The sequence below is a fragment of the Mytilus californianus genome, unplaced genomic scaffold (assembly GCF_021869535.1).
Source record: "Mytilus californianus isolate M0D057914Y unplaced genomic scaffold, xbMytCali1.0.p SCAF_20, whole genome shotgun sequence".
NCBI classification, from domain to species: domain Eukaryota; kingdom Metazoa; phylum Mollusca; class Bivalvia; order Mytilida; family Mytilidae; genus Mytilus; species Mytilus californianus.
This window is the reverse complement of record NW_026262669.1, coordinates 5,861,341-6,005,519: the sequence shown is the minus strand read 5'-3', so window position 1 is coordinate 6,005,519 and position 144,179 is coordinate 5,861,341. Positions and strand designations below refer to the sequence as shown.

At 31.4% G+C, this 144,179-nt stretch overlaps 1 protein-coding gene and 2 long non-coding RNA genes across 3 annotated transcripts; 2 read left to right on the top strand and 1 right to left on the bottom strand.

Moving 5' to 3' along the window:
- Positions 1 to 6,631: 6,631 nt before the first annotated feature.
- LOC127731625 (uncharacterized) lies at positions 6,632 to 8,680 on the bottom strand. Its single transcript, XR_007995641.1, has 2 exons — positions 8,370 to 8,680; positions 6,632 to 6,797 (listed from the first exon to the last, which is right to left on the bottom strand). It is a non-coding gene; the product is annotated as an uncharacterized LOC127731625 (long non-coding RNA).
- Positions 8,681 to 73,294: 64,614 nt separating this feature from the next.
- Positions 73,295 to 113,061, top strand: LOC127731816 (E3 ubiquitin-protein ligase TRIM71-like). Its single transcript, XM_052240656.1, has 6 exons — positions 73,295 to 74,118; positions 74,571 to 74,627; positions 76,843 to 76,908; positions 108,625 to 108,645; positions 112,114 to 112,119; positions 113,055 to 113,061. Exons 1-6 carry the CDS (start codon positions 73,352 to 73,354, stop codon positions 113,059 to 113,061), a joined length of 924 nt encoding a protein of 307 aa, XP_052096616.1. The 5' UTR covers positions 73,295 to 73,351.
- Positions 90,529 to 95,289, top strand: LOC127731627 (uncharacterized). The gene is made up of 2 exons (XR_007995643.1): positions 90,529 to 90,619; positions 94,453 to 95,289. It is a non-coding gene; the product is annotated as an uncharacterized LOC127731627 (long non-coding RNA).
- Positions 113,062 to 144,179: the final 31,118 nt, after the last annotated feature.

The following is a 144,179-nucleotide window of genomic DNA, read 5'->3' as shown; positions in this document are numbered from 1 at the left end:
TTACTACAAATTCAATTAATTCCATTATCGTTGTAATAATTCATTGCTTAATGGTATGCTGTATTCTAAGAATATTTATTTGAATTTTTCAGCGGGTAAGTGTCAAGTAGCAAACAGATAAGTATAGCGTACAATTATATATGCAATTTATAATATAACAATATTTATATAATGGTAAACGTAGTGTAATAAAGTAAAAAATACACATACCATTTTTTGAGAGAAATAGTCGAAAAAAGTATTTAAAAATGGGTTGGTAAAACACTATTATCTGCTCTTCCTTAAAACAACCCTTTTGAAAAGATTATAAGAAATTGTATTACTAAATTATTATTGTCAATTATTGAAATATGAGAAAACATAATGAAAATAATATGACTTGATTATACCAGGCGATTAATAGTTCATGAAGCTTGAATCATGTGATAATTTATGCAGCCACTGAATATGCTAATTACGTGAAAATATCCAAATTGGTATGTCCTTATGTTTGTATTTGGGAGACAGTAGTTAACCGGTGTCCAAATTGTGACTATATGTTTAGTCTTCTTTATTCTTTTTGATTATACCTATCATTTAATTGTTTTTCAAAATAAAGAATGCTGTGCTATACACCATGTATATGTAAGACTCAGATCGACGTCCGGTTTCTAATCGACGTCCGTTCCTCAATTCGACGTCCAAATCTAACGTCACAGTGAAATAAGATCCAAATCGACGGCCAATTTTATGCCCCTCTAATCGACGTCTTTTTTTTGTTCTCAAACCGACGTCCAATTTTTAGTTTCTCTAATCGTCGTCTGTTTTATGAACTTGCCGCAATAACGTCATAAATATTTTTAACATATTGTGTGCGACAAATGAAATAAGTGATCCTATAAAAAAAATGATTTCTAAAATGTATTGTCGATGTAAACAGGTTGTGATTTAAATTTTAAAATTTAAGAGATAATATAAAGATAAGGAGATGTTTTATGATTGCCAATTGGACAACTATCCATCAGAGTTCAAATAAAGTGGATGTACATGTAAGCAATTATAGGCAACCGTATGGCCTTCAACAAAGATAAAACCCATACCGCAGAGTTGGCTATAAAAGGTCCCGACATGAAAAATGTAAAACAAATCTAACCAGAAAACTGACGGTCTTATTTATCACAAAACAATTCCGAAAAACAAATATGACAGACGTAAACCAACGACAACCACTGAACTACAGGCTCCTACATTAGGACAGGAACATTAACCATGTGACGGGGTTAAACATGTTAGTTGTGAGCGCTTAATCCCTCTCCTTACTTGGAACAGTAGTGTAACAGCACAACATAAAAACATACTGCCCATTTATTTTGTATTTGTTTCACTCCAGGTGTAAAACTCAGACATGTGTTGAATGTATCTTAGAGAGTCAGTCCGAATTATAATACTCTGAAAACATTGTCTGTACTTCATTGTTTCGTCTATTGTTGAAGACTGAATTTTGCCCTCTAGATGTTGTTTGATTTTCTTTGTCGTTGGGTTATTTTCTCATTAACAATATAAAAAAGAAGATTTGGTATGATTGCCAATGAGACAACTCTCCACAAGAGACCAAATGACACAGAAATTAACATGTATAGGTCACCGTACGACCTTCAACAATGACGTATGCTCACATGTCATTTATTAAAAAGAGTATAAAATTGAGAATGGAAATGGGGAATGTGTCAAAGAGACAACAACCCGACCACAGAACAGACAACAGCAGAAGGCCACCAACAGGTCTATGAATGATTATACGACAACGTAGATCGATTGGATTAACTTATATCAAGATAAATATTAAAATGCACGTTTATATTACACCCTCTCCTAACCTGGAACAGTAGTTTATATCATAAGATGTCGATGGTTGTTTTGTTGGCATTTATCGATGTTCTATTTTGTTTTAGTTGATTCTGTGGGAAGAGATGTAACTGAGTGTTTGAAAGTTTTATAATTTTTTATATGCACAGTTAACTAATTATCACTCACATATTGTAGTTTTATATGTTTTAATTGATAAAAGAACAAACATGTTTTTTCCGTCAAACGGAGTTGTATTTGTTATTTGTTATTTGTTATGACAGTAAGACAAAACAGACAATAGAAGACTGAAGTTCCACCAGTGCTTCAGAAAACATTAAATGTTTGTTATTATAAAATATTACAAACTCAAACTTTGATTTTTTGACATGATTACTGACTATAACATTCAACAAAAAGATGTCAGTTCTATTATCACTGTACTACTTATACTAAGGTTGCTTCTATAACTCATTGCTAGATGGTATGCTGTATTGTATGATCATTTACTTGATTTTATTTTGTATTGCAGTCGGTAAGTGAATAGTTTCAAACAGATAAGTATAGTTTACAATTATTTCGCAATTTATAACATGGCGATAGTCTTTGAAACTTGAATAATGTACTTAATTATGCAGGTTGCAATAAGCGGAATGATCTAATTGGTTAACGATATTCCAAGTTATCAAAATATTGTATATGTTTAGTATGTCCGTATTTCTAAAAAAAAGTGACAATATGTCTAAATTGTAACAATATTTTCAATTTTGTGTCTTCTTTTTCCTTATTCCTTTCGTGTTATATATCTGTATGTCCAAGCAATGTATCAATTCCCATATCATGTTGTTATCCAGAATTCCTGGTTATTTGATTAATCGTCACCATCTAAAGTTGTTTTTGATTAATAATTAAGTGCCAGTCTGTCTAAGAATCAGGCAAATTCTAAAAATTTCAAAACATGACATATTTCAAATATTCATCTCATCCACAAAATATGTTACCTTTAGTCAATCTAAATTGAACTGTATAATCAAATTTAAGAAAATCATTTGCAGTATTATGTATTAGCACTTCGAAGTTCTATATGTTTAACTATTATCCTATGTAAATTCAGGCAATTTCAATTCAAAATAATTTTTATTACCAGAACCGTACAATCACAATGATTGCAAATATAAATACTAAGCAAATAGAAATTTCAGGTTTAAGCCTTCGTCTCGTGGGTTTTTTCGTCTGCTAGTCAAAATTCCACTCCAAAGATTCTGTTGCTTTATTCATGAAAGAACACAATTTACAGAGTTACTTCCCCTAGCAGAACTCTTTTGGTGTAAACAACATGTGGCAGACAATGTTGAACTATAGTTTTTCAATCTTATCTGACGATGAATGTGGGATTTCACAGTATTCTAAGGATGAAAAGACATCATGCTTATAAGACAATGTAATAGAATTGTTGAACCACCACCCAAGGATTAAAATATGCAAAAATCAAATCGGAGGGAAAATTGATTTTTTACAATATTGGGATCTTTTCCCACTTACATGACCATTCATACTTTGTTTGTCCAAAACACCAACAAACCCTAGGAATATGCATGAGATTGAGAGAAGGAATGTTGTTTGTACACAACCGTCTCACAAAGGAAGAATCAAAGTCAGTAAGAGCAGTGCCCATCCAGACGAGCAGGGCCTTTTCTAGGTTCTAAACACTAGGTACACTATTTACATATTATTACATTTTTAAAAGATGATTTTGTTCATACACCATTCTGCTCCCCCATTATATATTTTACTGTAAAATTGAAAATGGCTGTGGTTCAACATGAATATAAAAAAAGGGGGGGGGGGGGGGGGGGGGGGTTGGTTATCAGACTCATTTTTTGTTCTTGGCAGATTTTTTTCTGTTAGATTGAAAAGAAGTCAACTGTTTTTTTTTTCTCATAGTTTATAAAGGATGTTTAGAAAAAATGGTGATAATGCCAAAAATATGAGTGTGCATTATGGTTCATAAGAGTTTCTCGTTTCTCGTTTTTTATATAGATTAGACGTTTGGTTTTCCCGTTTGAATGGTTTTACACTAGTAATTTTTTGGGGCCCTTTATAGCTTACGGTTCGGTGTGAGCCAAGGCTCCGTGTTGAAGACCGTACTGTGACCTATAGTGGTTTACTTTATAAATTTTTACTTGGATGGAGAGTTGTCTCATTGGCACTCATACCACATCTTCTTATATCTATGAAGGAGACCCTTGGTCCTGAAAAATGGACCATTGCCCTTCCAAAGGAAGGTTCATGTGTACATGTATTTCTTTAGCAAATGTTTAAGTTTTATACATTATGATGCATTTAGGCCTAAAATGATAGCACCAGTGTTTCGACTTACAGCTGAAAAGAATTAGTTAGATAGGCATTGATAGGTAGGAAAATGATTTTTTTTTTAATTTTTGACTGGTGTAAAAAGGGGAAATAATTTGACACAATATAAATAGGGCTCATTCAAAACTTCCAGAAATGTTTATGCATAGGTACATGTAAGGTTATCCAAGGAACAACTAATTTTTTTTCAAATATAGGCCTTCAACAAATTACGGAAATATTTGTTATTTGATGATTTAACCGTATCTTATTGGCTTAATGGGAGGAATATGTTGTTTTTATCAGTGCTATTAAAAAATGACAAGAAAAAATTTCCGGTGTACTGTAGTTGTTTTTAATCATAAAATATAGGGTCAGTATTTTTAGTACTTTAAACATGTTAAACACACACACATTTTTGGATTGCCTTAGGCCCATTACCTTATTTATATTTTTTAAATCTAACAAATTCGTTAAACCCAAAGAAACTCTAGCTCTCCGGCATGTCAGGGGTATAAAACATATTCTGCATTACTTGAACTTAGGGAAATTATTTTTCTTAGTTAATGTTATTTGCAACTTATTACATTGGTATGAAGTAAGAGCTACAAAGAAACTTGTATTGTATAAATAAATTCATTCCTTCATTTATATTCATATATCTTATGCTATAGGATATACATGTATACATATATATATATATATATATATATATACATGTAACAAGAACTAGGTCAATATGGCCTACATTTTCTCCTGGAGGTACTTGGGTAAAATTTGGACAATGTTAAACAAGAGTTATGCAGAGATCGCCTACAAATGTATTGTCAACAACATCTAGAGTCTTTCTGCTTGTACAAAAATCATGCATTTCCTTTCCCTACTCAAAAACATATTAGTGTTTAAAAAATTTTGAATAGGTATACTAATGGTAAATAAATAATATTTGATATAAAGTTGTATCAGCATTAAATTTGATGCATCTTATATCCATGTAGATTATTTGGCCCTGTGTCCTTGAAAAATGTTGCATGTTTATTACGACATACATTTTAGTCTCACAGTGTCGCAGTATGCCAGACAAAGGCATTACTATCTGACGGTGGCAGGGTCAACTATTATATTTTAGAAGGTAGAAGACCTTGATTCTTAATATAAATAAGAAGAGCTTGTTTGCAGTTACCTTATGTTACAAAGTTTCCGTCTGTCATATGCCCAATGTCCTGGACCTCATTTTCATGGTACACTGACTGTTTGAATATTCTTAGTTTTTCTCATCACTTGGTGTCCGTCGTTGTCTGTCATCCGTTAACTTTTACAAAAATCTTCTCCTCTGAAACTACTAGGCCAAATTTAACCAAACTTGGCTACAATCATCACTAGGGTATCTAGTTTACAAAATGTGACCCCTCCCGCCAACCAAGATGGCCGACATGGCTAAAAATAGAACGTCTGGGTAAAATGCAGTTTTTGGCTTATATCTCTGAAACCAAAGCGTAAAGAGCAAATCAGACATGGGGTAAAAATGATCATCAGGGCCAGATCTATCTGCCCTGAAATTATTAGATAAATTAGACAACCTGTTGTTGGATTGCTACCCCTGAATTGGTAATTTTAAGGAAATTTTGCAGTTTTTTGTTATTATCTTTAATATTATTATAGATAGAGATAAACTGTAAACAGCAAAAATGTTCAGCAAAGTAAGATCTACAAATAAGTTATACATGACCAAAATTGGCAGATTTCCCCTTAAGGAGTTATTGCCCTAAATAGTCAATTTTTAACAATTTGTTCGTAAATTTTTGTAATCTTTAACAAAAATCTTCTCCTGAAACTACCAAGACACATTTATGGGAGAAGACTTCATAAGTTTGATTAACTTGTGTCTCATCCGTTTTGCATATTTAAGCAAATAAAATATGTTTAAACTAACCAAGATGGCTGACATGGCTAAAATAGTACATAGGGATAAAATGCAGTTTTTAGCTCATATCTCTGAAACCAAAGCATTAGGAGCAAAATTTGAAGAGAGTAAAATTGTTCATTAGGTCAAGATCTATTTGATCTAAAAATTTCAGACAAATCAGGCAACCCGTCGTTGGGTTGCTACCCCTAAATTGGTAATTTTAAGAAAATTTTGCAGTTTTTTGTTATTATCTTCAATATTATTGTAGATAGAGATAAACTGTAAACAGCAATAATGTACAGCAAAGTAAGATCTACAAATAAGTCAATATGACTAAAATGGTCAATTGACCCCTTAGGGAGTTATTTTCTCTTTATAGTAAATTTTTAATAATTATGTTTTAATGCACGTTGTTTAACCAAACATAAAGTATTTATGTGCTAAAATGCTCCATCTATTTTGAACATATGTGTACATAATTGAGCACATGCAATTATGTATACTTCAACATTAGCCTTTACTTTCTAAATATAATAGAACAAACACAAGTTTGGATACTGAATGGCGCAGTGACCACCTTAAATTTTATTTTCCTAATACAATATGTATCTGATCTGGTTAAGTCCATCAAACTAAAATAATAAAGTCCATCAAAAACACAAGATACACTGCCTGACAGAATCTTGGACAATATCATGTTCTGCAACAAAATAATCTACAAAATAAATACAACACATTTAAATACTGTTCTATATAAAACTTAAATACAAATATTTTGTATACAAAAAAAAACAAACTTCTACCTATATATATGACGTGCGATTGTGTGGTCACTACCCAGTCCTCGATAACTAAAAAACCCGTGCAATTACCTTTTATACTGACCGCCAAACCGGTTAACGGCAATAGTTATACAACTTATACAAAATCCCCATTATAAAATTAATGCGCAATCTTTCAAATTCATTCCGCATACCGCACATAAATTCATTTATGTTTTAATGCACGTTGTTTAACCAAACATAAAGTATTTATGTGCTAAAATGCTCCATCTATTTTGAACATATGTGTACATAATTGAGCACATGCAATTATGTATACTTCAACATTAGCCTTTACTTTCTAAATATAATAGAACAAACACAAGTTTGGATACTGAATGGCGCAGTGACCACCTCGACGCACAAAGAAAGTAGACAGAAATATACATGTAACTAAATTCCAAGATTCTTAGAAACTGATAAACGCTTTTGTAAATTTTCTAACACATATCCGTCTTTGGCTCTATCTGATTTCCAGCGACCATGAATTTTAAATAATCTATCAGATATGCCATACTGAGCGGCGGCTGTTGCCCCTCCAGCTCTAAAGCTATGTAAACCAAAATCAGATATACTACAGCCAAAATCAGCTAATGCCATAGATACGATTTCTCTAGTTCTAGTGTACGACAAACATACATTTTTCTTTCTTAATGAAAATACATTGCGACTCTTAAAAAACGAGATCGATCTAAAAATATACATATCGGACTTCATATCTATATTCGCTACATCTAAATAATTTGAAAGTAAAGCAACAGGACATTGTGGACTTTCTAGCTTTGATATGAAAACATGGTTGCCTTTTCTATAGCAATCTGTTTTGCTCCTTTCGACAAAAATATCTATATAACCGTCACAAAAACTTATATGTTTGGCTTTAATGTTACATAATTCATTAAAACGTAAAAAACCAGTATAAGCTAAAGAACAGATAGTAAGTAAACGTAAATCTTTGAGTGTGCTATTGGAAGTATTATATCTAGCAAACAATTTAATCATAATATCAGGTGTCACAGGTTCCTTTTTCTTGATAGGTCTAGAAAGTGTTCTTCTTGCTGACTCAACTATTGAAGAAATTAAATCAGAGTCGCAAGGATTTTTTACGCCAGCTAAATTGTGTGCCCATCTGATACTATAAAATGCAGACTCAATTATACTAAAATGATTTGCAGATTCTATTAAATTTTGCAGATAAATACCAACATATATTTCTTTGCATGGTAAAATACAAGTTATTTCACGATACTTTTCTGTCCATTTAGCAAATCTTTTAAAACCACCACTATATTTGTCTACTGTAGATTTAGCTCTAGCATCGGTTACAGTTGTTGGCAAATTATGTAAAAGCAGACGAAGCTCAGGATGTGCCACTTTTTCATTTTCAGACCAGAATCCAGTAGAAAATATTTTCTGTAATCAAATAAACACTCCAATAAAAAATCTATAGTATAATCAATACGTACCGTTATGATTTCTATATGGTCCTGTGACCAACACTACACAATGCAAATACGTAAAACATCTTATAAGATGTACGTCCAGTGACACTTAAACATATGGTCCAGTGACCTCTAAACACATTCACGGTCCAGCAACCTTTAAGGCAGTCCAGCGTAATCATTATATAAAAACACCCAGTGGTGTAACATCTTTATCCACAATCTGTAAATAATAAAAAGCATGTTAATTCATCTGAGAAGCATCCAAACGAACAGCTAATAATAGCCCATTAAATGTCCCATTAGCGAACATAGAATTCTTATTATTGCCTGCAACTAAGATTATGTCAATGTCATGAAATTCTAAAACATCTCTGACAAACCAAGCATATTCTAAATTTTCCTTAAATAAAAGAGGCCAAAACGCAGACGATGGCCATTTCGGAACGATTAATGTTCCTACTGCCTTGCAGTTAACTAAATGATTGATGCATTTGCTAACAAGATTAACAGGGGGGACTAACCAATTATTATCCCCATTCCAATTACAAGTAAAAGCATCAATTGCACTCGTACATGGATTCCAAAATGAAGAATTAAATCTCCCGAGTTTCGCATTGTTCATATTAGCGAACCTATCAACTGTATGTAATCCCCATAATCTATCTATGAAGTTGAAAAATTCAAACGAAATACCCCAATCGTCAATATCGACGATCCTACTCAAAGCATCTGCTTTTTCGTTATCTTCCCTCGGGATCCATTGTGGATATAACGAAATATTAAAAGAAACACAAATACTAAATATTGACAAAGCCAACGTTTGCAATTCTGGCACTTTGCTACCTTTCTGAATAATACCAACAGTATTTTGGTTATCTGTGAAAAACGAAACTAAACTATTCGATAGTAAATGCTTAAAGCTATCTATAGACAGTTCAACAGCTTTCAATTCTCTCCAAGTGGAACTTTTTATAGCTTCATGCTGCAACCACTGCTTATGCATGATATAATCAGAATTAGCTACAAAACCAGCAGCTGCACCATCACTGGCGTCAGTGAATACTTTAAAATCTGAATTTTCTCGCAAGATTGCCACAGGCTTTAAACTTACAATATTTTGTCTCCAAAATAAAATCTCTCGTATAGAACCTGAATAAAAATTCAAATCTACAAATTGATCCCACTCATCTCTACTGTTAATCACTGAAAAAGTGCACCTAGTCATTATCTGAGTGACATTTCCAATAACTGGGGTAAAAGAAATAATTTTACCACAAAATTTCGCAAGCAACCTTATTTTCACTTTGTGAGGCTGTTCTAATATGACTCCTGCTAAATCTACCAGATTTGCCACTTTCTCTGGAAGCAATTGAAATAAACAATGTTTCAAATCCCATATAAATCCAAGCCAGACTAAATTCTGTACAGGCCTCCAAATACACTTATCTTTATTGGGTACAAATCCCGACAAAATCAAGTCCTGTTTCACCCGTATAGCTTGTTGGGCACATACCTGTTCTTCTTCTGCTAATGCCAAGCCATCATCTAAATAAACAGTTATCTTAATCCCATCCTTACGCCAATGTTTTACCAAAGGACGAACTACCTTTGTAAAAATATACCCTGCTGATGAAAGCCCAAAAGGCAAAACAGTAAAAACGTAATATTTTACAGAATTACCCAACTTCCATGAAAATCCCAAATATTTTTGATGATTAGGAAAGATATTTATGTGATGATAACCAGATTTAAGATCAAAAACAAACCCAAAACAATTCGAAGTTAAAAACTGACTAGCTGTTTTCCAGTCCTCGAATTTAACCTTACAATAACGTACCTGTTTGTTTACATGTCTTAAATCTAAAATCAAACGACCTTTACCTGACTGACTTACAGATACTGTTAAAGGATTTACAACAAAAGGTGCGTTCGACTCCTCTCTGATCAAATTAGCATCTAACAAATCCTGTATAGCCTTCCCTACAAAATCTGAATTATCAAATGCAGATTTATTATTTTTGAAAAATACACTTTCAGGTTCTTTGATAAAAGGAATTTTATAACCAGAATTAATTATATCTAGAATAAAATCTGAAGTATTGATGCTTTTCCAAAAAGAAATAGAATGCTTCAGTCTATTATGTACATTAATCAAATATGAACCGGATTCATATTCAAAATAAGTTTGAAAATTGTCTAAGCTTTGTACCTGTAAAATGTCCGAATTTCTTTTATGCAGAAGATCCTCTGGGAGCTGTGAAGTTACTGTTCCCTCCGTTCTTGCATTCTTTGGCCCAATGCCCATACAACCCACACTTGTAGCAGATGTCTCTGGCTTTTGATCTGATGAATCTTGGATTAGGGCCCGATGCCCCGCCAACACGAAAGGGCGGCTGTGAAACAGCTGCAACACCATCAGCTCCACGAGCGACTGAAGACGGGCCACCTGCAGCTTCAGCGGGTCTTTTCTTTACACTCCTGTTACCTGTACTACCCTTTGTTACTTTCATCTTCTTCACGGCTCTGGTCTCTGCAGCTCGTATCTTCTTCTCGTCTACTGAATTGCTAGCTACCTCGTCAGAAAGATATTCGTCAACGGTTTTCCATCCTGCCTCTGACTTGTCCGCTATACGAATCAATTTGTTTCTCTTCTTTAACACCTTTTCCGACTCCTCCAATAAAGAAACGGCCTTGGAATATCTCTTATGATGCAAGTTGTCTAAAGCGCCACTAACATTGTCTAAAATGTCTGAATTTAGATCAAACTGCACCTGATTTCCTTTGTATCGTAAATTATTCTCGGTCTTCTTGACTTTACGGGCTAAATTCTGTGTAGTGTCAGCGAAATTTCTTTCAATCCCCGACAACTTCTTACCAAAGTAGTTTTGCATCAGAGAAAGCAAATCAGCATTGGAAATCTCCTCGTCGGGAACCCCAGCATGTGAAGCAACTTCAGGTTGAATATCATTCAATAAGTTGTCTGGCTCAATATCGGACATGATGGGAAAACAAAAAACAAACTTCTACCTATATATATATGACGTGCGATTGTGTGGTCACTACCCAGTCCTCGATAACTAAAAAACCCGTGCAATTACCTTTTATACTGACCGCCAAACCGGTTAACGGCAATAGTTATACAACTTATACAAAATCCCCATTATAAAATTAATGCGCAATCTTTCAAATTCATTCCGCATACCGCACATAAATTCATTTTTCGTAAAGGAGTAGACCCGGTAAGACCCCTTTTCGGCCCCAAAATATAGCAGTTTTACAAAATTGTTAAAATGTAAATTTTAAGCTATTTATTGGAAAGAAGAATACTTCTGTTAAATAAATTATGGGCTTTTTTTGACAATACAATGTACATGTATCGGGTACTAGCATCATAAAGTCATTCTAAATTACTGAAATCTTCGAAATTTTAGCATTTTGGTTAATTTTTAGACGGTTTCCGTCTGAAAGGGAAGTGGCCGCATTTGTGTTCATTCTTAATATTTAAATGTAAGTTGTATTTGATGATAATACATAACATATATAAAGGTTGAGAATGAACACGGATGCGGCCACTTTCATTTTTGATAAAAACCATCTGAAAAGTGACATATTATGGCATATTTGATAGATTTTTCATATTTAAGCTTGAGTTTGAGCGTCTTTAATGACTAAATCATTTCAAATCTTTCACATAAACTAATTGAATCGACTGAAGTAGACACTTAAGTGTTTAAAAGGTGTCCAAAATCTTTCATCAGATGAACCTGAATTTTGAGGCAAAAATCGGCCCTTACCGGACCTACTCCTTTCGTAAATGTCTGTAGATTTTTTTATTTTCCTCTGAAACTACTGGGCGAAGTTCATTATAGATAGATATAATTGTAAGCAGCAATAATGTTCAGTAAAATAAGATCTACAAACACATCACAAAACCACAATTTTGTCATGAACTCATATGTGTCCTTTGTTTAATATGCACATAGACCAAGGTGAGCGACACAGGCTCTTTAGAGCCTCTAGTTTTGTCATTTGAATATCTCACTTATTATGAATATTTGGCATATGGGTTACTTGCTACGTCTCCATGTCGGTCATACAGGGTTCACCTGCCCTCAACCACATTTCATGGAACAGTGATCAAGGTTAAAGTCACATGCATGAATAGGTTAATTCCTCTTATACTATAAGCCGTAGGTCAACTATCTGTGGTGTATGGAAGGATAGTAAGGGATAGATGTCAGTCTAGATCTGGCAGGTTCCATCTGACCTTGACCCCATTTCCATGGTTCATTAGTCAATGATAAGTTTTTGTGTTTTGGTCTGTTGTTCGAGAACTGTAAGCAATAGGTTAAACTATATTTGGTGTATAGAACAATTGCAAGTTGTATATGTCTATGAAGTTGGTGTTATCTGACCTTGACATCAATTTTATGATTCAAAGGTCAATGTTAAGATTTGTTAGTTCCGGTCATTTCAATTATTAATAGCAATTCAATATTGAAGTATACTTTACTGTTGCTAAGGAGGATTTACGGTTGTTATGCAGATCCCTTGTTTAATATAACAACAATTTAAAAACATGATAGTGTCAGTGACTATAATGATAGATTTCAAACCAATATGAATCTGGTATAAGAAGTAAACTCACACCAAAAATGGGAAACTTTTGAAAATGTCCTCCTTTATAGCTATACATGTATGGGGTAATGAGAACCCATCACAACATTTAAAATGGCTTTTCCTAGATTTTTATTTAAAAACAGCTCTTTAGATATAAAAAGTACATGTTGATAGTATTCTTTTATTATGTTTTTGTATTTTGATTATTGGCATGGAAAGAATCTTTTTTGTTACTAGGAGGTTTAAATTGTTACTAATGAATACTAATGATATTGTTTAAATAAATTATTTTTTATAGAAATTATTGATATCTGACCACTTAATTGTCATTTTTTGCACTGTAGAATATTTTTGTATGAAAAAAAACAAAACAAATTAAGTTTGTTCATTTTGGTTGCTAAGGACATTGTTCGGTTGCTATGTAATACTTTCTTGTCAAAAACGGGATCAATTGACAACACTCGAAGGTGAATAGCTTAAATAAATCTTTTTTGGTCCATTTATATGCATTTAGACTTTAATATTAAATACATATGTTACAATTTGTTTTTTTTTAGCTTTGTTGCTATAGGGTTACCTTTGTTGCTATGGTTACTCAATATTTGGAAAAAACCCACCGAGCTTTTATGAAAAAATTAAAGTATGACTACTACTTGTTCCATATTAAGTACCATCATGTGTGTGCTGTTCTGGTAATAGAAAATATATGAACTTGATTTCTGGCCTTTTTTGGCTTTTTTGGACATTATGGTCCATGGAGACCATCCGTCCCCCACAATTTCTAGAATGAAATAGAATTTCATCAAAACAGCTGTTCTTCCAGAATATTTGATAGTTGAAAAAGTTGCAGAACAATGGAGAAATACTTCATTTTATATAAACAGCAGTTTTCATGAGACTGCAATAGTGAAAAACTGTGAGTTTTATGCTAATCTCAATAACTCATTCTTTGGAAAAATCAAATGGCTCTGTTTCCATAGCAACCATATGTAATTGGTCCGAAAAGTATTTTTTTCTTTATAACTTGTTATTCAGATGATTTGTGCAAGTTTTCATCAAAATCTGAGACTATCATGTTTTGGTCTCTGCCTGATCCTTAGGCAGACTGGCACTTAATGTTTGACGTCTGTTTTTAAAACATAGTTCTAGAATTACAAAAAAAACAACATGTTTTGGCCTTTATGTGATTTAATATATATATATATCATACCATGACTATTTCAAATTTATGCATTATTAAACTTTAGTCGGTAACTGTTAAGTACCAAATCGAAAAATAAAACTAAAAACTTTGAGCATTTGTTGTCATAGGAATCATATGACAAATGGCAGTCTTCTTATAAAAGTGGAAACAGGTGATAGTTGCAATGTTTGAAAATTGTTATCAAGATGCATAAATAACACTCAGTCTGTTACTTTGCTTATAAAAAAATCAAATAAACTTGAATATTTTAATTTGATAAATTATGTGTTCAGTCATTAATCTATTAGCTAATAGTATAAACATTACAACATGTGGTAGAATTACCAATGAGACAGCTACCCAACATAGAGTAGATTATGTTGATAGTAGTTGCAATAAGTCACATTACGGGCTGTTCCAATAGTGATAAATACAAATACAGTATATTAAGTAAGCTAAAAAAAAAATAATCCCAAAATTACAATATGTGAACCATTTCAAACTATAGAACTTACACTGTTAGGTCTGATAGGTAAATAAATTTTGACAAAAGTCCGACGATGATATAACATGTTCTCATTGTAGATGTACCTGTGGAAAGTAAGTATTGAAGATAAAGCTTACGATTTATATTTTTCTTCGATGGCGCGGATGCACATTATATGCATTAGTCATCAAACGAAGTACATATAATGATTATACAAAATTGTATCACTGATACCTATACACGTAGTATAAAATGTTTATTTTCAATTAATTTGTTTCATACTTAAAATTTACATGAAAAAGTACAATACATCTAATTACTAACTGATCGATAAGAATATGCACAAAATGGCATTTTTCTGCGGTAGTATCTTTTAAACTTGTTTTTGTGAAGAGATAACGTAATTTGTGTTTGCAAGTTGCTTCTTATGACGGACACTATTTATTTAGTTAAGTGGTATGGTCGTCTCTGACATAAATCGGTTCAATTTGGAAAGATTGGTACTTTTATAGACCGGATACATACTCATCAGATACAGATAATGTCAACAAATGAAGTGACTATATATATTTATCAAAATACAGAGCAAGCATGTACTGTTTGTTAATAAAGAATCAATAGTACACTTTTACAAAAGGGAGAGGCAGTTCTTGTTTATATGTTAACACAAATTGTACGTAAACAACATCAGTTCCCACTATTTATTGCGTCAAATCGTGCCTAAATACAAGATCAAACAAATGAACCAATAACAGTCCTTAAGGAGTTGTTCAGTAAATTATAAAATTGAGAATGGAAATAGGGAATTTGTCAAAGAGACAACAACCCGACCAAAGAGCAGAAAACAGCAAAGGGCCACCAACACAGCAATAGATTAGTTTGTTTTCTAAAAACTAAAACTATGGAAGTTAATGTTGTGGACAACAAAACTGCGAACATTTAAGCAAACCTTCACTCACATGGTTGACGAACTAAGTATTAATTTTCAATGCGATTTAAGAAGGATAAACAAATTGCATCCAGGAAGCATATAGCACAAATTTATGATGTATCATTTTAAAGTTAAACAAAAACAACCATTGTATTTATTTCTTCAGATGGATGGAATGCATAAGACAAAAGTGACAGCCAGTAACAAACATTAGCGAAACACAGAAATAATTGAAATTACTTCCTTCCGATGCAAAAACAATATTAAACAATCTGAATATAATGTTTCCTTGTTTTATTTGCATGCACGTTTTATGTTTAAAATATATATGATTCTGATACATCAAAATAGAATCTTTGATTTTTCCTAAAATCTGTTTTAACCACAAAAGAATTATGTCGAACGTGTTGCATCACACGAATCATTCATACTTTGATATTTTCTTATGTCAGATAATTATTAAATGCTCTCTTGTGACTGAGTATTATATCAAATTCAAAATAATTAGCTACACTTCTTACCAATCAAGTGTAATAAAACTACAATGTATAACCTAGTGTCCGTAACTCATTCAAATTGATTTCACTTTTCTATTTATCCTACAAATAATGAACTTAACGTATTGAAAAGCAGTATAAACTGTCGGAATAGTCTTAAGCAATTGATTCGAAACAAATAAAAATTGTAGACTTTTCTTGTACTTCAAGTTATTATTCAAATTGTACACAAGATGTCTATAACCCTACAATAGATATAAGAAGATGTGGTATGATTGCCAATGAGACAACTCTCAATCCAAGTCAAAATTTATAAAAGTAATCCATTATAGGTCAAAGTACGGTCCTCCACACGGATCCTTGGCTCACACCGAACAGCAAGCTATAAAGGGCCCCAAAAAATTACTAGTGTAAAACCATTCAAACGGGAAAACCAACGGTCTTTTCTATATAAAAAAACGAGAAACGAGAAACACTTATGAACCACATCAACAAACGACAACTACTGAACATCAGATTTCTGACTTAGGACAGGTGCAAACACTTGCAGCGGATTTAAACGTTTTAATGGTACCAAACCTTCATCCTTATCTGAAACAATAGTGTAACATCACAACATAGATACACACACTATAAAATATCAATTAAAATGGCTTAACTCAATCAAAAGACATATTAACACCAGTGAAAATACACTGACCAAATAAATTTGATCTATGATACAATGTAAATACAAAATAAATAAACTTAGGGAAGAATAATAAAAGTAACATGTTATACCGCTGTGAAATGTTAAACAGTTTAAGAAAAACAATATGCTTGAACAAAAATATCAGCCATTTGTAATTACTATAAACATAACAGGTACATGAAAATAATTTAGTTGTTAGGTTTACGTGTACAGTTCAAATGGAGAAAGGAAATATTTTTACACAATAAATAATTTTGATGTTCATACTACGAAGAAGTGAAAATTTATAGTAATACCAAACACTTATCAAAGCTGGTATATAGAACAGATATAACCCTGAATAACATTAAATAACAAAAAAAAAAATTACAATTATTATCAACAGGTCAAATAAACAAGAAAGTACGATTTGAGTACTCGCATTTACTGACAGCTAGTTAAAAGCCAAAAACAATTAGTAATAAAAATCATGCATCTGAGACTAAAATCAACTAAAACACATCCCAGGGATTTAGTATGTTAGCGTCATGGACAGTCAAAGAAGACATGACTTGTGCAATAGTTAGGAGTTAACCTCTTTAAAGACCAAAATGAACGTGGGTGTGTCTTTATATATCCCGTTTGAAAAGAATACAAATTTAGTTGTTTTAAATTGCTGATGACAAAATCGATATTAGTGCCAATGTAAACTATATTCAAAGATCTAATTTCAACATTGGTAAGATACCCTTTCCTATAAGTTTGTTTAAAGGTTCGACGAGTTTACACGGATCACAGACTGATTTCCGCGCTTTAAGTACAATATAACCGTAAAATTTAGGATGTGAAATACCGTTTTTTAATCATTTTTTTACAGGTACAGCCAAATTTACTAATCAAATCTTTGTATCTATGAAAGAATTTAGTAAAAGTTTTAAGTAATTTATGGTAACGAAATCCCTGACTTAGTAATTAACCAGTGATGCATTGATTACGTTCGTTAAAATCTATGACATCACTACACACACGGGCATAACGAACGAGTTGGGACATATAAACACCGTATGTATTTCTTAATGTGAATTCAATTATCATACATATATTTGATTTATACGTTGTTTCTGCCATTAAACTAGTAAACATGTAGATTGAAATTGTATTATATTTAAAGCGCGAGACTATTATACATATTTCTGTAATATGTATATGAATATTATTTTTCTTGTTTTATAAAATGTTATGATTATATTTAAATGTGTAGTCTTTTGAAATCATTAAATAAATTTGCAACTGGTTTGATTAGAATGTGTTTTACATGTTTTGCCAACATCGTCATGCCTTTGATAGAAAACTCTCGTAAAAGTTTTCACGGCTTCGTTGAAAAGGAATTATTTCATATTTGGTGTGCAGCTTGATAATGTTGAGTTCAAAATATTACAACTCTGATTGTACAAGGAAAATGTTCGTAAATGTTTACTTGGCTTGATTGAAAGGAATGATTAATTATGTTTCAGTATAGATGTTGTTATGATTTTGTTATTATCATGTTTATTTATTTCGGCCTAATTTGTTTTGTGTGGCCTTATAATATGTATAATATGCTGACATCATATCTATAGTTGTTTACAAAATTGTGCAGTTTAGAAATCACTGGAACATACTGATGGAATGATTAGAACTTTCTTTTTGACTGACATAATAATTCTGAAATGATCATAATATACGATGTGTAATTTAAATTTTTACCATATTCTATGAGTTTCCCTTCTACACTGTTCTAGAAGTTTCCGTGACAACTCATATACAGACACCGAAATTAACCTTTTTTAGACATTAATTTACTTGGATTCAGAGAAGTTCTCTGAAGTTGTTGTATTGACACTTTATTTACGTTAACTACATCATACTAGATTGGACATGTTTCGTACAGTTCAGAGAAGAATTCCGGATAAAGAAAAGACAAAGGATTGGACATATAAATTAACAGTTCAGTTAACATTTCAATTTGTATGATATTTCTTGTAAACTTGTGTATAATAAATATTGTTAAATTTTATTATTGATTTGTGTCTTTTGTTGGCTACAAGTTAAAGGTGAATTCTGGCCGTAACAGAAATTTGGAACTCATCCGGGAAAACATTAATATCAGATTAAAATTTTCTGTATTTATAGAATTCTACAAAATGGCATTCAATGCCGGAAAATTTTTGAAGACGCCAGACATGTAAGGGTTTGATGACTTAAAGAAAGACGAATTAATATTGCTTGCTAAACATCTAAACATTGATTTTAGAGTATCTTTGAGAAAAACAAATTATAAAAAATTAGTAATAGACAAATAAGTTGACGCAGACATTTTAGATGAAGAGGCTCTCGAACTTGAGGTAGAAATTGTTGATGCTTTCAAATTAAAACAGTTTGCATCAGAACATGAACTTGAATTAAAACAATGGAAAAAAATGGAAAATGAGGTAATATAAAACAATTGGAAAAAGAAAAAGATTTAAATCAAAACAGGCAAAACTTAAAATGAGGGAAAGGTTAGAGATGGAGAAAATAATGATTGAAATGGTGTAAGTATATAAAACAATTGGAAAAAGAAAAAGATGAATTTAAATCAAAACAGGCAGAACTTAAAATGAGGGAAAGGTTAGAGATGGAGAAAATAATGATTGAAATGGTCAAAGTAGAAAGCAACACTTATGTAGAGTCAAAATCAGAATATTTTGATGCAGCAAAAAACATACGTTTGGTTCCCTGATTTTGTTAAAAAAAAACAGTTGATAATTATTTTCAACAGTTTGAGAAAATTGCTCAAAATTTGAAATGGCCAAAGCCTTTTTTATCTACAATGTTGCAAAATGTTTTTGAGGGCAAGGCTGCTGAAATTTACTCAGTACTTTCGTCAGAAAAAAAGTTCTGATTATGACACTGTAAAACAGGAAGTTTTGAAAGCTAATAAGCTAGTGCCAGAAGCATATAGACAGAAAGTTAGGTCTTATAAAATGCTTGATTAACAAACCTATGTTGAATTTGCTAGGGAAAAAAAAGATCTATTTGATAAATGGCTTACGTCTAAGAAAATAGATAACACATTTGATAATATAAGATAATTGGTGTTATTATAAGAGTTCAAGCAGTGTGTTCATTTAGACTTAAAAACACATTTAGATAACAAAACTGTTGAGACATTACAAGATGCAGCTGTTATTTCCGATAATTATACCCTTTCACATACAAGAAGTTTCGAAGGTCAAATTGTTAAAACTTCGAGCGGAAATTACAAAAATCAAAGTACTGAGCGTACTGATAATAAGAATGTTGCACAGAATAAGAGTCAATCCAGTAATAATATGTCTAGTCCAAAATTTTATACTTTTAGAAGTCACTAACTTGAGGTTATTGTAAGAAAAATGGTCACCTGATGGCTGATTGTTTTAGTCTCTAGAAGAAGAATGAAAGAGATAATAAATCCAAATCCGTGCTTATACGACACCCCTTGTATCCTATACGTTGGAATGTCCTGTGAGTCAGGCTTTTAAGTCCAGTTTTTGTGATTACATGGAGGATTATAAATCCTTTATGTCTGATGGGTTTGTTTCTATTGTTGAACTACTCCTCAGCCCATTCAGATTTTATAGGACACTGGAGCTTCTCAGAGTCTGTTATTAGAAGGTGTGCTGCCTTTGTTCGAGGAGACTTCTGTTGGTGCCTCCGTTTTGTTACAGGGTGTGGAGTTGGGTTGTATAGATGTTCCCCTCCATCGTATTTATCTGAAGTCAGATTTAATTACTGAACCTGTGGGTTTTCGTCCTAATCTCCCTTATTGCTAGGAAAGATCAAGCTAGGAACTATTGGTTGCTGAACCAATTGTTACCAGTGAACCGGTTTTGGGTGTTAAGTCACCTGAAGATGATGCTGAACTGTATCCAGCTTGTGTTGTTACTAGGGCACTGGCAAAAAAACAACAAAATGAGGATTTTCAAGAAGACCAGTATGATTATATGGACCTTTCTGACACTTTCCTTGCTGACATTGACGGTTTTTGTGGCTCAGAAAAAGGCCATGATAAGACCACCTAGTACTAACAAACATGTAATTATACCATGGCCAGAAGTGAACAGCCATTCATTAGACAGAAGAGATTGTGTGGAAGAATACAATAAACCCCATGAGGTTCTACAGCTCCGCAAGAGGGCTCAACCACAGGAGGGAGCAAACAAAGTGGCCGAATACTTCTACCATCAAGACGCCGTTTTAATTAGAAAATGGAGGCCCCTGATGATATCCCAGAAGATGAATGGAGAGTGGTATACCAAGTGGAGATGACCAAAGTTTATAGGCAAGAACTTATTGGTCTTGCCCATGACACCCCTTGGCTGGACATTTAGGTATAAGGAAGACTTGCCTTAAGATCTTGCAGTATTTCTACTGACCCAGACGTAAGGATGATGTCACACAATACTGCAATATATGCCAGGTTGTTGGCGAGCTTAACCAGAAAATACCACCAGCACCACTTCTGCCAATTCCAGCCTTTGAAGAACCGATTTCAGTCGAGTATTGATTAATTGCGTTGGACCTTTACCAAGGACCAAAACTGGAAATGCGTATTTATTGACGATCATGAGTATATTCACTCGCTTTCTTAAGGCTATTCCGTTAAGGAATATCATGATACCAACTATTGTCAAAGCTCTTATAAATTTATTCACGTTAGTAGGACTTTCTAAGTCTATATAGTCCGACCAGGGTTCAAATTTCATGTCGGGTTTATTTCAACAGGTCGTTTACCAGTTACGGATTGCTCATTATAGGTCAGGTGCTTATCATCCAGAATCTCAATATGCCTTTGAACGTTTTTATCAAACATATAAGAACATGATTACAACTGGTTGTCTTCAAATTTGACAGAGACTGGGATGATGGTGTTTACTTTCTACTTTTTGCGGTCCGAGAGACTGTTCAAGAATCCCGTGGTTTTAGTCCCTATGAGTTGGTGTTTTGTCACACTGTAAGAGGCCCTTTAAAATTGTTTAAGGAAAAATGGCTTACTGAACACACTGACTTGAATCTTCTAGACTATGTATCTAGATTTAGAGAAAAATTGTATACTGCTTGTCAAATTACTCAGAAAAACGTAAAAACTGTTCAGAATAAGATGAACATATGGTATGATAAAGATGCCTTGGACAGAGGTTTTGAGCCTAGTGATAAGGTACTTGTATGTTTGCCAGTCACTGGACATCCTTTGCAGGCTAAATACTGTGGTCCTTATACAATAGAGAGTAAAATCTATAATCTCACAGTCTTTGACATTGGAATCTGTTGTTTTCCTAGTTGCCTTCGTAATCTAACAATCTTCAATCTTGTATTCGGTTCTATACCCGATTTCCTCTTTTATTACAATATCCCAAATTGACATACTATTTGTAAATCCAGGTCTATATGAAAATTAACAATCTTCTTTAGCACTATAAAATCAGGTTCAATCCACCATTTTCTACATAAGAAAATGCCTGTACCAAGTCAGGAATATGACAGTTGTTTTCCATTCGTTTGCTGTGTTTGTGCTTTTGATTTTGCCATTTGATTAGGGACTTTCCGTTTTGAATTTTCCTCGGAGTTCAGTATTTTTTTGATTTAACTTTTTATTCAAAACTGTCATACACTATTGTTTTGTCTGATTCGATTCTGATGATATCTGGTGATAACACGAACGCTTAAGTCAAGCAATCGTCTACAATGATATGCGTGTTTTTTTTCTCATATTTCCGTTTTATTAAATTCCTGAACATTGACATTTTATACTGTATGTGTGTGTGGCTTGAAAATGTGACAAACCTCTGCATTATTATGATTTGTTGTTTAACTGAGTTCCTGTATAATTTTACTCTCGACTAGGTATTTTATGTTTTTTGTGTGTGTCTTGTAAATGTGAAATTTTTTGACATTGTTTTAATGGTTAAATTAACAGTCTTTGCATCTTGAAAATTGTTCCTGTCATTGACGGATAGAGGAGCATATAATGTACGACCATTTTTTTTTTCAATGTTAAGAATAATGGTATGACTTACTACTGTCTTAAAGCATAGTTCTTGAATTTGACATGAGAAAATGTAATAAAATATTGTCTGTCCTTACTGAAATATGTATCATGTCATTATCTTTTTTTATTAAATTTCTGTTTTTGTATTTAACTTCAGTCGGTAAGTGTCGTGTGCCAAACCGAAAAATATAATTGATAGCTTTGAAGCAATTGTTATTTTTAAAAATGTATGACACATGACAGTCTTGGTATCAAAATAAGAAAATGTATGACAAATGGCTGTTTTGCTATAAAAATAGGATATAATGTTGGAACACTGTTTTCAAAATGTATTACACTGCTACTTTACAAATAAGACGTGGTATGAGTGCCAATGAGACAACTCTCCATCCAAGTCACAATGTGTAAAACGTAAACAATCATGGGTCAAAGTACGGCGTTAATACTTTGTATGTCATGAACAAAATTATACAACAATACCTAAGGTGGGTTAAATACGCTTTCATACATTAATATTAAAACCAATAAAGACAAAGAAAGAAAGAACATATGGTACATGTATGATCGCCAATGAGACAACAGAGAGTGAATGACATAGATGTTAGTAACCATATGTCACCTTACGATAGTCACTGAGCAAAACCAAAATTGTATGGTAAGCTTTCAAAGTCCCGACATGACAAAATGTAAAACAAGTATGTGTATCACCTATAGACACAGGATTTCATATAGTGCATATAGAAGTACTTTCAAATTGTTTGATACTTCCGCTTTCAATTCAACAAGTAAATGTTGATTAAATATGTATACTGTAAAATTTCATTCAATTAATTCCAATATTGAACGACAAAAACTTGTAGAGAATCTCATTTTCCTGTAGAATTGTCTTTTGAACTTATCGTTTTAAAGATATAACAAATGACTTAGCTCACATATATAAGTTGATTCTTATAACGGACCATATACGTTTAAGGTTATGGTTGGCACTGAAATAAATCAGTTAAAAGTGCCAATTCTTGGAGTACATGCTTATCTAACACAGCATGTTTCTCTCTGTGAACGAAATATTACAGAAACCCATCAATTAAAATAAAGTTAAGATATAACCTGGTCACAAAGGATCTTATATACCATAGCGGAGATGAAGTTCGCTCTGAAGTAACACATCGAAAGTTTTCTCGATACAATTGATGTTCCAAAATTGAACAACGTCAGTCCGTAACAATGGGTAAAAAAAAAAAAAAAAAAAAAAAACAATAAAAAACAACTAAACAACACTCCTTAAGCAAATTACGGCCTCTATCAGTATTCTTAATATGTTTGTTCTTTAAGAACTAAACTATACTCCTTAAGCAAGTTAAGGTCTTTATCAATATAATTGACATTTTTTTTATTTAAGAACTGATTTTAAAAATCACAAGACTGCTTTCCTGAGATCTAAACATGCGTTCACATCGTTTACAAACTATGTTTTAACTTCGAAAACGCTTCGAAATACTCAAATTACATTCAAATACATGTAGTAGGGACCACAAATATCTATGAAAATATGAGGAAAGACAAATGATAATGAATGAACTTATCAAAACAATAATTTGATTTCCCCAATTTTCAGGTTTATAAAATATTGAAAACAACATGTTTAATAATTTAATGCGTCCGAAGCGCTTTGAAGGACAATTTCCCAATAGTGTGTTTTTTCATTGTTCAGAAATTCATTCGGGATGGATAGGGGACGGCCAACTTACCACTATTGCGCTATTTCACTATACTGTTATATATCACAGTTCAGAATTTCATTCAGGGTAGGGAAATGGTAATTTTCAAAAGTGTCATATATAACTGTCCAGGAATTAATTAGGGGTAGGGGAGAGACAATATCCCAATTGTGTGCTATTTCACCGTTCAGAATTTTATTAGGGATAGAGGAAGGACAATATCCTCATAGTGTGCTATATCAACGTTCAGAAATTGTTTAGGGGTAGGGGAAGAATCATTACCCAATAGTGTGCTTTATCATTTTTCAGGCAACCAATAGACGTAGTGGAAGGACAGTATCCCAATAGTGTGTTATATCAACGTTCAGGAATTAATAAGGGGTAGGGGAAGGACAAATTCCAAATAGTGTGCAATATAACTGTTTAGGAATTCGCTAGATGTAGGGGAAAAACAATTTAACAATAGTGTGCTATATCACCGTTCAGACATTCATTAGATGTAGGAGAAGGACAATTTCCAAATAGTGTGCTATATCACCGTTCAGACATCTATTAGGAGTAGGAGAAGGACAGTTTCCCAATAGTGTACTATATCACCGTTCAGACATTCATTAGGAGTAGGGGAAGGACAATTTCCCAATAGTGTGCTATATCACTGTTCTGACATTCATTAGGGGCAGGGGAAGGACAATTTCCCAATAGTGTGCTATATCATCGTTCAGACATTCATTAGAAGCAGGATAAGGACAATTTCCGAAGAGTGTGTTATGTCACCGTTCAGACATTCATTAGGAGTAGGAGAAGGACAATTTCCCAATAGTGTACTATATCACTGTTCAGACATCCACTAAGAGTAGGAGAAGGACAATTTCCCAATAGTGTACTGTATCACCGTTTAGACATTCATTAAATGTAGAAGAAGAACAATTTCTCAATAGTGTACTATATCACTGTTTAGACATCCATTAGGAGTAGGAGAAGGACAATTTCCCAATAGTGTACTATATCACTGTTCAGACATTCAATAGATGTAGAAGAAGAACAATTTTCCAATAGTGTGCTATATCACCGTTCAGACATTTATTAGATGTAGAAGAAGGACAATTTCCCAATAGTGTGCTATATCACTGTTCAGACATCCATTAGGAGTAGGAGAAGGACAATTTCCCAATAGTGTACTATATCAACCTTCAGACATTCATTAGGGGCAGGGGAAGGACAATTTCCCAATAGTGTGCTATATCAATGTTCAGACATTCATTAGGAGTAGGGGATGGACAATTTCTCAAAAGTGTGCTTTATCCCCGTTCAGAAATTCATTAAGGGTAAGGGAAGGACAATTCCCAATATTGTACTATTTCACCGTTTAGACATTTATTAGGAGCAGGGAAAGAACAAATATCCAATAGTGTACTGTATCACCGTTCAGAAATTCATTATGGAATGCGGAAGGACAATTTCCTTAAAGTGTTCTACAGGAAATGCCTGTACCAAGTCAGGAATATGACAGTTGTTATCAATTCGTTTGATGTATGTTTGAGCTTTTGATTTTGCCATTTGATAAGGGACTTTCCGATTTCAATTTTCCGCGTAGCTCGGAATTTTAGTTATTTTACTTTCTACATCACCGTTCAGAAATTCAATTGGGGCAGACAAAGGACAATTGAACTATATATTTCACAAGTTCTGAAATTGTCACTATTGATTTTGTCAGCTTATATGGATGTCCCCCTTTTTGAATTTATCATGTAGTATGGTACATGTAATGTTGTTATACTTTTTTTAAAATGTTTGAATTGAACTAAAAAAACACAGTGTATAATTACATCTTGATGTAAGTTTTACCATACAGAACTGATTTTAAAACCTACGCTTTTCATATGATTTTATTAAGCAAGAATTGAACTCGTTTCGTTTAAAACATTTGTTTTTGTTCTGTTTATATATACAATAATAGAACTAAAAGGAGTTATATAGGCGTAACGAGTTTTTATTTGTTACGTTTATATATTAGATTATAGAAATAAAAGAAGAAAAACGGGCTTAAACATTTTTGTTCCTGTTTTTATGTATAATTAAATATAGAATTGAAAGGTGATTTATAATTAAAGAATTTGTACAATATAGTCTGTATAGGACGATTAAATACGATCGTAAAGTATCAATTGAAATCCGTAAAAACCATACGCTGGAGCAGAGTGTATTTAGTGCTGATATATTGGAAGTTTGTAACTATAAAGTTGAAATCATTGCGTTTGTCATAAATTAATCAATTTGTGTCAATATCGAATTAAAAATCAAGGCAAAAGCAGATCATTTCGTTTTCTTTATCTTGAGTCCACTTGGAAATAAGATAGCAACACTCACTAAAATATTAGTTACAAATGATATAACTACGTATTATAAATAAATCGATTCGGCTGCATGTAATTTCACTCAACAAAACTCGGAGTACACTGGGAAAATCGAAGTGATTCATTCGATGAAATACACTCAGAACCGGACACTCGTTTCTATGGTGAATGCCTTTTAACCGTATCCACTGTTATTTGCTATATATTTGTTGCCACTGCATAATGGGACATGCAACTTTTGAAAATCTAGGCTATTAAAAAGCAGTTCCGATTTTTTTTTCTTTTCTACTTTTAAATTATTTTACTAACAATATTTTTTACTTTTGATTCCTCATGTCCCGGTACATTCTATTGTCACTTTTGCTATTAGTACAGCACATATCCTGGTGGTCTTTCTTATAACATAAATTGCTAGTTGATCTTTTTTTAATTCATATCTTTAGTCGATGTGTTTTGTTTATAAATAGTTTTATTCACCAAACAGAAAAACCCTTATGAAAAATGGAATTAATCAATAACTGTAACTATGAACATGAAAGGGAATACAAGTTATGTCTGATTATAACTGGTTAACATCGAACTTTTTTTTTTTAATCGTTTTGGTTTAATCTATCGTGGTTTTTAATCAATTTGCCACTTAAAAAGTTATTTCTACATTTCTACATGTTATTGTAAATGTTACCTGATAATGTGTGTGTGATGTTACATTTTATAAGTGTACTTAAAAACCTTGATGACTGATTTAACACATGAAATGCAGTAAAGGTCATATATTAAATACATAAATATATTGGACTTTAAAGTGCGATTGGGCCGCTGAAACCCGAAGATCACGCTAACATTCCATGGTCCACGCTAAAGTGCGATGGTTTGATAAGCTAAAGTGCGATAGTCTTTGTTCTTCAAAGGAACACGCATAAGTCCGATGCCTCAATACGCTAAAGTACATTTTCCGCTCAAATGCGTATGTTTGCTAAAGTATGGACGTAAGCAACGTAAAACAGCATTATAAAGGTACGAGCAATTTGTAACAACTAAAATGGACCTGCCGGAAAATGTTAGTTCAGATGAAGGTTTTGTATCAGACAAAAAAAAAAAGACCCAAGAGGGGCGGAAGGAGGGCGTGTCATCCCAAATTCCTCCAAGAAAAGTAAAGCATTCTTTCCCGAATCCAGAAAAATAAATACTTAATTCCCGAGTCCCGATAGGTGTAAATCCCGAATTCCCGCGAAAAAAAGACCAATTCTCGAATACAAGCAAAAAAAGGCCCAACTCTGACATCTTGAAAAGGTCCTTCCGCCCTTCGTTACACCTTTTTGACAACTATCATAAATATAAAAAAAGATGTGGTATGATTGTTAATGAGGCAACTATCCACCAAGACCAAATTTCAATGACGTATTCACAATTAGAACTGTAAAACAATCTAAAAGAGAAATACAACTGGCTTGATTTATGAACTTGATGGAACAAAACAATAAATAATCTCAATCTAGCGTTTTATACCAACACACTTTAACTTGTTACCCAACTCATTTAGGCATTCATGGAGGACACCACAAAATCATGAAAAAAACCATGTGTTTACCCAAAGCAATGGACATAATTTTTTAGGCCAACTTCAATCCAATAACAATAAGATATGATCAAGAAAAATCCTCGAGCTTGAAAGACCTTATAAAAAAGCTTATCGCTATATCGCCTGTCATACAAGTCAGACGTTTAGCTAGCTATAAAACCAGGTTCAATCCACCATTTTCTACATTAGAAAATGCCTGTACCAAGTCAGGAATATGACAGTTGTTATCCATTCGTTTGATGTGTTTGAGCTTTTGATGTTGCCATTTGCTTACGGACTTTCCGTTTTGAATTTTCCTCGGAGTTCGGTATTTTTGTAATTTTACTTTTCACCTATGACGTCGTTGACGTTAACATTGACAACGTTTCGTTCACCCTTAGTTTTTGACGATAATTTCCTATCTGAAGCAAATATCATGATATGAAAAATTATCACAAAAAAGATTAAAGGAAAGATACACAAAAATACGATAAAAATAGATATCAAATTTTCTAAAAGACATTTATTTGAAATGGACATAAAACTTCTATAACGTGGACCATTATTCACACCCACACAGTTAAGGCTGATAGAACTCTTTGGAAATAACCGTTATTATGACAAATCACTAGACAAAATTATGGACAGGATTACAACCACCACAACACAGAGATAGAAATTTCGATATCTATATCAACCGCCTCCAAAAGGAAGCAGATTCAACTATGTCTCCTTCTGATGTGGAGTTAAATATTTCGAAACAGGAAATTGAACTTCAAGATCATGACAGCATTATGATCAAAGAAGCTGATAAAACGGCGAAATAGTAATAACGGATGCAAATTATTATAATCTTATAATGATGGGGCAACTTGAAGATACTCAAATATAGTTGAAGGGAAACATAACTGTTGAACAACGGATAATCGTTAAAATACGGAAAATGATAAAAAAAAATATGACGAAAATCTTTCATAAAATGAAGCTGAATATTTGATTAACTTCGAAGTTCAACTAAACAATTTTGACGATTTGCCTATCATTAACTAATCTGAAGGATAAAAATCAACATACAAACAAATGTCTAGATTAAATGATCTTAAATTACGCCCTACAATAGCAAGTCCTTCATCAAATACCTAAAGATTATGCAATCTACTGGACATTATACTCAAGCCGTTATAAATGAAAAAAAGTTTCCAAGTTTGATAAGAGACGATTTAGCCTTTTTAAATACAACACTGAAAGGGTAAATAAAGGAATCTTTCTGGTGATCTATGACTAGCCTGTGCACAAATATTCCCTACAAACTCGGACTAAAGACGGTTTGATTTTGGATCATAACACTGCAACCTTAAATAAGGGAAATTTATTATAAAATGGATTCAACTTGTATTGGAAAAAACAAACTTTATATTCGATGACCAATTATATCTGCAAGTATGCAAATAAAGGGGAAAGCTGTGGGGACAAAGATTGCGCAAACGTATGCAACACTAGTGATTGACTGTTTAGAGAACAGTCTATATACTTCGCCTCAAAATTTCTTTTTAAGAATGCAGTCTATGTATTGAAGGAAACTGGAAACGCTTCCGTGACATATTTTGGACCGGTATCAACGGTTTACACGAATCAATTAAATTCATCATGGAAAGTGATGAGATACAGTTTTCTTTTTCTCAGAATCATGATTATGAAAAAGGCGAGAATATTTTTGGAATTTCAGAATATGCCATATATCACACAGAAATATCCCTTCCAATCTGGCCGGACGCGTATGCACTATAGTAGCCAAGGAATCACAACGAGAAAAAAAAACTTGCATAATTAAAACACTATCTTCTGAAACAAGAATACCCGGAAAATATTGCTGCAATACTCAAAACATAAATTCAAGTCACAAAATTGAGCGTCCGAAGGAAACTATTTCTAATGAAAATTACATATTACTCTCTATCCTAGAAACTACAATATTTTACACACCGCCTATGAATGTCTTCAAATACTACACCAATCTACATGACCAAAAGAACTGATCCTGAAATAAAAAAAAATATTGACACTCGTTTGCCGCTGCTTATCAAAGTTAGATTCACATCGTAAGGCGAAAATGTGAAGAAGCAAAGACTCATAGATTGTGCATGTGGATGCTATTATATAAACGAACGGGACTCTGTGATATTTCAATCTGGAGAGACATTTAAGGTTAATGCAAGAATGAACTGGACAACTCGCAAACTGGTATATTGCGCAATATGCCCAACGTGAAAACAAAATTGCATAGGGGAAACAGGAGGTGACCTCTTTGACAGAGTAAAATTGCATAAACATATAAGGGACAATTCGGCCAGCAATGTCCATACAGTCAACATTTTGACAGATGCGGAATGGCAAAATTCTTTATATTTCCATTTTATCATCAAATACTTAATTTTTTAATGCCATAGATGTAGCACTTCTACTGTTTCGGTGTTGTTTTTCATTTTATAGAGCGCTGTTTGGGGAATATCAATCTCGAGGGCATGTTCAACTCAGTAGTCAGTAATTCAGGACTGACCTTATTTATAACAGACCATTCTGAATTGTTTGTTTATAAATTTATACATTATTAGGAAACTGAAGTTTTAGATCCGTGAAACAAGGTTGGCCTGAGATGGATTTTGGCTATTAGTGTAGGTCCCTTTTGGTCATACATCTCTTCAACTGTTTCGGTTCTTATACATCCTTGGCTGTCATAGTTTCTAATAAAAACCCATATAAGTGCTTCGTACGCATATAATTTAGAAAGTGTTGTTCTCATTTCACTAACCGAAAGTAAAAGTAAATTGTTAACAGCAATAGTGTGCAATACAATATGTTAGTCACGTTAAAAAAGGTAAAATGCTGCTGATGCGAAGTCACAAACCAAATTGTCGATAATTACATAAATATTAACGACCTTAAACTGACTAAAGATCCGATATGACGACTGAAAGAACCGATAGTTATAATCATGTCTTTCATTATTTTTTTAAATTATACATTACTGTAACAAAGAACTTTTTATTTTCAAATATATCACTATTCATCATATATTTAGTAGTAAATACAGTAGTTTTGAATATTTGATAAATAGCCTGCTGTTTAATCCGTATCGCGCAACTTTGATGCGCACCCTTTATCACGCCCCTTTATCACATGTCTACCCTTTATCACACCCCTTTATTGCACCCCTACTCAGATTTCCCGTTCGTATTCTATACGGAGTTTCTCGGACAGTTACGGATCAGCAGATTATATTTATGGAAATCTGCATGAGGAAAAAGAGAATAGTCAGCGACAAACTCAGAAAAACCGGAAATGGATCATTTATGACAGTAGTGATTCCGACTAAATGTACATGAAGTCCGATGTTTGTTAAACATTAAACTTTGCTATTTCAAAAGTGCACGTTTTACTCACCAGTCTCTAAGTAGTCTCTTGTTTTTTACAGTATACTTGTTGTTAAATTGTTGGTTTATTGTTACTATTTTGTTTTATTAACAGGTTTTATTCAGAATCTGTTTTATATAGTACAACATTACTAAAGGAGGATAAAAAGAACTCAATGAAATACCATACAAAACACATACAACCATAACAAAAAATACAAAAAAAAAATATATTTACTAAAACCAGGACCCAAATTGTAAGGTAACCCAGGTGCTTTGGATGAATAAGCAGTTCCTATATATGATAAAGCTTATAAAACATGGCAAAAATAAATCTGAAAGTACAGAGTAACCCAGGTGGTTTGGATCAGTAAGCAGTTTATATATATTGATTGATTGTTGGGTGCTTAACGTCCAGTGGCAAATATTTCAGTTTATATATACTCTTCTGTTTAAATATATAATAAAGCTTATAAAACATGGCAACATCCGTATCACATGTCGTATCACCAGAGACCAATATAATCCCTCGAACCTAAAGCCCTCGGGATGATACGGCATGTGATACGGATTTTGCCATGTATTACTCTCTATATAATGTTGTATTTATATTTAATGTGTTTCCCTCAGTTTTAGTTTGTAACTCGGAATTATTTTTTTCTCAATCGATTTATGAATTTCGAACAGCGGTATACTACCGTTACCTTTATTTGTCTCGAATGTTTGATTTTTTTTTAATTCTAAATAAAGGAATTTTATTAATAAACAGACCACGAAAACAAACTATATAAAAACATGATAATGAAAAGTAATTACATGGTACATAGCCATATAGATAGAACAAAACCCCGATGGTATGTGATTCTATAAATGCAGAGCATATCTCTGTTTCCAGTCGAGCAAATTCAAAATTTGTTTACTTGAAATACACCAGTGTGGTTATATGCTTTGTTGAAACTATCAAGATATTTGCTATATTCGAACATGTAAAAGAAAATGTAGACAGACTATATACATTAGGAAAGAAGTGAAACTTCAATTATTTTGAAGAATCAAATTTATTTTATTGGGTTTATTAGAACAAAGTAAATTATTTTACGATTCAAACGCTGCAATGAGTTCATAATTTTTTTAAAGGGGAGGGGGCTATGTCGTATGCATATGTAGCTGTCAAATTTGGTCTGTTTAATCTTTCAGATGGGAGAAAAGATCTAAGCGGAAAGTAAGTTTTACGTCCTTCGTATGTGACATATACTTACTGTCTTCAATTACTGACAAAGTGTTTTGAAGTATACATTACGCACTAGATAGTTTCGAAAAAATATGTCTTTACAATTTATTCTATAAGCCATCACAAATTTGTCAATACAGAAACACGTTAAACATAAAATTTTAGCTAAAGTTATAATTAACCAAACACTGATATTTAGATTAATTCTTGGAGGTTTGCTTTGATTTATCATCCTTAAAGCATTTTAATGAATGAATTAACACAAGATACAAAAGACCGAGTATACAGCAAATATGAATACTTACCTTGTTTGTATTGGATACCCTAGCTTCACAAAATTTGGTACTCTTCTTATTTTATATGAGTCGGAGTTCCTTCAGACACTTGTCTAAAATACACATTCAGAACTTGATAATGTTATTTCCATTAACAATCCAAATATTTCTGATTGGGTTCCACTAATATATCTTCTGAACTAAAAATAAAGAAAAACAGACACGGCTTCCTCTGTCTCAAATTTAGACTAATACCACGAATTTGACACAATTGATCCTCAGTACAAGAATCTGTGACAAAAGAGACGATTTTAATTTTGAAATTATTATTTTCCAACCTTAGCAGCAATATAACAACTTCGCCTACATATGAAATATACATTTCCAAACTTGTTCGGTATGCAAGTGCTTGCAGCTGCTTATCATGCGTTATAAAACATCACCAGTGTAAGTCATTTGATAGTAATTGTGTGTTGTTGACAATTGAGGGTTTATTGTAAAATTTTCCCATTTTGTAAAAGTTGAAAGACATAAACAATCCTTTCCGCTATTTAGCGTTATCTGCACACAATTTATCTTTTGACACAATTGATTTTAATTTCTTTTAATTTATCACTATAATAAATGGAAATCAAGTGAAAGAAAATTAATAATGTTTAATTGTTTTTAACGCTTTTTAAGACAAGCTAGATTTTAGCACATGCATGTCTAGAGTTATTAAAAATGACTATGAATTCTGTTTGACTCTGACCGTAATGAAAATCGTACTATGACATATTTGTGTCCATTTTTGTCATTGTACATACATAACGATTTTGTGCTGTCTTCGTGCCAGTTCGTGATTTTTTTCATTCATATTTAACAGTATAAAAATTACCAAATTTGTTTATCTGTTTTAGGGAAATAGACACGTAGTTTAATAGCAAAAGAAGAGAGGAACTATAATGTTCTAGCCTGATTTTTTTTTAAGAGAAATTGTTTTGTCAGACAAAAGAAAGAAAATAATTATTCTGAATGCGTTGGTTTTAGATTGTTGAAAAATGTTTCGCTTTCCGCGGTAAAAAATAATATAAAACCAGAGAAAAAAATAGCACCATCTTTTTATAAAGTTAACATAAAAATTACTTACTAAATGACTTATTTTTCATACACTGAAACAATTCATCTTTTTCTTGTTGTATTCAATTACAGTAAAAACAAATTTAACTGAACAATGACAACTAACGTTTATATCTAGATAAGTTAGTTTTATTTCACCTTATAGCTGAGCCGTTGACGTGTTTATATCTAAACGCATAAGAACAGAATATACCAATTTAAAGTGCTCGGTAAAATGGGATAGCATTTCCTGCAAACCATTCCAGTTAATAATATTTGTTTAAGGTTAATAAGTCAGATCATGTATATTTCAGAGGATTTTCTTGTCGCAATACACATATTGAGGTAGGTCTTTCGTTTAATCAATCATGAAACCCCTCGGTGTGTTATATATCAAGTTAAACCTTTAAATATGCGTTATCTTTTAGATCTTCTTAGAGGTATAAAATATTGATGTTTGTACCGAGTCCTTTTTGAAGAATAATATGATGTTCTATACTTTTCTAAAGAATGCTTTTGCTATATATTATATTATCTGCAATGGTTGAAGTAATCTTGTGTCAATGTAATATCACACTACAAATATTTATACAGGTTTATATTTAAATGTTGTTTCATAAAGAATTAAAAAAAATCAAAATTGCATAACAATTTAGAAATGAATTGCTTTAGAAATTTCATTAGATATCAAACGTGTATTTCTTTAATTTTTCAGCAGTATAACCTACCAGATAGAAAAATAAACAACATGTAGACATAGATAAGTTTGTAAATGAGAGAGTATAACTTTTTTAATTAAGAAAGACGCGATAACATTGAAGTTATTGACCAATTTGTATTGATTAATGTGAAATGCAAGGCTTACTGAGATAACAATGTTTGCAAAAAATGCTTTCGTAAGGAGAAAGTAATGTACATTTGGTCTCTGATTTATTATATTTAAACAGGTAGATGCGGTATGATTGCCAATGTGACAACTGTATTATTACAATTGTTGTGTTTTTGATAATCACAATTGTGTTTAATCTTTTAGTATCATTTTTCAGAATCCTTTGGATAGCAAACCAATTACAAATAAAAAACAAAAACACCGTAAATCTATCCACCAAGTTAGTACTGTAGTTGTAGTGTTTTCTTTGTATATTTGTGCCCTGATTTTTGAATATTTAGACATTAAGCTATACCAAAGTTATCAAGCTAATGCTATTAAAGTTGCTTTATATTATGCTATTGACTGTCATTCATATCAATACCATGACAATGTTCTGATAAATCCGTTCATATATCATATACATTTTAAACTCGTTTATCCTATTATCTTAGTAATTGATTATGTATTGCTATTGAAGAAAAGTAGGTGTTTTTTAAATGCAGCTGCAAATTAAATAAATAAACAATCCAATCGTATAGGGAAATGTGAAATGTCCAAATGATCGAAAAACACCACAAATGTAATGCTAGTAGTACCAATGCGAAATTTGTTCCCAATAACTGATTAAAAAGGAGAAGTCAATATTCAGAAACATGTGTTTGCTAAAGTTTGCATTATCTAGAAGACTCAATAGATTGAATGTCTCAAACAAACAAAAAATCACTTGCAAATCAAATGGACTTGGAACGTTTAATTGTTGAATGTTTTGTTTTAAGTAGAAAGAATTGGTATTGTCCTAGCTCGATGATATCATAATGTACCATTCTATTGTATCAAGGCGTGTCAATCAAATTTAATAGCCAGCTTTATGTGACAATATGTCTCTCAAAAACAATTGTAAAAACACCATATCTTATCGACTAATATCCTATATGAGATATGTGTTGATACGACATAACTAACTGAAAATATATACTTCTGTTAAGAAGCTACGTTACTCACGAAAAACTGCTTAAGGCTGTTAAAATGTTAACATTTTGTTAAATTAATTAATTAATTGTTTTGATACGATTATCTATCTTTGAGTGATACGATGTTCCCCCGATATTAAACTTGTGTTTCTGTTATTTTGCAGTGGACGGTAAGAGTTATGTACCAGACAGATAAGTATACGGTGATAAGTGAACACATAACGCGTTAAGTTTGAGAATTTATAAGAAGTAGTGGATTCGGAAGCGATATTATGGTTTACAAATCCCCTACTTTTATATATTTTCTACTCTATAATATGTTAAATTTTTAATAAGTGATAAGGACTGTCATTTATATATGAATTTGCTGATAAATGCTTTCTAATGTATGACAAAAACAGTTTATACTCCTTTTTTGGCTGTTTGATTTGATTTGTGTGATAATTGGTCAGTTCTTTGTATGAATGTATGATTTGTGTAAAAATTCAAATCTGCATACAAGTTATAGGATATCGACAAAAGGGTTACTATTGCATTCATTTGAATGTTTGTCAACCTTCAGGTATTGGGAAAGCGTTTTGTCAATGCACTGACCGACGGAGCAACCAACAATGTGTTAGGGAGTGCACCAATTAATTATAACTATTTAAAAAAAATATCGATTATTCTTCATTCGGGGCCATGAAATGCATGGACGGTAAACAAGAAGACATATCATGCCATTACCAAATATCAGGTGAATACCTCCTCTGAAGGTATAAAGGTCCTCCATCATTATTGGCTACTTAAACTTGAAAATGTGAATATCGAATAATCTGCGCTTGTAGTAGGTGTTCCATAACTAATGTGTTTGTCTTTATAACTATTAATTTAATTGGACACTGTTCACTACCTATGTGTTTGTAAGACGTGGGTTTCAGGGAAAAAAACCCTTAAATAATGCGATTTAAAAGCAATAACAGCATAGTATCTGAGTCAATATAACTCGTATCATGGTTAAAACCATGGTTAAATAGCGGCATTAGTATGATTGAAAACGTAATAAAAGTTATCATAACAGAAACCGGCAAAAAATAAAACAATACAAATCGTTATTGGACTTTTCAAATGTTCATCAAAAACCATTATTTGTCTTTTATTATTAAAAGTCATTGTTAAAGGGATACACCATATCATACAAATGTTAAATGTAATATGTATTTTTAAATATCAAGACTGAAGAAGTGTCTTAAATCCAATCAATGGAGTATTGAAAAATAATTGTTAACCTTGTATAGACAAAATACATTAAATTGATTCACATGTTATAAAGATCTATAAATTAGAATTGATAGAATGGAAATTACATGACCAAAAGTAATAAAGTACCCAATCAAGTAGTGCAACACATTAAACGTAATCGCCTACAATACACACAAATTGATACTTCTCATTTTTTGAATTATGAATGAAAAGTCGATATTTTCATCAATAGATGTTGCATTCACATTATAATGGCACACACACTAGAAAAATGAAATACCCCTTGTATTTCAGAAAACCTAATAATTTCATAAATCACTGGCATGACCATTAGCGAATATAATGTTCAATAATCTGAAAAAAAATATAACTGCCACATCAAAATATTCTACTATCATTTGACCTCTTATTCAAGTAATTCCATTGATGTTTCTTTATTTCATTGCTAAATGGTTTGCTGTATTCCATGGTTTATTTTTTGATATTTTCAGCGGTAAGTGTCGAGTATAAAATAGATAAGTATAGCTTACAATCTTATACGCAATACATACCCTTACAATATTGATGCAACGTAGTAAGTATTCCGTTGTTGACCTGTTGTAAGACAAGATTTCTGTACCATATCTAGCATCTGTTCGATTTCAATTGAAGTAGCCTCTTTTCAAAATTTCAGTCGGCATATTTTGTTGAACATACTTGAAAACATCATTACCTGCATTTAAGAATAATCATGATTGTGAGATAAAAAGAAAACTAACTGCATTTTCAATTTAGAATCATCGTTGGACGCTCAAAATATTTATTGAGTCAATACAATTAAAATAGATCCAACCATTATGCCAACATATGATATAATATCAGACATCTATCAAGCTATTGTGTCTTAATTGTAAGACAGAAAACTGTATTCAATAAACGGATTTGTGTATAAATCCCAACTAAAAACTAGTACCCATATTTTTAAGCATTAACATTGTTGGGGTATATTCCGATATTTTCAGGGGTATCATCAGTTCAATAATCAGTACTGCGATGATGATAGCATATATATCATTTCTTTTAATCTAATACCCTTTCGGAAAACCTGTGATCATCCAAGGTTTCTGGTGAGGTTTTTGTCTCAGTTTTTTATATAGATTTTGTGAACTTGTTTGTATTATGAGGCTATTTGGATTGTTGCCTTGGGATTGTCAGTTTCTCTCGACTTATTAGTGTTACATGTCCCCTTGGTATATCCCTCTTTTTTTTTCTCCGAAATTTACCGTTGAAAAAAATGAGAAATTCTGAAGAATCTCTAGCGAAGTTGACCTAGGGTGTATTTTATTTACATGTTCTATTTCGTCATGTACCTAATAAAGTAATCAAACATTTAGACATTCTTAACTTTCAAATTTTCTTTAGATTGAACGTTTCTTACGTTTGTATAAAGGTAAATTCAGGAAACGCTTCAAAGTTGACTGTCCCTCTGGTATCTTTCGTCCCTCTTTCAAAGCGCCTTGTACGCGACGATTTTTTTAAAGTATTATTTTCGCTGTTAACTTTCCAACATTCTGGTTCAACTCTACATTAGTGTGTTCTCTTACGGTCTTCTGAACCAGTATGTTCTGAATCCCACTAGATATTCAAGATCATGTCATCACAATAAAAAAAAATATGAAAAAACAAACAAGTTTTGGCTGCCGGAGAACCCTCTTATCCAATAATTGAAAAAAAAAATAAATATCAAGGACGTAGAACTTCATTAGCACCTGCATACCTGTATGACTAAAAGGGGTCGAAAAGTATAACCATATTTATCAAAGGTCAACTATGCATGAAGGGGTTGGAACCTTAGTCTTTAAATAACTTCTCAATGCATCAATAGAGAATTTTATTACAACAGTATGCTATAAATAATAAAATGTAAGTTTGTTAGATAACATCAACACTATCAATCTTTATCATGAACATACACATAATAAATAGCATGTTACATAAAAACACACATTTGTGTACGCTAAAAGAAGCATTCGCCTTGTTGTACCATGTTCTAACAGTGTTTTGTAACGATGTGTAGAGAAGAGATTAGGCGTCAGAACTTTTAAATTTTAGGCATTTGATTTGCTTTAAAAAGTGATTTGCACAATCCAGCCTTTCTAGTTATGTTTTATCTTCTATTGTCGTTGGACATTTCATTACTGAAATCCGTCGACAAAAACAACCCCGACAAATAAAGCAAAAAGTGTATGTTTTCATGATAATCCAAATATCCGAAAATGAAGAAAAGATAAAACGGTTTGGATAGTCATGTATTATATTTGATGGAGATAGCTATATACAGATATATATTTACTACTTTGCTATTACTGTTTAACTTCTAAAATTATGTTTACTTAAAACCTGTGAGTGCTTGTGGATTCTTATAATCTTTGACATACGGATGGATACTGTTTTGTATATATATAGTTGCTTAAGTAATCTAGCAATATTTAACAGTTTAGATGATATGTTGTATATCTGGTTTTTTAAGTTATCTTACCATCTTAAACAATTGGGATACTTTGTTTAATTATAGTTGTCTATTATGTAATAGAACAATCTTCAACATTTGGGATACTCTGTAGTATATAAAGTTGCCTAAGTTATCTGATAATTTTAAATATTTGGAGTACTCTTTTGCTTATCTAGTTGCTTTGGTATTTTAACAATGCTAAACATTGAGATGCTCTGTTCGGGTGCGGGTATTTCTCGCTGCATTGAAGACCTGTTGGTGACCTTCTGCTGTTGTCTGTTCTATGGTCGGGTTGTTGTCTCTTTGACACATTCCCCATTTCCATTCTCAATTTTAAGATACTCTGTAGTATATATAGTTGCATTTGTAACCTAACAATTTTTAACATTTCGGGTACTCTTTTGCATATCTAGTTGGCTCGGTAATCTAACAATTTTCGACATTTGGATACTCTTTTGTATATCTAGATTTCTTGGTAATCTGCAGTCTTGGATATTTGGGGATACTCTGATGTATATATAGTTGCCTTGTTATTTTTTCAATCCTAAACATTAGGATGCTCTGTTGTATATCTGATTGCCTTTGTAATCTCACAGTCTTCGACATTGGAATCAGTTGTTTTCCTAGTTGCCTTTGTAACCTAACAATCTTCAAGTTTGTAATCGGTTCTATACCTGAGTTCCTCTTTTATAACAATCTTCTCAATCGACATACTATCGTGCAAATCCAGGCTTATATTGAAACTAACAATCTTCAAAAGTGTCATACACTATTGTATATCTGATTTGATTCTGATGATATCTGTTGAAAACCCAAGTGATTAGGTCAAGCAATCGTCTACAATGATATGCGTGGTTTTTTTTTATATTTTCGTTTTAGAACATTATTGTAAAATTACATATTACACTGTATACGTGGCTTGAAGATGTGACAAACCTCTGCATTATTATGATGTGTTGTTTAACTGATTTCCTGTGTATTTTTACTTTCGACTAGTAATTTTATGATGTTGTCTGTGTCTCGTAAATGTAACTATTTTAGCCATTGTTTCAAACTCGAAGTGTGTTCCTTTCATTGACGGATAGAGGAACATATAATGTACGACCACATTTATTTTTAAAGTTAAGAATAATTGTATGACTTGTTATTGTCTTAAACCATAGTTCTTAAATCCGATATGAAAAAATGTAATAAAATATTGTCTGTCCTTACTGTTATTTGAAATATGTATCATATCGTTATCTTTTTTTTTTAATTTCTGTTTTCGTATTTAAGTTCAGTCGATAAGTGTCGTGTGCCAAATCGATACATATACTTAATAGCTTTGAAGCAGTTTTTAAGAAAATGTATGACACATGCCAGTCTTGGTATAAAAATAGGAAAATGTATGACAAATGGCAGTATTGGTATACAAATAGGAAAATATGGTAGATATAATGTTGGAACACTGTTTTGAAAATGTATTACACTGCTACATTGTATTACATGAACAAAACTATACAATAATACTTAAGCGGGGTTGAATACGCTTCCATTCATTTATAATGAAACCAAAAAAGATAAAAAAAAAAATAAAGACAGAACATGTGGTACGATCGTCAATGAGAAAACAAAAAGTGAATGACATGGATGTTAGTAACCATATGTCACCTTACGACCTTCGTAAATGAGCCAAATCAAAATCGTATAGTAAGCTATCAAAGGTCATGTTAAAAAATTCAAACTAGAAATTCGATTTATGTACAAAATAATAAACGTTATACTAATATGACATAATAAACAAAATACTTTATAGATATATGTCTAATATGTCGTATCAGTAAACTTTGACTTATGTCGGAAGTCTACACGACTTTATTAATTCTTTATAATATATTCTCATTTTAGCTGTGATGCCTGTAACGGGTAAGTACTTATAATTACACTAGTAGTGCATATACTGCCTCTATGGCTTTGTAATACATACCATTAGTAAGTCATAAAACGAAGTACAGTTCTTCCTTTCACAAATATGTGTATCGCATATAAACAAAGCATTACATTAGTGAATATAAAATTACTTTCAAATTGTTTGATATTTCCTATTTGAATTCAACAAGTAAATGTTAAATATGTAAACTGTTAAATATCATTCAATTAATTCCAATATTGAACGACAGGAACTTGGTCTTAAAGATATAACGAATGACTTTGCTCACATATATAAGTTGATTCTTATAAAGGACCATATACGTTTAAGATTATTGTTAGCACTGAAATAAATCAGTTATTCTTGTTAACTCTAATACGTTTATTTACCGAGTACATACTTGTCTAACACAGATTTTTCTCTGTGAACAAAAGATTACAGAAATCCATAAATTAAAATAAAGTTAATATATAACCTGGCCACAACGGATCTTATACATGTAAACCATAGCGGAAATGATGTTCTTTTTGAATAGTAACACATCGAAAATTTTCGCGATATAACTGATGTTCCAAAGTTGAACAACGTCAGTCTATAACAATGAGTCAAACTAAAAAAATCTAAACACTCCTTTAACATGTTAAGGTCTCTATCAGTATAATTGACATTTTTGTTCTTTAAGAACTAAACAATACTCCTTAAGCATGTTAAGGTTTCTATCAATAAAATTGACATTTTTGTTATTTAAGAAATAAAACAAATAGTAATTGCTTTCCTTTGAGCAAAACATGCGTTCACATCGTTGACAAACTATTTTGTAACTTCCAAAGTGCTTCGAAATACTCAAATAACATGCAAATACATGTAGTAGTGACCACAAATATCTACGAAGATAATATGAAAGACAAATGATAAAGAATGAACTTAACAAAGCATTAACTTTATTTCCTTCATTTTTTCAGGTATGTGGTGCATATACATGGTTTCAAATAACACCACAGAAGCAAAGAGGTACATGCAACATACACATGGTATAAATAACAGCACAGACACAACCTATAACAAATGTGCCCAGAAACTGAAAATATAAAAAAAAACGTGTTTCCTGATAGAAATGAATAATTTAAAAGACAGTATGAACGTTTTCCTGTTTGATTGAATGTTATTATGATATCGGAATATTCATAATTATCCTCATATCGTTTAAACAATTGCAATTGGTTTACTAGAAATGTTTTTTAGTTTAAATTGTTTACTTATTGCATCACAGGCATCAAATTTGCTTACATCAGATAATAATGTAGTACGTAAATAGATAATATTTGTATATTATTATGAATTTCGGATATGCTACTTTTAACTCACTGCTTCCATGTTTTTATATGATGGGTTTCGTCGTCTGTATAACATCAAAATAAACAGGTTGAATATATTTATATGTTTGGTTTGTATATTAAAAAGTCTTATTTGTATAGTTTTTTGCGGTAAATAAACACCATGCATTGTTGTTAATTATGTCATACATTAGTAGATCTACCCATGTTTTATTGTTACTTATTTTATTGTTAGTAGATCTATCCATGTAGTATTGTTAATTATGTCATACATCAGTAGATCTATCCATGTATTATTGTTAATTATGGCATACATCAGTGGATCTATCCATGTATTATTGTAAATTATGTCATACATTAGTAGAGATATCCATGTATTATTATTACTTATGTCATACATTAGTACATCTATTCAACCAACAAACAGCATGTATTATTGTTAATTATGTCATACATTAGTAGATCTATCCATGTATTATTGTTAATTATGTCATACATCAGTGGATCTATCTATGTATTATTGTAAATTATGTCATACATTAGTACATCTATCCAGCCAACAAACAACATGTATTACTGTTAATTATGTCATACATTATTAGATCTATCCATGTATTATTGTTAATTATGTCAAACATTAGTAGGTCTATCCATGTATTATTGTTTTTTATGTCATACATTAGTACATCTACCAAGCCAACAAACAGCATGTATTACTGTTAATTATGTCATACATTAGTACATCTATCCAGCCAATAAACAGCATGTATTACTGTTAATTATGTCATACATTAGTAGATATATCTATGTATTGTTGTTAATTATGTCATACATCAGTAGATCTATCCATGTATAATTGTAAATTATGTCATACAATAGTACATCTATCCAGCCAACAAAAAGCATGTATTACTGTTAAGTATGTCATACATTATTAGATCTATTCATGTATTATTGTTAATTATGTCATACATTAGTAGATCTATCCGTGTATTATTGTTAATTTTGTCATACATTAGTAGATCTACCCAGCCAATAAACAGCATGTATTACTGTTAATTATGTCATACATTATTAGATCAATCATGTATTGTTGTTAATTATGTCATACATTAGTAGATTTATCCATGTATTATTGTTAATTATGTCATACATTAGTAGATATATCCATAGGGGTAGGGGAAGGCCAATTTCCCAATAGTGTGCTATATCACCAATCAGGAATGCAATAGGGGTAGGGGAAAGGAACATTTCTCAATAGTGTAATATGTCACCTTTCATACTTCATTAAGGGTAGGGGAAAGACTATTTCCCAATAGTGTACTATATAACCGTTCAGTAATTCATTAGGAATAGGGGAAGGACAATTTTATAATAGTGTGCTTTTTCATCGTTCAAAAATGCATTAGTAGTAAACCATATTCTAATAAGCGTTGTCGCAATGTTAGATTTTTTTTTTCAAACTTCCCTTTGCACTATCCTTAGTAAATTTTGTGTTTGCACTATATTATAGTAACACGAATCACTTTTAATAGTGTAGTATATCAACGTTCAGGATTTCAATACTGGTAGGGAAATGCCAATTTTTGAATAGTATGCCATATCACCGTTGAAGAATTCATTAGGGAAAGGAAAAGGACAATTTCTCAATAGTGTGCTGTATAATCGTTCATAAATTCATTATGGGTAATTGCAGGACAATTTCCCAATAATGGGCTATTTCATCGTTCAGATATTCATTAGGGATAGGGGAAGGACACTTATCCAAAAGTGTGCTGTATTTCCGTTAAGGAATTAATTAGCGGTAAGGGAAGGACAATTTCCCAATAGTGAGCTATTGATATCACCACTCCGACATGCATGAGGAGAAGGGGAGGAACAATTCCCCAATAGTGTAGTATATCACCGTTCAGATATTCATTTGGGTTAGGGAAAGTACAATTTTGTTATTGTGTTCTATATCAACGTCCAGAAACTCAATAGGGGCAGGTGAAGGACATGTGAAATATTTATTTCTCAAGATTTGAAATTGTATATTGATTGATATGTAATATACTACTAACATATTGATAATGTTATAAATTATATGCTCAATTGTAATCTACAAAATAGTATCTTGATTTTTCTCAATGAACTAGCAACTAAACGATTAGAAAAATTATAAAACAACATCACTATGACATCCAATCTGAAAAACTACAACTAAGCACTATTTATTTGCAATAAATCAAGCACTGCATCGTTGGTGTTAAAATCAGCTGTGAATGCGCACCATGGCTCATCAAACATTTCATTTAATTTATTATGTGGTAAATCAATGAAACAAACCTCGCAGCAGGTTTATAGTTACAAAATGTATTTCAAAATAGTTGTTTCATAAAATGTGGGAAGAAGATCATTTTTTAAATAATGCCTGTGACAAGCGTTTGAATCCCAATATTAAACTTGAACTTGGATTATAGTTTACATTTAAATTTTATTACCGTCACAAGAACTTCTCTCTCTCTCCTTTGACTGTTGTTATTAAAAAATGTTCATAGTTTTTGAAACTGTATGATATAGAATGATTTTCCTTCGAGCAAATTCCATCATTCACCTGCTAAGCTCGACATAACTGATGTGTAACGTCACAGTACCCAAATTGCACCGAGTACCCAAATTTCTACTAATCTACTAATGTATGACAAAATTAAAAACTAAACAAATTGTATTTTAATGATTTGACATTATGCACGTTTTTCAACATAGCTAAATATATTTAAATATAAACTAACGTCCACAATACACCACCAGATGAAGTATTCACAGGAAAAAAGTAAAATCTACGGAAACGTAGCCATGCGACGTTCACTAAAAGTCAACCTTTGAAAAGGGGCAATTAAATTTTTTTGCATTTTTACGGATGTGAATTTAAGCATAGGTGCAATTTGGATACTGCTCATTACAGAATGATGGAACATTTGGAGGTCGGTTCAATCGCATTTTTCTATGAGCCAATATGGATTAAAAATTAAATTGGTGGAACTATTTAATAAATAAGGATACATCTACAAAATAAAAACGGACTGGAAACTTTTATCTGGGTCAGAAATAAACGTAGGTGATAAAAATGGTCAAAATCTGTTCAATTTGGGTACCCTAACGTTACATGGATACAAAGTCTATAGGTGTATATTATGCTGTCTCGATAATGTCGCACTATTCCTTTTTTTTACTTGGGTTTGATGTTTAATGAATGATTTGATGCAATTCTGTATACATCAAACAGGTTGTTCTTGAATACCTACGCTCGGCTTCAACAGTGAACAGTGAACTTCATCATTTTGTGCAACTGAAACTAAAATACAAAATATTTCATTTACATCATACCGATATGAAGGCGATTATTCTCGCTTATTGTTTTTTTAGGGATTGACAGTTTACCAGCAGCTACTCCTAATATATACAAAATGCCATGATTTTAGTTTGAATTTCAAATCGATCTTTTTTGTGGAACAACAAATTGTCAAATAAAAAAAAAACAAAAGGTTTGATGTTGATATAACAATACGGAGATGAGGTATTGTTGACAATGAGACATACATCCTAAATATAATCAAGAAAAATCAATTAAAACAACATTGGTAACATTGCGCTTTCAATGGCAAGCGAATTTAACATCGAATGGTGAGATAAAAAAAAAACAACATGATGCTGATACTAAAAGGCCCACAAACGGCGTGATTTTTATATTGTACACTTTTTTTCTAAAATGGCTAAGAAATCTCTGAATTGCAGACTCTTGGTTTGGGACATATACAATATGCAATTTTTAACATTTAGTGACAGATTAATCCATCTCTAACCTGGCACAATGATGTTACAGCACAATATCAAAACAAACTGTTAAAATAAACTGGAAGAGACCCGTTGTTGTGTTTGTTTATCCTGCTCATCCAGTTTAGTAGTCTCAAAAACATTCATCACATTAACAGATTATAATATGTAGTAAGATATTGTATACGAACTTTTGCATTGGGTATGGTGTATAGAACAATTAAGAGACAACAGGAGTTTACCAATGTTCATATCTCATAAATCAACTAAGAATATACAAATCTAGGTTAGAATACAAAATAATGGAATCGCATGAACTCCAAAAGAAGCGAAACCGGTCAGACAAAACCACACTAAACCATTGATGAATTTCGAGTTGCTTTTTTTTATCACCACTGTATTACTGATCCATTAGTTGTGTGTTGTACATATTGTAACAGAACTCGACGATGAATAATAAACGATTCAAACAAGCGATTAAAACAAGTGTGAAAGACCCATATGCTACACACATTTTGGTGTAGTTTTCAACCTTTTTAAGGGATTTAACTTAGAGTTATATATCTTCATTTAGCTTTACTTTAGATCCTGTTTGATAAGCCTTTCAAACTTTGTTTTTGATGGACCACCCCTTTTATAATTCATTATTGTTGTTAAACGTGTTTCCTTAAAAATATCTGACGTGTTAACAGCAGTACGCAAAAATAATGTTTAGTTAAATTTAAAGTAGTGTTGTCAAATTGAACATTTTTATCTAACCGGTTACTCGGATAATCATTCGACAGAATAACCGGTTAACCGGTATGAAATGTAATGTACCATTAGGGTGTAAAGTAATATGGTAACTTCTGAGCTACTTCTGACCTGCAATAACAAATTTGAACAAGTGGGGGATCCTTTTGACTGTGTGGGTTGTAAGAATTTGCAGCCACGTCTTGTCAAAACCGGGACATTAAATCCTATATATACCTCGTGTTGAGAAAGTGTCGCGCTCTTCGCAAGTCATAACCCTTGTATCAGATTTTTGAGAGGTCCTTATGTGGCCTGATGTAAGAATTATATTCAATTCATTTTCCAGAAGTTCACAAAATGTCCCTCCATGCCGATCGATCCCCTCCCCCCAAATTGCAGGACCTGCATATTTAATTAATAATTGTCATTTTGTTCTCGTTCTGAACATGCATAAAATATTCAAAGAAATGTATGCAGTGTAGTGTATTAAAGTGAAGCTTCTCTCCTTCTTGTAAAACATTGTGTATAGTTCATGTCTGTATAGTACTGGAACGACCAGTATACACTAAGTTTTCCAATTTCTCAATTTCTGAATCAGCATTTCGTTTTTCAATATGATAAAGCCTCGGATGTGGATGAATTTCAATTATACATTTACGTTCATTCAATATTAAGTTATAGATAAATGAACAACTTAATCGTAAAATTTAATCAGCTTAAACTGTTCAATGTATGAATTTGTACATAACCTTTACAAAAAGAACATCGCTCAATAACATGTCACTGTTGTGTTTAGACATAGATATATTGTATTGAACAACAATTTCGTGATAGTAACCGATTAAACAAAAGAATTATGCAGTGTCGATTTGAGTTGTTCTTCCTCAGAACTCTTTAGGAACAGTTTTTGTTTGTAAGGAGCATATACGATGGGCCAGATAACATGTAACGGGTGATAAATGGAATATTGAAATATGGAAATTTAAAATCATCACGTGTGTCATAGATTTCAGTTTGATGTTATCAGTCTGAGTAGATATCTTTCTTCCACTGGGACATTTGAGACCCAGGCATTCAAGGAAATGTCGGTCACAACTGATACACTTGCTATCTAAGAGTCAATCAAGTTTATTGCATGTAATTTCAATCAAATAAAATTCCGTCTGACCTCGAAAAAACGAGAATGACTCACTCGACAAAAACACAATCCAACTGGACGCCATATCTTCGGTGTGTTTTGTCCCTTGAAATTTAGCCCTCGTTATATCTTATATTTTTGTTAGCAAAACTCAACACGACATCTTGAAAGCCCTAGCTAATACATGAGGAGCACCTGCAACCACCCCCACTTGTTGGTGGGTTCGTGTTGCTTAGTATTTATTTCTATGTTGTGTTTTGTAGCTACATAATCTAGTGTTTGATGTTGGTGGTTTCTTTTAATGTTTTTGTTTGCCATGGCATTTGTCAGTTTGTTTTTCGACTGATGACTTTGAATTTCCTTTCTGTATCTTCCACCTCTCTTTTTAATGTTTTTTTTTTTACCTTTTTTTTCTTTTACTGACGTATTTATTATTTCCTTCACTCGTCTTGGTAGACGTAAGTAAAACGCGTATTATGTCTGATTGTGTAAATGCATACATAACTAACATGTTTAGTACATATCCTAACCCAATTGATTTTGTTAATTACATGTGTTATTTCTTTAAACAGAGACAATGGAATGCAAATTTAGAAAAAAAGAAAACAAACCAATTAGTTTAGTTTATAAAATAATATGCAATGCAAAGAAAATGGTTATTTCTTTAATAAAAAAAAACCAAGTCACAGATGTTTTATGTCGAACTGTGTATTTTTCAAAATCTACTTAGTGAGTAAGTGCATAAAAAAAAAATGTTCGTCGTTCTTTTTTTCGTTATTTTCTTATGGTTTAAAGGACAAGGTATGGTAAGCCCCTGTTTTGGCCCCCTATTTTCTCATTTTTTTTGTTTTGGAAAGCTACTTATCCTGTTAAAATATTCCCTGAGGTTTGAAGTTTGTTTGGATGAACTTCAAAATAATCAATTTCAGCAACTGCTGCTGGGTAAGGTTAGAGGGGTGTGTAAAAGGACATTAAAAACGCCAAAAGTAGAAAAAAAAAACGATTTTTGGGCCTGGGTTTCTTAAAATTTAATGGCGTGGGTCTACGTGAATCGGAGAAAAGTATGGCGATTTAGACAGCAAAAATAGTGATAATGACATTGGAATACAAAATTTCCGGGGTCACGTTTGCGCAGGCACTTAAAAACTAAAACTCATTGTACGGAACACCTCCAAGTGAATAATGATTACAATATCTGAAGAATAACGGAAACAGACGGAAAACGTTCCGTGATTATTTTCAACATGAAGAACAGACGACGATTAGTTATGGTGCTGGAAATCATGAGCTGGAAATAATTTAACTTTAATACCGGTAAAAGTTTGTTGTTTTTATTCACACTTAATTTTCCTGTTTGTATATCTGTAAGTAATGACATTCCAGTCGTGTATTAAAGTCCAGTAATGTAGTATTTAATACCGACCCCTATTTTTCTCGAACAGGCTACGAAGTTTCTATCATAGACGATAGCAATAATTCGAATTCGGTTGATCATATTGAGTTAAAAAATTAAAATGTAGTGACAGACTATTGCAAAAATTCCCTCTAAACATTAATTAACATAATGATAAAAAAACGGCAGACGATTTGCGACGAAAATGAAAAAAAAGACGAAGTATGAATTTTGAGAGTATTTCACGGCACGACTTTGGTAAAATATCTTACAGTATTATTATTTATTTAAAGTTTATAATTTGCATTCTTTCTTTGAAAAACATTTCTTCTACTTATAATCTGTACTTAAGTAACAGTGTATATATGTTGTATGTTGAATAAGGGCATTTTTTTCTTTTAGCGATTTGTTTACTTAGTGTCTTATTAATAGATATTTTGACAATGCAAAATAAATTGATATTGTGGCGTAGCGGTAGCATGTTCGATTTTCGTGTAACTTTTTAACTTCAGGTGAATTATTTTTCTTTTGCATGTGAAAAACGTTATAATAATTGGGCAATTGCTAAGTCAAACTAGTACAAAAATACCCGCAGCAAAGTGAGAAGTATAATTTGTTCCATTCTATAATTGAATTATTTTCTTAAAAGTATTATCAACATTACATGTTGGAGAAGTGCTTGACGGGGATAAGGTGAGATAATGCGAATGAGGGAGGCACAATCTGATTTAAATTCAGACCAATCAAACTTTAATTGTACCTCGTTGGTAGTGACATCATAAATCTATTTTTTAATCAAATTGAGGGAGTTTATAACCTGAAGAAGTGAAGAATGAGGCGAAATCAGGAGAAGTGATTACAATCTAATTAAAATGAAATCATATAATTGCCCTCGTTGTTTTATCTCTATATTTTTTGTCGGTGTCCTTTGAAATTAGACTAATATGGTTGAATTCATAACTGACATACGGATGCTGTATATGGAAAACATGTTGAAAACTACCGCATTGTTTCCAGATACGTATAATCCAGTTGAAGCCTTTATTGAATTTTTAATATTGATGATTCATATAAAAACTTCCGTCATTACATAATTACGTAAATGCATAAGTGATGTTCATATTAAGCTCACATGGACCAAAGGGTCATAAGAGGGTTTTGTAATCACGTTGCATCTGTCGAATTCGCTGGTGGCAGTTTCTGTAAATTTTTCTTATTTTAATCTTCCCCGAACGCAGTGATGTTAAGGCAATTTCGATTAGATTTGGTCAGGGGGAGGTAACTCCGCAAAGACCTCATTAAATATTCATATATTCATTAATGGCGATGAGCCCGAAAGCTGCGTCTATCGATAAAAATGTATGATTACAAATTACATACATGCATGTGAATTAAAAACGGGTATCAATATGGTGTAATTTATTTACTGAAACGCGAATATTGTATGTTTGTGCCTTTATTATATTGTAAACGGTTGCAATAGCTGTTTTTCCTGCGGAGATTGTCCGCTTGCGGGACCCCGCCTCCCTTTGAGGATCAACCAATCAGAAGACGATCGCCGTCGGAAAGATGCTTGTGGTTTGCAGAATGGAAAGCACCTTGCTGCGGAAAATATTTTCACTTCTACGTGAAAATCTAACAAGAAAAGTAAGTTTAAGACACCAAATTTGTAAAATATATGAAACATACATTGTTTCTTTTGTTAATCATTCCTTTCAGATGGCGAAAAACGGCACTATATAAGAAAAAAACGAGTTCAGTGTTAGCAAGTATGATATACACGTGGTCAAAACGAAAGCAGACTGCAAAAAATATATGAAATTGGAATAATTTATAGAATCTAGTCAGTAAATGAACAGAATATCGGATGAAATAAGTTCTGTACATCTTGCCAAGATCCCATTCTCAACACTCGCCCTGTAATTCGTTTCTAATTTACGTTTTGTATGCATCCTGTCGGGTAAATTTTAACACTGGCTCCACAGTTGCTTCGGAGCCCGGTGCCCACATTGCTTGAGCCGGGATAACTACCCCAAAAGCATGGAGACCGAACACTGGAGCCTTGGGCACACAACCTTGTTCGAATGAACCATGAGCCCCTAATTTGGAGCCTGGGACACAAGAATCCCTTAATACACCTTATCGCTATTCCCGCTTGACCCGAAAATCTGTCCCGCTCGAACTTTTGACGTCATACAACAATCACTTTTCCATTGTGGCGTCAGACATTTTCTATTATGACGTCAAAATTTTACGGGAACTTGTGTGATGTCCAGTAATGGCGGACAAATAGTGATAAGGTGTATTTGGAGCCCACAGACCATGATGTTAACCCCCAACTCCCCCTCTGATAAATGACTGCACCTTGGATAAATTATGATAAAAATAATATTTTTTACATGTACTCAAAGTCATCAATATGACCAGAAGTCCTTTACTAGACGAAGTGTGCAACCCGCTATATAGTTTACAAGGCGCTCACATTGTCCCCGTACTTCCAACTGTGATTGAAAATTGCCAATTTCTTTGACAAGTATTTGCACATGTTTTTAGTAAGCGTTCTTGTTTTGGGAAAATAATGAGACTTCTCTAATCATCAACCTATGACCAAATCATTTCTTAAAACAACAATTATGTTTAGATTGAAGTACACATTGATATTATGTAAATAAAAGAAAGATTTTCTTACCGTGTCAGGTAAAAATCGATCACGCCTGCTTGGTTAGTACCTATATGCGCTGTACCGATGATCGTAAGAATATATGCTACTATTTACCATGTTTACAAATTTCAAGAAATAAGTTTTTTTTAAGTTGCACGGGACTTCTTCGGATATAAACGTTTTTAGCACAATTAACTTAAATTTTGAAAAAAGCAGGGATGGTAATTGTATACCCTTTCTTCAATTTCGACTACTATCTTAAATCCTGTGTTACTGAGATCTTGACTGTAATACTGCCTCAGATGATGGTGTGGACGAACAAATGTTATTATTTTAGTCAGATATTATTACATTTATCCGTTAAAATACATTTAAAAAATGCAGTTCATGATGCGTGCGTTCGACATTAATTTTACAGGTTAAAATTGTAGGAAAAGTTGTGATCACAATCTTTGTAAACAAATGAGTAATAAATATATATTCGTTATATAAGTATACTTCATACTGGGATACGACGAAGACTTAAATTACTTTCAAAAACCTGGCTGTATGAAAATTTGATATACATGTAATTTGTTCAAATACTAAATCAATCTCAAGGGTTGAGTTGGGTAAAAAAACAAAGTAATCCCTGGATTTATCCGGTTCCAACAGTAAACCCCTTTCTTAAATTTTAGTGTGGGGTTGTATTAATTAGTAGCAGCCATGTCATGTCGGAGGAGGGACTTTAAACCCAGTACATCGCTTATTCAGGATTAATGTTAGTTTATACGCTTTCTGCATGTTAAACAACTTTTGCGACAACTCTTTAATGAAAAATGTGTGATATATTTGCCACTGAACGATAAGATAGAAACAAACGATCAATCAAAACTTAAATCTGCATGAAATACAGGTGTCTCCAGTCTTGTGAATATAAAAAATGACAAAAAAGGACCATGACACTTTGCAAAACTGACTCGTGTACGTATATAAATCTTATAATGGCAAACATAATGAAGGATATGTATGTCTCTTGCTTAAAATAGCTAAAAAAAAAAGCAAGAGACTTTTGAAATTCGAAATTGTTTCAAAATCATCTGAAGCAACAAATGGTTGCTTATTTTAGACAAATGTATTTCGGTAGAAGCGAAAAAAATCCCGTCTTTTGCTAATTCATCACTGTATATAGCTTCCCTGGTGCCATAAATAACCGAGACATAATTCTTCAACACAATGTTTTATTTAAATAAAAATAGGCAATTTTGACAAAAACAGCTATCATATATATTGTCTTTTAAACAGACCATACATGATTAGTCCTACACTACAGATTTAATCTATATGATTTTATAGTTTTGCCGTTGCACGATGAAGTTGGTAATATAATGAATTATTTTATAAAATTTTATATCAATTTTTAAATGTTGAAAATGAAGTTAAATAACTGACGATAAGAATCCACCACACCAAGTCGGCTCACTTCATTTTCAACAAACTGGTATCTAATCAAACACTCAAGGAGACTAATTAACAGCTATCTGTTTGATGATAATATTTCTACCCATGATTCCATAGTTGTAAAACGAGATTTGGGAGGACCACATATGACGCTTTCCACTGATTATGGGGACATCGTGATCGCCTTACTATATAGTACAGCTTGCACACTTCGTCTAGTAATGGACTTCTGATATGACCAATAGCAAATTTATATACTTGTTGATTGAAATGACCAATTTAAATGCATAGTCTATATAAAATAATATTATGATTTCTTGAAAGGCAGATTTGTTGATTTTTTTACTGTGAAGCCTTCATTATATGACCATGATAACAGTCCATCTTAGGAAGACATCACAGCAAAAAATTAAAGAAGCCTTTCATGACAAAATATTATTGGACTTATAGATATATTATGTAGTTTGTTAATCATGACTGCCCACCTTGACATGTTCTTTTTATACGCCTGTTTACGGGACGTATTATGGTAAACCGTTGTCTGTCCGTCGTCAAGTACATGTCGGACATTAACACCAAAACACTTTAACCAATTTGCATAAAACTTTGGTGAATTGTTTATATCTATTGAGGTGAGCCCTTTTTTTTTTATTAATTTTAGATTTTACGTTTCCGAGTTATGGGGTTTTATTTATTAAAAAAAGGGGGATTTTCCAGTTTTCGGACAAATTAACTCAAGAATGCTTTCACCAACTTGCAAGAAATTGTGGTGAATTGTTTATATTTATTGACATGAGCTCCCTTTGTTTTTTTATATATTTAAGATTTTATGTTTCTGAGTTACAGGGTTTTATTCATAAAAAAAGGGGGATTTCCCGTTTTCAGACAAAAAATCATAAATGCTTTCAGCAGTTCTTATGAAACTTTGGTGAATTGTTTATATCTATTGATGTAAGCTCTGTTTAGAATTTTATAAATTTTACATCTTACATTTCTGAGTTATGGGGTTTTATTCATTACAAAAAGGGGGATTTTCCAGTTTTCGGACAATAACTCAAAAATGTGAATCAGCATTTTTTATGAAACTTTGGTAAATTGTTTATATCTATTTTTGTAAGCTCCCTTTTGATTTTTATAAATTTTTCGATTTTATATTTCCGAGTTATAAGATTTTATTTGTTTATAGACTGACAACAGATTTACTAAGTATTACGCAACAGCACAGTGTATTGCACAACAGCAAGAAATCTTTCATAAAACCAATTTCAAGTTCTTTGACTACATTTATTCAGAAACCTATAATATCAAATGTTTAATTACAATCCAAATTCAGACCTGTATCAAGCTTGAATATTGTGTCCATTTTTGCCCCAACTGTTCAGGGTTGGACCTCTGTGGGCGTATCCAGCTGTGCTCAGCGAAGCAGTTTATTTATAAATGTTATAGGTGTTTGGGAGATTTTCATAATCTTAGTAAAGGTTAAAGTTGTTCCCTAAAACATACAAATTTCATTGGACACATGAATCGCTACAATCTGTGGGTGTTTTTAATGGCCTGCTACGTAGGCAACGAGGGCATTTAGTGCTGTCTGTCCAGCCAAATTTTAGTTTCCGCAATTACTTTAGTATGTCTCATGCAAATTTTATGAAACTCATACACGATTGCTAAGAACCACAACACTCAGACAGACTTTCGGTTGTGATTCATTTACCGTTCTAGAGTTATCCCCCTTTTTAACTTGGAAAATTGCAAAGCTTGAGTGGGGGCATTCATGTACACTCTTTTATTGTAGAGTGATTTTTGTTCCAAAGTGATCTATCTAGAAATGGTTACAGTGAGTGAGTGTTACCAAATTTTCAAACACTTGATTTTTATACGCTTGTCGAAGACCGGACATATTAACTGTACCAATGTCCATGATGTCCATCTGTCTGTCAACACTTTGTAAGACAAATTAAATTTGATGTAATTTGATCACAACAATATCAAGATTTTATTTTGAAAAAATTTGGCTGTGTCATTCCAGAGTTACAGGACTTTAAGAGGGTAAGAATGGGGTACCCCAAATGGCGAATGATGATAAAATATTTGTGTAAATAACGTTAAAGATAAACATTTTACTCCATTTGATGCCAAGTAGCAACAAAATGAGATATGAGATGAAAAATTAAGGCTCATTTGATGCTAACGGTAGCAAAAACCATAACCCCCTCCCCTGGAAGTTAAATGGTTGCTCCCTTAGGAAATTGTTTATGGTTGCTATGATTTTAAATTAAATATATATTTTAACAAAGGTTGGTGTACATGGTGTAGGGTTTAATTCTTACAAATAGTATTAAAATGCCAGAGTTCTCAAAAAGTGATTGTCTGCAGGTTTTGACTACCAATAATTTTCAAAGGACTGATGCAAGTTTGGTATTTTGCAATAGAAATAAAGTGAGGACTAGCAGATTTTCTTTAAGGACCACCAGGGAAAAAAGATTTCTAGAACTCTTTGTCCAGTTGTCAGTGTCTAAAATTAAACCATGACAGCCATGAAATCAGATTCTGTCAATTCTTAATGAACATGCAAGTTAGTATTTGAAACGGATCAGAAATGTTTAAAATAAAGCCTGCAATCCTTATACATGTATGTCTGTAAAAAAAAGGATCTGTTTATGTATTAAACATGTTAAATAATTACTTTCTCTTATTTTTAGTTGACCTGTCAAATACAAGATACAGAGTGCCAGTCCCACTATGATGAAGTATTAAAAGCTTTAAAATGGTTGGAATTAGGAAAGCTTTATTATTATTGAACAGGTAAATTGATGCATTTTACTTTTTGCTCCTTATTAAAACTGGTTATCATTTGTTTTTGTATATCATATTTTTTTTCATTTATTGTTATTGTACATGTACATAAATCAGGCTGTACAGTGACCTATATGCAAATATGGAGCACTAGATTCATATAACAAATAGTTTAATACATAAGAAAATCTATTATTAAAGATAAGAAGATGTGGCATGACTGCAAATGAGACTACTATGCACCAAATGATGTAGATGTATGCATCTATATATAGGTTGCTTTGCTGTCTTCAATAAGCAAAACCCATACCATATTAAGCTATAAACACCCCCCTTTTTACCCCTAACCTTGGACAGTAGTGTATCATTACAACATACAGTTTTGACATAGGAACAAACTGTAAACAATGGTCAAAGTTGGTGAAAAAGGCTCGACTAAATTGTCGGATCAACATGTAGCACAAACAAAAAGGCACAAAGTACTTGCAGTTACTGAAAGCTAGTTCAAATATAATTACAAGTTATGGTAAAGGCATGTTTGTGATATAAAAAAATCATCAACTCACATCAATAGATTTGGTTTAAATTCAGCCCATAATTAAATATTATTGAACATTTTACTATACAAATACAGATGTACAGATAATCTAAAGAGATAAAGCTATAGTATAGGAATATTTAATCTTCTGGTATCCTGCTTCTGTTGCTTGGAAACAGTTATGTTTAAACAGTCTGTATGCATATTATCATGAAAGAGCTATATTTAATCTTGCACTTTTGTTCTGTTTTCAATGGTCGCAATAATAAACGCATGCAATCATTTCAAAATTTACATGATTATATATCATAAAGGCTCTTGTAATCATGGTAATACTAGTAGATATGCTTAAATCTGGTTTAGGATAATATTTTTTACAGTTATTTGCAATTATCTATAACATTTTTTATTTTAGGAAACAGATATGAATGAATGAAGATTTGGATCCCTCTTCAATTCATCTGAAAACATGGAAAACCTGATGATTGAGCGTTCTTGCAAAAACTTTACCTAAGGAGTCAGATGGGCTAGTGTATTCATTTCCATAATCTGGACTCAGTGACTGTTCAAGGGTAAGTGGTTGTAACAAAAGTTTGATGTTATACTTATTTGTTGTTTAGTAGAGACATCAAAAGAAGAAGACTTTAAAAACATTTTGCCTTTTTCAGGGTCTAATTGAGAACTTTACAGGTCGAATGACATAGCCTGTTTTACCACTACAGTACAGTGCATCAGTGTATTATCTGACACCCTTCTCTTTTTAATATGTCCATCAACTGACAGAAAATGAAAAACAATCGGTAAATCTTGTTAACTTTTAATTTTACCAAATTATAAAGAATTAGGCTTTGCATTAATTTCCACTAATTTCGTTCAAGAGTTATGGGACTTTTAAAATTTCACATAATAAGCAATATTTCAAGTTTTGCACATTAACAATTTATGAAGAATGTTTTTCTTATTTACAATTTTGATTCTGGTGTTCTATAGTTCTGATACTTTCATCTTAAAAAATGTGCCTCTGTATGTTATTTTTTTGTTTTGTTTACTAGGTAGCTATAGCTAGGACAAATGAATATACAGGACTTTTCATTACTGCATTAGGAAAATTACTAGTTCTAATTTTGTGGAAAATTAAAGGAACATCAAAATCCTTATTATATACAAACTATTGATCTGCATATGTATTGTTAAAGAACAAACATCCTGCAAAGTAGTAAAGTTCTAATTTAAAAACTGCAAGTGTGTGCTTGAAAAACCATATACAGGTACCTAGCATGAATAATTTCACCAAATTTAAACAAATGACAAAGTTCAAATTCCTGTAATATGAGGAAAATATAAAGAAAGACAATGAATCCTGATAAAATGCACAACAGTAATATATTTACTTATGCCTTTTATAATGTAAAAAGTTCTAGCCTTAAAAATGAGGACTTGCTCAATGAAAAAACCATTAACCCTATGTAGGGTGGACTAATATTGGAAGAACAATCACTTTCCTCATACTCTTCTTTGAATGGGGCATAACATGCACAGTTTGGGGTTACATTTTGATGCTCTATTGACACATTATTGGTCTATTGCCTAGATTTTTACTTTTATGTTAAAAACTGCTGTCCCTGCATTCTGTTTATTGCTTGTGGGATAATGTTCTGTTTAGTTTATGTGATTAGTAATTTTTGTATTTTTTTCTATTTCAGCTTTACTCAATACTCGAGTGTACATTTCCAGTTACTATTTACAATGATTTATGTGTAACCTAAATTTCATATTGTTACACTTTTTCGTCACTAGTCAGATAGAATTAGACACATCTCTGGAGAAGAAAAAAATCTTTGTAACGTTCAAGACAGAATTAATGAAAAGGATCAAGTAACTAATACAACTATATGCTTGTAGTACAGATGTAAATTTTTTGGAAATGTTTCAAACTGAAGCAACACTTTAAAGCTTTCCGATAATATATTAAACCAGGAGACGTATTAGCTACAATTTGATTTTAAGATGACACTGGACATTCTTAGTTGTTTATTACTCAATGAATAGTTAGTTTATAGCATAAGTTATTGTGACCCTATTCATTTGTTATAATGATTGTTACTTCATTTTTTTTAAAATGCATTGATATTTGTTTATGATCAATGATTCAGAAAAACAAGTGTTTGTTTGTTTGTTTTCTTTAGAAAATTTAATACCAAGAGCGAAGGTCTTTGAAATAGAAATCTATGGATTTTCTTTTCTTTATGGAGTAAAATGGTATTTCATGTATATGTTGTATCAAAAATGTAAATACAAGAAATAAATAACATATCATCAATTACTAACCCCCTTACTTGTATGAACAGTATGATGACTAGACATGTCACATATTATGATCTGCATTCCTTATAAAAATAAGAAAATATGGTATGATTGCCAATGAGACAACTCTCCACAAGAGACAAAAGGACACAGAAATTTAAAAACATCTGCAGGTCACTGTATGGCCTTCAACAATGAGCAAAACCTATACCAATTATTCCTGCTTATAGTATATCCACTTTGTACTTTTTTATTGATATTGGTTGCAATTGGGCATGAAAATCATAAGGTGATATGATTGCCACTGAAAGAATCTCTAAAAAATCTATTATAAGGACAATGGTGTGATTGTTAAGTTGATCAAGGTGCATAATTGCTAAATATACATTGTAGATTAAATATATATATATATACATGGTCTCAAAATAGAATAAAAAGATATTTGACATTTTGTACAAGACATCAACACAGGTATAATTTGAATTCTCGCCTGCCTCATTTCTATCCTGTTTGAGCTGAGTAACAAAACAGATTATGTTTTGTCATCCATACACTGCAAAGACTGAGATGTGTTATCATTGCCATTGACACAACTACCCACTAGAGTTTAAATGAAGTAGATGTACATGTAAGCAAATATACTTAGCCACTGTAAAGCCCTCAAAAATGAGAAAACCCATACTGTAGTATTGGCTATTAAAGGCCCCAGTCTGGTAAATGTGATATAATTCCGTAAGACGGACATTAACCAACGACAACCACTGCACTAAAGGCTTGTCACTTGGAACAGGCATATAAAGAATGTGGTGGGGTTAAACATATTTGTGAGTGCTGACAAACTCTAACCTGGAAGAGTAGTGGAATACAGCATAGAACAATATCATAAATTTCGCTTGAATATTGACCACATGATTTCAGTGTGTTATTGAAATTCTTGAGCAGTGTAAATTTTGCTGGATCAGTGGAGTAGAAAATATAATTAAAAAAACAACTGAACCTGAGTTGTGGAAGTGTTTATAGTACAGTAAACAATTTGTATATTCTGAGAGCCTAGCTCAGTTGAATGATTTTTCCCTATATTCTCTTTTCCATTACCAATTTCTGCCACTTCAAACATTTACCAAAGTACATAATTTTTCACACTGACTTTAAGAGTGGTGTCTGCTGAAAATGTTGTTGTCGAAAAAATGCAGACTATATGAATGCAGGTCAACTGTAATCCATACAAATAAGAATTATGACTGGAATCAGGTAGGTGTTGCACAATTAAAAAAATCAAGAGTTTTTACAAAACTTGGGACATTGCCACAGCCAAATTTTGATTTCTTTTTATATTTCACGAATGCAGAATTATTTTTTACAGTTAATATTAAAATAGTCTCCCACCTTCATAGATTATTCTTTTTTATTAGGCAGATTAGCTCTTTTATTTATATATATGAGATAAAAACTAGCAAAATTATTTTTTTTATATTTAATACCCAATTTTACTGATGAATGGACTTTGTTTTTTCAGTTTACATTTTAATACATGGTGGGAAAGGAGGGTGCTTCATGAAATGTTGTGATTCTTGGACATTTATAGCTTCTTCAAGTTCAAGAAATAGCATTTGTAGAGAACATTTCGATATCTAAATTTTGTATTTTGATAATAGTCATTATGAGAATCTTTGATGGGCTATAAATATTACACTTTACACTGATAACCACCACCCCCCCCCCCCCCCCCCCCCCCCCCACAAAAAAAAACACACTGATGGCAGAAATCACAGGCGTGACTCATAGGAGGGGATTCATGAATCCTTTTTACATTTTTTTCTCACAAATTTGTATAAACCTTAATTTAACACGAACTATATAATAAACTTGAAAAATGCACATCTAAAAGCAAATCTGGGAAAATACTGTTTTAAGGTCTTTTTAACAAATTATTTCTTTTATTCTTACAAGGATAAAAGTTGTAAATATATATATTTAATGAATCATTGAACAAATATATCTCCAATATTAGTTAATACAAATAAAACATTACTTGAAGTCCGTAGTTTAAAATACGCGGCATTTATACTTTTCCGGAGTTTTGTCCGCTATTGAGTACAGCCGATCACGTCATCAAAGCGTTTGTTGATAATGAACGTAAAACAATATTACACGGTACACGATTAAAAAAATAAAAAGTCCAGTGTGTTACTGAAGATGGATTTACTTGATTGGACATGATTTAAAACGACTGATATCTATTTTAAAAGAAAACTGCTATCCAAACACTGGTATGCGATCATATCATTGAGATATCATAGTATCAAATGGGGATTTCGCTAAAATATCACATTTTTCATCGGATTTACATTAATTTTTACCGTAAGACAGTATAGTTCAATCTTTGGATAGCAGTTTTTAGAAAATATACATTCAAACGAATGTATTGATACTTTGTTTCACATTCAAAGATTCCTTTAACACGCTGGACTTTTGAGTTGAATATGTAATGTACGACCTTCAGTTGCGACTCGGGTCACGTGACTACTTTCACTTTCGATATGAAACACCCATGCAATATTAAATATAGGTCTTTATGTTTCATTCTGCGATCTCTGTTTTCCTGGTTTTGTTGCCATTTTCTTATGATATGCACTTCAATATAACATGCAATTTTACGCATTTTTCTTGTAAAGTGCCTTAATATCACTCCGAAATAGTTTGACAAATTAACAAAAACTTGACAGGATAGTTTAGTGGTTGTTACTTAACAGTTTTGAGTTTTGGGTACTTATCGGAAATTCAACATAGCTGTCATGGTCAAAAATGCGTTCTGATTGGGTGAATTTTCAAACATCTTTTTCTAGGAAACCGCTTGGTAGATTGAAACATGTTGATGTTTTAATTTTGAGTTTTTTATGCGGATCAATAATCAAAGATGACCGCCATAAAGGAACATAATGTAACATAATACCCATGGCAATATAAACACATGAATCATGTATTAAACCAATAAAGAAAACTACATATTTTTCTCATTTATCTTTTTTAGATTGCAAAGAAATGGTTGGATTGGCCAAACAATTAGATGCCAAGAATACGAAACTATAGTTGTGTCATAAGCTTGAAAACACATGTGAAAGAAAATAATAGACGACTAGTCATGAACACACAACTAAAAAACTACATCGAGTCTTTGATCAAAATGAATGTATATGAGCATGATATAATATGCTTCAAGTGTCGATCGCGAATCCGAAGAGAACTCCAAACACAAAGATTAGTAGATGTTGCAAGAGATGATGACGAAAATTGTGCACAGGGGTTGCCGGGTCCTGCTGAAGTTATTAGCCCGAAAACAATACAACTTAGCATTTCATCTACCTCGAAATCTCATCGAAGGTGTATTACCTGCAAGAAGGAAAAAACTAGGAGACATCGACTAGTGGTTGTTCCAAAAGAGGCAGCCACTCAGGCGCTTATTGATAAAGGCATTTTTATATCGACAAATAGCAGATGTTGTCCAGACCATCTTATTGGCAAATATTTTAAACAAAATTCATCGAAAACTGTACAACAATCCTCTGCATCATCATATTTTAACCGTACGGACATACCAGAGCTGTTAGAAAGAACTCGGGCAGTCATAACAGATTCTGGCAAGCTTAATTTTGATATTTCGTCCTAACTTTCAGATGATGACCACGTTATTTTGACTGGTCTAACAAATTTGATGCAGTCGCTTGCACGTAAAGGACCTACGAAACTCTGAGGTGCGTTCAGTAAAGACATGTCTTGCCATTCTTCTCGTGAAGCTTCGCACAGGCTTATCCAATTCTATATTAAGCACTCTCTTCTCCTTAAAATCTCACCAAATACGACGAGCTGTTCATTCAACAAGAGAATCACTGATGCAGAGCTTCGTGCCCTTCTTTTTTAGGCTTTAACCACATTACTCATTAAGAATTTTCTCAAAAGCATACAACACCAACAGCCAAAACCTTATTTGCAAATAACCACGATGATACAGCTATCTTTGTTCTAGATGGTACTCACTTGTATATACAAAAAAGCTCGTTTCACCAATTTCAAAAGGTGACACATAGCATGCATACAGGAAGACCTTAAGTTAAACCTATGTTAATTGTTGGAACAGATGGCAACATCTTGAATGTCTTGGGTCCTTACTTTGCTGATTATCATAATAATGATGCTTCAATTACAATACATTTATTTGAGACAAATGCTGAGGACATTACAAATTGGGTTCAGGAGAATAATGTTCTTGTGGTGGATAGAGGATTCAGATACGCTCAACAATTCTGAATTTAAAGGTAGAGATGCTTTTTCATATATGGAAAAAAAAGGAATGAAACAACACTCCACTGAGGAAGCAAACGCATCTCGGCTGATAACTAAAGTAAGGTGGGTGGTCAAAAGCGCAAATGGTCGTATCAAGCAAAGGCGTTTTTTCGATAAGGTTATTTCTAACCACTATGTACCACACATTGGCGATTTTGTAAGGAAAGTGAGTGCGCTCATCAATTGTGTTCGTGCTCTCTTGATAAACGAGTTTGAAAATGACAATCGGTCAACAAATGCTTCAACGATCAAGACAAGTCATGTTCAACAAATTGTGGAAGATAACGATCTAATTCGAAAGAAAGTGTTGTATACCGTAGTAAAAGGTGTTGATGATGTGTTAGACTTTACAAAGTTGACCTTACGTGAAATCAGAAACATTACCATGGGTGTGTATCAGCTGAAGCTTGCTCCACGGTATACGGAGAGTCACATGAACGATGACAATTACACAAATATGCAAAGACCGATCAAACTTACTCCGTGTTAAGTTATCATCAAGACACTCGTCATCGAAAGCCTACAGTCTATGGATTGAGTACAGCAATGATGATATTACAGGTTGGTACTGTACATGTAAAGTTGGTGCCCGTGTAGTCGGATGCTGTGCCCACATCGCATCAACGATATGGTACCTTGGACATAGTCGTTGGCAATCAGAAACAATTGGGACTTGTAGATATACTGAACATATCGTAAATGATAAATATATTCCTTTGGAAACAGATTCTGGTTCTGACAGTGACAATGTTATTGAGGAAGAGTGACTCGGTTGCTGTTTGTTCTATCAAGTTATAACACATCTATTGATATTCTTTCCATGTGTGTTGAAATTAAAACTGTTGATTGTTTATTTGAATATATTATCTAACTATATTATACATTATGAATAAGTATGAGTTTACCTGAATATTTGAATTAGATTAACGTTCAGTATTTTAATTACTTGCAGTTACTGTTTCATATGTAAACTGACATTCACAATGAAGGATAACGCTTTATAAACAATTACATTTTACAAGTAACACTTATTTCTAACACAAACAGTAAACTAGTTTATCAAAAACGGAATGTTCAATAGTATTTTTAAACGGTATGTGTTTTTTACATCTGCTAATTTAATAATTGTGTAAGGTGTACTACCATGAGTGCCATTAAAAAGCTTTCCTTTGCAACATAATAAACTGTTGAAGTTGTTAATGTAAAAAAAAACATCACCAATTCTATTTGATGGAATAATAAAAGTTTATATGAAAGTGAATGTATGAAAATGTTCATGGCATAGATAAATACCAATGCTTCTATGTACGATCGTATGAATGAAATCGGATGTAAACAAAATGAACACTTTTAATCAAACTTCATATTTTAAATCAAAGAAAGCCAATTTGAACCGCTCCTTATCACTAGTTCCCTTGCTAAGTTGTTGATAATTACTAAGCTTACTACTATTGAACTGTATGCTTCTGCTAGTTTTTTTTTACACAGATCGGACAATCGGATTTGTATTCATGCAATCTATTTTGTCGAGTAATATGTCGTTTGTATTTGTCTTTAATTTAAACATGTTGGCAGTCGCTAAGCACCATAGGTGTTGCTATGCTTAATTAACTTTGTCAAAAAAAAGCAGTAATCAAAATATGACAAATATTATTTAAATTGCGAAACTCAAACCTCAGATTATAAAAAGTCCCTTATTTAACCGTTGCTAAGCACCATTTATATTGCTAAGCTGTTGAGAAACATGAACTAAAATATGAATTGCTTTTATTTCTCACTGATATTTATTATCATTATCATGATTATACACCAGTCTTATTTGCTTTTATTCTTATCTGTACAATAAAATAACAAATACATTCATTTTTGTAGTTGTCTTTAATTTAATTATATTTGGTTGTTGCTCGTCAACATTTGTATTGCTAAGCTCAATACGAACTTCATAATAGAAAAATGATGACTACAATATCATATAAGACTGAAATACCATTTATGGAAGCTTAATCTTCAAACAGTTGCTGTATGTATACCTCAGTTGGCAAAAATAAACAATATTATGTACCGTTGATATGCAATAATTTTGTTGCTAGGTCGTTACTAGGTTGTTGCTAAGCATTTAGTAAACTGAAACTAAAGTGACTTATCATTCTTAATTTCAAGTTATTCTTACACAATCAATTCAATAAGGAATTGTGTTAACTTGCACAGATAAAGCCATTTACAAATGATAAAATAGCTATCTAATGAATCCGTTGCTAGGCAATCATTCATTCACCGGTACATGAAAAAATCATTATTTTTTCAAGTTCTATTCAAAGGCTATCAATAATATTAATATAAACTTATTTGGATAGGAGGCCAAAAATGCCCCTTATCGTACCTTGTCCTTTATCAGCAATACGATAGCTGTCTCTGCTGGTTCCGTTGGTTGATACTGTCGTTTCGTTTTGTCAGTTTTTATTGACTTCCCACTTTTTGAATTTATCTCGGAATTGTTTTTATATTTTTTTTTATATATTCTAATTGAACTGAATATTAACAAACACCGCTGTGTACAATACATCTTGATTTAAGTCCTACCTTACAGAGTGTTTCGATAAATTGTACTTGTTTATGTTGATGTACGATTTAACAAACAATCTGGTTTATGTTTCATTAATGCGACTATTTATGCTGATAAATACACGAATTCCGTGTAATGCATTCACATTTTCTTTTTACAGTATTAAAACTTGCAACTTTACAATGACATGCATTAACAGTCACACACAAATTACAATAGTTTACCTAGTAAGTTATAATAAGTGATTTTTAGTTTAAAACCATTTGAACTGATTTCAAAACCTACGTTTTCATATGATTTTATTTAAAATGAATGGGACTAGTTACGTTTAAAGGATTAGTTTTTGTTCCGTTATAAATATACACAAATAGAACTGAAAGGGGGTATACAGGCTTAACGATTGTTTTTTGTTCTGTTTATATATTCGACTATAGAACTTAAATGAGGTATACAGGCGTAACGAATATTATTTGTTCTGTTTATATATTCTATTCAAGGATCAAAAGAAGGTTTACTGACTTAACACGCTTTTATTTGTTCTGTTTATATATTCAATTATAAAACTGAAAGGAAATATACAGGTTTTAAAATTATTTTTGTCTACAATTATAAATTGACTGAAAGGAGGTATATATGATAAAAGAATTTATGTCTATGGTTATATAAACATTAATAGAATTTAATATATGTTAACATGCTTCAAATAATGTAAGTTAAGTCAAATTTGTCCAAATGTTGATAAAGAAATCAGTGCAAAATGTATTAAAGTATTGCTGGTACAACCTCTGATTGTTTCAAATTTGGCTTCTGTTTAACGCCATATGATCACTCTTGACCAAACAACGGTGAAACTGCATTGCAAAGATAACAAGGAAAACTAGCAGCCCTAGTCAACTTATAGAGGCGTCGCATTCGTCTTGCCAAAGCGAGTTATCACTGTTTATGAACTTTCTAAACCACTCGGCCAACAATGCACCTTCCAACTTTTAATCTTCAGAGCAAACATTAGAATAATAATTAACTTAATTGGCCTGCATAAGCATCTTATATTTGAGAAGAACATTCTTAACAACTTCGACAAGGTTATAATGGTAACACAATACCTGTTAATTTGCCTATGAAGCTTGTGTTGGTACTGGTTGCTTAGTCTTATGTTCGCTATGTACTGTTTTAATATTTTTGTTTTTTCTCTTGTTAAACAATGTTTTTGCCATGCCTCAACACCGAAGGGTATAATGACATTACTACCCTGTTGTTCCTTTTTTATACTACCGCCTCGCTGGTCACTTGGTATAATGTTCGCTTCGAGTACGGAGGTCGTTAGTTCGATTCACAGCCACAACAAGCTAAAAGATTAACAATTGGCATGTGTTGCTTTTCTGAGTTAAAACAAAATTTAGACTGCTCGGCGTCAACAGAATGGGTCATCATAGGGTGAAATGTCGTTTAGATGATTGATATAATGTTACCATCCAACAATTTCTCAATCACACAGTGATCGTATCAAGATACCGGCATGGACAAAATGTAAAAGCTCTTAATTTGATCTTCAACTTCCTTTTTATTCCTTGCTTAAAATAGGCATGTAGAAAACATGTAAAAAACGCCTTATATATTTCTTTCAAAATGCCAACTTAACATTTGTCAGCAGCGACATCAATTCTGTTCAATCGGTTATTGCTTAGATATCACAATGAATATGTTATAAACCTGTATGTTGACATTGATAGACGTCATTTATAATGATGTGATCATTGCACACAAATTACTTAGACAAAGTTATGAGGATGAACGACTGAAACCGAATCAATATAAGATTTACAGCCACAATGACAATTTGCTTGACCGATACGTTTTGTATTTGTCTCAATTCATTAGTAAAAAATTGAAAACAACATGTTTAATAATTTCATGCGTCCGAAGCGCTTTTCTGGATTTACCTTCATCATATTTTCACGTTCTTTAATCTTTAAACACAGAAGAGTGGTCCGATCTGTAAATTAGCCAATGATTTCCTATTCCCAAATGTGACATTTTGACTTACTGTGTATTTGCATGGCAGCTGATGCATGCTTAGCAGGATATGCCAACTGTATTGATATACTCCTTATTTTATGATCATGCTTAGCATATATGACAGTTTTTAACACTACTGATAGATGAGTGTGATATTACCCTTTTCTCCTTTTAGACCTGTATCATTATGAATTACTTGGAATTATTAATATAAAACACACAGAACTGGGTCAAAAAAAAATGTTTCACTACTATTTTCTACTCATTACAAGAACGACTGACGATACAAATACGAGCGGAACGTACCTATTTGTTCGAAGTACATAAATTCACCTCTAGATTTGTTATCTGAATTTTGTATGCTTTTTTATATTTGTCAGTATTGTATTTGGTGCCTTTTGGTTTTGGTCCGCTAGTAGTCTTTCATTCTGTTTCATTGTTTCCATTTGTATTGATATTTTGACATTTTGAGTAGTGTTTGGTTGGTTTCTAGTTAACGTATGCCCCAACATATGTTTGTATTCAGATTGCAGGTACCGTAACAACTCGTAACAACATATTGGCGTATTACCAAAGTCCTTTATTATTCAAAATTAGTAAGTCGTTTTTTGATATTAAAGTAATGTGTTGTGTGAAAGAGTGAAGGATCAAGTTTCTTCTTCACGGGATTTCTTTTATATTGTTTGTATTACTAATGACCGTAATTGCACAATACAATACAGAACAGTTAGATAATATTAAAATTGAATTAAAGTTAAACAAATCATTTATATAGTTTTTTTCTTGTTTTTGTTTTCCTTCCATACACTGCAGTTACTTTTAAAGGATTTAAATGCCTTCTCCTTTGTTCAATATTCTTTGAAATACCTGGACTAGTTTGGAAAAAAAGCATGGACGATATCAATTTTGTTTTTGAAGGGGACCGTGAATGTTATTTTGTGTTTATTCAGTCGTTCGTCTCATGTATATGTGGAAGGAGTACATATCGGACAATGGAGTCTGTATAATGCGAGTAAGAACGATCACGTTGTAAAGTATCAATAGAAATTTGTAAAAAAACATACGTTAGAGTAGAGGGTTTGTACTGCCGAGAAATAGGAAGTTCGTAATCGGAAAGTTGAAATCATCACGTTTGTCATAAAGTATTAATTTGTGTCAATATCGAGTTAAACATCAAGACACGAATCAGATCCTTTCATCTGCGTTAATTCACTGAAATGTCAGTCACAAATGATATTATTACGTATTTTAAAAGAGTAAATCGATTCGGTTGCATGTAATTTCACTCTATGAAGAATGGTCTACACTCGAAACAATGAATTGATTCAGTCGACGACTACAATCTGAACCGAACATTATATCTATAGACTATTGTGTTTGCATTTTGAACGTATCCATCGTTACATGTTATATAGTTTTTACCACTGCATAATAGGATATGCAACTTTTGAAAACCTTGGCTATTAAAAAGCAGTTAAGTATTTTTTTTTCAGTTTTTACATTTGATTCCTCAAGTCTCTGTTCCTTCTTTCGTTACCATTGACATTAATATAGTGCGTATTATGGCGGTCTTTGTTATATCATAACTGACTAGTTGACTTTTTCTTAATTCATATCTTCAGTCGAAATATTTTGTTTATAAATAGTTTTATTTACCAAACAGAAACATCTCGCGAAATAATGGAATGAATCAATAACTATAATTTTGAACATAAAAGGAATGCAGGCTACAAGTTATTCCTGATTATATCTGGCAAACGTCGAACTGTGTATTTTGTAAATAATTTTGAACTACCCCTAGCGGTTTTTTAATTAGATTTGCCATTTAAAAAACGCAAGGTATAACTACAGGTTGTTGTAAATTTTACCTGATAATGTGTGTGTAATAATAAATTTTAATGGCGTACTTGATAACGTTGATGTATAATTTAGCACATGAATTATTTTATTTTTAAAAACATTAAACTGTTTCTGCTGTATCTGCTGATAAACACTTTAAGCCTATTTAAATCCTCCAGATTGTTTTCCTCGAGTATGATAACATACACTATTGCAATGAAATACATAAAAAATGCACAACGTTTCATCTATTTTAACCTGCAATTTGTGTTTGTAATAACACACTTGAATAGATTTTAAATCTTAAGATATATTATGATTTCATTTACACGAATAGGGCTTTAAAGAATGTGTATCTGATCTGTTTCTATTTATATATGAGTTCGAATCCCGGCGAGAGAAGAACAAAAATTTGCTTCCGCAAATTAACAGATCTAACATTGTTGGGCTGTTTTTTAGACGAATTATATATACAGAATGTGTTTTCAGCCTTGTATCACCATCATTGGTGATCCGATGGATAAAATCTGTCGTAGAGTTGTCACTGGTTCAGACGTACTTATAATATAATTATTTCTGTGAATGTATCCTATAATAACTTGTACGATCCTCTGCGATAGATAATTCAGCTGATCTGTAATATTCCATCTTCATGCCTTATATGTCATGTACTGTGTTACGACGCTAGATAAAAACTGAGGAGGAAAGGTAACACCCGGCCACCGAAAGCTTGATTTTTTATCGAGCCTAGATGGTCGAGTGGTCTAGCGCACCGGACATAGTGCAAGACGATTTGGTGCCACGATATCTCAGTAGCATGAGTTCGAATCCCGGCCAGGGAAGAACAAAATATTTGCTTCCGCAAATTTACAGATCTAACATTGTTGGGCTGTTATTTAGACGAATATATATATCGTTATAGACCTGGAAGTATATATACAGTCTTAAAGACTTTTATTTGTTCTGTTGAAATATACAATTATAGAACTTTTAGAAGATGCACAGGTTTTTATTTGTTCTGTGTTATATACAATTATTGAATTGAAAGGAGGTGACCAGCATATCACTTCTGGCTTAACCACGGCCGTCAGGTTTTGATGGTTGGGTGGGGGTGGGGGGGGGGGGGGGAGCCGCAGCATTCAGAGTCAATTAATACAGGCGTCAAACTTGTCTTACCGAAGCGGGTTTCGAGCTTACATCAACAATGTTGATAGGCTAGTGATAACTGTAGATGAACTATCTTAATTAACCTTCCAACTGTTGACCTTTAAAGCAATCATTAGAATAATAATTAGTTTCCTTTTAGTCTATAAAACAAAACATCAATGTTATGAATCTACATTTAATATTATAATAATGCCTTCTTTACAACTTCCACCGGAAGTGAATAACTTCAAACTGAGATTGCAATTATACTAGTATTTCACCTCGGGTTTCTCGTACGGTTCGTTTTGCTAAATCTTTATTGTTCTATATAATGTGCTGTTAGTGATATTTGTTTATTTGGTCGTTTTCATTGTTTACCATGCAGTGTTGTCATTGTTTATTGAATTACTGTTAAATGATTATACTTGGAATCTTTTCCTTATTTTTAAAGCATTGATCTTACATGTAGCTTGGATTCAAAGGTGCTAACCGTGTAGCCAGAACTGCTAACCCTCCTGAAACATCTAAAGTGTCACTCTCGACAAGTTGTAAACAAGCTAGCCAATTAATTCGTTTCATATATTAACTCATTCGTAAATGAGAATTATGGTATACATTTACTCATAAACGTGTATGAATATACACTTTTTTTCATATCATGTGTATAGGTACGTTTCAAAGTTTGATGACAATTTATGGTGGCAACTTCAAAATAGTTATTTGGATATTTCGAATCCGTTAAAAATAACTTCAGACTATGCTCTTTGTTATCTGTAAGAAATGTTTGTGACCCTCATATGTATCGTGTTTTTCTCTCAATTTTATATTTGGCAACGGCTAATATAACAGTAATATCGACCGTAAATCCATTTCCATTAAAAAAAATTTTGAGCAAATATTATTTAATTAGACTGTAGAGTTTATTACAAATATAAACAAATAAAAATGAAAACACCTGCACTCACGAATAAAAAAAACTTATGCTATGTAAAGTATGTTGATGGACTTAAATCTTTTTAGAATCTCGTACACATCTTACTTACAATATACTATTTCCCATAGTGTGATATCTAAACATACTCTTTTCATTATTAGGATAATGTTATACTTCTTTTTTTTATCTAAATTTTAAATACCAAGTCAATAATCCAGGTCAATAACCAATATCATCAGTAAAACCGTACACTAGTCAATAAAATGAAGTCTTATATGTAAAATATTCATAATATATTCAAATTAGAACTTAAGTTTTATGTTTCACAGTTCTACCTTTAAATACACGACATACGTATATAACCATTATTTGATTTAAATGTATAACGTTGTTGTCATTGGTTTTTTACCTTACCTGTGTATTATACATTGAAGACGATACGCGACAAAATGGCACAGACAGCCTCTAAAACATGTGAAATTTGTGTCAGTGCCTATGGATCCCAATACTGCTTAGAGTGTGAACAATACTTTTGTGAGAATTGTAAAACCTTTCATAAAAGACAGAAAGTAACAAAGAATCACCAGTTTCAGTCTTCCTCGGACATTATCCCGGAAGGTAAATCGAAATGTAAGGAACACAACGAAGACGTAAGTTTTGTATGTAATACCTGTAATGTAGCAGTGTGCAGTAGTTGTGTGACTGGTAGTCACACAGGACATGCCTTTTCGAAGCTTATGGACAACATAACACAGATGAAGGAGAAGGATACAAAAGACCTGCGTAGTAAGGTACATGAGGCAACTCAAAACATTAAAACGATGGAAGAAGGTTTAAAGGCATTTGATGTGAAGGTTGAAGGAGCTGTCAAAGCTATTACAGAAGAAGGTACAAAGATAAAGGCTATGGTTGATACATGTGTCGCACAGATGATTGCATCGGTCAAAGATCAATCCAGGAAGGAAAAGGACAAATTGACAAAAATCATAGCAGATACTAAAATAGATTTGAAGGCGGGAAACGACTTAGAAAAGAAGAAATATGAACTCGACAAGACACGAAACGATGGAAAATTGTTACAGTCGTTACAAAATCTTACAGATGACATTGCAAAGCTGACGATAGAGCCTATACCCGTATTTCCAAACATACAGTATACTGCTAAGCCTGTAACAGATTACGACATCAAACAACTGTTTGGCATCTTCAAAATAAGGTAAATCCACTGAAATACCTGAGAAGAGAATTGTTTTGTAGACTGCATTCTGTAGTCGTAATACATGCTTTAATATAACTATATTATTTGAAAGTGACATGTATTTTTGCATAATCAAAATTCTGTTTTTGAATATCAATGTATTTCTGAATTGAATCTCATGACAGACGCAGGGGAGACAATTCATTCAATAAAAAGATGTGGTCATTAACAATGTATTGTTTATAATGGAATAACAATGGACTCTAGTAAATAGACGTGTGGTCTATGACAATGTACATTTTAAATTGTATTCACAATGCACTCGACACTACGTAAAGTTATGAAGTTATTCAGGAATACTTGTTTTCAAACTAGCACAGAATATCTGTTTTCCTCATTTTTAAAATGTTTTGTTTTGATATTATACATTTAAGGAATCATGTGTAAATACTTCATTTTTATTTTGACAGTGGAGTACGTACACAGTATATCGGAAACAGAGAGAAAGAATTACTTAAACCAAAGAGGTAGGGCAATATGTTTGTATATTTTACAGTGTTAATTTTAAGCTTTAAACAATGTAAACTTTTCGTCAAATGCTTAAGTGAATCACACATTATCTTCCTTTATACCTTATCTTTTTTTTTTACGAAATGAAGCCCTCTCTCCATGGTTCTGGGTAAATTTGTTTCTTATATTGTGTAAACCAGTGCACCGTTTTACTGTCGACACATTTACTAGTTACATGTATGTACTTATCTTCATAACATTGTTCCTAAGTAGCAGTTTTTTAAGCCGTATTTGCTTAATTTTCTTGATACGTATTTCACCAACTTACATTTTTTTTCCCAAATATTTTGTTTTGCTTTGATTAACATCTTCTACAAAGTCATTTGTAATGCGTTGCATACATTAGCAAGCACTTACTCGAGTAAGACTGCGTTTAAATGATTAATACTGATAATGATGTACACACATATAGCGTAATTTATTTTCCATAGCGTTTAAATTAGGTTGTATTTAATTTTCGTAAATATACTGCTCGTTAAAATATTTCTGCTTGTCTAGTTAAAGATTTAGAACCTATTGATACTTTAAATTGACGATATAACCATGATATTGAACGTAAAAGGCATTCATCATAATTATCCGCACTAGTAAGGAACATTGTGCATAGTATAAGCTAAGGACACCATACTGTTTTCAAACGACATTATCAAGTCATGTTGCGCAGTCTTCTTTTATTTTTTTTATATGTAGTTTTATGTTAACTGTTGTTTGTCCTTTCGTCAATTTTCATTATGTGCCATAGTGTTCTCCATATCTCTTCAACGTATGAGTTTTAATGTCCTCTTTGATATTTTCCACCTTTTTTTGAAATATCCTCGATTCACAAGATTATTTAAAGTCGACTGTTTGCTGAAGGGTTCAACGATTTCAACAGTAACATTCGCAATCGACTGTTGATAAAGGGGTCAACGACGTCAGTAGTCACATTCATAATCAACTGTTGATAAAGGGGTCAACGAATTCAGCAGTCACAATCACAATCGACTGTTGATGAAGTGGTCAACGACTTTATCAGTCACATTCACAATCGACTGTTGATAATGGGGTCAACGACTTTAGCATTCACATTCACAATCGACTGTTGATAAAGGGGTCAACGAATTCAGCAGTCACATTCACAATCGACTGTTGATGAAGTGGTCCACGACTTTAATAGTCACATTCACAATCGACTGTTGATAATGGGGTCAACGACTTTAGCAGTAACATTCACGAATAGCGAAGGAAGTTTGTATATTATCATTGAATGAACTTAACATAACACTACCATTAATTTTTATAATGTTTGGAATAATCGTATATGACACAATTCTATAATCAATATTCTTGTAATGGTTAGAAAATACATCAAATAACACCATCAATAACTTAATCCCAATTTCATATTGTATTTTTAGAAATTTACCTGTGACGTCAATTTTTGTGGCGTTGATACATTCGTGTGACGCACAGTTCATTATTCTATTGTGCTGTATTTATGTTCTGTCGTAAATTAATTTTAGGTGTTCGTTGTTATTCTGTGGTTTACATGTTGGGATGGGCCATTGTATTGTTTGTTTATGTATTTTTCTGTCCTGAATGTACTTGCATTTATTTGTACTTTATTCCTGTCACGTAATGTTGTCATTTTAGCGGTATTTTTAACATTACTATATAAGCGGGAGGTTTATCTAGTCATAAAACCGGGTTCAACACACCATTTTTTCTTATAATGTCCTGTACCAAGTCAGGAATATGGCAATTGTTATCACATGGTCCGTTTTTATGTATGTTGGCGTTTGTTTTGGTAACAGTTCGGTGTTTCTGTTGTTCCGTTTTGTTTCCTCTTATGGTTGATGTGTTTTCCTCAGTTTTGGTTTGCGATCCGGATTTGTTTCGGTTACTTCGATTTATGACTATTGAACAGCGGTATAATACTATTGCCTTTCTATATAGCGTTTTCAATTTAACTGTACTGGATATTGTTAAATCTAAAGAATTCATCAGTTCATGCGGTTTTTTGCTGTAAGAAAGACGGGGAAAAGGAGGGAAAAGTATATGCAAAGCTGCAATAGTTCTATAAGGATTGTGGATATAGATAGGAATGTCATTAATTCATTGATACCTTGTGTTTATATCGTCAACTTAAAAGGTGTTTTATTTTATTTTAATCTATTGTGTTGTTCATTTCAGTGATTACGAACAGGTGACGAAACCAAAAGAGGAAGGAAAATACCTGCTCAGGTGTGACAAGTGTGGGTAAGCTTCTAAATATTGTTTTTATGGACATGACGTAAATATGTATATTTTTATTATATTAGCAACATTCACTACAAAACAGAAAAAATCTGAAATGGCCTATATCTCTAATCAACTGTACTGATTTTTACTCGGCCAGTCTGACTTGGTGTGAAACTTAATTGATATTACTCGAGCGTAGTCTGAACCATACTTTACAGTCTGAACTTATACTCTACCAGTACTGAACCATTTTATATGTGTTTTCACTATTCTCGATCAAGTCTGAACCATGCTCGACCAAGTCTTTACCAACCTATTTCTGTATCTTTCTATTGCATTTCATCAATTTAGGAACTTTTTTAACAACAGCTTTTCCCCTTGGCTAGAAATTTGAACAACAATTTGAAATCCAAAATGTAATTAATATCGCAATGAAACTAAAATTTCACAATAAACATACTATAATCATCAACACCATATTCATCAACACTTATACATATATATATATATATGTGTGTGTGTTCTAGAGCGCTGGACACAGCGCAGGCGGCGTTGTCACGATATCCCAATAGCATGAGTTCGAATCCCGGCGAGGGAAGAACAAAAATTTGCTTCCGGTAATTTGCAGATTTAACATTGTTGTGCTGATATTTAGAGTAATAATGAATATAATATGTGTTTTCAACCGTGCATCACTTTCACTGGTGATCCTATAAATGGATCTGTCGTAGAGTTGTCACTTAGTTAGACGTACTTATCAAATATTTTTTTCTGTGACTACATCGTACGATCCTTTACGACAGATCATTTAGCTAATCTGCAATCAATTCAATCTTCATGCCTAATATATCATGTACTGTGTTACAACTCTAGATTCTACTGACGAGGAAAGGTAACATTAGGTCACCGAAAGTTGAATGTTTAGTTCAGTCTAGGTGGCCCTATGGTCTAGAGCGCTGGACACTGTGCAGGTGGTGTTATCACGATATCCCAATAACATGAGTCCGAGTCCCGGCGAGGGAAGAATCAACCAGAACGATATAAAGTTTCAATGAAATTTGCTTCAAGGCATAACATGATGACCTATATAACGTCATTATTTTTCTGGTTAAAAAGCAAACTTTAATTTACTTAAACATTAAAATCATTTGATAGCTATCGTGTGGTGTTGCGAATTGAGGGTTTACTATATAATTTTCCATATTTTGTAGGTTTAAGGAAAAAACAATCCTTTATTCCGTTTATCAGACTGACATACCAAAAATCGTCGTTGACGCACATTTTAACTTCCAAAACAAATAACGTGAGGTTTTATTAATATATCAATACAATAAAGGGGCATTATGTGAGATGAATTTAATAATGCAAACATTTCCATAACACTTTAAATCAAGCCATATGTAACACATGATATGTAGGATTTTGAAAATCTTATTTATTCACATTGTATTGGAAATCATACTGTGACCTATGGATATTCGTTTTTCGTGTTACATGTACATGTATCACGATTTCGTGCTCTCTTCATGCCAGTTGTTTTTTACATCTTTATATGTCTTTTACTCTATCTAATCAAATGATCCAACATTCTTATTTTCTATAGAATAACAGCCTTGTACTTTAAAATGGGATGGGGATATAATATGTATTCCTAATTCTGAATTTTATATAAAAAAAAATTGTATTGCCAAACAAAAGAGAGAAATCAATTACTCTGTATTGTTCGTTTACTAAATTGTTGAAAAAAATCTGCTTTTCCGCGAAAAAAATGTCATGAAAATAGACAAAGAAAAGCATCCCTCTTTTATAAATAAAGTTGATACAATAATTTACTTACAAAGTGACTGTTGTATTTTTCATACACCGTAACAACTCATTTGTGCCTTGCTTCATACCGTTACAGTAATATTTCTATTCAAACTGAACAATGATTTCTAACGTTTATATATCTAGTTTAATAAGTGAATTTAATAACACATTATGAATGAGCCGTATGGCATATTAAAACTTGATCACATCAGAAAATAATATCTCACTTTCGTGTTGTCGGTAAAATAGGATGTAAATAATGCAAAAAAATATTTATAGACGGTATATAAGTCAGATAATGCATATTTTAAGGTTTTCTTGTCGTATAACACACATAGGGGTGTTATACTTCAAGAAACCTTAAAATATGCATTATCTATCACATAAATTAAGATTTCGGTTAAATAAATTTGTATATACATAATGTCATGTTCACATTGCACAAAAATACTAGAATTTTCAACCATTATTCAAATACATATTGTAAAATGTATTCAAAATTATTTGAATGTTTCAGAAATATTTTATGAGTACTGGAAAATTTTCAACGCTTACTTAAGCCTGGTATACATTTTTTGAGTTTAGTTAATAACGCAGTGGAGTTTTTTTTTTATTGTATATAACGTAACTTAATAAATTTAAAAAATGACACCTATGTTTTGTAAAATGAAGAATTTAATATTATAGAAGTTCCATAGCAATCCTTGATAGCCTTTTGAAAAACAGAATTGTGTTGCAAAGTTGCAGTAACAATTTAGGTTGATTAATTAAGTTTTGTCAAAATTAAAGATATGGCATAAAAGAAGAACTTTAATAAGGTTAAATTAACTCAGTACATGTGTATTTTACAGGTAAAAAGAAACCCCTATTTTCTTAAACTCGTGTATTATTATCTAGTGAATTCAAAAGGCCTTGTGATAACAATTTGGGCAATCATGTAAATGTTTGACAAATGTAACTACTTTTCTGCCAGATATATTTGCGGACCTACTAATGTATATGTAAATGTATTATTCCTTTGGCATTTTTTAGGACGTACTCAAAGATATGCTAAAGATAATTATTTTATTTCCATAGCTTTATTCATATTCCAAAGATATGTAAAGATAGGCCTTAGATTTGTATGCACTTTCCAGGATAGGAAATGTATGCATAAAGTTTGCATAACTGTTTTACAGAGGTGTGGGAAGTTTTGAGAGACTGTGGTTTATAAAACATTTACAACCAATGTAAATGTTGTCAAATATTTGTGTTATATTTGCAAACGTTTGTCGATATCGTTTATGTATGTAAAGAAGTGTATTTTGTTTACTTATACTTTCCATTATCATAAATATTTTGCTAAATATCGATATTTGCAACATATCTTTACAGACGTATGCAAAATTTTGAGAGACCGCGGTTTATAAAACATTAACAACCAATGTAAATGCTGTCAAATGTTTGTGTTATATTTGCAAACGTTTGTCGATATCGTTTATGTATGTAAAAAAGTGTATTTTGTTTACTAATACTTTCTATTATCATAAATATTTTGCTAAATATCGATATTTGCAACATATCTTTACAGACGTATGCAAAGTTTTGAGAGACCGCTGTTTATAAAATATTTACAACCAATGTAAATGCTGTCAAATGTTTGTGTTATATTTGCAAACGTTTGTCGATATAGTTCATGTTTGTAAAGTGATGCATTTTTTTACTAATACTTTCCAGTATTATAGTTATTTTGATAAATATTGATATTTGCAACATATCTTCACACAGGTATGCACAGTTTTGAGAGACCGCGGTTTATAAAACATTAACAACCAAAGTAAATGCTGACAAATATTAAATTTTGCTTATTTTTGCAAACATTTGTAGGATGTATTTATGTACGTAAAGAAATGCATTTTATTTACTTCATAGTTATTATATGAAACATTGATACTGCTAAGTTGTCTTTACACAGGTATAGCTTTGCGAGACTGCAGTTTATATCTCGGATGCACAACAAACGTAAATGAGGGTCGTGATTAGAGCTAAAAGAAGAAAAAACGAAAAAAATTTACTCCCAAAAAATAAAATAAAAAGGGTCTAACATATACAGAATAGAAAATGATCATGACAATGGCCATAAAATATATAAAAAAAAATAGAGAAATGTGACCTAAATTATCATAGAATACAGATATGAAAGACCCCATCCAGACCCTATTAAATGCTGTAAGATCTGTCGATTATTTCGCATTTACAGAAAAAAAAAAATCCATTTATTCTATAGTACTTTTTGCAGCAAAGTTCAAGTATTGATGGTTTTAGAGAGTCACACCGAGCGAATATTTGAATTGAAGTAGATATTGTTCTTCCCGATTTAAAACAGAACTGATTGAAGATATAATTAATGATATTAAAAATATGGCAGGGTGCTTTTTAAATGTCGGACCGATGATATTTTTTTTCTATTTGAATAAATAAGAAAATCTCCAGAACCATGGAAAATATTTAAAACTGTAATGGGGATTTTCTTTTTAAGATCTTGCTTGCATAACAAAACACAAATGCTTTAAAATGTTCATAACTTTCCTTACAGCAGAGTTTACAATTCGATATACTTATATCAGAACGGAATCTTTAAACGAGACGATAAATTGTAACAGTAAACTGATATTTTTTTTTACATCTTAAAGACACATAAAAAATGGGTTGATGGATTGATTTGTGTAAACGTCAAGTTGCAAATACTACATGAATCTCAGGTGTTGGAAGATATGCACTATTATATTAACACTGTACTAAATTTTAAGCGGCTTTACCTTTTGTACTTCAAAATATGAAAACAACGATGTCATTCAGGAATGAACTCGAAACTAGAATAAATAAGACCAAATCGATAAACACGGTACGTTTTCTCAACCCAAGCTTAAGTCTACCAATCTTGGTGTGGACTTGGAAAAAAGTTAGTTCAGCTTCTGCTTATTTATGATCTTTTTTCATTTTAAACAAGAGAATACAAATTAATTATTTCAATATAACTTGAGCCCAGGCGTGTGTTTTGCATGATCCTATAATTTGAAAATACACGAGTATGCACATACATGTATTTTATCAGAATGTTTATGTTTACAATCGAAAATGTCTAATAATACAATAAAGAAAGAGCATTAATCAACTATCCCTAAATAGGTGATAACTGTGTCACTTGTATGTAAATGAAGGGATTGTCCTGACTGTGAAATGATTCATTTTTTAGCACTACATGGTACCTTAAAAGGATAACCGTATGTGTTAATTACCAAAATTGATCTAATAACGCTAATTGTGTATAATAAAATCCAGACGTTGTAAAGAGATTGATAATATACAAATATACCAATTACGCAAGCCAAGAATATGCCAGATTAAGACATCGGTATCATTCTGTAATTAAACATGCAGTTTGTATTCGTGAAAACGTGTTAATACTTTGAAAAACGCAAATAATTTTAAAGTTTACATGCTGGAAAATTAAAGAAGAAATAAGAACAGTTATTGTAACATTGTATCTAAAAATATGTTGAAATTATATACAGTGAAACTGTTTGTAAACAATTATCTTTTGTATATAAAAACATTCTCGTTTACCCACTTCTCATAGCAGATATAATAGATTCCATGAAAAGCAAGTCATTTAATTTTTGAATCAGTTATAATCTCTGCATGTATTTCGTGTTTTAACAAGAATAAAAATGACCAACATTAATGAAAAAAACTACATCAATTTCAATAATCTTTCTGCTCCTGTATCAGTTTTATTCTAATGATATATGCAAGTATTTAATCAATTCAAACTTTTAATAAAAAATCTTGGTGCCCTTTGGTTTCCTGATCTTGACTTCATTATATTTAAAGGTATAATGATATAAAAAAAATCCCAGTACATGTATTTGTTCCAATCGAAGGCTCAAAATTTTTAAAACATTTCTTAATCGTCAATATCGAACTCTACCTCCATTTTGTCATCAGTGACAATATATTAAAATTTGAAAACCTTTGGATGAAAGGTTCATAAGTCATCGCACGGAAACGACTGGAGCAGCCCGCCCGCTCGTCCGCAGTACAACAATTAATCAATAACGGGACTGGAAATCCGGTAATAAAAATACTAAGTCATTAATGAATGTAAAATAAATCCGGTTTACTGTCACATTCTGACATCCTCATGTTTATGTCGTATACTTGTAAACTGGTGTTTGTCTTTGAGTCGCTTTTTGTTTTTCCTCAATGCAATAAGCAGTGTGTCTGCACTGATTTTTAAAACTTGTCAGCAACAAGGCTGATATATACCTGAGATATAAGTTTTATAAAAATCTGGCAAGAATTGTACACGTTAGAGAGCTAACAAAACCGGACGGAAGGACGGACGCCCGGTATTTCTATGTCCCCATCAACGCGTCGCATACATGGAAATGTGGAATATACACAAGTTGGTCTCTTGAATAAGAAAGTTAATAAGTATATTTAGTATAGCAAGTAATAAATCTATCAAATTATAACATCACATGTTCACAACAATAGTCAGATTTAAGTTATAACAGCAACATAGTTCAGTCTCCTAGTACGTATTTGTTAGTCTTGAAAAAACTCAAACCATTATGCCATAAGGAGATGTGATATGATTGCCAATTAAACAACTTTCCATCAAAGATCAAATGACGTACATGTTAGCTTTCTATATTTGAGATCTCCCAATTATCATCTCACTATGAACTGCCTATACAAAAAGATATTTTGTCACCAAATGATTTATAATAATTCATAAAATAGAACATCATTATATATTCTAATATAAATTGTGTTCCCTTTGCTAAACACTGGGATCATATTGTTTCACCAGTGTCCTTTCGACAGTCATACACCAAAGATTCGCATCTTGTCATTTCTTTCTTTTTTTATGACAGGTTGGTAAATTTGGCATTTTGAAATATATTGCGCCGATTTATTTTTGTATCTATATTGAGGGTGCATATATATTCTTAGGATCATCTGTTCCTTAATAATTTTTCACGAACGAAAGAATGTTGAACTTGGTGTATTTGTGTGAAATTTTGCATATAGTTTGCAAGGTTTGTCTGACTAACTACGCACACAACCCACACGTTTACATCATACAGAGTATTCTATAGTTAGATTGTGTATTGTATCAGGACGTTGATTTTCATTTTAATTTTCACAACTAACAGAATGTTTAACCTTTCTTGACTGCTGCTCCAAATGTGTTTTTCAGACACAACAATTCAAATTGCACTGTATCGTCCTGTAAATGCATGAAATATTTACCACCGGACGTTGAACAACCATCAATCAATTCAATTCAAATTTTACCTCAATATCACTGTTTACCAAATTTCGTTATTCTGTAACGTCACACGTTTTCTGTCAAATTCTAAGCGTATCGGTCAACTTTGAAGCAATGTATATAAAAAACAAGGATGATGACATAGTTATCAAAGGTACCAGGCTTATAATTTGATACGCCAGACGCGCGTTTCGTCTACATAAGAGTCATCAGTGACGCTCAGATCAAAATAGTTAGAAAGCCAAACAAGTATAAAGTTGAAGAGCATTGAGGACCCAAAATTCCAAAACATGTGTTTCTATATATATATATATATATATATATATATATATATATATATATAAAGTCTAAATTGAAAACAACGTTCAAACCTATGATTGCGTTAGATAAAAACCGAAATTTTAATACGTGTGCATGCAAAACAAATTTCTTGGTAGAGGGGTCTAAATACAGCACAAACAACAATTTCCAAAAGACCAAAAAAAAAAGTGAAAACGTCTATTTTAACAAAACGCATTTGACTAACAGGTCGAACAACTGATGTTCTTAAACCCTGCTGACTAGCATTGGCGATTGCCAACTAAATTGATCACCAGATCTAACAAAATGGATCTTAATATTAATTAAATACCAAACAGAAAACAATAAACTTGTGGAAAAGATGGTATACCACAAACATGAGGTGCACAAATTTGTACACCATATCCGGATTTCGACAATAAATGTCTCTTCAGTAATGTAAGGGATCGAAACGGTATTTGGAAGGCCATATGATTTACCTCAATTTAGGATAGACTCTTGAATTTTAAAGAGTCGAAATAGGATGAACGGATCATATAAACCAGAAGGAAAATAAAATACAAGCCCAAACGAAAAAATATAAAAAGTCTAAATTGAAAACAACGTTCAAACCTATGATTGCGTTGGATAAAAACCGCAATTTTTATACGTGTGCATGCAAAACAAATTTCTTGGTAGAGGGGTCTAAATACAGCACAAACAACAATTTCCAAAAGACCAAAAAAAAAAGTGAAAAGGCTATTTTAACAAAACGCATTTGACTAACAGGTCGAACAACTGATGTTCTTAAACCCTGCTGACTGCCATTGGCGATTGCCAAATAAATTGATCACCAGATCTAACAAAATGGATCTTAATATTAATTAAATACCAAACAGAAAACAATAAACTTGTGGAAAAGATGGTATACCACAAACATGAGGTGCAAAAATTTGTACACCATATCCGGATTTCGACAATAAATGTCTCTTCAGTGATGTTAGGGATCGAAACGGTATTTGGAAGGCCATATGATTTACCTCAATTTAGGATAGACTCTTGAATTTTAAAGAGTCGAAATAGGATGAACGGATCATATAAACCCGAAGGAAAATATAATACAAGCCCAAACGAAAAAATATAAAAAGTCTAAATTGAAAACAACGTTCAAACCTATGATTGCGTTGGATAAATATATATATAAAGAGGATGTGGTAAGATTGCCAATGATACAACTCTCCACAAGAGACCAAATGACACTGAAATGTACATCTATAGGTCACTGTACTTCCTTCAACAATGAGCAAAGCCTATACCGCATAATCAGCTATAAAATGCCCCGAAATGACATATGTAAAACAAGTCAAACGAGAAAACTAACGACCTAATTTATGTAAAAATAATGAACGAAAAACAAATATGTTACATAGCAACAAACTGAATTACAGGCTACTTGACTCGGGACAGGAACATACAGAAGATGGCGAGGTTAAACTCGTTAAAAGGCGCCAAACCCCCCCCCCCCCCCCTAACCTGGGACATTAACTGGACCCCTGTTGTGTTCACTTATCGCTACACTAACGGCGCAAAGCTTTAGATGGAATGGCGGACCAATTTAACATGGGACAGTGGTGTAACAGTACAACATAAGAATAAACTGTAGACATCAGTTAAAAAAGGCTTAACTCGTCAGATAGATTCAAATAGAATACATCTAACAAAAACAGAGTGGACGTTGAAGGGTACTTATACATCCCAACAACCAAAAGACTTTAAGTTCAGATCTTAGAGTACTCGCAGTTACTGACAGCTAGTTGAAAGCTAATAACAACTAATACAAAACGCACGGATAAGATGCATGGATTCAGTATACAAGCCTGGATATTATGTTAGTTTTTAGTCTTTCTCAGTATATAAGAACAAAGCCATCTATTGAAAAATCTAAAAAAAAAAGTTAAAACAAGGCATTTTCCCTATGTACATTTGTCGTCAAAATTAACGTTTTCTAATCAAATTTACGAAAAAACAAAAATGGTGACCCCCATTTTTTTTTATTACATATTCCTGTAACTCAATGTAACTCGATTCAAAGTACAAGTGTGCAAAAAAATTTGGGAAATCGGGAGATATGCCATTCGGTATCGTGTTATCTTGATATATAAGTAAACAGTTTTGGATTATGAAGAAAAATTGCCTACTTGCAGGGGAACACAAAACTACATTGAAAATGAAAAAAATCTGGAGCAAAATTAAACATACAAACCTAGGTTAGAAAAAGACACTACTTTTACAAAAGAAATGAAAAAAAATAACATTAAGAGATACAATCATAATAATTTAGTGCAAATTAAAAAGACGTAGATAACTAGAATGACATCTTCTATGAGGGTGTGGATGGAGTTTACAGAATAGATAATAATGGGCTAAAAAAAAATAAGGAATAGAAAAGAAAAGGATAGGCCAAAAATTTAAGAATAGAGAATAGTGGGCTTCTAGAATATAAAGAATAGAGAATAATGGGCAAAATTTATATAGAATAGAAAGAAAATGGTGTAAATAATATTAAGAATTGAAGAACACCCACCTCCCTCCTTTTCCAGACCCTCTTTTATTCTTTGACTGTTAAAAGACAGAAGCGCCGTAATTCATAGGAACAAATAGATTTGAAATATATTATTTTCTCTCATAAAGTCTTTTGTATAGTTGGAAACATTGTCAACTAATTATACTTATTATTAAAAATGAAATTGATATCTATTCGTTATTTCATGAATCACAGAGTTAAGTTTACTAGTGCATTTTAAGAATAAGGGACAAAAAATATGGACAGGAAATCATATGACAAAAAAGTCACGATTTACAATAAAAGTTACGTACATATTAAGTTTGATTATCATTATTTACAATGAACAAGATTTTTATTTGGGTAGTTCATTTTATGACTTTCATTAAACATAGTTCTAGTATTAGGTTATTTTTTTTTACTTTTGTGGACCATTTCGTTCATGGTAATCATCCGCTGGCGTTGTTGCATGTCTCCTCTTTACTCTGACGTCTTGGGTAGCATTTTTCATTTCTGTACTTTTGTCTTCGTGTTGTAAACGTTCACACTTAATTTTTTGTGTAAATGGTTAATGAAACTTGGTTGATAAAATCGAAGCACTCAGTCTGTCATTAAACTTTACAGAAAATTGTAAGAGTGGTCAGGGGCACCCCAATCTTTATCTTAGTTAATGAAAATAGCAACTGCAGTTTTTTCCAGCGCATAACTGTTGTCCTAACAATCTAGAACCTAAGTTCACCAAACTTAACAAGTAGATGCATCACAGGAAAGCAGTATTTCACATACCCCCCCCCCCCCCCCCAAAAAAAAAAAAAACAACAAACAAAACAAAAATACAAACACAAAAAAAAGCAATAAAAAAAAAATCACTGTTGCTAGTACCTGGACTATGCCCTGCGGCCCCAATGCTAGTTAATACGGATGTAACTAGTCCATAAGTTATGTGCATGTGAATGGTTTTACACTAACAATTTTTGGGGCCCTTTATAGCTTGATGTTCGGTATGAGCCAATGCTCCGTGTTGAAGGCCGTACCTTGACCTATAATGGTTTACTTTTATAAATTGTAACTTGGATGGAGAGTTGTCTCATTGGCACTCATACCATATCTTCCTATATCTATTGATTAGTAGATACAATCATGAAATGAGTGTGTGTCTCTTGCCAAAAGCAATTCACTTTAACATATTTTTTTTTACATTTGTGCCACCTGTGATTTTTTTTATTTTTGAAGCATTTTTAACAATGACTATTAATTTATGAACTAACCTCACATTTCGAATAGTCATTTTAATATATAGGCATTTGCATTGATAGATTCTGCCAGATTTGCAACTTGCATAATTAACTAAATACAAATTAATTAAACTATAAAGGTCACGTTTGGTACCCAAAGACCCAAAACTTCAATAGATAAACCTTTAAATTGAAGTTCAACCTGCATAGTTATTACAACATCGTGAACGGAGGAGTTGTATGTAAAATAAAAGATGTCGTATGATAGCCAATGGGACGAATACTTTTATCCGCCAGGGACCAAAAGAATTGATATTAACAGCTTCAACGATAAGCATGATGCAAGTTACAGATTGTTAAATCAGAAATGTGCCTAGATATATATATAAAGACACAGTTTTTGTTTTATTTTTTTAGTGGAAATTATTCTTTGATATTTCAACTTATTTAGAGTTTTAAACACTTATCAATGCAATTTAACAATAACGGTAGTTTATGTATGTTGCCCCTCTTTCCTTATTTTCCGCCTGTGTGGAAAGCAAGTACAATGATACATGTTTTAGACTCGGCTGTTAAAGGACAAATGATACATGAAGTTATTTTAAGACTTTGCGTTAAATATGTATAAGAAAGAAGTGCAAGCTATTCCATTATTCAAACACGAATCATATACATTTCCGCTAAAACTATAAGTCTAGACTTCGTCTTGTTGTACATGGTGCAATTGCCTTATATTTTTTAAAGATATGTTTTCCATGATACGAGCCCCTATCAACATTAGTGTAATATGTATTTGTCGTTTACAAATTTTCTTGAATTATGTTAAAACAAAATAACTTCGTCACATCAATTTTGTGACTTATATAACCTTCAGTCTTGTTTCAATGTTATTTCAATTGAAATGTGTGCAAAGTATATGTTAAATGCAATTATTGCAAACAAACAAAAAACAAAAAAACAAACTTATTTGATCATGATAGAAAGAAAAAAAAAACACGATTCCTGTCAAAGTACATATGAAAGCTGTAAAATGTTAGGATAAAATAGGCGGTAAATGAGATATCGAGTGACTGCCAGTTCGGTAACTTATTTTAGTTTTGCGTATTTAAAAACAACACAATCAAATGACAACGGGAGCATTGTTTTAAGACAATTTATAAATCATAAAGAAATGATAATTATTTGTGCCTTATTATATTGATGGATATTGATACTAGCGGTGGTCTTCTATTGATCTTTTCGGACCAGATCTTTCTGTAAAAGGTGATAATTGTCACACTTAACTGCTGATAAACCCCGTTGATCGGAGGAAGCACTACTGGACGAAAAAACAACTGTCCATACCAGTAACAGTCGTTCTACGACTGTCTTAGTCTGTGGAAGACTGAAGATGACTGTCAAAGAAACTGATACAGTTGATTAATGTCTGTCCCAACACTTTTATGGGTTGTGAAAATCAAAATATGTTATCAACAGTCATTTAAGGACTGTTGCAGTGGTCTACGGGGTTGTCACAGTCAAATACTATTTATTACAGTCTTTCCAAAAGTTGTGGCAGTTGTATAATGTTTGTCCCAACCTTTTAATAGTTGGGACAGTTGAAATTTGTTTGTGTCAACTTTTTAGACGTTGATGCAGTCAAAAAATGTTTGTTACAACGTTTTTAGAGTTGGGACAGTTGTAAAATGTTTGTTAAAACTTTTTAAAGGTTGTTACAGTCATAAAATGTTTATTACAAATTTTAAAAGGTTGCTACAGTCGTTAAATGTTTAAAACAAACATTTCATAGGTTGTTGCAGTCGACAAATATTTTAGCGTCACTGTAGCAACTCAGTGTATAAAAAAAATTTACGTTTCACCCGGCTCTCAAGATTTGATATAGTTGTGAAATAGCCCATAATTTATACTATTATCATCTATTGTGCGGTTGTTGACTTGTTTTGTTTTTTATTTATTTATTTTGCGATCGTTGTTTGTCTTTTGTCGTTTTCCGTTTATTGCCATAGCATTGTCCGTTCATTTTTGACATGTGCGTTTTACTTTCCTTTAGGTATCTTTACTTTTTATTTTATCTATTCAGATTCGTTCATAACTGGTTTTACACACCAGAAGCCTTCGTTTAAAAATGGAGTTTTAATATTATTGCAGAAGATGCTAATGAATTCATTCAAATTTATATTTGAAAAAGTTTTGATAAATTCTGAGGAATAGAAAATGTACCGTCGGTGTACCTGAAGTAAATTTAAAGAATATGACTAAGTTATCAATATTGTACAGCATAATAAAACATTTTTAATTTGAATTACTCTCCATGAGGAATATTTTCCGATGATAAAAAAAATAATTAATTAAATTTGTCAAGTTTCTTTAAAAACGGAAAACAATTCTTCACCGTGGACGATTTACCCTCTTTATTTTCTTGTCGGCAAACTTGACCTGGAGGTCGGCAAACTATATTTTACACAGGAAACTACAGATGTTAGACCACATGTACAATATAAGCGGAGCTGGAAATTACAATCGGTGAGTAGAAATGAATAATATTTTAAAGCATGTCTATCGAATAATCATGGATCCAAGATTTTGAAGGGAAAATGTTCACATAACAAACAATAGAGCACAGCATTTTAATAGAATAACATTTTTTTTTTAAACTAGAGAACAACATTTCCAGACCAAATATATGAATACAGGCGATATTTCTATGCAGAATGTTATAGCTTATATATATCATTCGTCTGCAGATTTATACAGACAGGCTATGAATCGACGATCTATATCACCACACTCGTGCATAGTTGCATGTTCCAAGGCAAAGTTAGGATTTGGGCTTGGAAAAGTTGTGCATCATTGAAATTCATGTTTGACACCATTCCCCCTCCCCTTTTATCATGTGTATGTCATTTAATCCCTTATTTACTTTGCATACATCACCCCAAGGGTGACAAGGTCAAGGGAATAAAAAAAGGTTACTCTTGATCTTCATCGTCTTACTGTTAAACTAACATGTGGGGCATTGGTTAACTTTTGTTGTGTGGGGTGGCCTTTTACAGGACCTTTACATCATGTACATATTGTATGTTAATGTATTGTTAACTCTGGTCTTAAATTTGCATGAAATATTTGTCACTGGACTTCTTATAACCAACAACCACCCAATCTTTACATGTACATATCCATATAATTGTGTTACTAATGCTGGATTACAAGTATTTCCCTGGTTTTGCTTTATCAGCTGATAGTTTTCGTTCTATTAAGAATGCATTGTGACGTCACAATTTCCATTGAAAAAACATGCATAGTACAAATTAATATGACGGTGTATGAAAACATATGATCTGACCATAAAATTTTATGAAAAGTATTAATTTTAGTGACTTATTTAGCAAGTATGCATTTTCATTCAATTTTTAAATAATTCCCAAATCATGGACAACAAAACATGAATATATTTGATAATATAAGGCATTGAAAGTGAATATGTATTAGCATTGATTAGATGGTTCAAAATAACATTAATCATCAAAATAAAACAATATTATTAAATTAATGTTCCTGAAACCATGCACAGATTCAAAACAGTTGCCATTTAAACACAGTTGATTAAACAAAATGTGCTAATTCAATTAGTAATTCTTTCATCATGTACTTAAAGATTCATATTGAACAAGGGTTGTGGAGGTTGTTGCATCTTTTCTCAAAATGAATAATTACAATGAATAAAATATCTATAAATATGTCATCATGTTAATTGCTACATGTACATGATTTTAAGTTAAAAAGAAATAAAAAACATATTAAAAGAGCAAAGTGAGCATCATAATTATATTCTTTTTAGATTTAACATAGAATATTAAATCACTATAAATTTGTAAATACTTTGAACCTAAACTATATATTTTCATGTGAAATTTTTATATAAATTGTGCCCTCTGGTTAGTCAAAATTCATTTATGCCATAAATGTTATCTAGTAGTAACATTCAAGGGTCTTTTTATTTATTCCACCATTAAAATGATTAAAGGACTTTCTATTCATGAGTCAAATTTGTGTGTTAAATTGTGTTTTGGTTACTTTATTGTTGCCTTACTGTTGGGTTGATGCATCATTGATATATAATTATATCCCACATCTCCTTTCATCATGTGCATTCACATCTGACTGCAGATTTTTTGCCTTTTCTACATAATTATTTTATGTTTAACATTCAATATGTGGGGAAAACATAACAAAAATATCTATCTGTAAGCATATTTTTTTTTTATCTAAACATGGTATAAACTTTTTTAAAGTATTTTAGGAAGCTCAAAATATTTTTATAGATATTGTAGTATCAAGTAAGTTGTCATAAAATTTACTGTGTTAACTGCATTGTATGTCCAATAATTTAGTTTAAAAATACCTTTTATTCAAATTCAAAATAAATAATTAAAATTTATGTATTTACTGAACATGAATTCATGACCATGCAAATGTGACATTAAAATAGGTAATTATCAGGATGTTAACATTGAATAGGTAATAATCAGGAATTCTTATATACATGTTATAGCTAATATACAGATTAAGACACACAATAGTTTATTGCCTTGGGGAGGAATTTTAAACTGTCATGGGTATATATTGAAGATGATTTTATAATGATGTTTACAAATTATAAATGTCCTCTTCAAAATTTTGATAAATATTTCAAAATAAATTGTAATTTAAGAAAAATATGAATCAGCAGGATATAATATTATTTTGGATACAAAAAATGCATATTTTAAAAGTTATCTGAGTATTGATTTATCAAAATAAAATTGGGTAAATAACTAAAATAAAATAAAGAAAGTGTTGTCTGAGCTGCAAAGCATTATTTAATACAAGCTGTAATAAGGAAAAAGTATACAGGGTAACACAAAAGATGTAAAATTAAACTCAAGGATTTAAAACATTTACCAGTCAGGGGACTTTTTGAAATAAGTGATTTTTAAGTCACTTATTTAAGTAGCAAATTGGAAGTTTTGTCACAAATTGTGATTTTGTAGTTTTACCAAAATTTTAAACACGTAGGTTTACATAATATCTTTTCATTAGTAAAATTGAAAAAAAATGAACTTTTTGCTTCTTTTAAGCAGCAAGGTTTATGCCTTTGATGCAATCATTTAGCTGCAAATTCTATTTTAGTTGAAAAAATGCTATAAAAATGGCTTTACATAATGAACTGATACTTTCTTAACAGATTTTTCTCAGCAGTGCCACTGTGGGAGTATTTGCCCTGTAAAATTCAAGGTTTCATCTTATAGATTATGTAAAAAAATTCTACTGTTCACGATAAAAATTTCACTGTTCGGGGTGTTGAAATTAGTGGGGGTTATTAAAATAATGATACTTATTAAAAGAAATGATTTTTTGGAAGGAAATTGAGGTATGATACTTAAACAAGTGATTTTTATGTCATTATCCTAGATTTAGTACAAGGTCATCACCTGACATGACCGGGTCATCCTATCAACACTGATGTTGGTTTTGATAAATTTAGCAACATAATTAGCCCCTGGATCAATAGTATTCTATATTTAAAGCTACAATAAAATTAAATCACTTAGGCTAGTGATTAATTTGTACTACATGTACTTAAATAGGTGATTATTAAAGAAAAACAACTCTTACTTCCAACCTTTATGGTCATAATGTTACTTGAATCAGTGATTTAGAAAAGCGCTCATTTAAGTAAGTCCCCTGACTGTTAACAGGGAGGGTTAAGCCTTGGAACAGTATATATATCATCCTGATTAACCTTAGGACAAATATTCTACATTTACATCACAAAGGTTTATTCATTATATGCACTTGACAAAGGGAAAGTCAATAGCATCTATATAGTAACAGTGCATTTATTTATTTAATTATTTTTTTCATTCTTTAAACTTTTCTCTGTAGTATCAATTTATTTCATATTAACATGAACAAAAGCAATAACCTGTTGTGTTTTAGAGAGGAATAACTATGTCCATGATGTCTGACTTTAAAGAATTGATGAAATAAAGTATGGTGTGAGCCTCAATAAGACAGTAACCCTTCAATGAAAGTACACAGTCACACATAAAAAATCATTAATGTAGAAAAAAGACCATACATAGAATTTAGACCCACTAAAAAGATTTATTCTTCTTGTTTAAAATTGGGACTTAAAAATATAATTGTATAAGTCCTAGAAATTTTTTCGTCAATCAAATGAGGATTGCTAGTTTTCATCTAGGTAGATACAGTTATTGTAATTGACTTTCTTCTAAGTACCGTACAATGTATATAGTATTATGTTAGCTAAAATTTTACTGTACTTTAGTCTCAATGTATATTTTTTTTTGTAGATTCATATTGGCTTGAGCATGATTCCCATTTAGAATATGAAGCCTGCTACATGTGCAATTTGATGCATAGGAAATATAGATGTCACTGAGTCACTCTTATAGCTGCAAATTGTGAAACAGTGGATTAATTCATCATTTTGTGCTAGTTATTTATTGTTTTTGGAAATAATGAATAGCACTTGCAGCATTATTCCATGATGATGATGACTTGTGATGTTAGGATTAAATTGGACAAGAAAAAAAATTGTGCATTGTACAAATAGGAAACTTACAAATTGTATTAAAGGAGGACCACAGTACTGGATGACTAAATAACTTGGATAATCATGATAATTATTCATTTGGTATATCAATAATGAATTTGGAATAACAAGATTTCATAGTTTCAGTGCATATTAATAGTGCAATCATACATTGTATCTGAATTCCATGAATACTTTGGATAATTATTCATTTGAAATAGCCATTTGGAATAATGAAAATTCCTAGTTTCAGTGAATATTAATAATAATAGTGCATCATATCTGAATTCATGAATACTTTAGTGGATAATCAGTCATTTTAATATAATAACAATTTGGATATAATGTGAATTTCTAGTTTCAGTGAAATTTACAACACAGTGCATGTATAAATCGCATCCGAAGTTTATGTTGGCATTGCAATTGTTAACTACCACCAGGGTGTGTAAAAAGACCTTAACCACCCATGAGGGTCTCTCGTAGTCGGTCACAGTTGTTAAGTGTCAAATGACTGCTTGCTGTACTTAAAGTCTGAATTAGAATTAAATAAAAATCTAAATTAGTGCCCAAGCATATTAAACAAATAAACCATGTACTTCAAAGTATAATTTTATAGTCCCGCCTACAACAAAAGTTGATGTATGCAAGAAATAGGTATTACAATCTGGCAGCGGCTACAGCCAGTCAGGGGTACTACTTGTACAAGTAATTTTTATTTACTTGAAGAAGTAATATTAATATACTTATATAAGTAAATTTGTAGGATACTTATACAAGTGTATTTTATTTACTTGTATAGGTAAAAAAAAAATTGCCTTAGTTATGTCCCTTAGACATTCAGATTTTTTTACTTATATAAGTGAAAAAGTCATCCTATCTTCTTTTCTTGAATTCTTAGGACTTCTTTGCTCTAATAGAATTTTAAATTGTCTGTCTTTTGCAGATGTCTTAACTAATCATTTAAGTCTAGGTTAGTCTATAAAAAGGTATATACTATGAAATTTAGAGCGAGGGGCTTGCCCCGAGCTCTTAATTTCATAGTATATACCTTTTCATAGACTATCCAATTTAGCACATATTTACAACTCGAGTAATCTTTTAATTGGTCTATTGATAGTTTATTTTGGCTGACTACTTGTATCACAGGTGTTTGTAAAACGGAGCTCATTAACGAAGTTTTGTAAATCTACTCACTAGTATCATTGTAAAATATGTGATTTCAAAAGGCCCTTGACTCTAGAATGAAAAGATAGTAGCTGCTGGTGTAAGTATGTATATTGATATAAAGCGGTGTTTTACTATACATGTTCTTCTTACATGGTAAGATGACCAAATAAATTGACCAAAAGCAGGCAATTATTAAATTGCAGTGGAAGCTTTACATGTTTTGAAAACATTTTTTAATTTCACAGTAAAACTTAAGCTATAATAAATTTGAAACATATTTTTAGATAGTTTGTCCCCATAGATATAGTTTAGCAGATAGGCATTAAAAAGCATCCACAAATAGATCAGAGATTATAGGTTTTGTGTTTTTTTTTTTTTTTTTTTTTTTTTTTTTTTTTATTATTTCAAAGTAAGAAACTAAAAGATTTATCAGAATATGTTTATAAATATATATAATTGGCACATTATCTTCAGACATAATCACAGTTTTTCAATTCATGACATCGTCCTGAACATGCATGAAATATTTGCCACTGGAAATTAAGCAACCGATAATCAATAACTCAATCAATTCATGACGAAATAGATCACCTTCCTTAAGAAAGTTTAAAAAATTATAACCAAGTTGCTTTAATTTCCCTTCACAAGGTTTCATAGTACACACTTTTTTGTGTACAAAGTAATTGCATGGATGATACATTATCATAATTTTAAGATATCGTTGTACTCTAAACAAGGTATAAAGAACCATATGTATTACCCTTTATTTAAATGAAAACAATTTGCAATTGTCAAAAACATTTTTTAGATCCAAAGATTTTAGCAGGATATTTAAAAATCAACGTGAAAACTAATTACAAACTATTTAATTAAATTTGGAACACAGCATTTTATTTCAAAATAGCCAGTGGCAATTTTTGTTTTAAATATCTTGATTACAATACAATGAAATCTTACCCTTGTGGTCATTCATGCGTAGTTACTTAGTACACGGGAAAAGTATGTACTATGAAAATTAGAAGGCAAATATAAGCAATTTGATTGGACGAGAAGTTGTAAATATGTGCTAAGTGTAATTTCATGAACAATGAAAATCTCATTTGTCTGTTATCTTCAGAACACTGCTCATTTACAAGCCCCCAAGGAGCAATTTTTGAAGGACTTGCGCAAATACTTAAGATCTTTGTGCAATCAGTTTCTTTGTTGAATTAATGAGATGAAACATTGAGCTCTAATAAAAAATTATGAGCTATCCTGGGAAAAATCATTAAAGGCATGTTTTTACATCTCAAACTTGAGAATTTTTGTGGGGTTGTAAAAAAAAGTTACTTATACAAGTGAATTTTTGAGAAAATTGAGGGGAGATTATTCAAACATTATAGTTAACTTATATCATGTATAGAAGTATATTTTTTTTACCTCTTCAAGTAAATAAAGATTACTTGTACAAGTAGTATCCCTGACTGACAGCGTAACCTATTTGTATAAAGCTTCACTAGGTACATTTTTGAAGCTTAAAGACCTGGATACTTCTTTATGTTATGAAGTTTCTGTTAGTAACTGGTCCGTTGCACTTTACCTTGTTTTCATGGTTCACTGACTGTTTGAAAAAAAATATTACTGTTTGAACAGTCATACAGTGAAATACTCTCTTACATGTATAACATGTACATGTATAATGAGTAATTGGATACATTTATATGGTATATATATATAGGTATCTTGAAAGGTCTACCTGTCTCATTTTCTGTCAGGCAGGGTTAACCTGACCTTGACTTCATTTCATGGATCAGTGATTAAGGTTATTTCAGTTACTTTGTCAAGTTTGTTTCTCAGAGGAATAATAGGTCAACTATATTTGGTGTATGAAATGATTGTAAGGTGAATATATCTGACTGCAAGACCTGCATCAGACTTTGACCTCAATGAAAATGTCATGGTTCATTGAACAATTTAGTTTTTGTGGTTTGGTCTATTTCCCAATGTTTCTCAGATGCTATAAACTACATGTACATGTACATGCATGACATGTATAGGATCACTATTTTTGGCGTATTGGATATCTTCGTAAGTTGTACAAGTTTGATTGGGAGGTTTTAAATCTGACCATGAATTCATTTTCATGTTTCATTGGGCAATGTTTAGTTTTCATGGTTTGGATGTTAAGTCTATTTCACAGATACTATAAACCACTAAATTTTGGGTATGGAATGTCAGTTTGTAGGGTGTACATCATCTGTTTGGCATGGTTAATTTGACCATGACTTCATTTTCAAAGGTAATTGATAATGGAAAGTTTATGTGATACTTGTACATGTAGTAAAACCTTCATATATACATGTATTACATTTTTTACATTCAACATAAATTCAATTTTACATGTAGGCAAAGCAGACTTGACATTTCAGCGTGTGCACAGTCACTCTTGTTACATCACCATTGATCATGTCTACCATGTTGATTATAGCTGCTTTTTGTTAACAAAAGTCGGACAAGTATTAACAATTGTTATAATTCATTTGATAATATTGAAGTCTTGTATAACATGTACAATAACAAAAATTAAGGAGATGTGGTATGATTTTCAATGAGACAACCATCAACCGTAGACCAAGTGATGTAATTGTTAGTAACTGCACATCCTTCAACAATGAGCAAAATCAGTACCACATAATCATGATAAAGAAAAACCTATAACAGGCCTAGCCGTATTGAATGATGTTACACAATGTAAACAAGTTGAGATGAGAAACCCAAGTTTGATTTATATACAAAAGCAACAAACAATCTGTTGGCGATAAAATTGGGTCAGTTAATAGATATAAGAAGATGTGGTATGATTGCCAATGAGACAACTTTGCATCCAAGTCAAAAATTTTGAAAAAGTAAACCATTATAGGTCAAAGTACAGTCTTCAACACAGAGCCTTGGCTCACACCGAACAGCAAGTTATATAGGGCCTCAAAATTACAGTTAAGCATGTTTAGAATTTGAAAAAATAGTTCCTGGATGATCATTTCTGATGTCTCCCATTTTTATCATGTTTACAGACCCATTGAAACATGAGTGATGACAAATGTATCATGGTTTACCAAAGGCTTATCATGCTTATAGGTGATCCAATATTAACAGGCTTCTGCCCTTATTCATGTTTTTCTACAAATCCATTATATCTGCTTTTGAATAAATGCCTTCTAAATATATATCCCAAGATGTTTAGCAACATTTTCAATAGACACAATAAGCATTACAAAGGCATACATGTATTATGCACTATTGGTGAGCTGTTTGTTATAATTTACATATACATTATACATACATTGACATATATATATATAGCATGGTGTGAAAAGCCTATGCAATACAAACATGACAAATAGACTAAAACATATGATAATAAATTGGTGAAATTGAGTAAACTGCTACTATATGACATCAACCCAACAACAACTAAATAACAATCTAGAGGTCAACATATATCTATACGTCTAAACACGTGAAAACTTTACGACAGATTCATCCATTGGAGAACAAGTGATCATTGATGGTGATACACGGCTGAAATCATAATTGCTCAAAATATCGACACAACAATGTTAAATAGAACTGCATTTTTTTTAATAAGATCATTATTTGATTAATAAAATGATGTGGTACTTGTTTACAAATTAGACAATTTTTCACCTAAAATCCAATGACATAGAAGTTAGCAACTGAATTGGCAAATTTGATATGGTCAGAATATTAATTTCCAACATATAGGCAGCCAGATTATATATTTTCACTCAGACCAGGGCCAGAATACTTATTTTCAGTCCATCCTTCTATTAAAGTGAGTCAAAACAATTTGTGTGATTTAATTAATCAATGATTTTTTTTTTCTAAGGGGCGCCCAAATAAGTTCTGCTGGTAATACATATGTACTGTTTTCATCACTGATTGAAGATGAATATAATTAGAATAATGGACTCATTTGGTTTCTTTACTATTTGAATTATATATCAATATTGGACAAGCATTTATATGATTAAATAAATTGAATTTAAAAAATGGAAATTGGAAAATATTTTAGATAAATGTTAAAATGGTTAGTACGACATCTGATCAACTGAAACCACAAAGGAGAATCCGATGTCAGTCTGTAGAATTTAACAAGACCGGAGTCTAAAGAATACAACAAGTTCTAAACCGTTATGTGAATAAATAAAAGAAGATTTGATTTCCTTGTCTGAAACAATGCGAGTTTTCTTGTTTTGAACATTTCAACTTTCACTGGCGCTAGTTATTTTGTCGGTCTTGTACAGTACGCCCATCTGTTTATAAATACTTTTGGTAAATTGGTTGAGAAAAATCCGGTGAAAATATGAATGATCTCGTGTGATAATATGTTTACCTCAATCAATCATGAATGAATGCCGAAGTGCTATTTATCAAGGACATTTGAACTTCAAATAGACCACTCGTTACAATATACAGTACAAACTCGAGTCAATAATTGAACTATTCAAAAATAAAATACAGTAAAATAAATTAAATTTAGATAGATTTAAGATTATTTTTGTTTTTCCATAGCTGCAAAAGATGCGTTAAATGTTCATCATAGCTTTGATTGTTTTTTTATATGTATAGAAATCAAAATGGTTAATACGGCAATATTTATAATTTTGCAAGAAAAAAAATGTAGCCAGAAATAAAAGCTCAAAATAAGTGTGTGAAATAAACCCTCGGGGGAAAAAATTAAGCAGTTTAATATGGGGATAAGTTTGACAAGGGTGTATATTCGGAGTTCCCCGCTGTGTTTACAGTATATCGTGTATATTGACCGTTATTATGAAGTAATGTGATTCGTAAAACTACGGGTATTGAAGACAACCTTGTATGCATGAATGATTTCACACCTAACTAATTTAAAAAAATTAAAAAGTTTTTATTTAGATAATATTGAAATGAAAATTGTCAACTGTTAATACAGTTAAAGATACATTTGGTTAGTTTTAAATGCGAATAAAACCGTCCTGTGTGAAATAGGTATTTAGTGCTGGTTCCGATCATGTACAAGAATTGTGGACACTTTTGAGGGAGATAACTCAAATTAAGAAATAATTCTTTTGAACTGGGTTTCTAATCTCCTTGACTCATCTGGTGTCCAGTTCGCAAGATAAGACAACTCTCGATATGTGTCGCGATGGTCTATATATGATCATATATGTGTTAATTTTTAATGTAATCAGTGGGAATCCTTTAACATGTTAACTATCAGCAAGGATTTGTATAGTTTTAATTCCTTGCTATCAGCAAGACACTTGGTTTTAAAGAGAAAGAAAAATTATTTTTAAATATGCAATTATTGGGCTGTAGTAGAAAGAATTCACGACTAACTATGTCAAAAGAGTTCATAGTTTAATTTTCATTTGGCATAATTACAAATCTTTCTTTCAAAAGAATCTTCTGTGTCCTTCTTGATTATGTAAAAATAAAATCTGAAAAAAGGTATTTACTATCTGTTTTATACGCCTCTGAAACCGTAAACGATTGACTTTACAATGGTAATTATGAGGTCATAAGTAAAGGTAATTTTTCAGTCCTGAGTTGCAAGTAAATGGCACAAAGTCCCACGCCTGACCTTCACATAATTGATAGGACAAAAATTAATAATTAAATAGTAAAACTGTTTACTATCGTTTGAATATATTGGAGAAACTTAAATTATTGAAGTACTTTCTTTTTATCGCATAAATTCATTATACAGCTGGGGATATTGTTCGTTAGAATTGATAAATGAAGACTTATAAAATTTTATTCATGCAAAGGATATATTTCTTGGTACCATAAAGCCAGTCAAGTAATAACAAATTTTCGCAGCCTATTTTCTAAATAATCACTAGATCATTATGAATTCTTTTACCGTGAATTAATTTTGTTTACAAAGTTGTTTATACTTATAATTATTATTGTTCAAGAAAACACAAACTAGTACTATGAAATAAGTTTTTCACATTGTAAATCAGAGACAAACTATCTCTAACCTGACTTTTTTCTGGTACCATCTTCGTGTCCGGGGCTTTTATGTCCTACATTTGAAATGTATCATCTTAATTCAACAAATGGATATATTGGCTTATCAATAAAAAGTTGTGGTATGATGAAAACTTTCCGTCAATTGAAAGAACAAAATACGAGGATGTTATCAACAGTTACTATAGGACACTGTACGTCATTCAACAATGAGTAAACCCAGTTATACATGTTATAAAAAGTTATGTTATAAAATGCCCCGGTATGAAAAAATGAGAAATCATTTAAAAGAGAAAAACAATGGCCTGATTTATGTTCTAACATAGTTAAAAAAAGAGAGACTAAAATCGCAACTAGTTAAAATAGCGGTGGTTTTTTTTTCTAATCTTAAAAAATCCATTTTTCGATTTTGAGACGCTTTTCAGAAGATTTGGGTAAAAAAGACTAAACCTGTGAATTTTAGAAAGTCGATTTGATAAGTTTTGACAATTTTAAGGCTACAATAATTTAAAAGAGGTAAATTAAAAGGTAATCTCACGTTTTTTCTTCTTTTTTACTAGTGTGAAATACATACAGGTTGGTATAATTCCTATTTTTCGAAATATTTGCCTACTTCGTGTCAATTTTCGCTGTATCTGTATAACCGTTAGATAATGATGTTTATTCTTAACATAAACCCATATTGAAAAGAAAAGATGGGAGTAATATGCAAAAACCAGACACAATACAATTTCATATGAAACTCAGTCATAAATTTCGAAAACATATGCGGTGTGAATCGTAAATTTTTCAATAAAGTATAGAGCTTCATCTTCACATGTGTATCGGGATCGTTTTCCGTCTTCCTCAGGCAAGTTTAAAAAGCAATTCATATTGATGAAGATAACAAATGTTTTCATATATATTAACCTGCAAAATCGCTAAATAAGTTCATGAAAAAGCATTATAGGTCTGCTATATACAACTTTTTATACAGCCATTGTATGAGGGTTCTTTGAATTTTAGACATAAACAAAACATGTCTATCCAAAATAATTTTGCCCTGTAAGCAGAAAGGCAAAATAGATGTTCAAAAATATTTAATATGCACTCATGTGGGACGATCATTTTTATATAGACATCAATAGGAGGCGAATTGGAACTTAGCCGATTAACTGTGAAAAAAAGGCATAGGATAGCAAATTTACGTACCAAATATAAGATGTGTGGCATAAACTTAAACAAACCAGAGTTAAGTTCTTTTCTAGAACTTGTCTGTTTTGTATTTTCTTTTATGCACGTTCTGTTAATCTATACTGAGATTCAAAAGGGGGAGGGTTGAGACCTACAAAAGTAAGTTTAACTCGAACACATTTCCATATACATGTACTAGTACCTGACAAAATTTGGGGACCTCGTAAGTAGTTGTCGTATGTCATATCTTATTTGTTTTCGTTATTTGGAGAATGTTTGTGTTTATAACAGACCTTAAGAAAAATAAGAAGATGTGGTATTATTGTCAATATTAGAAAACAATCCACCAGAGACTGAAAAACGAGGATGTAAGCAAACACCACATAGTTTTTTTTTTTAAATTCACATTGAACGTAAAGACTCTGGGCGATTTAGATCCTGACATTTTTATAAAGGCATGTCTATTGTTGAGTATTTAAGTTGCCCTGTAAGAGCCTGTCTTTTGGAGAAGGCTATATTTTGCTCTCTAGATGTCTAAGTTATTTATGTGCATGGTTGGGTTGCTATCTCATTTACCAGAAGTTCATGACTTCTGCATTTACTTATACCCCACATCTACCTTCATTCATAGAAAAAGTATGGTCTGATAGAAAAGATTACACTGGTATTGAAAGGCAAAGTAATATTATTTTTGAAATTTCAGAAAACCTGTTTCACATATCAAATGATATGTCAAAGAGAGTGCCCAACTGTTTTTGAATTTATTATTATAATTTAACTGTTGAATAAGTATTTTTTTTTTATATCATCGGACATTTGAATGTTCTAGATGCACAATTAACATATTGGATAGAAAATAAAAGGATACGGAGTAAATGTACATGGGACAAAATCGCACACAATACATAGAAAACATAGAAAATTATCAATGAATAGGACTTTTATTCCTGTTCTACATCTTGACAGTTGATGTAGGGTCTTCAACAATGAACGAATCATTCCAATATTTCAACATTCAAAATTTTAGTTAAATCTCTCGTGCACACTAGACATGCTAGACGGGGCTATATATGTTCATGTATAAACATCCCTGAGTACAGAAGTTGACGGAGTTATACGTTAAATGTACATTAAACTTTTAGTACTGTCAAATGATATTCAAAATCAGCATGAATGTCGGTCTACATCTTTCATTAATTGAATAGCTGGCAGATGATAAAACAGCGGGTGGTTATTGTTTAAATTCACACCTTAATATGGTTAGATAAGAACACAATAAACGATACTTGCACATAGCTTTTTCCATCCAATAAATAAAATATGTATTATACATAATAAGTGTTTACGAGAAAGAAAAAACAATTAAATCATTAATGTAACTTTTCCCGAACCCTACAAAACTTAAATAGCAATACACAAATGCTTTGCATTTCAAGTTAATTAATTCATCATCCAACTTTTAGTACAGCATTTCAAATTCACATTGTTTCCTTTGTCATTAGGTGTGTACTGCAAATAAGCTCTTTGTAATTCATTAGCAATTTTCTAATCATACAAAAAGTTCTATCTATATATCTAAATTATCCGGATGATGTTTAAAATTTCAACAATTTTTAATCGGGGCTAAAATTCAATTTAACATTTTCGTCATCATGAATTTATTTTAAACAATAATTGAAAAATGATTAATATTATTTTTTTTTTTAAAGTTTCGACGCTATCTTATATCAAACATTTTCCGTCTTTCCCAATATGGTACATATAGATATCGGTTTCAGTTCTTTACAATATACGTATGCATGAACTGGTTTGATAACGAAATAATCACCATATTCAAACTTCCAGGGACACCATCAAATGCAAACTTAAAATATTTTTTTTTGCACCTTCAGAAAGAAGAATTATACAAAAATAACATGGGACATGGCGAAATAATGTCACTACAATAATGAATTTTATAGGAATTTTTTTACTACCACTCGTCATCATTGAATTTGGTTAAGTTATGTAGGAAAAACGTATCTTTTCATGGGAAATTTTCAAATCATTAGGGACACCACTTTTAAATAACATAAAATAATTTTTTTTACATCAAAATAAAGATAAATCTAATTACTTTTTCACCTGCCATGGTAATAGTTTATGATTGTACAAATAAAATGTTGACAAATCATTTTAAAGCAACTGTCATGTTTTTTCCATATACAACAATGTTAAATTTTATCAGTCCAAAAGTGCTCCCTTGTTATTCACTGATAACGTTACACCCGCTGAGCTGTCCCTGATTCTTGTGTATGTTTGTTCGATGAGATGAGAGGCGAGGGAGTGTTAATAATTATATAAATTTAGCTCATTCACTAAATAAGCGGGGAATACCAAAATGTTCAGTGGCAAATATTTCAAAATATTTTTTTTTTAAATCAATTTCTATCTAAAATTAATGTATTAAATGGGTTTGATAGTTGTGTCTCTTTGTCACAACCTTATATTGCACACGGTAAAATTGTTTTACAAATAATTTAACCTATCCCTGACTGTCAGAAATTTTGTATCCGTGACTTTTAAGTCTTAATGACGATCAATTTTTGGAAGCTGCTACACTTATAAATTAGCTATGACTATGTAATGGTTGTAGCAATCATATTTTTACTGTTACAACCTTTTCAGCGTTTAAACAGTTTATTTATGACTGTTTCAACGTTTTCCGTGTTGGGACAGTTATTAAATAACTGTTACAACTTTCAAATGGTTGCAGCAGTCTTATTATGACTGTGACAACCTTTTAGGCGTTTAATCAGTTTATTTATGACTGTTGAAATAGTTGTATCAGTCCTTTAATGACTGTGACAGTTATTTCTAGAGTTGTTGCAGTCGATTTATGTTTTAGACAAACACTTTTAAAGTTGGGACAGTTACAAAATAACTGCAGCAGTGAAATTTAACAACTGTTACAACTTTAACAAATATTATCAGTCTTAGAACGACTGTTACTGGTATGGACAGTTGTTTTTTTGTCCAGTAGTGAAGGGCGACATCTCGTAGATGGAATGATATTATCTATCGATTTTGTTTGATTTCATTGGTAAATTGTGTGTCAATTATGACACGTGACTCACTAGTTCTTTGTTTGTAATTTTTAACTTTCTTTCTCACACACAAGAAAGTTTTTGCAGAGGACGCTTCATGAAGCACACGGAGTTCAACATCTCGTGACTGGACTTAACGGATAAGGAAAACAAATATTACAAATATTCGTAAATAGATTTAACGTTTATATATGTGTGCAAACTAGCCGATTCTTAAAACAAAAATCTCTCAAGATGTGTTTTGTGTCAAATATTATGTGGCAACTAATCTACCGATGAAAGAATATTTCTAGACTATTACAGAAACTTAGACTTTTTATAAAAACTTGATCAACCGCTGGATAACCTTCCGAATGCTACCGATTTTAAATTTGATACTAAGGACGCATATCTAGTATTGTTTAGGCTTAATTTGTATATTTGTATTATTTCTACCAGTAACCAGCGACATAAATATATATTGTATATATGTCGATGCAGTAACATATAATACATATTGTAGTACATGTCTCTTTTTAAAAAAAATAAATTCTATGTTTTATAAACAGAGTGAATTATGACTCGTGCAATTCCAGAAGTTTCAAAGAGATACTCAAAGGAAACGATCGTTTTATGCTATGCGAATGAACCATCATAACTTCCCGATAATAGAAGATTTTAATGGATAAAGAAATACACGCAGTACATCAAACAGAGAAGAGATCAAGAACCGATTTTTTAGAATCGATTTTTTTTAATTTTATTAACACGAAATTATTGAAATACATGTATAATAAATGATATTACCAATATGCCAAAACCAATCCCAAAACAGCTATATTTGTCATATCTTAACTTGACCAGTAAAGCTATGTCAACATTTGTCCATATAATCTGCACCTTTCAAATATATCAGCAAATTAAAAGCAAATACAACTATTTACCATACATTTCTAGCTGTCTTAAATATCTTTCTTCATAATATCTTTGCATACATATTCAAAATTATATATGCCCAATATATTTAAACATACATTTCAAGCTGTCTGAAATATCTGTATTTATCATTTCTTTGCATATGTATTCAAAGTTACATATGCCCAATATATTTACACATGTCATTGATATTATCATTTGCCCACATTTCTTAATTAAACAAATTGTCTGCAAATCTATGTATTTACCATACATTTAGGAATATGTTCTGATTTGACATACATTTCAGCCGACTATAAAGACTAACAAAAATATTCCTTTACAATACATTTGACAGGTCTCTGCAGATTAAAGGAAATGATGCTTTACACCCCTCTATAAAGTTCTCGTTTTGAATTGGTTTACATACCAGGCAAATGTAGATGTACCTTTCACTTTATAACCCCTATAAAATTATTTGAATGATGATGCTTTGCTACCTAGACAAAGAGCTATGCTACCTAGACAAAGAGCTATGCTACCTAGACAAAGAGCTATGCTACCTAGACAAAGAAACACATTTGCGGATAAATTTGCGTCATAAAAAAAAACTTGACAAAGATTTCCATTTGCATAGGTATACAAATGCATAAGTTTGCAAAAGTTTTGAGATGGTCATAAATATATGCAAATTCTAAACTTTAAAATGGTTTAATTAGGTGTTATTATATTTTATAAACCGCTGTCTCTCATAACCGCCCATAGGAAGGTATAGCACAAGAAATGTTGATATTTACTACATGTAAAGACAAGATTAACTAAATGCAGCGGTTTGTAAATATATTTAAATGTCGGTCTCTGAATACATTTACATAACATTTGTATACCTCTTCAAATCCGGGATTTCGTGTAGTGTATATTAGTTACTTGGATGCCGAACTTTCCAAAATAACTAAGGTTATAAAAGTAATATACTCATATCTTGGTAAAACATTGCAGTTTTGTTTTGTTGATAATTCCAGAACAACATTGAACAGATTAACCACAATCCTCAATAATGAACGGCAAATCGTACATATATTAATCATATTTTAACAGTGAACTGTATTTTCTACGATACGACATTTGCTCATTTTCGATGGTTATGTTTCAGATATTTAGAACACTAAACAGGCTCATAATTGATAACAAAATGTTCAATAGAAGCATTATGCATAGCTCTCAATGCAGCGAATACTTATCAATTTAGACATTTTACGTTTGTATTAAATTTTAGATACTCATATTTGCTGAGTCAATCATTACCTAAGAGACATTAATTGTCGTAATACACGTCTGATGCAGAAAATGTAATGCCGTTAATGTTATCATAATAATGTTATCTTTGTCCATAACGATTTTGAGTGGTTAACTCACAATATAATTTAACAATAGGTAGTAAAATGAAGTATATCAAACACATTTTATTCGTAACCATTTGTTTTGCTTTGGAAATGCTATCTGAGTAAACGACAACACATCTATCAGTATATTTGTTTGTGAATCTGTCACTTATACATGTAAAACTGACACCATTGATCTGTTTCGTCTTTCAGAAAGGAAAAGAGAACTGATATGTAAGTATTATCTACGTGTATTGTAAGTGACAAATAGTCAAAACAGTCATTTCTGACAGACATGATATGTATATTTAAACACTAGGCTCGTTCGGATAATAGACACCCCGTAACTATAGACAAACTATTTAACAATGACCATTAAATACAGACAACTTTGATACACAACATTTATGATAAAGGTATATATTTCCATGAATCAGATTTGTTTATATGCTTCGGACATTCAATTCAACTGTTGAGGTGTTTGACTAGGTTTTGTTAGATTCCATTTCCTCCATTATCTTATTTCAACCAGACATTTAATAACTGAATCATGACTTTCATGATAGAGGGTTAATGATAACACAGAAGACATTGAATCCAAATACTAATGTTAGTGGCATCCCTTAAACATGTTAAATGGCTTTTCGGACGCGATCAAAGTGACATCCCTTAAATGGCTTTGCTGCCGCGATCATAGTTTGGTTGAAATATTTGATATATTTGTTTTCCATATAACTATGAATATGTTCCACTTGTCATTACAACAAGCTTTCCTATTTTAAAAACAAAAGACTTACAATGGATATTTTCATGACCAACACGACGCATGCTAGGTCTTAGTTTTCTTTGTATAGTTTTGTTATTGTTGTTTGTCCTTTTATCGTTTATCTTTTTAACATGGTGTTGTTTGTTTTTGTTGAATTTCCCAGTGCCCCTTGTATCTTGTCTAAAATGTCTTTCAAAAAAATGAAAAACTGACATCTAGTATACTGGTAATGAACAAGAAAACTGGGATCCCATCTGAATAAGTCGATATAAACCGCATGTTATACGTATTCCAATTTAACCGTCAGACCGATGTTGTTTTTCATTATGTCGTCAACCTTTCTGCAATACATTAAGAAATACTTTATATCAAATTTTAAACAAAACGCATTGTTGCCTTGTTTGGAACATTATGAATATTCAAAATTGTCATGTGTCGTCTAAACATTTGCAATAATACATACATATATATCAAATGTTTCCTCTTAACCTGTATCAATATTTGATCCAGGAAAATAATTACACTAGTGAAGTCCAAGCTTAACGTAAATAAAGGCAATAGTAGTATACCGTTGAACAATATTCATAAATCAATTAAACGAAAACAAATCCGGATCACAAACCAAAACTGAGGGAAACACATCAACTATAAGAGGAAACAAAACGGAACAACAGAAACATTGAACTGCTATAAAAACAAACGTCAACATACATAAAAACGGACTATGTGATAACAATTGCCATATTCCTGACTTGGTACAGGACATTTTAAGAACAAATGGTGGGTTGAACCTGGTTTTATGGCTAGCCAAACCTCCCGCTTATATAGCAATGTTAAAAAATCTGTTAAAATGACAACATTACGTGACAGGAATACAGTACAAATAAATGCAAGAACATTCGGGACAGAAAAATACATAAATAAATAATATAATTATCCATTTCAACATTTAAACCACAGAATAACAACGAACACCTAAAATTAATTTACGACAGACCACAAATACAGCACAATAGAATAATGAACTGTTCGTCACACGAATGTATCAACGCCACAAAAATTGATGTCACAGTTAAATTTCTAAAAATACAATATGAAATTGGGATTAAGTTTGTAATGGTGTTATTTGATGTATTTTCTAACCATTACAAGAATATTAATATAGAATTGTGTTAGTTATGGTGTAATTATTTGTATTTCATAACCATGGTTTTTCTTCTACATCCAACTTTTTCTTCTAAATCAAACCATTAAAAAAAATGAATCCTGTGCATATAGTTGCTTTTAACCTAAAAATCATATAAATGAATTAGGTAACGTTGTTTTATTTTATTTTATTCGGGATGGACCATGAGTTCAAAGTTAAGTTGTCCGCTTTTGTTTCTAAATATGTTTAGCGTTTGTTTGCAAAAACTGTAATTGCCAAAAGGCGTTTTAACTAACGTTGTGTTTTAATCTCTCGGCTGGTATTATTCAATAACAAAACAATCCTTGCTTTTTATATGAATAAAAAAACTCACATATCTAATGAAGCAATCATAAAGTTCGTGAAAAAAGTAACATGGTGAGGTGTGTTGCACACATATAAACCTGGTTTTACAAGTTGAATATTCATTGTATAACTGGCTAATGGGAATAGATTTTCTCATTGTTAAAGGCCGTACAGCGACCTATAATTTTTATCCACGTCATTTAAATAGTTTGTTTTTATTGGCAATCATATAACATCTCTTTGTTTGCATATCAAAGGGTGCTCGGGCACAAAACTTAGGAAAATAAAATAATTACGGTCATTCCGATGTTTTGCTTAAATGAAACATGTCTTTGTATAACACAAGAGAACATTGCAGGAATTGCACCTCCTGCTATGAATGTCTAATCTAACTATAAGCACCTTAGGCATAACTTTATTTTCAAAATCATCTCAAAGGCAATGATAAAAAACACCTTGCAAAGTTCTTTGATTCCACAATCGGAAATATCGACGATGTTTTGTAATTCAATAACCAACATTTCCGCGTGTTCTTACACCTCATATACCGAAAGTAGCAGATCTGCTTTATATCCTGATTTTTTTTTTCAAAATTGACACAATCTAGAATCTATGACAAACGATTTCAACGTTCGATAATGACGTTTTGACTAAGTATGGACTGGCGAGTGATGCATGCATATCAGGTATCATTTGTCCCATTGACGCACGCCGACTAGCTCCTGTTCGAGATCATGCATATCAGGTATCATTTGTCCCATTGACGCACGCCGACTAGCTCCTGTTGGAGATCATACGTATCAGGTATCATTTGTCCCATTGACGCACGCCGACTAGCTCCTGTTAGAGATCATGCATATCAGGTATCATTTGTCCCATTGACGCTCGCCGACTAGCTCCTGTTGGAGATCATGCGAATCCCCGAGTTTTGTTTTTTGCTTGATTTGTCTCTCCTTATTGAATTAATGGAATTTGAGCATCAGTTAAATATGTTTCAATCTAGATATTGTTCGCACTGAGTGATTTTGAAAGATGAAATTACTAAAAAAAAATTTGCTCTGTTTTATCATTATTCAAGTACCAAGCTGACATCTTCCTATTAAACAAATGTTATTATTTAGTTATTGAAGTACTAAATTATGTAAGCTTCAACAAGCATATCAAATCAAATGTAACGACGACTTCAAATGGCTTAATTCCTCTAAAATCAGTTTACAACTATAAAAATCGAGCATACCTTATAGTCTTCCTTTACACATACTATCCTTTCCGAGGTCTGTGTTGATATGATTAATTTAACTAGACAGACATCTGCACTTCTTTTACAACAATATATATACTCTATTTTATGCATTGATGTTTTTGAGATTGTGATGTTTTGTATTGTGAGTAGCTTAACATATTTTTTCCAGATATTAAACTTGTATTAATGTTATTTTTTCAGCCGCCAGTAAGTGGTATTTACAAAACAGATAAGTATACTGTGATACGTGAGTACACAATGTAGAATGAAAGCATGATACATAAGCAATTGATGTGTTAATTTAATTGATGAAGTCTAAAGTTTATCTCTATATAATGATTGTTTGTTTTCCTTGTAACTTCTAAAATATTTCAATGTTGTTGTTTTTTATGCATTGGGCTTCATAAATCATATGTAAACAAATGTGATATTAATTGTTAGATGTCTTTAGGTGTTATACTACCATTTACCTTCCCCTATTATTCTTTGTTAAATTTGCACTTTTCAAAAAATTGTGCAGAATTTATCTTTGTTTCAAATAAAGAAATACTTAGCATGAGTAAAGTTTTATCCTATTCAGTACTGCAGACAAAATTTCACATAACTTTTCATTGCCTATAAAATAATAACCATCACTGTAAGTTAACCAATCAAATGTCCACCATTTTCATTTTTGTTTATAAGCTCTAGTAACCATGTTACTTCAAGTTTCCAAAATATTTTAGAAACACCAAATAAGATAAGGATGGTGCTTTGAAACATATATGTTGATGACTCAGAAGTTTTTCACTGCAATGAAATGTAGGATTAATTTCCTAAAATTATAAAAGTCAAGGGTATATTTTTTCGACCCTTTTTCGTATGCACGGGATGTGACGTACTATGATTTGGTGGTATTGCACCTCTATTTTCCCAAAATTACATTATAAAATAATGAAATTAAACGATATATTATTGTCTTCTTTAACACTAATCTGAATATATTTATTTCTCTTTATTAGCTATCACGTCTAAGAAAATGCAGTTTCAATTTTAAAGCCATAAACACTTCAAAACAATATATTGATCATATTTTTTTTTAATTGATGAAGTGGTGTTTTTTTTTTATATTTATTTAAACTATTTTTATTTTTATTTTTCAGTCCATAGTAAGTGTTTTGTACTAAGCAGATAAGTATACAGTAAATTTTGTATTTTTATTAAAATTAGGAAAATATAAAATTTTCAATAGATAAAGACGCAATTACATAGAAGTAAAAATACAACCTATTCGTTAATGAGAATCATAGAGATATTGTCATTCTTAATATAATACATACGCCACCAGTAACAACCCTTTCAATGTAGTTAATGTAAAATGTCAGGCAGAACGAATGCCTCATATCATATGCAAAGGAGAAGGTAATATTGAGATCGTATTGTAATTAAAACAGTTTTTTTTTACACTTTTAAGATTATTTCACACGTTTCTATCAAATGTCAAATCAAATACAGGTGAACATTCAGATAAATGTATCCACGTAAATAATGAAAAGGTTTTCTTAAGAGTTTTGTTTTTTGTAACTTATTTTTCAAATATATCCTAAATTTTAACTTGACAATTGTCTGATCAACCTTTTCTTATGCTAAACACATACAGCTTATGCATTTTTGTCAGGTTGAATCAATTGGTATCATCGTTTTCAAAGTTTATTTCCACAAGATAAAAGATTTGTATTTGAAATAACCACACGTATTCGGAAAGCGTGGTGTGTTCGTGCTGGCCAGCAAAGCAACCAACGACATTGTATTCGTACGACGTAAACACTACACCAACGTTTTTGAAGAATGAAACATTTTTTTATGGTCTAGTTTCAAGGCCTTAGTGTCCATACAGAGTCAACCCGTAGACAATCATACCGTTACCGCATCTTAGCTTTGGCCTTCTTTTGAAAATTTGAATGCCTTACTGTGAGTTTGCCCTCGCATATATAAATAACCATTCAAATGATGATAAATAGAAGACAATGTCCTTACTATAGTTATAGTTGATATATTTATGTCGTATATAATGCTCATAAATATACAAACGATCCATGTAAACGTATGTTTTTTCCCCGAATAAAAATAATCTTAAAGGTCACCATTTACCTTTGGAATAAATAACATTCATTTTGTTTCAAACATTTAATACGTAACTAAACATCCTCTTCATTTGATCACTAGTGGATTGAAATCTCTTTTGTAATCATACCACACCTTGTTATTTATATAGGTATTGTTACCCTTAACACGTATGGTCATATATCTTATCGAAATCTATAGTTAAGCACAGTATATGATCATGCTTTTCGTTTCATCTCTAGTGGATTGTTGTGTGTTTGGTAATCATACCACACCTTGTTATTTATATAGGTATTGTTATCCATAACACGTATGGTCATATATCTTATCGAAATCTATAGTAAAGCACAGTATATGATCATGCTTTTCGTTTCATCACTAGTGGATTGTTGTCTCTTTTGTAATCATACCACACCTTGTTATTTATATAGGTATTGTTATCCATAACACGTATGGTCATATATCTTATCGAAATCTATAGTTAACACAGTATATGATCATCCTCTTCATTTGATCTCTAGTAGATTGTTGTCTCTTTGGTAATCATACCATGCTTGTTATTTATATAGGTATTGTTATCCATAAAACGTATGGTCATATATCTTATCGAAATCTAGAGGTAACACAGTATATGATCATGCTTTTCGCAGACAGTTAATGCCATTTTTACACTTAATTATTAGATTAGTATTTTGTAAACAAATCGCGTGCATGTTTTACCTAATTATAATACAGGTGTCCTGGTGTTTTTGCAATAAACTGCTTTATGCGACTGTGGTGGACATTTCGTTTCTTAAAGTATCACCAGTCCAATATACAGCACTTTTGTTTTGAAAAGAAATATTATTGATACAGTCATTTTATAAATTAACTGTTTACAAAGTGTATTCAAAGCTCTAAAGACTTTTTACTTCGAGGCATAGATGACCTTGGCCGTATACAGTTGGGTGCAGATCAAGCATTACATGTAGACGCACGGAAAAAGTTAACGTGGCGTTTACTCGCGATCACTTTATGTAACGCCGCGTTAACTCTGCGTTAACTCAAAAATTGTAGTAGACATAAAAAGCAAACGGGCGTTTACTTTCGCCTTTACTTCCGCGTTAACGTGACAAATGTGCGTCTTTAATTTTTTGTAAAACGTTAACGCACGTTTACTACTGCATTGTGGGTAACACTTATGACTGGACCAATGACAGGACCAATATGAAAATGCTAATAATCTTTTTTATTTATAATAGGATTTATCTCAAATTTGAATATAATAAGATTTCATCATTTGATATTTAAATAAAAGAAAAAAAAAAAAAATATTTGAAAAAACTTGCGAAAACGTGACCTGAGAAACGTTAAAAATTACAGGACAACATAAAAATGCTTATAACTTTTTTATTTCTCAAAGGATTCATCTCAAATTTGAAATATAATAAGCCTGATAATTGAGTATTTTTTATATCTCAGAATGGATAATTAGACATAAAAGTGATGAAATTTAATTTTAAAATTGTAAAACTTCAGAACATCAGAACATCAGAACAACTTTTTAATTAATATTCTTGTACTAGCCTAATAATTGAGTGCTTTTTGTACCTCAGGATGGATTGTTAGACATAAAAGTGAAAATATTTAAGTTTATAATTGCAAAAATTGTTGTTGCAAAAAAAAAAAGTGCTAATATTTTCCATTTTGTTAGAATATTAAACAACACCATTAAAATTCTGTTCTTTTTGTCCCTAAGGATGAATAGTTTTACACAAATTGAGAACTCTATGAGTCTATGGTTACTAACATTTATGTCGAACAATAAAAAGTGACAATATTTTTTTTTTATTAATATTCTAGTACTGGCCTGACAATTGAGTACTTTTTATACCTCCGGATGGATTGTTAGACATAAAAGTGGAAAAAATTAAGTTTATAATTGCAAAATTTGTCGTCGCATAAAAAAAAGGTGCTAATATTTTCCATTTTGTTAGAATGTTATACAACGGCATTATAATTCTGTTTTTTTTTTGTCCCTTAGAATGAATAGTTTTACACAAATTAAGAGCTCTATAGGTATACGGTTACTAATATTTATGTTGATAACAATAAAAAGTGACAATATTTATTTTTTTTTATTAATATTCTAGTACTGCCCTTTTAATTGAGTACTTTTTATACCTCAGAATGCATTGTAAGACATAAAAGTGAAGACATTTAAGTTTATGATTGCACAAAGTGTTGTTGCAAAAAAAAAAAGAAGGTGCCAATATTTTCCATTTTGTGAAAATATTATACAACGGCATTAAATTTCTGTTCTTCTTGTCCCTAAGGATGAATAGTTTTACACAAATCGAGAGCTCTATAGGTCTACGGTAACTATTATTTATGTCAGTAACAATAAAAAGTGACAACATTTCTTATTTTTAATAATATTCTTGTAGTGGCTTCATATTTGAGTACTTTTTTTTTTTACCTGGATTGTTAGACATAAAAATGAAGAAATTAAATTGAATGTGTTGCTGCATCAATATAAAGTGTCAGTATTATAACCTTGGTAAAACTATTATGTTACAGCATTAACATTCTGTTCTTTTGGTACCTAATGAGGGACATTTTTACACAAATTGAAAGCTCTTTGAGTGTACGGTTAATTATATGTATAACAATAAAAATAAAAATTGTCTTTTTATATAATTGTACTGGTGGGATGAATTCTCTTTTTATATCTTTGGATGGGTTGTGTGACATAAAAGGGAAGGAATCATTGCAACGATTTTTTTTTATAAAATCAATTCCTTATGTCTGCAGGGATGAACAGGTGTAATAAAATTGACATTATACATCGTATATATAAATGTCGATCAACTAAATCATTCTTAAATTCAGTAAACCATGAACTACAGCAAATATTTTTTAAATAAGTGTATTGTCTGAAAACAAAGTTTCATAGATCAATTATGTCGTCTGTTTTATTTCAAGTCTTGAAACATTGCTTAGTTAAATCTACCGTAATGAATATTGTTGTTAACATATAAAACTTTCTTTTTTTTAAGTTTTGCAGAATTTACTTATCCAATAATTTCTGAAAATATTTTTGCACGATATTTTATGTATCTATCATTTACAATATATGAATATTACAATAAGCCAGAAAAAAAGTATATTTATAATTTCCAGAAATAGGTAACGGGAATAGTAAACGCGTGTTTTCTAAGTGCACGTACATGTAAAGATGTAAAAACTGTAGAAAACGCGCGTTTACTACTGACTAAACGGACACAGAGTTAACGCAGATTTACTCGAGTAGACATAAGACATTTCCATTTTGACCGCGTTGACGCAATTGTAATAAACGCGCGTTTACTGGTAAAGCGAAAATTGGAGTTAACACATGAAATATATGCACGCGGCGTTAACGTGTGTTTACTTTATGTTATGCCTGGTCTGCATCCAACTGTAGGTCTAATTTTTTTGTAATATTTACTTCAAAATGCCCTTCAATTTTGTATTTGAATGGAACTGCAACTAGGAGCATGATTTAAACAAAGATTGCGTCTGGCGTACCACATTATAATCCTTGTATCTCCACTGAATATTTTCATAACGTATAGGTTTTTGCTCAAAAACATACGGTGAGCTGTAATGTTTCACATTTTTGTGTTTTTTTCTGTGGAATTATCCCGGATATGAACGTTCATTTGTCATATTTGTGATAAATTTAATTACCTGCTTACAGTTTTGTATCATAATCTGAGCAGAATTTGAAATGAAATTAAACTTTAAACTTGAATGGTTGAGAACAAACGAGGAAATTTATTTGGTCTCTGTTTGAAAATGTAACTAATCAGAATAATGATTTCTGTTATTTGATGAAAACATCTAAATAATGTATACTTTACTTGAAACCTTAGGTGTTACTGTTTGACGTAAACTTACTATTCAGTGAACAATCGGTGACGCGAACTTGACTTATCAATGACTGATCGTTGATCGATACAATGAAGCTTATTTGACTCATCTTACAGAATTTATCTGGCAGTTATTGTGACAACCGTCATTGATCGATCAGTCAACTAATTGTATGCACGGATCGGCGAATACCTATCTCATTTAACTTCTTATGTGAAACGAACTACGCAGTATTTACATGCGATAAACATGGACCTCTTAGAAAACACTATTCCTTGAAAATGTGTATCCAACTTGTCACAATAACATAAGACAAAAATATATAAATGACTTTAAATGCGATATTTCTGATTTCACCATTATTGGTTCTTTTAATTTTCTGCTAAATAAATTACATTATAGCAGAATAATAGCATGCTCAGAATGTGTCTATACTACTTAAAAGAGATAAAATGATTCCATTTGAAATTAGTACCCTATTAAGCAGTCATGCATTTGAATGTCACTATGTTAATTAGTTTTCACAAAATGTAAATGATATAACAGTAAAGATAATTAAAGCTTTGTTTGTGTTGATTAAGCGTTTATATTTTTTCTTTATTTTAATGTAAATCTGTCATTGTTTTCAGTTTTTTGTCTTAAAATATGATAAGTTAGTAACATTTTGTTTGAATTGTTTACAAATGGCCATATTTCTTCTTTTATATGAAAATAAATGAACTTTTATATTTAGTCAGTCATTTCAAATGCCTCTAGATGAGTTGCTTTTTTTCATATAAATTGTGATTAGGCTGAGGATATAGATACTTACACTTATTTTGGTGTTAAATAAGAGTGCAACAATTCTAATGAATACATGAACTGCCATTGTTTTTTTAGTACTTTTTGTAAATCAGGTTAGACGGTTTTTTCGTAAAATATGATGAATATCGGAAAAAAGATACACACATTTTGTTCGCATTGTTTAAACATGTAAATGTTTCTTCTTTTATAAAACAATTATGCACTGTTGTTTGCAATCAGATATTCATAATGCTTCTGAATAATTAATTATTTTTATAAGATGTGAATACTATAAGGATACAGTTGCCTAAACTTTTGTTTTTGTGGAATAAGAATGCAATGTTTGTGTTGTTAATCTGGAATTCATGAACAACCATTTGATTTTTGTACTTTTTGTACGTCATAATGGGTTGTTTTTCATACAATATAATGAATATATGCAATACGTTGCAAACATTTTGAACACGCTGTTTAAAATGTCAATATTTCTTCTTTTTATAAAATAAACAATACCTCTGTTGTTTGCAATTAGGTATTCCTATGCCTCCAGATGGGTTATTATATTTTTATTTGAAAACACTAAGATTGCTAAAGATTGAACTTACGTAAATATTGAATAAGAACTAAATAATTTCTTTATTTTGATGAAAGTCATGAACCACCATTGGTTTTAGTACTTTTTGAACATCAAGATAGGTTGTGTTTCGTAAATTATGATGATTATAACGGATAAGTTAGTAAAATTGTGTTTGTATTGTTTACAAATACCCATATGTCTTCTTTTTTCATGAAAATAAATGCACTGTTATTGGCAAATCAACATTTCAACCGCCTTTTGTTGAGTAACTTTTATGATGTGTGGATACACGAAGAATAAAGATGCATTAACTTGGTTTCTTTTTTTCTTTTCTTTTTTTATAAATGGCAAAATTAAGAACATATTTTGCCATTTTAAGAACCAAAATCATGAACCACTATTATTTTTCATAAATTATGATGAATATAACAGATAAGTTAGTAAAATTGTGTTTGCATTGCTTAAAAATACCAATATTTCGTCTTTCTTGTCAAAATCAATGCACTTTTTATAGACAAATGGTCATGTATACGCTTTTGATGAGTTATTTTGATAAAATGTGGATATTGCAAGAATAAAGATTCTTTTACTTATGCGTGTTGAATAAGATTGCAATTATTTCTTTATTTCCATTGCATTTTATTACTGTGTGTACATCAACATGGGTTGTTTTTCTGAATATTAAAGAAAAGATGCTCATATTTTTTTTCTTTTGATAAAAATCAAGGCACCTGTATTTATAATCAGTCGTTTCAAAGACCTCAGGATGAGATATTTTATAAAATAAGAATAATCTAATAGATTTTGGTATTTTCGAACATCAGGATGGATTGTTTTCCATATGATTTGATGAATATCAAAAAAAAGATACTAACAATTTGTTCTCATTGTTTAAAAATCTCAAAATTTCTTCTTATTAAAAAAATAGTGTAATGTAGTTTTAAATGCCTCTGAATAAATAATTATTTTCATAACATTTTAAAAATATAAGCATGATAAGGATACAGATGCTTACACTTTTGTTTGTATTGAATACGAATGCAATTATTGTTTATTCAAAATTAAAAGGATTTCATGAACAATCATTTGATTTGTGGTTTATTTTTAACATCAATATGGGTTGTTTTTCATAAAATATAATAATTATGTAATGCGTTGCTAACATTTTGTTTAAATCATCTAAACATGTCAATATTTCTTCTTTTTATAAAAAAAAAATTATGTACTGTTGTTTGCAATCAGTTATTCATGATGCCTCTGGCTGGATTATTTCTTTATTTAAATGAAACTTATGAACCTCTATTGTGTTTCGTAAATTATGATGAATATAACAAATAAGTTAGTAAAATTTTAAAATTGTGGTTTTCATAAGATATGATTAATAAAAAGCATAATAAAAATACCAAACTTAAAAGCATATTCAAACCGGAAAAATCCATAATAACTGCCAAAATCAATTGCTAACAATCAACGGAACAAGTGTAAAACAATTGTTGTATTCCTGACTTGGTACAGGCATCTTCCGAAGAAAATGGTGGTTTAAACCTTGATTTAGAGCTGGTTAAACCTTCCACTTGTATGACTGCTGTTTATCTTATCAGAAAAATAACCACTAAAATTGTTGTTCGAATTGTTAAAAAATTCAATTAGTATTTATCAAAAATAGTGCCCAGTTGTTTGCAATCTTTTTTTTTAAAATGCTTCTGAATACGTTATTGTTTATATACTTTGAATAAGATAAGGATTAAGATGCTTAAACTTTTGTTTGTGTTGAAAAAGTATGCAATTATTTCTTTATCTTAATGTAAATCATGATCCACCATTAGATTTAAGTACAAATGTGAGTAGTATATGGATATAGATACCTTAACATTTTTGTGTTAAATTTAAATACAATTATTTCTTCATTTTATTATATTGTAATGGAAATGAATGTAAGAGAAAACATACTTTATATTTTGTTTGCATTTTTTATAGTGTACCCTTTGCATATTTCTTTTAATTTCTTTAATTCATTAACATCATGCACCGAAATTTGTTTGTTTGATTTTTTTTAGAGCATTTCGGCAAATTTAATAGATTTTAGCAATCGCAATAAACAACGTTTTTTGCACTCGTCGTGTTTGATGAAAAAATGCCTTTATATTAACGACAATCGCATTTTTTTTTTATCAAATTGAAATTTGAGTTGTATCAGCATATTTCACCTCGCTATTAACAAACGTAACATTGTAGATGTTATTACTTTGCTTAGTGATTAGTTTTAACTTGTCGGTATCCTTAAGGATTTTCCCATCTTAATTTGTAAAAATTCATTATTTGACCTAGTTGAGTTCAAAATGTCAGAAAGGTAAATCGGTCCGATCAGTTAAAGATTTTCGCTGTAAGTCTGATGGATTAATGACGGGAGTTTAGCGTGAACTTAAATGATCGATGACTGCTGACTGATCGTTGAAACAGTAACTCCTAAGGGTGTTAGTCCTATAGTTTTGGGTACGTTGTTAAAATTGCATTTCATTTTTTTTTATATCTAATATGTTCGCAATTGTAAACGTCTCAGCATTAGTAAGTAAGCAAACATTCTACTTATCAATAACTTACAATACCAAAATTGAAGGTCTGTGATAAGCTGTATTATGCAAAACTGTTCAAATTGTAATTCCTCAATGTTCTTCAACTTCATACTTTATTTAGTCTTTCAACTTTATTTTATTCGATCGTCAATTTCTTTAAAAAGAAACACACAGCTGGGGGTTCACAAGTATGCCCATTGTATCTTTAATACATGTATTTTGCATGAGGTTCTTCACTTTTTATAATGAATATCACATTTCAAGCATTTTGCATTTTTATTATGTTTGTTTATCAACTAGAACGTAATCGAATGTTGTTCACTACATTCGTTCTTTATGAAAAGAAGGTTTCCTAATACCGTACCAAACGAGATGATAAAGTGATGGAATAAGATGAGTCAAAATAACCTAAAATATTGGTCAATTAGGTATCAGTATTATACTTTTAAAAGAATCTTAGTGATTTAAATTCAAATCGAAAGAATTGAACAATACAAATTCATATGGGTTTTTTCAAAGATGTTTGATATCAACCTGTTTCTCTCTTCTATAACACGCATGGTTAAAATGATCAATTCGATATTAAAAACAGTCTATGTAATTTTTTTTTTTATAACAAACCAAAACTTAATAAGTGTCAAAAATTCAATGAATAATGTAGTTAGAAAACAAAATCGTTAAATTTGTATAGGCCGAATGCTTTCGAATTGATTCATTCTTTGCATAGAATTAAACATGCACTGCCAGTAGTAATATATTATACCATAAAACAATATAAAAAAGATACCAGGACAAAAAATATGTATGCCAAACGGGCCTTTCGTTTACAAAAGAGGCGGAAGATACCAAAGAAACAGTCAAACTCAAAGGTAGAAAATAAACTGACAACGCCATGGCTAAAACCTAAACTGACAAGAAGACACCAAACAGTATACAAAAAAACACAAAACCGGAGGTGATTTTATGTACTGTTTGTTGATGATTTACCTTCATGGAAAGCGTTCAAAGCAGAAATGTTTAAAGCCAAGGATTTATGATAACGGAAACAGTTGAAGTATGTGACCATAGAGAACCTGTAGTTCAGTAGTTGTCGTTGGTTTATGTCTGTTATATCTGATTTCGTAAATTGTTTTGTTATAAATTAGCAGTTAGTTTTCTCAATTGAATTGTTTCATATTGTTCATGTCGGGCTCTTTTATAGCCGACCATACGGTATGGGTTTTTCTCATTGTTGAAGGCTGTACGGTTGCCCATAATTGCTTACATTCACTTCATTTGAACTTTGGTGGATAGCTGTCTCATTGTCAATCATACCACATCTCCTTATTTTTATATAAACAAAACTGGTTTAATCAACCTAAGGTTAACTTTAAATGCATGTGTTGAAACCTAAGTTTTTTAATGATTTCTAAATCTATTAAGCGAAACTTTGAAATCATACAAATATCACATTTCAATATTTGGTATGATTAATGACAATACTAATTCTTTAATCTGAAAGAACAAACTGTCATCTTAACATGTTCACTTTACTACTTATTCAATTAATTTCATTGTCGTTTCTATAATTCATTGCTTAATGGTATACTGTGTTCTATGAATATTTATTTGAATTTTTCAGCTAGTAAGTGTCAAGTAGCAAACAGATAAGTATAGCGTACAATTATTTATGCAATTCATAATATAACGATATTTCTACAATGGTGTTAGTAGAGTAGTAAAGTAAAACAATAAACATACCATGAAAATGATGTGTGATAGACGTGCGTTCCGTCTACAAAAGAGGCGGAAATACCAAACAGACATTCAAACTAGTTAGTCGAACATAAACTGACAACGTCATGACATGAACCTCAACAGACAAAACGACAAACAACAGTATACAGAAAAAAAAAACCGGGATTGATTTCATGTGCTGTTTTCTAAATTTGCCTTAGCGGGAAATACTCAAAGCAGAAATGTGTAAATCAAAGGACGTAAAATAATCAACAAAGTTCAAGTATATGACCATAGAGAACATACACGAATATAATTATATCAACTAAACGTTAACATTACTTGAGGGTGTTAAAACCTAAGTTTCTTTATAATTTCTTAATCTATAAAGCGACATTTTGAAATCATACAAATATCACTTTCAATATTTGACATGTCTATGACTTTACTGTTGAATAATCTGACAGACCAAGTTGTCATCTTAAAATGTTCTTCTATCACTTTACTACAAATTCAATTAATTCAATTTTCGTTGTAATAATTCATTGCTAAATGGTATGCTGTATTCTATGAATATTTATTTGAATTTTTCAGCGGGTAAGTGTCAAGTAGCAAACAGATAAGTATAGCGTACAATTATATATGCAATTTATAATATAAAAATATATATATAATGGTGAACGTAGTTAAGCAAAGTAAAACAATAAACATACCATTTTAAGAGAGAAATAGTCGAAAAAAAGTATTTAAAAATGTGTTGGTAAAACAATATTATCTGCTTTTCATTATAACAACCCTTTAGGAAAGATTATAGAAAATTGTATTTTTAAATTATTGTTGTCAAGTATTGAAATATGAGAATACATTATGAAATAATATGACTTGATTATGACAGTCGATTTATAGTTTATAAAGCTTGAATCATGTGGTTATTTATGCAGCCACTGGATATGCTAATTACGTGAAAATATCCAAATTTTTCCTAGTGTCACATCTTGGTATGTCCTTATGTTTGTATTAGGGAGACAGTAGTTAACCGATGTCCAAATTGTGACTTTATGTTTAGTCTTGTTTATTCTTTTTGGTTATACCTATCATTTAATTGCTTTTCAAAAAATAGAATGTTGTGCTACATACCATGTATATACTCCTGATTATGCAGTAACTACTCATTAATAGGCGATCAGCAAAAGAATATCACATTATCAATATGCTAGTATTTTCATAAATTCCACAGAGTCAACCCGTAGACAATCATACCGTTACCGCATCTCAGCTTTGGCCCTCTTTTGAAAATTTGAATGCCTTACTGTGAGTTTGCCCTCACATATATAAATAACCATTCAAATGATGATAAATAGAAGAGAACATCCTTACTATAGTTATAGTTAATATAGTTATGTCGTATATAATGCTCATAAATAGACAAACGATCCATGTAAACGAATGGTTTTCCTGAATAAAAATAATCTTAAAGGTTATCATTTACCTTTGGAATGAATAACATTTATTTTGTTTCAAACATTTAATACGTAACTAAACATCTTCTTCATTTGAACTCTAGTGGATTGTTTTCTGTTTGGTAATCGTACCACATCTTGTTATTTATATAGGTATTGTTATCCATAACACGTATGGTCATATATCTTATCGAGATTTATAGTTAAGCACAGTATGTGATCATGCTTTTCACAGACAGTTATTGCCATTTTTACACTTAATAGTCGATTAGTATTTTGTAAACAAAACGCGTGCCTGCTTTACCTTAATATAATACAAGTGTCCTGGTGTTTTTACAACTTGTTTTATGCGACTGTAGTAAATATTTCGTTTCTTAAAGTATCACCAGTCCAATAGACAGCACTTTTGTTTTGAAATGAAATATTAATGATACAGTCATCTCATAAATTAACTGTTTACAAAGTGTATTCAAAGCTCTTTTTATTTCAAGGCATAGACAACCTTGTCCGTATATAGTTGGGTGCAGACCAGGCAATATATGTAGACGCACGGGAAAAGTTAACGCGGCGTTTACTCGCATGCACTTTATGTAAACACCGCGTTAACTCTGCGTAAACTCAAAAATTGTAGTAGACATAAAAAGCAAACGGGTGTTTACTTTCGCGTTTACCTCCGCGTTAACGCGAAAAAGGCGCGTCTTCTAATGTTGTTCATAGTAAACGGGCGTTTACTTCCGCGTTTACGTGAAAAATGCGCGTCTTCTATTTTTTCGTAAAAAGTTAACGCACGTTTACAACTGCATGGTGGGTTACACTTATGACTGGACAAATGACAGGACCAATATGAAAATGCTAATACCCTTTTCTATTTAAAATAGGATTTATCTCAAATTTGATTATAATAAGATATCATCATTTAATTTTTAAATATAAAGAAAAAAACGAAAAATATTTGAAAAACTTGTGAAAACGTGACCTGAAAAATGTTAAAAATGACAGGACAAAATGAAAATGCTAATAACTTTTTTTATTTCTCAAAGGATTCGTCTCAAATTTGAAATATAATAAGCCTGATAATTGAGTACGTTTTATATCTCAGAATGGATAATAAGACTTAAAAGTGATGACATTTAATTTTAAAATTGCAAAACTTCAGAACATCAGAACATCAGAACAACGATAATAATAAAATGTGGCAATATTTCTTTTTTTTAATTAATATTCTTGTACTGGCCTGATAATTGAGTACTTTTTGTACCTCAGGTGGATTGTTAGACATAAAAGTGAAAATATTTAAGTTCATAATTGCAACATTTGTTGTTGCATAACAAAAAAGTGCTAATATTTTCCATTTTGTCAGAATATTAAACAACGGCATTAGAATTCTGTTCTGTTTGTCTCTTAGGATGAATAGTTTTGCACAAATTGAGAGCTCTATAAGTCTACATTTACTAATATTTATGTCAATAACAATAAAAAGTGATAATATTTCTTTCTTATATTAATATTCTAGTACTGGCCTGAGAGTTCAGTACTTTATTTACCTCAGAATTGATTGTTAAACATTAAGGTGAAGAAATCCAAGTTTAAAATTGAAAAATTTGTTGTCGATCAAAAAACAAGGTGCCAATATTTTCCATTTTGTTAGAATATTATATAACAACATTAAAAATCTGTTCTTTTTGTCCATAAGGATGAATAGTTTTACACAAACTGAGAGCTCTATGAGTCTATGGTTACTAACATTTATGTCGATAATTATAAAAAGTGACAATATTTCTTTTTTTATTAATATTCTAGTACTGGCCTGATGCTTGAGTACTTTTTTATACCTCAGAATGCATTGTTAGACATAAAACTGAAGAAATTTAAGTTTATAATTCCATAAAGTGTTGTCGCATACAAAAAAGTGCTAATATTTTCCATTTTGTTAGAATATTATACAACGGCATCAGAATTCTGTTCTTTTTGTCCCTTAAAATGAATAGTTTTACACAAATTGAGAGCTCTATAGGTATATGGTTACTAACATTTATGTTGATAACAATAAAAAGTGACAATATTTCTTTTTTTTTATTAATATTCTAGTACTGCCCTTTTAATTGAGTATTTTTTATACCTCAGAATGCATTGTTAGACATACAAGTGAAGACATTTAAGTTTATGATTGCATAAAGTGGTGTTGCAAAAAAAAAAGAAGGTGCCAATATTTTCCATTTTGTGAAAATATTATACAACGGATCTAAATTTCTGTTCTTCTTGTCCCTAAGGATGAATAGTTTTACACAAATTGAGAGTTTTGTAAGTCATATAGATCAAAGGTAACTATTATTTATGTCAATAACAATAAAAAGTGACAACATTTCTTATTTTTAATAATATTCTTGTAGTGGCCTCATATTTGAGTACTTTATTTTTACCTGGATTGTTAGACATAAAAATTAAGAAATTAAATTGAATGTGTTGTTGCATCAATATAAGGTGTCAGTATTATAACCTTGGTAAAATTATTATGTTACAGCATTAACATTCTGTTCTTTTGGTACATAATGAGGGACATTTTTACACAAATTGAAAGCTCTTTAAGTCTACGGTCAATCATGTGTATAACGATAAAAATAAAAAAAATTTTTTTTATATAATTGTAATGGTGGGATGAATTCTCTTTTTATACCTTTGGATGGATTGTGTGACAAAAAAGGGAAGGAATCATTTCAACAATTTTTTGTTATAAAAACAATTCCTTATGTCTGCAGGGATGAACAGTTTAATAAAATTGACATTATACATCGTATTATATAAATGTAGATCAACTAAATCATTCTTTAATTCATTAAACCATGAACTACAGCAAATATTTTGAAATAAGTGTATTGTCTGAAAACAAAGTTTCATAGATCAATTACGTCGTCTATTTTATTTCAAGTCTTAAAACATTGCTTAGTTAAAACTACCCTAATGAATATCGTTGTTAACATATTAAAGTTTTGCAGAATTACATTTACAATATATGAATATTCCAATAAGCCAGAAAAAAAGTATAAATATAATTTCCACAAATAGGTAACGGGAATAGTAAACGCGTGTTTCTAAGTGCACGTACAGGTAAAGATGGTAAATCTGAACTACTGACTAAACTGACACAGAGACGGTGAATGTGATGACTATTTTCAACTCTACTCCTCGACGTAGACGCAGTCATGGTCATCGTCATTATACATCACCTACTACTGCATGATGTCTCTATTAATGACTTGCTGCCATTTATACAAAAGCCGTTAGGTATTCATCACATTCGCACGAAATTGTATTCATTACCCCTTTCAAAACTTCATTCTCTGTTCAATTTATGTTTGGAAACCACTGTTACAAACCCTCATTCAAATCAATAAAAACTTACAGCTATTATTGCGGATATTGCTAGTCACAGACTTTTCAAACCAGTTCGCATTGGAAAAGATGAAAACGATCTTTTCTTAAACTTTCCTTTGCCAACAAAGGTCTCGATGGCGTCAACTTAGGCAATATCCTTCATCATAAGTTAGTTCAGTCGAAACTACCTCCTTATTTTAAAGATCAGTCCGTACCAATAATTTCCTATACCTATACCAAACCAATTGCAACTAAAATTTTCAATTACAAACACGTTTTGCAGGATCTCAACATTGACGACTTCAAGTCTAAACCTCCTGATTGCACCTGTGCTAGTTCCCAATTCACATATAATCCGGCTGGCCACGTTATTACCGCAGACCTCAACATTGTCAATAACACTTCCCTGCGAAATTTGTTATCCAAAGGTCCGACATATCGCGATCCTAATTCCATCAATTGGAAATACAACTTCAAAATACTGATGGATTCAGTCGAGGATTATGCCAGGCAATGGGCTAAACGCGAGAAAGAAGACGTAGATAATCTTTCCGAATGGATTAAGGCTGTGAGGTCGTTGATACAAATCCGAATTAAGAAACTAAATAGGCATATCAATACCCACGCTACATCAATTTTTAAAGACCAAAATGTTGCAAAACACTTGTCCTACCTCCATGACAAATAGGTTGTTGTCCCCGCAGATAAAGCCCCAAACAACATCGTTTTTGTATGTAAATAACATTACATAAACTGCTTGATAAATGAATTAGGTATTGAAAATTCACTTGGAAACTCAACATATACCCTCACGACACTTACCAAAGAGGAAATCCTGGATAATCATAGGTCTGTTCTATATTCCTTTGGAATTTCAACCAAAGATGAAGAACTGGATCTTCCATCACTGTATTGGATACCTAAACTACATAAGTGTCCTTACAAACAACGGTATATTGCTGGGTCTTCCAAGTGCTCCACGAAACCTCTTTCCAAATTATTAACATCTATTTTATCAGCAATCAAAGCCGGGCTCCAAAGTTATTGTGAAACTGCCTATTCTAGAGGTGGCGTGAATCAGATGTGGATACTTGTACTAAAAAATTCCAAAGATCTTTTAGAGTACATACAATCTAAGACTCTCTCATCTTGCAATAGTATTAAAACATTTGACTTTTCTACACTTTACACAAGTATTTCCCATTACAAACTAAAAGACAAATTGAAAGAGTTGGTATTACTTTGTTTCATTATAAAGAATGGCGAACGTAGAAACAAGTATCTTGTCTTGGGGAGGGATAAATCCTACTTTGTAAAGAATCACTCTGATTCAAACAAAAAATTCTCTGAAACTGACATTATCAAGATGCTTGATTTCTTGATTGACAACATATTTGTTACGTTTGGAGGACGTGTTTTTCAACAGACTGTCGGAATTCCAATGGGAACCAATTGTGACCCTCTTCTTGCCGACTTGTTTCTTTATTATTATGAGGCTGACTTCATACAGGAACTTCTTAGGAAGAAAGATAAGAAGTTAGCAATATCCTTTAACTCTACGTTCCGCTATATAGATGATGTTCTCTCACTAAATAATACAAAATTTGGTGACTATGTTGAACGAATCTATCCCATCGAACTAGAGATAAAGGATACTACAGATACAGTTAAGTCTGCCTCATATCTTGACTTACATCTAGAAATTGACAATGAGGGTCGGTTGAAAACAGAATTTTAGGACAAAAGAGATGATTTCAGCTTCCCAATAGTGAACTTTCCTTTTCTATGTAGCAACATTCCAGCAGCGCCTGCATACGGAGTATATTTCTCCCAACTGATACGATATTCCCGGGCTTGTGTTTCCTATCATGATTTCCTTGATAGAGGATTGCTGCTCACAAGGAAGCTATTAAACCAAGAGTTCCAAATGGTGAAGTTGAAATCATCCCTTCGTAAATTTTACGGACGCCATCACGAGTTGGTTGACCGTTATGGAATAACCGTTGCACAGATGATATCAGATATGTTCCTTATGTCGTAACTACAATACCCTTCCCTTTTCACGAATGTGACTTACCAAATTAATACTATTTACCGGATTTGTAATAACATAAGCAACACGACGGGTTCCACATGTGGAGTAGGATCTGCTTACCCTTCCGGAGCACCTGAGATCACCCTCAGTTTTTGGTGGGGTTCGTGTTGCTTAGTCTTTAGTTTTCTATGTTGTGTCATCTGTACTATTATTTGTCTGTTTGTCTTTTTATTTTTGGCCATGGCGTTGTCAGTTTGTTTTCGATCTGAGTTTGACTGTCCCTCTGGTATCTTTCGTCCCTCTTTAACTAGAGTAGACATAAGAAATTTCCATTTTGACCGAGTTAACGCAATTGTTGTAAATTTTATGTTATGCTTGGTCTGCTTCCAACTGTAGGTCTAATTTTTTTGCAATTATTTGCTTTAAAATGCTCTTCAATTTTGTATTTGAATGGAACTCCAACGAGGAGCATGATGTAATCAACGATTGCGTCTGGCGTACCAAATTATAATCCTTGTATCTCCACTGAAGATTTTCATAAGGTATAGGTTTTTGCAAAAACCGAATGGTGAGCTGTAATTTCACATTATTTTGTTTTTGTCTGTGAAATTATTCCGGATATGAACGTTCATTTGTCATATTTGCGATAAATTTAATTACCTGCTTACAATGTTGCATCATAAACTGAGCAGGAATACATTCCAATGGGTGAATGGAAATATAATTAAACTTCAAACTTGAATGGTTGAAAACAAGCGAGGAAATGTATTTGGTCTCTGTTTGAAAATGTAACTAATCAGATAAATGATTTCTGTTATTTGATGAAAACATCTAAACAATGTATACTATACTTGAAACCTTAGGTGTTACTGTTTTACTTGCTAGTCGGTGAACAATCGATGACGCGAACTTGACTTATCAATGACTGATCGTTGATCGATACAATGAAGCTTATTTGACTCATCTCACAGATTTTATCTGGCAGTTATCGGGACAACTGTCATCGATCGATCAGTCAATTAATGGTATACCTATCTGATTTTCCTTTTTATGTGGAACGAACTCCGCAGTATTTACATGCGATAAACACGGACCTCTTAGAAAACACTATTACCTGAAAATGTGTATCCAACTTGTCAAAATAATATAAGACAAAAGTATATAAATGACTTTAAATGCGATATATCTAATTGCTTCAATATTGGTTCTTTTAATTTTCTGCTAAATAAATTTCATTATAGCAGAATGGTAGCATACTCAGAATGTTTCTATACCACTTAAAAGAGATAAAATGATATCATTTGAAATTAGTACCCTATTTAGCAGTCATGCATTTTAATGCCACTAGTTTAATTAGTTTTCAGAAAATGTAAATGATATAACAGTAAAGATACTTAAAGCTTTGTTTGTGTTGATTAAGAGTCCATATTTTTTACTTTATTTTAATAATTTAATTGGTTTCAGTTATTTGTCCTAAAACATCATAAGTTAGTAACATTTTGTTTGAATTATTTAAAAATTGCCATATTTCATCTCTTATATGAAAATAAATGAACTTTTATATTCAGTCAGTCATTTCAAAATTTCCTAGATGAGTTGCTTTATTCGTATAAATTGTGATTTAGATAAGGATATAAATGCCTACACTTATGTTGGTGTTAAATAAGAGTGCAACAATTTCTGTATTCTAATGAAAACATGAACTGCCATTGTTTTTTTAGTACTTTTTGTACATCATGTTAGACGGTTTTTTCGTAAAATATGATGAATATCAGAAAAAAAGATATCCACATTTTGTTCGCATTGTGTAAACATGTCAATGTTTCGTCTTTTATAAAACAAGTATGCACTGTTTTTTGCAATCAGATATTCATAATGCTTCTGGATAATTAATTATTTTTAGAAGATTTGAATACTATAAGGATACAGTTTGCTAAACTTTTATTTCGTGGAATAAGAATGCAATTTTTGTTTTGTTGATCTGGAATTCATGAAAAACAATTTGATGTTTGTACTTTTTGTACATCATACAGCCCTTGGATGGTGTAAACTTCCCAAAATAACGTGTATGGTGTAATGGTGTATGGCATATGGTGCAATGGTAGAAGGTGTATGGTGTTATGGTGTATGGTGTAAGGGGAATGGTGTAATGGTGTATGAGGAATGGTGTGATTGTGTAACGTGCGATCGGGAATGGTGTGAATGAATGGTGTACGACATTTCATTGGTTGAAACCGAAGTTCATTTTATTTTAATTTTTCGGATTGTAAACATAAACAATAATAATAATCCTATTGTTCTTTTTTCCCAGTAAAGCAAATTACTTTACTCGTTAGACTCTATGTCATATATATTTAATATACACATATTAAAAAATCTTTTTTTTTCATATTCTTAATTACATTAAACAATGGCTTTAAAATTACACACTTGTGATCACATGCAGTTATCATAAAAGAAAGGATTTTATTTAAACTAGAAGGCGGATAGAAAGGTTATCGACGCATCGGAACAGTATTTTTATACCACGGGTTATCAACATCATTTTTAAAGTTGCTTCGTTCCCCACTTTTGACAGTCTCTTTATAAATATCTTATCGTCATTCACCTATGTTTGCCTTGGATTTACGATTCTGTTTTCCAAAAAATGTTCAAAGGAAAATTGTACAGTGTTATTGCACATAAGGTGTTGTATAATTATGAACAATCTCGTCAATTTCGTTAGATTTGTCTTTACGGATTATAAATGATATCTTGAACGTCCGAAAAAATATACTTATGTGAAACGGAATGAAATATTTGCCACTTGATATTTAGCCACCAACAAAATCAACCAACCGACATAATATACTAACAGTATACTTTTCCTAGAAGAGAACTTCTCATACTTTTCATTATAAAGTACAAATGAAATCTGTCATGTCAGTCACACTGTTGGATGATGAGGTGGAATAGTTTTATTATACAAACCATCCTGAACTACTGAGTTTAAATCATCACACCTCAGCAAGCACGACTAATTTATGCGCAGACCAACCCATCACACAATATCCCAAAAGGAATCTGTGATGTACCCGTCCATATTCAGAAGTCATGGAAGTGGGAAATACAGATACTGATACTGACTTTAGTGACAGTTTTATATAACGAATACAGAGATGAAATGCTGGCACTCTAAATTAAAGGGGACAAGATTTTGTTATCATTGTATTGCAATGTTGCTGTCATTTGTATTATACAATCCATCCTGACATCAAAATATTGCTGATTTACTATGCGGCTGCCGCTATATAGATTTACATAATAAAGTGCAAATATGGTCAGTTTTGTTTGATACTTTAAAATAATTTTGTTATACGAGTCAGCCTGAGGTATCAAAACTACTGAAATTTTCTTGCGAGACAATATTTTTTAATAAAAAGAGGACATGCTGGCTATCTAGATTGATGGGGACAAATTTTTGTTGTCATTGTATTGCAATGTTGCTGTCATTTGTAGTATACAATCCATCCTGACATCAAAATATTGCTGATTTACTATGTGGCTATATAGATATACATAATAATGTGCAAATATGGTCAGTTTTTGTTGATGCGTTTCAATAATTTTGTTATACTAGTCAGCCTTAGGTATCAAAATTACTGAAATTTTGTTGCGAGACAATATTTTGAATAAAAAGAGGACATGCTGGCAATCTAAATTGATGGGGATAATTTTTGATGTCATTGTGTTGCAATGTTGCTGTCATTTGTATTATACAATCCATTCTGACAATAAAATATAGCTGCTTCACTATGTGGCTATATAGATATACATAATATTAAAAGTGCAAATATGGTCAGTTTTGGTTGATGCTGTAAAATAATTTTGTTATACAAGTCAGCCTGAGGTATCAAAACTACTGAAATTTTCTTACGAGACAATATTTTGAATAAAAAGAGGACATGCTGGCTATCTAGATTGATGGGGACAAATTTTTGTTGTCATTGTATTGCAATGTTGCTGTCATTAGTATTATACAATCCATCCTGACAACAAAATATTGCTGATTTACTATGCGGCTATATAGATATACATAATAATAAAATGCAAATATGGTCAGTTTTGGTTGATTCGTTTAAATAATTTTGTTATACGAGTCAGCCTGAGGTATCAAAACTACTGAAATTTTGTTGCGTGACAATATTTTGAATAAAAAGAGGACATGCTGGCTATCTAGATTGATGGGAATAAATTTTTGTTGTCATTGTATTGCAATGTTGCTGTCATTTGTATTATACAATCCATCCTGACATCCAAATATTGCTGATTTACTATGTGGCTATATAGATATACATAATAATGTGCAAATATGGTCAGTTTTTGTTGATGCGTTTAAATAATTTTGTTATACCAGTCAGCCTTAGGTATCAAAATTACTGAAATTTTGTTGCGAGACAATATTTTGAATAAAAAGAGGACATGCTGGCAATCTTAATTGATGGGGATAATTTTTGTTGTCATTGTGTTGCAATGTTGCTGTCATTTGTATAATGCAACCCATTCTGACAATAAAATATAGCTGCTTTACTATGTGGCTATATAGATATACATAATATTAAAAGTGCAAATATGGTCAGTTTTGGTTGATGCTTTAAAATAATTTTGTTATACAAGTCAGCCTGAAGTATCAAAACTACTGAAATTTTCTTACGAGACAATATGTTGAATAAAAAGAGGACATGCTGGCTATCTGGATTGATGGGGACTAATTTTTGTTGCCATTGTATTGCAATGTTGCTGTCATTTGTATTATACAATCCATCCTGACATCAAAATATTGCTGATTTACTATGCGGCTATATAGATATACATAATAAAGTGCAAATATGGTCAGTTTTTGTTGATGCGTTTAAATAATTTTGTTATACTAGTCAGCCTTAGGTATCAAAATTACTGAAAAATTGTTGCGAGACCATATTTTAATTACAAAGAGGACATGCTGGCTATCTAAATTGATGGGTATATTTTTTGTCATCATTGTGTTGCAATGTTGCTGTCATTTGTACTATACAATCCATTCTTACATCAAAATATTGCTGATTTACTATGTGGCTATATAGATTTACATGATAAAGTGCAAATATGGTCAGTTTTGGTTGATGCTTTAAAATAATTTTGTTATACGACTCAGCCTGAGGTATCAAAACTACTGTAATTTTCTTGCGAGACAATATTTTGAATAAAAAGAGGTCATGCTGGCTATCTAGATTGATCAGGACAAATTTATTTTTGTTGTCATTGTATTGCACTGTTGCTGTCATTTGTGTTATACAATCCATCCTGACAACAAGATATTGCTGATTTACTATGTGGCTTTATAGATATACATAATAAAGTGCAAATATGGTCAGTTTTTGTTGATGCGTTAAAATGAGTTTGTTATACGACTCAGCCTGAGGTATCAAAACTACTGTAATTTTCTTGCGAGACAATATTTTGAATTAAAGAGGTCATGCTGGCTATCTAGATTGATCAGGACAAATTTTTGTTGTCATTGTATTGCACTGTTGCTGTCATTTGTGTTATACAATCCATCCTGACAACAAGATATTGCTAAATATTTCCAAAATTTTTAACCCTATATAAATTAACAGATTGACACACTCCCCATTTCCATTCTCAATTTTATAATTATAAGTGCAAATATGGTCAGTTTTGGTTGATGCTTAAAATAATTTTGTTGTACATGTTGTACATGTACCAGTCATCCTGAAGTATTCATTTTTGGCATTGTTTGTCGATTTTATCTGAAAACCAAGTTTATAAGATTTACGATACATGTTAAAACCGATAATAATAGCATTGTAACCAATATCGTTTTTAATTTATAGATAGGCAGATCGCGGATACATTTGCATTACAAGCAAAGTTTTATGCATACTTTATTTACAAATACATGTATATATATTTAATCTGTATTGTTTATATAACCATCATAGGCATGACCACGGAGATTTTAATTTTATACATTAATTTACAATATTGTGATCAAAATTCGTTTTTTAAATCAAATAAATAATTTTGTAGACGCACGCTTTCTTTGAAATTTAATTGCATTATGGGTAATTTCGAATCGTGTAGATAGAATGGGGAATGGTGTATGGTGTAATGTGTAAGGTGTATGGTGCAAAGGTGTAACGTGTATGGTGTAATGGCACAAGGTGTATGGTGTAATGGTGTATGGTGAATGGTGTAATGGTGTATGGTGTGAGTGGGAAGTTTACACCATCCAAGGACTGTAATGGGTTGTTTTTCATTAAATATATTGAATATATGCAATACGTTGCAAACATTTTGAACACATTTTTTAAAACTGTCAATATGTCTTCTTTTTATAAACAAATAATGCACTGTTGTTTGCAATTAGGTATTCTTGTGCCTCTAGATGGGTTATTTTTTTTTTTAATAAACTAAGATTGCAGATGATTTAACTTAGGTGTGTATTGAATAAGAGCTTAATAACTTCTTATTTTGATGAAAAAAATGAACCACCATTTAGTACTTTTTGAACATCAAGATAGGTTTTGTTTCGTAAATTATGATGATCATAACTGATAAGTTATTAAATTTTGTTTGTATTGTTTAAAAATACCAATATTTCTTCTTTTTTCATGAAAATAAATGCACTTTCATTCGCAAATCAACATTTCAACCGCCTCTTGATGAGTAACTTTTATGATGTGAGGATACACAAAAAATAAATATGCATTAACTTGTTTTTTTTTTTTTATAAATGGCAAACTTAAGAAGATATTTTGCCATTTTAAGAACCACAATCATGAACCACTATTGTTTTTCATAAGTTATGATGAATATAACAGATAAGTTAGTAAAATTGTGTTTGCATTGTTTAAAAATACCAATATTTCTTCTTTCTTGTCAAAATCAATGCACTTTTATAGACCAATGGGCATTGAATACGCTTTTGATGAGTTATTTTGATAAAATGTGGATATTCGAGGAATAAAGATTCTTTAACTTATGTGTGTCGAATAAGATTGTAATTATTTCTTTATTGCCACTGCATTTTAGTACTGTTTGTACATCAACATTGGTTGTTTTTCTGAATATTAGTGAAAAAATGCTCATATTTTTTTCTTTTGATAAAAATCAAGGCACCTGTATTTGTAATCAGTTTTTTCAAAGGACTCAGAATGAGATATTTTATAGAATATGAATAATCTAATAGTTTTTGGTACTTTCGAACATCAGGATGGATTGTTTTTTGTATGATTTTATGAATATCAAAGAAAAGATACTAACAATTTGTTCTCATTGTTTAAAAATCTCAAAATGTCTTCTTATTATAAAAAATAGTGTAATGTAGTTTTAAATGCTTCTGGATAAGTAATTATTTTGATGAAATTTGAATACTATAAGCATGATAAGGATACAGAAGCTTACACTTTTGTTTGTATTGAATAAGAATGCAATTATTGTTTTATTCAAAATTAAAAGGAATTCATGAACAATCAGTTGATTTGTGTTTTTTGAACATCAATATGGGTTGTTTTTCATAAAATATAATAATTATGTAATGCGTTGCTAAAATTTTGTCTACATTATTTAAAAATGTCAATATTTCTTCTTTTTATAAAAACATTATGCACTGTTGTTTGCAATCAGTTATTCATAATGCCTCTGGCTGGATTATTTCTTTATTTCAATGAAACTAATGAACCTCTATTGTATTTCGTAAATTATGATGAATATAACAAATAAGTTAGTAAAATTTTAAAATTGTGGTTTTCATTAGATATGATCAATAAAAAAGAAAAATAAAAATACCAAACTTCATGGCATATTCAAAACGGAAAAATCCATAATGACTGCCAAAATGAATCGCTTACAATCAACGGAACAAGTGTAAACCTATAGTTGTATTCCTGACTTGGTACAGGCATTTTTCGAAGAAAATTGTGGGTTAAACCTTGATTCCGAGCTAGCTAAACCTTCCACTTGTATGACAGTTGTTTATCTTATCAGAAAAAAGATACTAAAAATGTTGTTCGAATTGTTAAAAAATGCAATTAGTTTTTATCAAAAATAGTGCCCTGTTGTTTGCAATCATTTTTTTAAAATGCCTCTGGATACGTTATCAATTTTATACTTTGAATAACATAAGGAATAAGATGCTTATACATTTGTTTGTGTTGAGAAAGAATGCAATTATTTTTTTAATCTTAATGTAAATCATGACCCACCATTGTATTTTAGTACACATGTGAGTAGCATATGGAATATAGATACCTTATCATTTTTGTGTTTAATTCAAATACAATTATTTCTTCATTTTATTATATTGTTATGGAAATCATCAACCATATAATTCTTTTTGTACATCAGGATTGGTTGTTCTTCATAAAAAATCATGCAACGAGATTTGCAATATTTGTTTGTTTGATTTTTTACAGCATTTCGGCAAATTAAGTTGATTTTAGCAATCGCAATAAACAACGTTTTTAGCACTCGTCGGGTTTGATGAAAAAATGCCTTTATATTAACAACAATCGCATTGTTTTTTTATAAAATTGAAATTTTAGTTCTATCAGCATATTTCACCTCACATTTAACAAACGTAAAACTGTAGATGTGAAAACTTTGCTGAGTGATTAGTTTTAACTTGTTGGGCTTCTTATTTTTTCCGTTTTAAATTGTAAAATTTCATTATGTGACCTAGTACAGTTCAAAACGTCAGAAAGGTAAGTCGGTCCGATCAGTCAAAGATTTTCGCTGTTAGTCTGATTGATTTATGACGTGAGTTTAGCGTGAACTTGACTGATCGATGACTGCTGACTGATCGATGAAACAGTAACTCCTAAGGTTGTAAGTCTAAGGTTGTAAGTCCTATAGTTTTGTGTTCGTTGGTAAAATTTCATTTCATTTTTTTTTTAAATCTTATATGTTCGCAATTGTAAACGTCTCAGCATTAGTAAGTGAGCAAACATTCTACTTATCAATAACTTACAATACCAAAATTGAAGGTCTTTGATAAGCTGAATTTTGTAAAACTGTTCAGATTATAAGTCCTCAATGTTCATCAACTTCATACTTTATTTAGTCTTTCAACTTTATTTAATTCGAGCGTCAATTTGTTTAAGTAGAAACACACAGCTGGGGGTTCACAAGTATGCGCATTGTATCTTAAAAAAATACATGTGTTTTGCATGAGGTTCTTCACTTTTTATAATGAATGTCACATTTCAAGCATTTTGCATTTTTATTATGTTTGTTTATCAACTAGAACGTAATCGAATGTTGTTCACTACATTCGTTCTTTATGAAAAGAAGGTTTCCTAATACCGTACCAAACGAAATAACAAAGTGATGGAATAAGATGAGTCAAAATAACCCAAAATATTGGTCAATTAGGTATCAGTATTATACTTTAAAAAAAATCTAGGTATTTAAATTCAAACGGAAACAATTGAACAATGCAAATTCATAATGAGTTTTTTTAAAGATGTTTGACATCAACCTGCTTCTCTCTTCTATAACACGCATGGCTTAAGTGATAAACTCGATCATAAAAACATTTAATGTAATTTTATTTTTTTTAACAAACCGGAACTTAATAAGTTTCCAAAATTCAATGAATAATGTAGTTAGAAAACAAATTCGTTAAATTGTTTCGGCCAAATGCTTCCGAATTGACTCATTATTTGCATAGAATTAAACATGCACTACCAGTAGTAATATATTATACCATAAAATAATATAATAAAGATACCAGGATAAAATTATGTATGCCAAAAGCGCCTTTCGACTACAAATGAGGCGGAAGATACCAAAGAGACAGTCAAACTAAAAGGTAGAAAATAAACTGACAACGCCAAGGATTTATGATAACCGAAACAGTTGAATTATGTGACCGTAGAGAACCTGTAGTTCAGTAGATGTCGTTGGTGCATGTCTGTTATATCTGCTTTTCGTAAATTGTTTTGTTATAAACTAGCAGTTAGTTTTCTCAATTGAATTGTCTCATATTGTTCATGTCGGGCTCTTTTATAGACGACCATACGGTATGGGTTTTTTCATTGTTGAAGGTTGTACTATAATTGCTTACATTCACTTCATTTGAACTTGGGTGGATAGCTGTCTCATAGGCAATCATACCACATCTCCTTATTTTTATATACAAAAAACTGGTTAAATCGACCTAAGGTTAACTTTAATTGTATGTGTTGAAACCTAAGTTTTTTTAATGATTTCTAAATTCATTCAGCGAAACTTTGAAATCATCAAAAATATCTTATTTCAATATTTGGCATGATTAATGACAATACTTATTCTATTATATGAAAGAATAAGCTGTCATTTTAACACGTTCACTTTACTACTTATTCAATTAATTTCATTGTCGTTTCTATAATTCTTTGCTTAATGGTATGCTGTATTTTATGAATATTTATTTGAATTTTTTAGCTTGTAAGTGTCAAGTAGCAAACAGATAAGTATAGCGTACAATTATCTATGCAATTCATAATATAACGATATTAATACAATGGTGTTAGTAGAATAGTAAAGTAAACCAATGAACATACCATGAAAATGATGTGTGATAGACACGCGCTCCGTCTACAAAAGAGGTGGAAATAACAAACAGACATTCAAACTAATTAGTCGAACATAAACTGACAACGCCATGGCATGAACCTCAACAGACAAAACGACAAACAACAGTATACAAGAAAACAAAAAACCGGGATTGATTTCATGTGCTGTTTTCTAAATTTACCTTAACGGGAAACGCTCAAAGCAGAAATGATTAAATTAAAGGACGTGTAATTAACAACATAGTTCAAGTATATGACCATAGAGAACATACACGAAAATAATTATATCAACTTAACGTCAACATTACTTGAGGGTGTTAAAACCTAAGTTTCTTTATATTTTCTAAATGTATTAAGCGAAACTTTGAAATCATAAAAATGTATAGATCGAAAAATAACCTGACAACGCCGTGATCTCAGGTGCTCCGGAAGGGTAGGCAGAACCTGCTCTTAAATTATTCCTCGGATTTTAAACTTGTATTTATTTTTTTATATTTTTCAGTCCAATGTAAGTGTTATGTACCATACAAGATAAGTATATTGCAATTAATTTACAAACAATGAAGAATAAAAGAACAATAGATAGTGAATGTTGTGTATGGTGCTTTTATTGAAATTGGACAATTTAAAAACAGTTCTAATCAATAAAGACGCAATTATATAGAAGTAACAAAACCCATTCGTATTTTAGAAGCAATGCGATATTTTGATAAGTATGACTTTAAATGAAATGCTAAGTAGTCTTAATTCAAACGTGAACAAATAGACAATACAATTCGTATTGTTGTTTATAAATATCTTTAGCAACACCTTGTTTTTTCTCTAGTATTATAACAAAACATATTATCAAATGCTTTCGTAAATATGTTCAATGTGATATTTGTTTTTGTTTTTGTTTTTTACAAATCTAAATGTTATATTAAACCACGAATAATATATTGAAACAAAAACATATTTCAAGTATTAAATAGTTTCGTGAATATATTCAATGTAATATTTGTTGTCTTTACAAACCTAAATGTTATGAATGCTTTAACCCAACGAATAGTATATTGAAACAAAAAGATGGACAAAATGCTTCCAAATTGATTTAAACGTTGTATAGGTAAATCATTACGACTTAATAGCCTTACAAATAGTAGTGACAGAGTATTCCAAAAACAGTATAGAAACTTATTAAAGAGATCAGGTTTATAATGTTGTACATGTATCTGTAAACGGACAATGTTTGAAAGTTTTATAACCTTTGATATGCACTGTTAACTAATTATAACACGCATAGGGAAGTTTTATATTTTTTAATTGATAAAAGAACAAACATGTTTTTCCGTTGTATTTGTTATTTGTTATGACAGTAAGACAAAACAGGCTATAGAAGACTGAAGTACAACCAGTGCTTTAGAACACATTATATGTTTGTTATTATAAAATATTACAAACACATAAGACTGAAGTACAACCAGTGCTTCAGAAAACATTATATGTTTGTTATTATAAAATATTACAAACACATAAGACTGACGTACAACCAGTGCTTCAGAAAACATTATATGTTTGTTATTATAAAATATTACAAACATATCAGCCTGAAGTTCAGCCAGTGGTTCAGAAAACATCATATGTTTGTTATTATAAAATATAACAAACACAAAATTTGTCAGTCCAATGTAAGTGTTATGTACCATAACATATAAGTATATTGCGACTATTTTACAAAAAAATGAAGAATTAAAGAAATATAGAAAGTGCATGATGTGTATAGTGTTTTTATTGAAATTGGACAATATAAAAACAGTTCTAATCAATAAAGAAGCAATTATATAGAAGTAACAAACCCCATGTGTATATTAGAAGCAATGCTATATTTTGACCAGTATGACTTTAAATGAAATGCTAAGTAATCTAAATCAAACGTGAACAAATGGACAACAATTCGTATTGTTGTTTATAAATATATCTTACACCACCTTGTTTGTTCTCTATATCGTGATTGTTGTAAATTATTCCTTAGATATTAAACTTGTATTCTTATTTATATTTTTCAGTGCATCGTAAGTGTTATGTACCATATAGATAAGTAAATTGTGATTAGTTTACAAAAAATGAAAAATGAAAGGACAATATATAGTGAATGATGTATATTGTGTTTTTATTGAAATTAGAAAAAATATAAAAAAAGTTCTACTCAATAAAGACGCAATTGTATAGAAGTAACAAAACCCGTTCGTATATTAGAAGCAATGCGATATTTTGATCAGTATGACTTTAAATGAAATGCTAAGTAGTCTAAATTCAAACGTGAACAAATAGACAATAACATTCGTATTGTTGTTTATAAACATCTTTAACAACACCTTGTTTTTTAACTAGTATCATAACAAAAAATTATTCGAGTATTAAATACTTTCGTGAGTATATTCAATGTAATATTTGTTATTTTTACAAATCTAAATGTTATTAATGTCTTTAACCCAACGAATAATATATTGAAACAAACAAATTGATAATTTTATTTGGACAAAATGCTTCCAAATTGATTTAAACGTTGTATATGAGTATTCCATTAAACAGTATAGAAACTTATTAAACAGATCAGGTTTATAATGTTGTACATGTATCTGTAAACGGACAATGTTTGAAAGTTTTATAATTTTTGATATGCACAGTTAACTAATTATCACTCACATATTGTAGTTTTATATGTTTTAATTGATAAAAGAACAAACATGTTTTTCCGTCAAACGGAGTTGTATTTGTTATTTGTTATTTGTTATGACAGTAAAACAAAACAGACAATAGAAGACTGAAGTTCCACCAGTGCTTCAGAAAACATTATATGTTTGTTATTATAAAATATTACAAACTCAAACTTTGAATTTTTGACATGATTACTGACTATAACATTCAACAAAAAGCTGTCAGTTCTATTATCACTTTACTACTTATACTAAGGTTGCTTCTATAACTCATTGCTAGATGGTATGCTGTATTGTATGATCATTTACTTGATTTTATTTTGTATTGCAGTCGGTAAGTGAATAGTTTCAAACAGATAAGTATAGTTTACAATTATATCGCAATTTATAACATGGCGATAGTCTTTGAAACTTGAATAATGTACTTAATTATGCAGGTTGCAATAAGCGGAATGATCTA

Coding starts and splice junctions, on each gene's coding strand:
- LOC127731816 (XM_052240656.1), top strand. CDS start 73,352: ATGGCACAGACAGCCTCTAAAACATGTGAAATTTGTGTCAGTGCCTAT. Junction 74,119..74,570: donor TTTGGCATCTTCAAAATAAG/GTAAATCCACTG, acceptor TTATTTTGACAG/TGGAGTACGTACACAGTATA. Junction 76,909..108,624: donor CTCAGGTGTGACAAGTGTGG/GTAAGCTTCTAA, acceptor TTCGTCTTTCAG/AAAGGAAAAGAGAACTGATA.